The sequence below is a fragment of the Anser anser genome, assembly GCF_964211835.1.
Source record: "Anser anser genome assembly, chromosome: 10".
In the NCBI taxonomy this organism is placed as follows: Eukaryota; Metazoa; Chordata; class Aves; order Anseriformes; family Anatidae; genus Anser; species Anser anser.
The window spans coordinates 7,033,146-7,176,350 of record NC_139730.1 but is presented as its reverse complement, the minus strand read 5'-3'; the positions used below and the strand labels follow the sequence as shown (position 1 = coordinate 7,176,350).

The 143,205-nt window shown below is 46.6% G+C and overlaps 2 protein-coding genes and 3 long non-coding RNA genes across 20 annotated transcripts in view; 1 reads left to right on the top strand and 4 right to left on the bottom strand.

Moving 5' to 3' along the window:
* The window catches only part of AKAP13 (A-kinase anchoring protein 13), a 218,535-nt gene extending 162,414 nt beyond the window's left edge, over positions 1-56,121 (bottom strand). For all 9 annotated transcript variants that reach the window (XM_083850425.1, XM_083850427.1, XM_083850428.1 and 6 more), the window contains exons 1-3: positions 55,888-56,121; positions 36,187-36,241; positions 8,586-8,673 (exon numbers count right to left, since the gene is read on the bottom strand). The gene's annotated coding sequence lies outside the window, so the exon portion shown is untranslated. The remainder of the gene's footprint in view (positions 1-8,585; positions 8,674-36,186; positions 36,242-55,887) is intronic.
* A 23,667-nt stretch (positions 56,122-79,788) lies between these two features.
* On the top strand, positions 79,789-142,900 carry SV2B (synaptic vesicle glycoprotein 2B). 5 transcript variants are annotated; one of them, XM_083849907.1, is made up of 14 exons: positions 79,789-80,353; positions 85,076-85,183; positions 110,960-111,852; positions 123,359-123,539; positions 124,056-124,207; positions 126,203-126,336; positions 126,981-127,070; positions 129,268-129,378; positions 130,460-130,548; positions 131,315-131,479; positions 133,716-133,849; positions 134,784-134,984; positions 136,956-137,115; positions 138,077-142,900. In XM_083849907.1, exons 3-14 carry the CDS (start codon positions 111,336-111,338, stop codon positions 138,258-138,260), a joined length of 2,118 nt encoding a protein of 705 aa, XP_083706033.1. In that variant the 5' UTR covers positions 79,789-80,353; positions 85,076-85,183; positions 110,960-111,335; the 3' UTR covers positions 138,261-142,900. The 5 variants fall into 5 exon arrangements, with proteins under 5 accessions (XP_083706033.1, XP_083706032.1, XP_083706031.1 ...); XM_083849906.1 differs by lacking the exon at positions 85,076-85,183; XM_083849905.1 differs by having other exon boundaries at positions 79,789-85,183.
* Positions 95,418-104,920, bottom strand: LOC310904739. Of its 3 annotated transcripts, none has more exons than XR_014588589.1 (3): positions 104,552-104,920; positions 96,514-104,218; positions 95,418-96,398 (listed from the first exon to the last, which is right to left on the bottom strand). It is a non-coding gene; the product is annotated as an uncharacterized lncRNA (long non-coding RNA). The 3 variants fall into 3 exon arrangements; XR_014588590.1 differs by having other exon boundaries at positions 96,514-103,738; XR_014588591.1 differs by lacking the exon at positions 104,552-104,920 and having other exon boundaries at positions 96,514-96,586; positions 97,045-104,538.
* LOC310904738 lies at positions 113,886-116,754 on the bottom strand. 2 transcript variants are annotated; one of them, XR_014588587.1, is made up of 3 exons: positions 116,624-116,754; positions 114,796-114,966; positions 113,886-114,104 (listed from the first exon to the last, which is right to left on the bottom strand). It is a non-coding gene; the product is annotated as an uncharacterized lncRNA (long non-coding RNA). The 2 variants fall into 2 exon arrangements; XR_014588588.1 differs by lacking the exon at positions 116,624-116,754 and adding an exon at positions 116,429-116,443.
* On the bottom strand, positions 124,545-126,217 carry LOC310904740. Its single transcript, XR_014588592.1, has 3 exons — positions 126,099-126,217; positions 125,586-125,686; positions 124,545-124,761 (listed from the first exon to the last, which is right to left on the bottom strand). It is a non-coding gene; the product is annotated as an uncharacterized lncRNA (long non-coding RNA).
* Positions 142,901-143,205: the final 305 nt, after the last annotated feature.

Here is a 143,205-nt window from a genome sequence, read left to right as displayed (position 1 = left end):
AACCATTTCACGTGAGCAATGGGCATTTCGGCATCAGGCTCCCCACGGTGGGGGGGAAAGCTCCGAGCATCCTTTGCGCAGCTCCCACCCAGCACAAGCCCTGCTCTGGGTACCCTCGTGGCAGCCAGCAGCGCTGTTGTGTGAGCAGGCTGTCACCTGCGGGGGAATAAAACCATCGGGACTGGTCTGATCCTGCCAAATCTCCAGCAGACGACGCGGTCGCAGTGCCCAGAACACAGCGAGCACCCGCCCAAATACATCTCGTTGCACCCGGAGAGCATCTTCTCAGCTAAGTCTCACGTAACTGGCTTATGAAAATGTAACTGGAGAGAAGTATTTCCATCACATACTCATCACACAGATGGATTTTACAACACAGCCTCTGGCACTGACACGTCCCACAGCCCCCACGGCCGCCCAGCACCCAGGCTTACTGCGTCATCCCACGGGACTACGTGGAGATCCTCGATGTTAACGAAAGGAAAGGCAGCCTTCCCATAAATCCACTTACTGAAACATTTACAGAAAGTGAACAAAAGGAATCCATCTGACAAACTCACCCTTTTTTCCTGCCTGTATGATTAATTATCTATGGGCACATTCAGACGTCCCCAGATGTTGAGCTCTTTTTTTTCCAGTAGCAGTTGCCTTTATATTCATGCGCCTCCTCACAAACAGCTGAACCTTTGGGATTTCAATGTCCACAAGGTTTCTGACAGGCTTTAGGGCCATGCAGACATTTATCTTGCAGGGGTTCTGGAATTCTATTCCTTTTTTCCCCTCAGGATACCGCAGTGAAATCCCCTGTGTTTGCAAATTTTGAAGTAGGACGTGAAATAAAAGTCCAGGTTCAAGCTCATAAAAGCCGTAGTGGTTTTAGGCATTACAAAGAACTGCACAGGTCAGTAAAACCGAAAGGTATTGAAGCCTTCTCAAAACAGGAAGGATACCTTTCTGCTCTGTTAAGCATTAAAGAACAAATACAGTGAGTGCTCTCGAAGCCTCTTGTAGAGGAATACCGTGTTATTTTGCACAAAATAAAATGGAAGAGGATGAACTGCTGTGCTTGATTTCTCTGGATATGGTAACATCTGACAGCGGGTGACAAGAGGCACTGAAACCATTCGGTATCCCTGTGGGATCCCACCTCTCCGCTCTCCTCTCCTTTACATACCATGCATATGACTAAATACTCTTCAGTTTTAAGCATCTGAGTTTTTCAAGCTTTTCAAGTCCTGTTTTAAGCTTATTTTTAAGGCAAACTTCAGTTTTAGATACAGTTCGAGTCTAAGTTTTGCTAAATCTTACCTTAATCTCAATACTTTTTTTTTTTTTTAAATTCTTATTTTAGCGTTTGATTTTAGAAACAATGATCTGTATTTGCAAAGCTTCAACCACACGCTCCCAGCTGTACAAAAACAGCCCCAGCCATAAAGAGCCTGTGGTTGCGGGTAGGAGAGGACAGCCAAAAAACACACGGAGAATCTGATGAAGTTACAGATCTCATGGAAGGCATTTGAACAGATAAGCAGAAATGCAGAGAAAGCAGGATGACTTTCCAGTTGTAACGGGCACTGCATCACAGCGTTGGCCAGGCTCGGAGTCAGAGGAGGAGGTTTTTTTTTTTCAAACCGTAACAGAATTTGCATCACGCAAAAACAGCTCTGTAACACCGCAGCGTAGGGATGCCAGTCCTTGTAAGGACTAAACTTTGTGATTTCAGGGGTCTAGAGAAACACTGCCCTGGGCACCCCAAAGCACATATATCCCCCAGATATTTGAGCAGCCCTAGGTGTGCAGATCAGCTGGAAGAAAGCCAGCCACCAGCAGACTTTGGCACTGCAACGCCATCGACAGACATATACATGGTGGGGTAACCTACATTAAAACGTCTTACAAGAACTCCTCAGATCCTCCCTCTTCAGACAAACAACCCATAAGCTGCAAAAGAGTTTAAGGAAACCCACGGATTACACTAACCATTCAGCTGGACCCATTTGGATGTGATCGGTGCTTGCTGGCACCACGGGCAGTCCTGCCACTGACGTGAATGGGATGAGTGAGGATCGAGGAGCGCTGCACCTCGGGGCCCTGACCTCTCCTATGGGGCCACAACACAAAAATAAAAGCAAGCTTCCAAAACCGTAACCTCAGTCAGCAAGGCACCGCGTCCTCACGGGCACTCCCACACGCTACGGTTTTACAAAACGTTAATTTATGAAGTGCTTAGAAATATCAGGAGGATTGGGTTTCGGGCCCCCGAGTGCTCCTGGTGTAAACTACACGAGATAAACAGAGGCAGGAGGAAACAGCAAGTGCGGGGCAGGCGGAAAGACAAGCTGGCCACGTGCAGATGAATTCCTGCTGGAGCCCTGAATTTCATGCAAAGAACTAAAACACCAACATATTTTACAGGTTTATTGTTCTCCCCTGGTGTCAAGGAAATCTCTAAACCAGTGAAATCTCCTTTTCTTATGAGTGGTATGTGACATTACCATGCTGTGCTACCCATCAGTCTCCACTTTTTTGTTACAAGATAATTACAATTTGAAAGAAGGACTTTCTTGTTTGGGTTTGGGGGTTCTTTCTTTCTTTTTTTTTAAATCTGTAGTAAAAAAGTCTGAAAATGGGAAGAAACAACGTTAATTTTACTTAACATTGTCTTGTCTAGTATTTTTGCTGGGTATCTTCCTGCAAAGTTCAGATCTGCAATAACCCACTCTCACCTGGTGGTGTTGGGTGAAACCCTAGGTTGTTTGCACACTTAGTCCCGTTAGCTTCATTCACACTGAAGGGATACCAGAAATCACTATCCATAAAATGACCAACATTTCTAACTGATGTATTAATGCCCTCTAACGTGCAAGCTGACAACAAAAAAAAAAATGAGGGCAAAACCTACATTCGGTTTAGGCAGGAGAAATAAACCAATAACCCAGTTCTTCAACTGTGCACGGGGAGAAATTTGTATAAATAGAGCAGCTGCAACTGCAGTGACTAAAATAAACCTTAAGACAGGAGATGAATGTATACGCTTCCGGGCATTATATTACCAAAAGCAGAACGACATTCCCCGTAGATATACCGATGCATAATTTTACGTATCTGGTCAAAAATAGGAGGGTGGAGGAATTAGGCAAGTAACCCATCCAAAGGTTCCTTTGCGAGCACAGAGGTAAGTGAAACCACCCGCAAAAGCCATTGACTGCGGAAAGGAGAAGAGGTGAGGAAATGAGAAACCTTTCCTCAAAGGTGTGGCAGTACGGAAGTTCGCAGCGCACGGCAGTCAGTACTACCGCAGCTGAGTAGGAAAGCGGTGAGCTTAAAAAAATACCCCAGATATTTGTGTACAATCATTTGAATTCATGTAACTTGCTGAAGATTATGTTTTGTCACTAAATTGATTGCTTATTAAAAATAAATCCCTCGCGCAGCACTTCCACAGGTGATGCTGCTTCCCAGCTGCATCCTGTCTGCAAACAAAACCATATGCTGCCACTCAATTACAAATACGGAGGAGTTTCTCTTGGCTGCGAGCGATGGAAAGGAGGTTTAAACGCATTTTGTGTCAGCCTAGCTCTGCTGTCCCTCACCTCCGAAGGACCAGAGGCAGCCCTGCAAGTCACCCTCTGGAAAACCAGGTGGATGCAGTTGCCTTTAACAGCACAAAAAAAGAAATGAAACTTTCTCATGACCTCCTCCCCAGCAAAAGATTGAAAAAGAACTACAAAATCAGCCCATTTTTAATTATTATTATTATTTTTTTTTAAGTTTTGAATGCTGTTGGAGAGCTCAGCACTGTGGCCTTCGCATGCACCAGCCCAACAAACAGAAGCCCAAGAGTTGCTACAGCAACAGCTTAATAACTGCGTGCAGAGCTCGCTGGAACGAAAGCTAACAGAGCGTCACTGATTTAATTGACTGATGATTTAATAAAACGCTCTGGATATAGATTAACTCGCTTTGCTTAATGTAGCTCGGCTTCCTGGTGGCAGGAACGGACCCGTGCTGTTAATGGGCTGAAGCCTGGTCTGGACCATGGGGCTGCGGTTTCGGGTCACCCACCTCCCAGCAACGTGATTTCCTGCTCCCCAGTTTTTCCAGTTATCCACCTCCAAATAATGAAGCTCCATACAAAGCTAAGGAGGCTGTACAGACATAATTAGATGTCCACACACACACACACATATATATATAAATCAGCTCAAGCTTTTTCAATGCTATTCCCACTCCCTTCAGTCAACCCTTTCTTGCTCCAGGGATGAACACCTGGCCAAAAAATTGGGGTTTCAGGACTACATGTCTTCTTTTGCACCACTGATATCTCACAATTGTCAAAAATCATTGAGTGGGTTACCGAATTCCTACCCAAACCCTGGAAGCAGATCAAGGAGCGTGGGGTATAACAAAGCAGCAGCATCCCCCGTGCCCAGCAGAGGAAGGCAGCAATCTCTCCCAGATGCACATCTGGATTCTTCACTGCCATCACTAGACAGAAAACCCCCACAAAACTCAAATCACTGTGGTTATCACCCTACAATCCATATGCTCAATTTCAAATAAATGAAGATACTGTAGAAGCTGAAACAATAGAGTAAAAGGATTATTAGCTAGCTCTAATTATACAAACCGATCTCATCCTCTTGTCATAAGCCTCTTTCCTGTGTCCGGAATCTATTTGTGCACCATAAAGACCAGCCTTTTGTAAACGTACAAGGGTCATCAGCTCAGGGCGATTAATTTCACATTTTACAATACACACATGCTGTCAAACAATTCACTTGTAATAAGATACAACCCTGTCTTCACCTGTCAATTTTTACTTTAAAATACTACTAAAGGCAAACAATAATTAAAATACCGATTCCTAAAATCCAAGCAGCATTTAAAAAGTAGCTACCGTATTGCTGTAATAAAATAAAAAAACACAGGCCCCATCTTCAGCTCAAGTAGCTACATCCTAATAAAGTTAAGACCTAACAGTTGACTTGAATTAAAGTGCAGCATGTACGCAAAAGCACACGTATGTTTATACTCAAATTAAGTCCTACAACAGGTTCTGGGGCAGCTGTTTCACGTAGGCATGAAACATTTAGCTCAGGCTCAAATATTAACCGCCAGAAATCCTCAGCAGACCTTTTCAATGCCTCTTCAAATGAGTAAAACCCAGCTGATACCTTTTAATACACTCCGTGGCTTGAATACACGTTTCGGGGGTAAATTCTAAGGAAGTCCTCAAAGATAAACCCCGTTTGTAAGAGCTATTACTGACTTTGGGTTTAGCTCCTTGAAAAGCCCCAGTTTTCAAAGGAAAAGTAAATCCAGTATTGTCTGCAGAAATGGGGTCCAGCCCCAGGCGTGCCAAGCCGGGCAGCCGAAACAGAGAAGACAGACTGCAGGTGATTACCTCTGGAAATGGAGACGTGCTTTACAGCACCTACAGTGCCTCCAGCTGCACAGTGCCAGGCAAAAAGCGATGGGAAGGGAAGAGCAGGATTTGGGGAGGATTTTACGCAAGGGCATAAAATGGATGAGCCTGATGGACAGCTGTCACTAGCACCGAAATGCCTGCAGCGGGAGAGCCTTTAGCCATCGATCCCCAAACTCCTGACTATAGGATGTGGCCTTACGCTAACTTTCTCCACCTTATTGTCCTCCACACTCTCAGTGCTGTGCTATTTTAAGAACTGCACTGAGCAATGATCATTTCTATATTACCCTGTATGGTTTGTAGCAAGGAAAAACAAAAAACGAGTGCTAGAGATGAGCGATAAGACCTCCTCCTCTGTGCTCTGCAAGGCACGGCACTGGTACTGCGCTCCCAAAAACGCAGGCCTGGAGTGGAAAACAATTCACGAGGCCCAGAGCAGCATGCACAGTTTTATCATGACAAATAAGAAGCATTTCCTAGCATGTGCAAAGCAGGTCATTAGCCAGTACATATTTAATAACCTTAAATGCCAAAGCCACAGGTAGAGTTGGAAAAACTGGCATCAAGAGCAAGATCCGAGAGATGCCTCTACTCTCGTTTTGGTCAGAGTTTCAGTACCCAATGTTTTGCTGCATTTTACCTTTCTGAGGAATACATGACTCGCTTTTCCATCCAGGCTCCCTTTTCAAATGCTCCAGCTCTCTACATCGCAGATGTACTCAGGATGTGTGTGCTTGGTCCTTTTTACCAAAAGAAGCAGCCTCACCAGAAACTCCAGGTTTCCTACTTGAGCCCCTGTGATCACCCAATTCCATGCTATACAGCACAAAAATGTCTGCCCCTGCCAGATTAAGAACCGTTTCTTCTTAAGTGCTCTTTTTCTTTCAGCTAATGCAATTATAAGAACATCCTCCTCTAACGAATACTTTATTTAGGTAGCTGCAGAATACAGTTGTTTTTCTGGAGCATCCAATCTGAGGCATGAATGTCACGAAAAATGCACATCATCCATCAACTCCTAGCAAGTGCTACCCACTCAAAAACAGATTCTACCCAATTTCACCACCTCACCTGGGTTCGAGCACTTCTGCAACTAGCCCACAAGCAATAAAGCAAGCTTTGCAAACTGTCCAGCTTCGCACCTGAAACCATTTCTTCCGGCAGCCTTTACAAAGCAGTCTTTCAGGCTGGCCCCTGAGGAGCCGAACGGGTTAAGCGCCCACAGGTCCCAGCCGCACCAGTAAATCATTTATTACCCCAGCTCAGGGACAAGCAGCTATGCAGAACCGAGAGCCCACGCTGTGCAGCTGTTCGCCAGCCAGGCAGCTCCACGCAATTATGTTATAAGGCAGGATTAAATTCGGGGAGTGGAAATACATCCCTTTATTGCCGGTTTGCTTTTTGGCTTTCGGTTCTTGTTGTTTGTTGTTTTTTCCCCCCCTCTTCAAGTTATGCCTATTTTAAATATTACAGAGTTCATTAATGAGAAGTTCATTAAGCACTAACCACTGTATGAATGAAATGAAGAGACGATCATTACAAGCACAATTATGGAAATACTTGACCAGCAGGCAAATTAAAAAGAAAAAAAAAAAAGGAAAGGCTACGAGGAATAAGGAAAGCCACTCCTAAACTCAAGCACGGCTTTTTCCAGGTCCTTCGGAGGAGGCACACCCAAAAGCAGCCGAGATGCAGAGGCTGTTCCCAGGAGGCCAGGTGAGCAGCGCCCGCTGCCTGCACCCAGGGACCGCCGCTGCTGGGCACGGCAGAAATCAGCCCTGGGATGGGCCTGGAACCTTCCCCTGCAGCAAGCGCTGCTCATCCCAAGCTCCTGTGCTCCAGAAATGAACAATGAGCTAAGAGACTAATGGCAAATCAAGCCACAAGTTGCTTCTCGTGTGCAGCAACTGGCATAGTGTATTCCTCCTCTAACCATGCCCCAGCACTTTCAGCTAGCGAGCAGCTGAGCTGATGATGGACTCAGGGACCAGGCCTCCGCCGGCCACGTCCTCAAAGGAATTATTTCCAAGCAAAGTACGTTTCATTCATAACTTTGCCAAAGACTTATTTTTTTCTTTTCTTGAGATCAGAAAATAGGTTTGACTCCCCTGCCGAACCCACTGAAAAAAGCAAACCAAAATAATCACAAAAAAAAAAACTTGTCCCCCTAGAGTAATGGCAGTTTATGGTTAATCCACCCAGCTGCTGCAAGAGCTCAGCAACGCCAAATGACTCGAACCCAGCGCTGCTAAACACGCTGCTTTCAAAGCCCCAGTCTTCTCGGGCTCTACCACGGAAAACGTGAGATGCTGCAGAAGGTAAACAGGTTAGACCCAGCAGGAGACAACGCAGAGGAGAAAACTCGCATGCAGTGCTTTTCCTCCCTCCTTTCCTCCCTCAGCAGAGCCCAAGCACCCATTTCCAAAGAAGACTCTCGCAGTTTCTTTGCTTCAGGCTAGCAGCTTTTGCCAATTCAAGGCTTTTTGGAGAGCATGGGTGTAACTGCATGAGTCAGAGCAGCTCCTGACAGTCCTGCAGTAACCGTGCGTTAGCTTTTAGGTCAGATCCATGCCCTGATCTGGTTCACCGCACCGAGAAGTGCTCGGAACTGAAAAACAAGCCCTGAGCACCCAGAGCGCCGCAGGAGAGAGCACAGGGCAGGGGGCACAGCACCAGCAAGGAGCCATCCTCCCGAGGAAGCCAGCCCTGTGGAGCTGAGCTCCCATCCGGACCAGCTCCCTGGGAAATCCTTGGGCTGTGAATGCTGTAACCGCCTGTCCGCCCTCAGGACATGCACTCAGTGCCTTGAAATAACAGGGAAGAGCAGCTGGTGCCCTAAGCAGTAAGTGCGATTTTATACCACGGCGTAGGCTTGACGGAACGGGCGAGACCGCTGCAAGTTCACTTGTGAGAGCATAATTCTTCAGGAATGCCTTTAGTACTATTCATACCATTCTTTTATATTTATTTATTTTCTAGGTTGTGGTTTTGGTGTTTTTTTTGCTTCTTCTGAAAAAAAAATTATTTTATGGCAAAATAATTTGTCGAGCATAGAGTGCTATCAAGCAGGTAAGCTAGGCAAACCCATTCTCCGAAACACCTCGCCTCAATGCTCACTCATACCCGAGAGAGCTGCCAAAACATTTGTCCTTACTTGAACTGCATGAAGCAGTACCGTCACTCCAAGATGTCCTTCAGGGCCTTCCCCCAGCGAGCACAAGGCAGGACACGAGGTTCAGCTCCTGCAAAAGAGGAAGAAGGAGTCAGTGGGGTCTGGCAAGGTGCGGGGAGCGGTGAGGCTGCTGGGGAGCCTGGTTTGAGCACCCACGCCAGCCATGTAACACCTAGGCTGATGGGGATGGAAGCCACAGAATCATTTGGGTTGGAAAAGACCTCTGTCATCAAGTCTGACCGTTAACCTAGCACTGCCAAGTCTACCACTAAACCATGTCCCTAAGCACCACATCCAGGCATCTTTTGAATACCTCCAGGGATGGTGATTCAACCACTTCCCTGTTCCAGTGCCTCACAACCCTTTCAGCCAAGAAATTTTTCCTAATATCCAACCTAAACCTCCCCTGGTGCAACTTGAGGCCGTTTCCTCGTCCTATCACTTGTTGCTTGGGAGAAGAGCCCGATCCCCACCCTGATACAACCTCCTCTGAGGCAGTGGTAGAGTGCGATAAGGCCTCCCCCGAGCCTCCTTCTCTCCAGGTTAAACAACCCCAGCTCCCTCAGCTGCTCCTCGTAAGACTTGTTCTCCAGGCCCTTCAACAGCCTCGTTGCCCTGCTCTGGGCACCTTCCAGCACCTCGATGTCCTTCTCGTAGTGAGGGACCCCAAACTGAACGCAGTACTCGAGGTGCGGCCTAACCAGAGCTGAGTACAGAGGGACAATCACCTCCCTGGTCCTGCTGGCCACACTATTCCTGATACAAGCCAGGATGCTGTTGGCCTTCTTGGCCCTCCGGGCACACGGCTGGCCCACGTTCAGCCGGCTGTTGACCAGTTCCCCCGAGGGCCCTTCCCTCCGGGCAGCTTTCCAGTCACTCTGCCCCCAGCCTGTAGCGCTGCATGGGGTTGTCGTGCCCAGAGTGCAGGATCCGGCTCTTGGCCTTGTTGAACCTCATCCAGAACCTGCCGATCTCTGCCTTGTGGCCCTAATACAGGAGGCACCCATAATACAGGAGGCACAGTCTTCCAACAGCAGCCCCACGCAGTGACCTGGCCCCAGACTTCTGAGGGCTCATAGCATGGTGGCCACCGGCCCACCACTCTGATAAATAAACCCCAGTGTGGATGCCTTAGCCCTCCTACACCCATCTTAACCCCTCCAGGGCAAACTTCAAACTATTTGTGAACCCCCTTTATCACAAGGCATTTTAGAACAGGCAAAAGCACCAAATGCAGGCGATGGCTGGCAGACAAATGGCAGATGAAGCCCAAAATCAAGCAACAAGCCTCTGCCAAACCCTTACGGGCTGCCTACACTTTTCCACAGGCAGATTTCCTGCTTGAGGCAAAGCCTTCCCCTTGCTCCAGCCCCAGGGCTGAGCCAGATCTACGGAGCACACCTGGAAAAAGCAGTCAGAGTGGATTGAACGGCAAGAGGAGCAAAAGCACAGGTTGTGATTTTGTTTATTAAACACTGTGTGGGAGATTGCATTATCTAAATCAAAGCCATCGGGGCACCTCAGGCCATCGTTTGGTTACCACACCGGGAAAGTTTGCGGATAGGCACCCATCACCCCAACGCAAGCGCGACGCACCGCCTGCTCCTGTTCGACCAGACGGAGGAGACGCTGCCCCGGCGCTGCCCGGTTGGGAAAGCATCTGTAATCAGGGAATCTCGCAGCCTGATCCAACCTGCCGAGTTCAAAGCGCAATTACAAGCACATCAGGAACAATGGCAGAGTTAGTTACTGGCTGGGGAATCAATTGTGTTCAGTGAATTGGCTGGGGAAGGTACAACACTGGGAGATGATGCATTGCAAAACAAGCCTCGTTCATTCATCCATCGCAAGCACTGTATAACCTGAACGCTGCAGTGTCGTTGGACACCTGTGCTTTGAGAGCTGGTACTGAAACTTTTATGTCTTCTGCTGGCAGGCTCCTGCTGGGGAACGGGGAGAGCATTTGGTGAGGCGCTGCAGGGCACTGCCTGCATAAAAGGCGTTTTACCACAAATATACACTTCAGCACAGAGCATTTCAAATTGGAAAAAGAACAAAGTGTACCCTCTTGTTCCTCTTAAAGCATCGAGGAAAAGAAAGAAAAAGGAGCCTGTGACTGTGCAACAATTTCTTAATTCTGGTGTCACACATTTCTAAATTATATTTCAGTGGCAAACTACTGCAACAGCAAGAACTACCTGAACTCTTCAATCCCAGGCACGGGAAGCAAACGTTCTTTGGATTCATTAACCTGTAAAAAACACCCTCAGAGTCACAAGCCAACAGCCTGGAACTTCCCTCCAGCATTCTTGCAGTGTTACTTGCAGGACCGCATGTTAAAGCACAGTTACGGTTTGATAAAGCAATGATTAACTACATTAAGTAAGCAACATTAACCCAAGGCTCCTGCTAGGGAGCCCATGTTGATCTGAGAGGTTGGTGATCAACACCTCTCTCCAAGGCACACACTACAACAACACAGTGGTTTCACTCGTTTGGGAGACCAACAGCTTGGCTTTCGATACCATACAGCACTTGGGCAGAGAAAGGAGGGTTTATTGCTACTCCTGTGAGCTGGCAAGCAACACGGACATAGATAATGCTGGTAAAGTACACAGTGAGTCTGCTGTGAATCACTGCGGGCTTTTCATCATATCCATTAAGGAATGAGGGTGTGTATACGGAGACGCACATGCAAAACTCACTGAGATGTTTGTGACTTGGAAAGTATTCGCAAGTGGAGAAAATCAGCTGGTTTCCCAATAAAAAAGCAGCAACACCGACCGTAAAATTCTTACAGGTGGTTGTTGTTTGTTTGCTTTTATTCTGGAGGATTTTTTAGATTAGTACAGAGAGAAGCAAAGAATATTGAGAAGTCTCATGATACACTTTCAGTTGCGTATGTAAACTGTATAATCAGTAAAGCTGTCCAAATCAAATAATTCATTCCTTAAAGGTTTCTCCTCCCCACGGAAATGCTATGGGATAACTCCAGCATGTGTAAGCACGCTTTTAAAAAGAAAAGGTAACTCCTGTGGAAATGGGCAATTACATATGTAATTTTTTTTTCAATAAAAACGCTCTTTTCCCCAAAAAAGAGTCTGTTAGCTTAGAGGTGATGTGCGTCCTTACAGGCAGAGGAGTCAAGCATCAGCAGATGCTCTCTGCACATTTCTAAATGAACCGAATGACCACGACTGCAAACAGTGAGGGCCGGAGTTAGCCTGTGTTTAAATCACACTTTGGAGCAATCAGCTGGGAAGGGAGAGGGCGGAAAAGGGCAGAGCAAAGGTGGGCAGCAGCAGCCAGCAAGGCCCTCGTGAAGGCAGGTGCTCGGCAGGAACCAAAGCATCCAGACCTTGGGGGCAGTTGCTCACAGCTGGTTCTCTGCAGAGCCCAGCCAAGCGAGCAGAGAACGCCCTCCCTGCCAAAACACAGCCGTCACAGAGGAAACCACTTCCCAGCTTGTTTTTTTTCTTTTTTCCCTGAACACAAATCTATTTTCTCATTCTGAGAAGCATTACTTGTTTTCTTCTCTGCACACTGATAGTTTTGACACGTAGAACGAGTTATCTCACCATCTGTTTGTAATTGCAATAATGAAGCTTTCAACAAACCCAAAAAACAGCACCAAGAACAGGGCACTAATGGCCTAGGAGATGAACTGCTCGTTATTTTGCATTATTTGATACAGCTGGAACCTTTGGATAGCCAAGACACCCAAACACGGCCAATCCTGCAGCTAAGACACCCAAACAAACCTCTGGAGTATTTCCGAGTTTTGGCTGTTGCGTGTTACAAAACCTCCTCGCAATTTCGTATCAGCTGATGTCAAGGAAAGCCCTGCTTCCCCTCCTCAGCTCCCGGCTGCTGGATGCACATCTGCATGCTGCTGCTATCTTGCTGCTTTTAATACACAGCCTATACTTACCCATCGTGATGTTCTCATTGCAGGACGTCCTCTTCCTGCCTCTGCTGAGCCTCCCAGGAAAAACTGACTCACAAGACCTTTTTGGAAGTTTATCCCATGCTCTGAACCAGGCTTCCTAATTATTTAGGGAAGGGAGGCTGGACATTTCCCACAGTCACATGCTATGGAGCCACCTTGGGAGCAGCAGCTTCTTCTCTTGCTCTACGGCAAGGGAAAGCCAGGCGGGTCCCACCGAAGCCGGAGAAGAGCAGCACAACTCGGTGGGACGTAGCAATTCGCCATGGCTATGGACACATATTGGCAACATAAATGGGAAAATAAGAATTCCTTTGCCTAAAATCTGCTTTACAGATGTACAGGCAATGCGGATCTGCTAACCACTGCCTCACACTAAATTTCTACCAGCACAGCAGAGGGCAGAACGCTGCTCATCACATTTACCACCCACACCCCAGGTTCCTCCAAAATTAAACAGTGGATATGTTTTGCTTAGAGGGGAGTATCCGACATGGCACGCTGCATGAAGAAAAGCTCAGAATTTTAAAATAAGACAAGTTTTCTTTCCCACCTCTTGCAATTAATGGATTCTAGTTAATGGCTCGATGTTACTGTTTGCTGTGCACTGCATGCAGTGGTGTGACATATAGATATGTTTTATTTTCTTTCATATACACTGAGTTTTAGCCTTAAACTCCTTCAAAAGCACTTCCTTGAACCTAATGATAAGGGTGGGAACATACATATTGCAGGCACATACCGGTACCTAGCGGCCACTGACACATCAGTACAGCCGTTCTGCTCCTGTTGGCGGTGCAAGACACCAAGCGCAAGCACCGGTCTCTGCCTGCTGTCGCGGCCCTGGCCAAGAGCAAGGTCCCAGCACAGAGCCCCCAAGGCAGCAGCATCCCTTCGCCAGGCTGTCTGCAGACCCCACAGGTAAATGCCGGGAGGGGACACCCAGGCTCAGAAAATGAAGCGAACCACCCAGGTGTCACCTCTCCACCCACGTGCCCGCACGTAACGCCACCCAGCATCCATGTCCCCATGCAGGTGGCTTGTCCCCTGCCCGCAGAGGAGCTCCTTGAAGTGCCAGGCTGCCCGGGTCTGCCAGGCATCACAGGATTACGCTGTTTCACTGCTCAAAACAACATGTCACCGGAGCTGCGTAGCACCTAATTATATAAATGAGATCTGTATAATGTTCCTAAACCAATAATGAAAGAGAAGGTCCAGTGATGCAACACAAATCTGCAACCCGGCGCTCAGATTACAGGCGGGTTGCACAACAGCTCGAGCAATTACGCAGTGAGGCAGCTCCTCGGACTCGTATCGGGGATCACGTTTTCCCGGAGACACCACCTGGCTCCGGCCATGTGAGACGCACCCACATCCCCGCATCAGCAAGGAAGGGGTGAACGGGGAGCACTCCGTTTAGCAGCAGTGCCATCCGCAGCAGAGCACAAGAGATGCTCCAAAGCAAACAGCCATCCCTTTTCCCCATTTCCCTTTGCCAAATTCACATTCAAACTCGATAAAAACATCCAAAGCCTGTCCAAGAGCAGTGCTCGCCCCGTCCAGCGCCAGGTCACGTTACGGAGCGGGCGCCGCTTCCAGCATACCCCCGGCAGCGCCTGCTGCTTCTACAACCATGGTGACTTCTGGTCCCAGCTGCAGCCCCCTTTCAGAAAGCATCATCAGCACCGGGTCTACAGAGGGAGATCGCCCAAAAACTGCGACAATGAATGCAGCAATTTAGCCCTGTGATGAGCACTCACAGCACGAGCACTGTATGTGGAAGAGAATGCACGTACCCCGAGATTTCCAAGCGTTGTCTTTTTTTTTCCTTTTTGTGAATAGGTTCAAATACTTCCAGATAATATTGATCTCTGTTTGTAGCATTGGTACGGCATAACCAAGAAATCATTTGGCTTGAAGTTTTCTTCTCTGCTACAGTGAGCTTTTATGTCAATAAACATGGTACTGAACCGCAGTTCTGCGGCATAATTTTTGTTCTTCCTGTAAAGTGGTCAGGTGAAAAACCCTGTACCAGTATCAGGGCTGAGAGGCATTATTTGGGCTTTCAAATGTGGTTAAGTGCCGTGGTCAATGCAGGTATTGAATACTGAGGGACTCCAGAACTCACTTCCACCTCTCGCCCACCATCCCTCCTCTGCTCCCTGCCGTCAGGAGGGCACTCGGCGGCCGCTGCGGGCTCCGTGGCTGCCAGCCGCGGGGCTGGCAATGAATGGGGCTCTGTGCGACAGCAGGCAGGGCCCGCATGCCTCGCTTCAGAGATCACTGAGGGCTCTGAATGAAGCCTCTGGGCTCACCCCGTGCCAAAGGGCCCGCAGCTTGTTTCTGGGTGTGCTGGCACACGCTGTGCTCCTGGCCAGCCAAGCCCCCGGGAAGCAGCCCAGGCAAGCGGGCGCTGCACAAATATCACCAAGTATGAAGCAGCAAAGCTGGGAGAATTACACGGCATTTGTACTCTGCTTCTTTATGTACAGGACCGTTTCTCCAACAGCATAACTTATCGCAGGGCACTGCTACAAGCCTTTTTCAACAGCAGCAGATCAGGCACTTCACATCATCGGGTGGCTGAAAACTAACAGTGTGCTGCCATGGAGTGCCTTTTCAGAGGGCTGATTTGCTTTCATGTAGCTCAACTTTTTTTTTCCCCCTTCTCCAACAAAAAGACCATTTTCATTCGGTTGCTTTTGTTTTTTTCCTCCCTCTCAGGATGCAGAGCCTTGCAACAATATCTTTAAAGAGCCAGGTCACGGTAACACGGCACAGAAAAGCTGTGTTTTTCCAAGCAGAAAAGCAAGGGCCGTTAATAAATTGCATGAGCACATCACAGAGAATTTGCCTGACAACCAAACAGCCCAGTGCTTCAGTAATTCATGGGGAGGAAGTCCAAGCTTTTGCAACCCGCAAAAAGATTTCCAAAACAAGCCTGCAAGCATCCATATAACCTGTGTCCAGAACACTGACATCAAATGTTGCCCCAAACCTGCCACTGCCCGCACTCATGCCGCGAGATTGGATGCTGGCTGTGCCTGCACACAACTCCCCTGGGTTTCCCACGGGGGATGGAGCAGCCAGAGCGTGACCTGCTCCTTATTTCCCTGCAGAACACACTCCTCCCCTTTATCAATGGTGAGTTGCAACCAGTTACAACACTGGCACCACTATGACTTCACCGGCATCCTGAAAAAAACAAACACAAAAATAAATGACGGTAAGGCTGCGGGCAGTTGCCAAACCCTGCTGCGGGCACACGGGCAGTTACGCAGCTCTGCTGACATCTCCCCATACCTTCCTTGGCAGACTCGCTCATCTCTCCTCCTAACCATCCCCTGCAGCAAGGCATCTTTGGTTAAAGCAATGACGGCAGGTTTTGCTCAACAGACTGCTCCCCCCACCCCTTGAAGGACGGCGAAGTATCTCATCGATCAGCGCAGTGCAGGAAAAACAAAGAGTTACAGCTGACTGTAATTGCCGATACACACCCTTTGGCCACTGCACCTGTACCTGCCTGCTTGTGCAACAGCCTGGGCGTCAACAGCACCAGCAGGCACTACCCGAGCACGAACACAGGAACGCAGCAAAGGCACTGCCCACATTTCCACGTGCTCACGGGGTTTCCGACGTGTATCTGCCCATCTGCACCTGTGTCTGTGGTGATTCACCCGCTGCAAGCGCAGCCCCGAATCATTTGGATCTCCCCTTTCCCATATTCCTGCAATTGATGCTAATCTGTTCACACGTTGCCTGCCTTCCCCGGGACTTGTCATGATCCTGCACAACAGTAAACAGGGTTACCTTGAACAAAGCCAAACAAAAAAAACCCACCAACGATATTTAACTGGCCTTCCTGAGCTGAGAGGGACTTGTCAATGGTATGCACTGCCTCTTCAGTAGAGCACACTTATCAGGACCAGGAAAGATACTGCTCCTTGTGCTGTTTCAGCTGACCATAGCCAGCTTGTGGCAGCACATTTGATTACCATCTGACCCAGGACTTGTTTTTTTGCTAGGAATAGGGAAAAAGGGACAAAGCAGCACACGGAGATAATGGCTACAGGGAGCCGAATACAGTTCTAAAGTCCATCTGGCCAACAGCCCATATCACAGGCACAGGCTGTCCTCGTAAACAGGCTGCAGGAGTCATCCCAGACCCACCCTGGGGCAGTCCTGCACATGCAGGAATTACCCCCACACACACACACCACCACGCACACAGCGATGGTGCCGCAGCAAGGCCACGGCGTGCGGAAAGCACCGTGGCTGCCGGGCACACGCGTGCTCCTTGCACGGGGCACGCACGGATGCTCGGCAGCGTGACTTACCAGAAAGCTTTAGGGCCACAGATTTAATTAGCCTCTGCCTGCTGCTCCAAGAGCATACACCCCCTATTCAGAACCAGAAAGGAATTGGTGAGCTTAGCAGCAAAAGTAGTACGCAATAAACTGCCATTTCTTGGGAAGGGTACCTGTCCCTAACCATAACCAGACAAACCGGCAGCCAGTCAGTGTCTAAACCACTCGTCTATTCTTAGGACACCACTTTGCTTGGTACCTTGTTATTTTTTTCTGAAGGAAAATGTTTTAAGGCAGGGACCATGCCATGGTATTTAATATTTTTCTTACCTTGGGTCAAATACCTTTACTCTCCGTGTTTTTCATTTGTTGATGCTTGAGTTATCTTTTCCAAGATAATGACTTCACTTTTGTTTCTTTTTTCCCCTCCAGGTGCCCTGCCCTGAACAACAGCAGACTTAAAAGTAGGTATTACTCCGCAGATAACATCTATTGCTAAACACCACTTTTCTGATCTATACTTACGAAGCGCTCCAAGATATGCTCAATTAAAATGCTCACCGTGATGTCTAAGGGCACATGCGCTTTTTCCATAGCACAGTTAGGACTAGGAAGGTAGATTCACGGCATGGAGAACTGCGACACACAGATGTCAACCCACCTTTTGTGTGCCCTGCACACAAACAATAAGTAATAATATGCTTCAGATATATAGCAAAGTACTGGTACTTCTGCAAACAACAGAAAACAAAGGTACTAGAACTTAATGCCTGTCCAGAAATCTAAACAAAAAATGAGTTTAGATTTTAAGTAAGCATTCTGACAATCGCCACGTCTTCTTGATCCATCTAACCCACTTCTTAATGTTAGTAAATGCTCATCATGCTGTTTCCCCACAAAGAGAAAAATGCAAGGGGTACACAGAATAAGCAGTTAGCACTAGAGGTTGCTAGAGATCACAGATAACTGATCACATCATAGGAAGTGTTAGTGTCACAGGTAAAGACAGTCTGCTTCATGAAGAATTATACCCTCACACAAGCTTTTAAAATGCCTGCTTTAGAAGGCAAATAAATCTTACAGCTCTTAGAGTGCCCATGAAAGGCTTAACGCTTAGTGGTGCCTAAGGAAAGCCTGGTGGGCTGAAGGACCCGAGGGCTCTCCCCACGGGCAGCAGGGAAGGACTTTTCATTTACATCTAAGGTCTTGCTGGTGACGCAAAAGTAAGAGATCTCCTGAGAACTTCAGGTGGAGGAAGGACAAGCAGCAGAAGCCGATTAGCTCCCAAGCAACAGAGATCTCTTCGTGCAAATGTCCTGAGTGGCAAAGGGCTAGCAGGTATGCATGTGATTAAGAAAGAATGAAAAGGGTGGTGGCAGACAGGGAAAGAGAAAAAACAAGTTGTTTCCCAGAGTTTCTACAAGATTAACATCTACCTACTGACTACGCTTTTCCTTTGGTATGTTAGGCTGAGAGGCTGTTTCTGTTTTGGGCCTCTTCTGAGACAATGTTAGGGTCAGAAGAAATTATTAGGATCATTTAAGTTCAATTGCTTCTGTCACAGGCTGACAAATTTCACCCATATTTTCCACTCAAGCCATAACTTCAGGATTAGCCCTGTCTGTAAAAGCTCACAGGAGAGATTCAAAGTTGGAGGCGAAGCCCAGTAACCCCGAAGAACTTGTGTTCAGCAACTTTGCCAAGCAAGAGCTTGGAGTCCAGCTGTTTTCCTCTGCAAGTTCCACCTTCCAGCTGCCAGAGCATCGGGAGAGGAAAGGAGCAAAGTGCTATGGCTGGAAACAAAAGCTCAACACGGAGATACGGCAAGAGATCAAATCTCATTTTGCTGCCAGAAAACGGCTGCTCGTGAATGCACTCATCTAGCGCCTTCCAAGCATCACCAGAAAATTAGGGTTGGACTTTCCTTTTTCATCCTCAAGGCTACAGAACAAAGTTGTGAGCCACCCAGGACTAAAATCTTCCTCCACACCTTTGAAACTTGAATCTACTTTCTCTGACCTGATTTTTGAAAAACCTAACTCTCTGCTGGGAGTAAAACACAGGTTCGTGATTTGTAGCTTGCATGCTCCACCTCTGAAGCTCCTCTGCTGGCCCCAACCATTCCTTAAGCAACCGAGGAAATTAAATACAAAACATTGAACAACAGGGAGGGTCAGAGTTGAACCAACAAAGACAAGGAAATTGCAAGTTAAGCCTCCTGTTCTGCCCTTGATTCACCTTGCTGTGTTCAGCTGCTGCTCTGTTCCCAAATTCCTCCTCTCTCCTGCCACCACAGCAGGGTCTATGCACAGCAGAAATTCGGACATTAGGCCTTGATGTAAAATCATGAGAAGTTTAACTGGTTTGGAACTTTACAAAGCCAGCCATATTTAACAACTTCTGATATAGACGGTCTTATCCCCAAAAGGTCAGAGTAAAGGGACTCATCCAACCCCACTGTCCCGGCCCCGCTCACCACCACCAAAGAGGGGGGCCCATTCCCATCCCCAACCTCCACAAGAAGGCCTCAAGCAAAGCCCACCCACTGCCAAACGGCATTTTCCTAGAGACTGAGGGCACCGGGGCAGGGAAGATTCCCATCACCCAGTTTTACCCCTCTAAAAACTGGGCACAGGCTAAACTGGGCCTACAGCCCAGTCGGGGAGATTTTAGGGCAGGGGAAGCATGCATGGGGGGGCCTGTTCCCTCACTGCTTGAGGGGAGGCTCTGGAGAGCTTGGATAGCGTTCGCCTGGGTTTTTAGCTGGCTGACATCAAAGGAGCTGAATCTCCTCGTCCCACAGTAATCGCTAATCAGTTGCTAAGAAGTAAGCACTCGAGGCCGCTGGAGAGCCAAGGCCTCGATGCCTTCCCCATTGCTCAGCAAAGCGTGCACTGCTTTCAAAATAAGCAGGTCACCGAGGTCGGTGGCAATACCGTCCCGCTGGTATTAAACAGGGGATGGAGCTCGCTGCTGGATTAGAAGGGCCAGTGCTCAGCCCCCTGCAAGATTATCTCAAGAAAAGGAGAAGGAAGAGTCCAAGAGTAACACAATCTGCTCCTTTAACACCTATGGAAAACCTGTTTTTTCTTCTTTTTGTTTGAATAGAAGGTACCTGTGTGCACACAAGTGTGCTTATGTTGCCTTAGAGCAGATTCAACTACGTGTCAGTGCTTCCTTAAAGAGTTTAGGATCAACTTTGATAAGAAAGCCAAAGTTTTATTGAACATATTTACTAAACGTAAGAAATCCAAACAGTTGCAGTTCACACGGATGAAAGATCAGAAGTTTCATAAATCAAAATGTTATTAAAATACACTAAACAAATGTGTAATGCAAAAGGATATGCAGAAAAAAATACTGTCTTGAAGGCTATTATTTTCACAGACACTGACACTACTGGAAATAATTGGAGGAAGAACTGGGGATTTTTGTTTGTTTGTTTTGCAGGGTATCTTACAAACATTCAATGACATAATGCAGTCACAGGCTCTTGAGCAAGACCATATAAACTATACCTATGTTGGCTGTTATTTACTCAACATTTTAAATCCTGTCACATAAATATCCACCAGGCAGTGAAAGACACTGGTCCTCATGACAGCTACAGGTTAGAAATCAACAGACAACTTAAAAGCAGTAAGAGTAGAAAACTGCAGCACCCTGAAAAGATTTATGAAAGCAATCTTTAGTCTTTTTCATCACCCAAACTCCCATTACAAGCTTGTCTGTTTTTTAATTCCTGTTAAGGCTCCTACAGCAGGACAAGCCTCACGTCCCACTATCTTACACACAGAAGAATAAAGAGGGAGTGATATTTATCTTCCCGTGAAAAAAAGATTACAACCCGAAGTGTGAAAACGCAGCAGCACCGGTAAACTGGCATTTTCCCTAATTAAAACAAAAAGCAATGTTTAAAATAGCCTCCAAGATGATGAATTTTCTTCAGTGATAGTATATACTATTTACAGTCATAGTCTGTATTTGCTGCATTTATGGATTAAAGAAGTTTCATAAAACTGTACAGAAAGGCACTTCAAAACCTGTACATGGAGAACGTGTATATATTGCACAAGAGGGAGAGGATGGGCTACATATCAAGAGCTCTTATGAATTCAGGAAACACTAAAAGCATCTTTTATCCTCACTGTCCCAGGGGAAGGATCCAACACTGCACATTTTTTCCAGTTAAGCAGTCGTGTCCTTTCTCAAAGCCTACAAGCTTGTCTTCTGACCAGAAGCAGCTGATTGCTACCATGGGGCTTCTCCGGAACGTTTTAAAGAAGTGCCAAACTACCAGCCCACCAAATGACTTAAAAATACAATTCCAAACATTGCTCCATTTCTGTCTTTTAAAACAACAAATCTTCTCACGGCACTTTAAAACTAAAACCCCGAGAAGCTGAAAGCTTAAGAGACAAGACTACCATTCGGGGGACTGAAGATGTGGAAGACGTGCTGGTAAACTGCTCTGGGAAACATCTGCATTACGCAGGGAATGCAAGCCACTTGGAGAATCCAGCCGGGTCCCTGCTTTGCATTTCCTTTCTCAGCTGAATGTACCATTTGCCAAAACTATGCATTTCTCGACGCTTTCCAACCGTAATTCAAATCCTCTCTTTTACTGCTAGACTTATTTTCCCAGAAAGATCCCCCAATCCAGTCCCTGCAGATAGATCTTCCATCGCCAAATCAGAGACGTACTTTACTATTACTACTATTTCCACAAGCATCCAGGGTGCTAACAAGCAGCATATGCGCAGGGATGAGGAGAAGGAGGAAGTGCGATAAAAATTTTTCCCTTGCTATGAAAGTCATCTCGAGCTTCCCACGAGTCTGATTCCGCGCACACTTGCGGTAAGGCAGGTTGTGTTACTCTCTTGTCCAATGGTTGCTATTACTGGACCTGGCAAGGCAGCATGTGACACTGAAAAATGCAGCTGCATTTTTGGCTTGGAAGCCTCTAACAAGCCTGTGAGGCGTGAGCCAAAAGGCCCACATAAAAGCAACGGGGAAGAATGCAGATTCATTCTTCTTTTTATTGTAAGCATGTGTGGCTTTACTGCACAGTCCCGATGCACTTAGGCACAGCAAAACGGGGAGGAAAAAGGACAGTTCCCCCAAACAGAAGTCCTTTAGAGTTATGAGAAGGGAGAAGTCCCATCTGTCGGGTAACTCAGGCTCTATCCACCCCAATGACCCAGGTCAGGTACATACGGGGCAGACGCCCTCAGACCACAGAGCACCTGAGCCATGCCTCTGAGCTACATGTCACTACAAGACTTGGGGTAACGTCTTTTAGTTCACAGGATTCCTCCCTAAAAGCCTGGACACCCTCACCTGGGGTGAGGAGGCTGAGCTCTCCGGCCACGCCATCTGGCACTAGCAGTGAAGTCTGCAGTGCAACAATCCTTGTGCCTCAAATTTCTCCATTAAAATATGTCATTGCGCCCTATTTGTTGCTCTTACCTCTCAAAACTGATCAAACGTTTCAACCTCTGGTTTAAATGAAGCCAAACCAAACACTCCTCCTCCTTACCCTGCTTACAACTGGGATGGCAAGCAATGGGCAGAAGGGAGTGTGAGAGCAATCTGGGCTGTGCTCTGAAGAAAATGTCCCAGGACTCCTCGTTATGGGTAGCTCAGGGACACTGGAGGCGAGCAGCTGTCCCCACAGCACGTCGCGCTGCCCGCCTGCGAGCAGCCCGGCACCGAGCCAGCTCGGCAGCAAAAGGCTGGAGGAGGGCATTGGAAGGGGAAAACGGGGCACCAAGCATTGCCCTTCAGTGCCGACGGGCAGCATGAGCCCAGCTTCATTTCCATCCTCAGGGGATGTTTGGTACTGGATGGAGCATGAGAGGAGCTAAAACAGAAGTAGGCACATGAAGCATCACACAACTGATAGCAGGGCACCTGCCAAAGCACTTGCTCTGCTCTGTCCGTCTGCTGCATCAGTATAACTCACCTGGGGAAAGAGATCCCTTAGTCCTTTCTTCTCCCCTAAAATAAAGCTGAAAAGCCATCACCTTGTGTTTCCTCCCTTTTGGAAGGCTCCCATCAGCGAGCCATCTCTCACATCCAACTTCTCTCCCCTTAAAAACTAGCTTTGATCATGCTGGCCACGTGAACTTCCTCCACATCAGCAACCATGACAATTAACTTCTGCGACAGGCTCATGCCTTTCCTCTCAGGTACGCCGTGTTCCCTGGGATATGCTGCTGGTACAAGGCAACACAAAGCAGAGGTGCAGGCAGCGGTGCCGTGGACTGGAAGCAAAGCACCCTCAGGCGGACAGGAAACACCTACCAATTTCTGACAGAGGATTTTCCAGCCCCTTCTAAGCCAGAGCAGCAGGAGGGAAGAATGCTGAATATAACCCCGAGCATTCTCGGGGCAACAAGAGCAACAAGAGGAAACTTTCTCAGACAAACGTCACCAGAGGCATCATGGCTCAAATGGAAGGGGTGAGCAATCTGGGGGACAGCACTGAGAAAGGTGCTCAACATATTCAAAGAGGATGTTCAAATACAAAAATGCAGGTATGCCCCAAAGCAGATATGATCATGGAAGCTCAATGAAATCGTACCTCAAAAAAATTCATAGAATTTACAAAGCTGCCATCTTGTAACTCTGTTCCCTTTGAGCACCCAGCTCTGTTGAGCTGCCAATAAGAGCCTCTCAGTTTTGTTTTATGTGAACAGGTTGCCCACTTCCATCTCATCACCCTCCAGTAATGCAAAGGAAAGCTGTGAAGGCAGATGCTGGGTCCTTGGGTCCGAAAGGGCCACCAGGAGGTCTCTTTCGGGAGTAGGAACAGACTCCTCCATGAAAAGGCAATTCCCAGAAACGGAGGTGCAAGCTCTTTCTTTCCACTTCTACCACTTCCCGGTATTTGTGTACCAGTGCTTCGTTACTGCCGGGCATTGTAAGGCACGTACCAAGTCAGAATTTGCAGGCAATGTTCAACCAGCCGTGCTTCTAGTTGGTTAAATATTGTAAGACAAGCATACCCCAAACTGTCCTTTTGGGTGCTCTGGGCTAGGCAGCCTGCAAGCACTACAGAGAAACACTTCTGGATTTTGAAAGACATCACAAGCTCTGCCAATGCTCCTTATTATTCTTCAGGAAATGACAGGCTCATTTTCCAGAAGGATAAAGTCCAGTGAATTCTTCCTAAACTGGATGGAAGTCTGAAAGCTTAACAGACATAATAAATTGTGCATTATCTGTATTGCTGAGCTGGTCTTACACAAATAAATACATCTAAATTAGGCTACAATCTGCAAATCCTCCTTCATGTGAATAGCAGCTCTGACTTTAGTGGGGCCACTGCCGCAAGTCAGAGAAAGAGGGGTCTTCTCTTTTATATTATGTAAACCATGGATGAATTAAATTCCTCCCACACAAAGCTCTCACATAATCCCTGCTGCAGCTTGCTCCTGGCTCATATGTTGAATATTCATCTCCACACAGCTTCAAAAGGTGTAAGCTTTTCGGCATCACTGTTGTTTTTTTTTTTTTTTTTTTAACATGAGGAATGTAGTGTGAATTGAAAGAAGTTTTTTGTGTTCCCCTCTAATGTAACAATATTTATGCCCCTTGCAATTAAAAAAAAAATATAGTCCGGGAGCATAGCTAAAATGTTAAAAGCACTAAATATATAGACCTGGAAGATTACTCTTTACCACCATCTCCAACACTAACACTTCTTCCAAGTCTAGGGCTCCAGGTAGCAACTGTGCATCAAGGCCATGTTCCCACCTGGACAAGCTTATCTGTCATGTGCTTTTGCTAGCGTACAGACCACACACCTTAGAGGGTCACCGCAGCACAGAAGCTAACCATAAAGGCTGACAACAGGAAAGAAAGGACAGGGAAGATTTTCCTAGTATTACTTTTAAGAGCAGGCAAGCATCATTCTGCATAATCATTAGTGCCAAAAAAACAAGTTACATCATTCAAGGGGTCTCCTCTCTTGGCATAAATTATCATATTAAAGGAGATAAAGGCATGAAGCATCATCTTATTCGCTCCCATCTGTCTACTCTATCTAGAACCTAAATTCCAAAATTGCTCAAATAGCCCCAACACTGTACACTAGAACTAAAAAGTCACGGAATGACACCAGCAACCTCCCGACACAGACTGGCTTTGAGGTGCCAAACACTTTGTCTTCCTCTTCCCCAGGGCTTGGGAAGAAGCTTGGAGAAACGGCAAGCAACAGAGGCTACACGTGGGCACGGCAGCGTTTCTGCAAGGCAGGCCTGCCACCCCCAGCCACCTCCTCCCCCTCTGTAAAGTCCAGTTCAGCTCTACAAAAACACCAGCTGGATGGAAGGCCAAACACACCCGAGATTTAACTTAGGTTACAGCGTGCATGGGCTTTGCCAAATTGATAACTTCTGCTCTGAAACCCCCAGGTGTGTGGCACTTCACCCACCCCACAGTGCAATACAAACATAAGTTTAGGAGAAACTGCAAATGCAACCAGCTCAAAGGATTAACAGCAAGTGAACCCTACAGTTCTTATATACACCATTCACTCCCTTTTCCCCTTACTTTCATGCACTTAATTTGAAATATCAACCTGTGCAGCATGGAGAGCAACAGACAGGATTCAGGGATGCTTTGAATAATACTAGTAATCTATTCCTTTACCTTTAAGTATAACATGCTTAACTAAAAAACAGATTAAGCAAAATTGGTTTGTTAGTTGGAACAAGGTCAGCTGATAAAAATAAACTGCAATCTTAACAGATTTTTCCTATCACGTTGCAACGACTTGAATACCTTGTTTCAGTATGTAAATGTGCGGAGGTCATGGCTGAGCCAGTGTTCAAATAAAAATTACTCCACGCCATCACACGTACCCCAGGCTCTTGTAACTCCACATGCAAATAAAAAGCAGCAAGTGTTTTCCCCCTCCGTTTCCCCCAGTGTTGCTGTCTCATGCACCCGTAGCTCCAGCAACCACACTACGGCCAAGCGGCTCAGTGCCTTTTAGAAGGATTAACTTCTTAAACAAGCACCGATGGCAAAGGGCCAGCCCCAGGCCAGCAAGATGAGCACAACGCGTGGGCCGAGGCAGGTGCAGGACAGGAGACTGAAAGACGCCCTTGCCGAGCTCACCTCCCCATCCACAACCCAGCTCGCGGCAGGGTCAGCCCTCAGTCTACCAGCCTGCACAAGGTTCGGTTTGCTTGCCGTGCATCATTCCTCACTAGATCTATGAGGGGAAAAAAACAAGAATTTGGTAACACGTGACTGGAAGGAAGATGGGAAGGAGCACAGCAGGAAGCACAAAGGGCATCCAGAGCAAAGTTTGACAACGTTCATGCCAGCTCATGGCATTGTCAGGATTTGAGGAATACCAAAAATCAACAGAGCATGCAAACTCTCCAGGCCCTGCCGCATTCAGCTTGCTCTTGCCCCACAAAGACGACAGTGAGTCGAGTCGAGATCCTCCAAGAGACGCACTATTTCTGCGGCTCAAAGACGCCTAGGGATGCTTGATGCAACAAAGCAGAACAACTTCGTTTTGCAACAGGCACCAGTTTAGCAGGAGATAACCCAATTTAACAAAAATTGTACAACTAACTTCATCCTTCCTTCCCTTCCTCTCCCAGCCCTGGGAAAAGCCACAAAATAAAAGTTACTGCTGCAGTAAGCAAACAGTAATAGCAACTTAACCACCTGATCTATTCTCCTTTCTCTTCCTCTCAGTTTTATTTTAAGAAAACCCATACAACCCCACAGAAGGGTCTCAGCATGGCAAAACGTTCTCGGCTTCACTAGACTGAACACAGATCGAATTTAGGATTAAAAGCAACTCACTATGTGTCTTAATCCAGCAATATCCAAAATCAAACCAAGCTGGTGGACTCGGCTAGCAGGACTTCACAATCTGAGCTGTGCCACACGCAATGCTGCAGAAAATAAAAGAATTCTTCCACATTATCTGCTTGTAACACAAGGGTAGAGGCAAGGAGCTGAACTGGAACACGCAAAATAGGTAGGGACAATTCCCTCATATTTTCAGTGGCATGCCAAATACTTCAAATTTCACAAGAAAAAGTCTGTCTTCTGTAACTCATCCCTACTCCATTTCACTTCATTCAAAGTGTGACCGACATTAGGAGGCCTGATCAAATTCCTTGCTTTATCCACGCTTGAATTAAGGCCTCGGCTCCGCAAGGGGAAAGCAGACCGAGTTACATGAGCTTTTCTTCCAGAGGACGTCAGCCGTAAGCACTGGTGCCAGGGCCACAGGTAGCACAGACAGACCCAGCGAGCTTCGGTTTGGTTACAAACAGAGGGGATTTGAGTTTTTGGTGACGCAGGTGATATTTACGCATCTCTAGTTAGACATGGTATATTAAACATATTAAAAAGTCCAGCCTATTCTGATCTGACAAATGGGAAGTTCTCCAAAAAATAAAACCAAATAAAAACTGAAAATAAAACCATGCTCAGCATGATTTTTCGGTTGCCTAGTGGTGATAAATAAGTTCCAAAACACGTACAGGTCAGATAGGCAATGCAAGCTCCTCACAAGGGCAGCGGCTGCCGTTACAAGATGGCTGCTGCAGGGGGAGCACCACGTCTGGCCAGGCCTCCACACCCATGAGGGTGAACCTTCACCAGACTTCTGGACAAGTGTGTTCTGGCTCTGTCCCCTGCCACACAGGCAGCACCAAAACACTTGTCTTGTAGCGTGTGCCCACACGCACACCCATCTCTGGCCTCGGTTCTGGCTGCCACCTCAAAATCTTCTCCGGCTCCAGGGATCTCCATCCGCACACCCTGGGGAGAGGAGCAGTTGACGCTCACCCAACCCTTCCCCAGGGAAGCAAATGGAAATCCAAATAGTTTCCTTCAAGGGCAACTGCCAGACCTCCATCTAGCTGGGAGAGGAGAGGGTGGACGGTGGGGGAAAGGCTTTGTTTTTGTCAGGAATCAACGGCCAGCCTCATGGGCAAGGAGGTCACGATGTCCATGGGCACCACTGAGACATGCCAACAGGGCAAGGGGAGGAAACGGCCACAATTAGCTTCAAAAGGGCTGCTACGGAGGTGATGTGGAAAAGCAGGGAAAAGAGCTACTAGATTTGCAAAGGACAGACTGACAAACCCGTGGCAGGAAGGAGGGTGAGGAAAAAAATAAATAAATCGGTGGCTTTGGTCAAGTGGGAGGAGTGAGCAGATCAGGGAAGAACTGGGGCAGGGAGAACCTGCGTGACTCAGCCAGGCGGCTGCACAGCAGGAGCTGGAAACTTCAACGCTTAAGAGCATGCACACGCAAATGCAATAATATTTTATAATCTTACAGCACTTTTAAAGCGCTCGAAGTGCTTCATATATATTAATGAAGCAGCAGTACCCACGAATCAGAAGTATAAGGAGGAGATACAGCAATCTCACTTAATGTTTAACTATGATAACTCGGGAAGCAAAAGGTACTCTTAAGTGGTCAGATATCCACACGTCTTTTCCAGTCCCAAAGAACCCTGGCACAATCCTGCAGCCAGACTGCATGGCAGTGAAAGAAGCCAGTGTTCAGGATTTGAATTCGGGCTCCTTTTTCAGCGTGTGACCTGATGCCTCGCGCGCTGCAGGCGTTCCCACTTCAGCTGTCTCTATCAGCCATGCCTTGTTCACCAGCCAGCCCTGATGCAGAGGTCATCTTACCAAAGTAACACCAACTTTTTATGGTTGTAAATTGGAATTTTGTGCTTGAATTGTCTATATGCCACCCATAGCATTACGGTTGCACAAATTCAGCAACTTCATCTTCAAGCTCATGTTTTACAACATGAATTTCCCTTAAAAATATCTATCTATATATTTAAATCACTTATTAGATCAACTAGAATTGCCAAGTTTCAACAAGCTACTCCACTTTCTCAGCTGCCTAATTTCAAATTCACCTTTACATATAAAAGGAGGCAAAAAGTCATCACTGCAAGTAAGTGAGATGTGATGCTTAACATCAAGGCTTACTCTGAGTACGCTTTACAATACCAGCTGAGGGCCAAGAATCATGAATTCACTCCATAACACAGGAGAATCAAGGAAGGAAAAGGAGGAAACCTAGCCAAAACTTGGAAATATGTATACCCCTGATTAATACAAGGCTACTAGGAAAACGCACATGTGAAGTCACACCTTGTTTAATACAGGGTAAAAGCCAAAGTCTACAAGAGCCAAATTGAGCTTATTCTGTGCAGTGGCAGACACTGAAATAGAGCAACATTACTCTTTCAACATTAATAAAACATGTTGTATACAGAGCATTTTTTCAGTCCTTGAATCCTTGCCAGCTCATAAGCTTTTCATGGGAACGTTGAAATGGATGTCGATCAGAGCCATACTCATATGAGTTTTACATTTTAACACCACTTTGAGGCGAGGGCTTTCCCTCAGCCCCTCTCACATCTGCAAATTTGTAATTTTTTGAACAGCCTGATGAGCTAAAGCTCAAAACACTCTCAGCCTGTGAAGATACATGAATTATGAACTGAAGTCAAGCCTTGAAAGCACTATGAACTCCTCCACCCACCAAACCAAAGTTCCTTGGAGGTAAAATTTTACATTTTCTATAATGAAAAACACTAGCTACTTGGTAAACAAAGTCAGAGGTCACCTTATTACCCAGAACACTACATTCTCTTTCTCCTCCCTCCCCATGCTCATCAGCATCTGCCTCTTCCAAGCCCTAAGCTTAATTTTTCATAAAGTTAACACTGATTCACAGAAATACAGTGAGCTTGGAAGTGCTGGCATCCAGACAAGTGCTTGATCATTTTGTTGTTGCATCTAATGGGATAGTTTGAACTTAAACCGAGTTGAAAAACTTTATAAAGACAAAGGGGCTTCTTGTTTTCCTTTCTAGCACACCAATTAAATACAACAGACTAGCATGGAAACTTCTCTACAGTGTTAGGATCTTGGAACTACTCCCACCCTCTAGCCCTCTACAAGACGTTTTGCAGCATGCTATCTGCTACTTTACCCTTTCCAGTTTAAAGGTTTTGATTTGGACTCAAGCTGTATCAAGCCAAATGGGGTGGCAAAGTTCTGCTGCACTATATATATATATCCATTATATATATCCATCCTATCATTGACACAAATTTTAAGAGGTATGAACTTGGTGTACAACACCTTAACTTCAATAAAGGGGGCAAAAAGTGAACAGCCTACGTTCAAGTAGGTCTGTCTCTCAGGTCCCTGGGCTGGGAACATCAGTTCTTTTGTATACCAACCTTGTTTATGTTTATTTAAATAATGACAAATATTAGTTTTAAATTTATATTCATTGCCTTATAAGATGTCTCCAATCCTATCAGGATAAAAAGCTTATACTAAACAAAACTGTTTGTTTATACTACTGGTACATCTAATAGGAAATACTTAGAATCCCACATGTTCAAAGCAGGACAAAAAGCACAGCCTCTCTCGCTGCAAAGGGCTGCTGTCTCTGGCTACCCAGGGGCCAGAAGGGCCACATGCAGGTCACAAGGCTTGGAAACACAAGTTGAGAGAAGCTGCTTTGCAGAACTACGGAGTCCACCGAAAAAGTCACATCCATACTGAAGCCTGCAGAGAAAAAGCAAAACAAAACCAAAAACACCCCGCGCTTTGGCAGGGGTGCAATGGCTACAAACGTGGGAGAATTAAGGAAGGAAAAAGGAGGAAAGCTAGCCAGAACCCAGAAATACATACGCTCCTGGTTAATACCAGGCTACGAGGAACAAGCAGATGTGAAGTCACGCCTTGTTTCATTCAGGGCTAAAGCAAAGGACTACAGCAAGCAATCAAGCTCACTTGGTGCAATGAGAAATGCTGAAATAAGAGTTTAAAGACAGCAAGACGACCACCGCAAGTCTTTCCATATACTATTTGTTATTCACCACTCCCTTATTAAGCAAAGTCCAAAACAAGGATATTTATTCTGCTATTCTTATTATTCCTTTACATCTACAAACACATAGAAATCAAAGGTTTAGTAACTGTAGAGAGCCCGGTGCCTAGGTGCATGTTGATTTCTGGTAGACTCAGCTGAGTGGGACCTACAAAAACTAGCAGGAAAATTTGGGGATTTTTGCACGTTAGACAGATAATCGTAAAGTAAATTTTAAGATGTGGATAGATAACAAAACCCTGTATCTATTATCAATAACTGCTCCCACCAATAGCTACTCGGCAAAACCTGTCAGGGCACAGCACATCCTTACGTACATGAGCAGGAGGAGAGGTCACTTGCAGTATGCAGCCAGACCCAAAGGTGCCTGAGTTGCGTGGGTACCGCAGCTTACCTCAACAGCTCCAACACAGCAATATCACAACTTTTAATCTTAGAATAAAGAAAAGGGTGTTCAATAAAGCTGAAAATGAGTTTTAATGCTACGTTGAAATAATCTCTCATGCACAAACCAGTTACCGATGTAGGCGCTCAAGAAGGAAGCAAAGACAGAGCATTGGCCTTCAAAACGTCCCGCGCTCTCTGCCCTTCTTTTGAAGCACATTAAATATATGTTTCTATAAAGGCATTTCTGTGTATCCAGGCCCTGTATTTTGCCTCATACTGATTTTGTACTCTGGATCAGGACTGCTCTTACACTCTGTGCAAAAACAAGCAGAGCAAAGCTCTCCCTATAGTTGATGCTCCTCTGTGCTAGGACCACAAGCAGAAATTGCACGAGAGAAATACTTAAAATCGTGGGTACTTAGAGAAATTTCCTCCACACATTTTATACACCCTCTTGCCTAGTGACTGAGCCAACTCTCCTCTCTACCTGTAAACTGCAGAAGCATTTCCCCGGTTTGTAGATGAACGACAGCACGTCAGTTTTTGAAGGGGGAAGGAGGAGAAAGGCAGCACTCAAAACTCCAAGGATTATTTACGAATAAGCTGGAGCCCTATAAACTTGGCTATTGAAGAAAGATAATCTTCTCTAGCTTATGCCAAGTGGGTCAGACAGAGGAAGAATCTCAGAGATCTTCAAAGTCAAAGCAGATGGGGAAGTGAATAAGTGCCTATGTGAGCAAAGAGGAAACAAGCTTCTGTTCATTTTAGCTTGTTCCAGAGGTTCAGTTTTCTACGGACCGTCAAAAAAGGCAATCATTTAACTGACACGAATAGAAAAAGCTCACTTCTGTAACAAATACTGGGAGAACTGCACAGTAGTTTCTTAATTATTGCTATCTGTGCAAAAAAAATCCCAGTGTCTGCAGATTGAGAACTTTGCCCAGCTGGGCGGTTGGAAGACAGGTAAAGTGGGGGAGACGTGCTAAGAGGCAGAGGCTGTGTGAAATGCTCTTTCCTTTGTGAAAGAGGCAAAAATTCTCTTAGAATTATCATGAATGCTTCAGTATCGTTGATATAAATATTTATGTGGCTGTAAAGTAAGCTACAATTAAAGCATTTTTAAAAATTAACACACGCTTATAGCCATTTTTTTTCCCCTTTGAAATTAAAAAAAGAAATAAAAGCAACAGTCCACACATGCCACAGAAAGAACATACATTGCATTCCTTAAGAAGCTCAAGCTGACCTCTTGGTCCTTTCTCAGGCTTTACATCGCTAGACAAGATCTGGGCCAAGACCATTTCCATACCCAGGGATGCATCTCTGTCTCAGGCTAACCTCATAATTCAAGTGGTGAAACCTAAAACCAACTAATCTCTCCCATGGTTGTGCTTGTGGGGCTGGGAAACCCTCCATCTGCCTCAGCAAAATAAAAAGACCACTGGATGCAAAATAAACAGCACATTAACCACACAATAGCCCCTCTAGTCAATGTGTTTCATGCCACCCACCAAGGGCAAACAATTTTCTATCAGATCTGTCCCCCCCAAAAAAAGATGTTTCATACTTCGAAGAAAGAGTGCTTGTGCAAGCCGACAACATGCAACTTCTTTTGGCTCTGTACCAAGGAAGGACTCCCTTCCTCTCCGCATTCCTCAGAGTTTTGCAAGCTTTCTGGAGTCAGAAGAACCCTGAAGGAGCACAGAAATATAATTTACCACGTTGCTTTTTTACCAGCCACTTTTGAACTGACAGTGCTGCAAACAGTGGAAGAAGAAAGAGTTTTTAGTGGTATAATTTGGTGGGGAGACAGAGAGAGCCAAGGGCACACTGAGGAGATGCTGGTTTTCCAGAGAAAACCTCTGAGAGTAACAGGCATCCTTCCTCCACTTATACAGGAGGTGGCTGTGACCTACATCAGGGATTGCACTGGTGTCTCCATGAGTGCATTTTAACCATGACTGCTGCTGGGAGAGCCAGAGCTGGAAAACTAGCAAGAAAACTCCCCAGAAGAGGCACCAGCAAATTCTGGATACACGTCTTCACTTACGCAAACTCCAGTGATTTTCAGATATTCAGGCTGGCTTGTCTGGAGCACGGACAAAACAAGAACAGGGATATGAATTCCTTGCTCAGCTGTGTGTTCATACCTCCAGAGATCTGCTAAGATTAGAACTGTGACGGGCTTATGTGTAAGGGTGGGCACTTCAAAGTGAAGTTTATCATTTTTTATTTATTTTTTTTTACTATTATCAGTTATCATCACAAGCCAAAAAGTTAACCATCTTGCTTTAAATAACTTCTTACCATGACAGCTACACTTGTTAGCAAAGGTGTCATTCTGATAGCAACTTTACATGTTTTAAGACAAAAATCAAGGATTCACCCATACCTTTCTGCCCCATCTAAATAAACAAATATTAAACTTGAAGCAAACGTGAAGTTACATTTGCTGTAAATCAGGCTTTTTCTCTGTGCTATGATATAGAGGGGGGGAAAAAAAAGTACAAGTTAACAGAAACATCAACATTTTAATAGCATCTCCACAAAGATTTTCTCTTCTGTACGGCACATGCATTTGACCTAGGTCAACGCAGCAGGGCAGGGAGCTGAAAAGGGATCACCTGATGAAACCATAACACTCTCCCTCCGAACTGCACTGCAGGAATCACAGCCGAGCACCCCGACCGCAGCACGCACAGTTAGAGCCTTCTCGAACAGCACACAGTCCGTGTCAGCAGAGCAGCGCTCATGCAAAACTCAATTAAAATAAAGGAGCGATGATCCTTCGGAAAGCGTAGGGCTTCACCAGGCTTCCACTGTACCAAACAAAGACCATCTGAGATATTAGAACTGCTGCAAAAAAAAAAAATTATTAAATCAAAAGGAGGAAAACAGTGTCAGCCTCGTGCGCATTTCGTTGCTGAATAATGACAGTGTTTACCTTTCCAGCATAAAGCATTACTGCTCTGGACCCAACTTTAAAGCAGAGTACACGACAGAATTAATTACGTCCTTTCCTCTTAACTACCATTCCCCGGGTTATTTATTAGCCAGCTCTGCATATATTCATAGATGTGTCTAATATACAAAGTTAAAAGGCTCTGCTCCTCGGCTGGCTTTAGAACCGCTGCCCAAACGCTCGCCTGCTTGGCGCAGCCTGCTCCCCGGAGCGGCAGCGTCAACGCGGCCCCGGGCTGCAGCCGGGTCACCCCCAGGCTGCCTGGCAGAGGCCACAGGCAGGTGGAGGAGACGCAGGGGAACCACAAACACGCTGCAACAAGCACACGTGTCCACGTCCTAGGAGTGAGGCGTCGCTAGATCCCATGCACGCCCTCCCAGCCCCAAGCAAGCAGTGGTGCTGATGGAAGAAGTCAGAAACCAGGAGTTTTCCTGCATGAACGCCTTCCCCACGCAGGAGGAACACCGGGCTCACTGCACCCTCCTTGTTCTGACAGCAATGAGAGAGGCAGGGCCATGGCACGAAGGTCAGGAGCTGCTGCTCCTGCACCCGGAGGAGCGGGGCCAGCCCTGAGCACAGAACACAGCTCTGAAGTAAGAGCCCACCCCTCCTGCTGGTGGGCTTTTCAAAGAGTTTCACCTCACCCTTCGCCTTCCAGCAAGACCAACTCAAAGGCGCAAAGAGCACGTGAGGAGCCGAGCTCTTTCAGACGTGCACGGCTCTGCTGAGGTATTTTCTGCGGACTGAAGAAACGCGGAGGATGCCAGCATGGCCAGCACCAGCCAGGTCGTACGGCCCATTCCTGCCTGCGGCTTACCAGCCGCCTGGCAGAGCACCCAGCAGGACTGCAGGGCCCACCTTAGTGCAGACCCCGCAGCTGGGAGGCCACCGGCCAGGGTCTGTGCGTCTCTGGAGAAGGCGAAAGCCACGCCACGTGAGACACCAGGAGTTCCTGGCACAGGAACGGCAAACAGATCCATTCGGGGAACTTAGCTAAATGGAAAACCAAGGGGAATCCAAGAGCCTCGCTCGAGTTTTCCCTTTTGCTAACCAAGTTTTTTAGAGCAACGCACACCAGGGAGAAGCAGACTGAAGCAAACTCCTGGGTTAGGACCGGATTAACTTCACTTCATTGAGGTCCGTGATCTCGAGGGGCCGAGGCCAGCAGCTTACGGGCTGAGCAGCCACTGGAAGCAGATGAAAAGGGAGAGCGGGTGGGTACAGCCAGGGACCCGGCGGCACAGAACAGGGAGAAAGGAAAAGCCTTTCACAGGCACTTCTGTACTTGTTAGCATAGATGCTAGGATGCTCTATTCCCGTCTCAGTGCTGCTGTCACCATTTGGCCCCATCCAGGATTACGAGCAACTCCAGCTAAGACATCGGAGAAGCTGTGTATCTGTAGGTGAGCTTGTTGCCTTATGTCAGGGATCCACCAAATCTCTCCATCACAAAGAAAGGAAAAAACAGGACATTTTGGCACAGCAGCACACTGTTGGCCATCGCACAGACCACTACTGGGCTATTTAACAGCACAGGAGCAAGATTTGCGAGGGTATTCAGAAAAACACATCTCAAGCTTTCTGTGATTTGTCCTCACCGTCAAAAACTGCTGCCTAGAACTATTGAGGGAACAAGTGAACAGAAAGAGATGGAGGAGAAGTGACTGCAGATCTGGAAATACTAAGACTTCAGTTTCCTAACAAAATGACGTTAAGAAATACCAATAAAACAGGTTGGCTTCCAAAAAAAAGAGAAACTTTAAAAAAAAACACAAACTTTTATAAATCGGTAAGATGATGCAGTAATATGCAGATGAAAGCTGTATTTCATTATTCTGCACCATGTCCACTTCATTTGATTAAATTAATAAATGAGGTCCTTATGTCATACTACAGGCATTACCCTACTTTTGTTTACTACATCTTTCTAGCCCTAACCACAGCACATGCAGTGCAGCTGGCTGGCAGCTTACAATTACAACACAACATGCAGAAGTAGTTAGATAGGGGAAGTGATTCTAAAAAAGACCCACAAAAAAAAAGTCTTGCTTCACTTACCTAAGCAAAGTTGTCATTTGAGAGTCTTCCAGTACTAAAATCCAAGAAAACGGGTCTGAAACAACACAGAAAAGTGTAAAATTTTAGTAAAGAAAAAAAAAGAAAATGCAAGATTTTAGTAAGCTCTCATTTACTTTTTTGTCCTTGGGACATGAAGTCAGTGATCTAAAGAAGAAGGAGTACATTCGCTACATCACACTGCATTTCAGACAGTAATTTGTAAGCAAAAGCTGCTAATCAGGGAGCAAATGTATCAGAAACAACAGGACAGATTTTCCACCGGTGCTGCCAGTATTACACCAATGCAGCTCCTCAGATGTCAGTCATGTCGGACTGCGTTAAAACTGGTGTTATCTGGCAGACAAGTCGGGCCTAAGGCAATTAGCCAAGCCGCCCCATTTAGATTTTCGGTCATTTGTTCCTCTGTTTGCTGCGTGTTGCTGGATGCCCAGGCTGTGGGGTGGGAAGCCAGGAGGCATCTCCCACCCTCGTAGGGCTGAAGGTGGCAGGAACCAAAAGCGTGGCTCATTAAAAATATCCCAACAATGCCAGGGCTTAATTGCAAAAGCCTGGGGCAGCACGGCACAGACCAATATGAAGAAAGCTGCGATGTGCAAGAATGTACCCCAGGCATAGAAATCAGACGGCTCGGAAGCGGAGGGCAGTGAGAGCATGTGGGCACTACCAGGTCCCCTCGCAATCACTGCTGCACGAAAATGCACTCAAGGCTTGTTCAGACTCATGAACTCAGACTTAAAAAACAAAGCAAAAAAAAAAAAAGCCTAGCTGAATATGGATGACTACAGGCCTCCAAATCAAAGAGGGAGTTGATGACTATTTAAGAGGAAGAAGTCTTTGCTTGTTCCAAGATTAAAAACTTATAATTCTGGCCCCGGCTGAAGCACCATCATTCACCAATCTGGTACAATTTCGTCGGGCTGATCCTGCGCTCAGACAGACAGGCCATTATCAAGAGTTCCTCTATTCATTTCGCTTCCTGTTAGCCAGTGAAAGCCCCTTTTATATGTGCTCCTAGAGAGGCTGTTAAAGCCAGGGAAGACTTTCCGATGCAGAAGATAAGGTAGTTGGATTTATTCAGGGGAGGAGGAAGGGAAGCTGTACGGGCTGATTACAGCTGTTCCAAAGCAAGAAAAGTGGAGGTTTGCAGGAGAGAGGTAGAAGACGATGGATTTCTTATTAATAAGCATTACGCCAAGAGCATTGTTGTTAGAGTTCGCCATTACCTCTCCTGATATTCAACTACAGGATCAGGATTTTATTTTGTTTAAAGTTCGCATCACCAAGCATGCACGTAGTTGAATAAATCAAAAATAAATAAACGGACAAGGGAGAACAGGATATTTTTAAGAGATTGAGCAAATAAAAAAATAAATTAAAAAATTCAAACAATTCCCAAGACCAATAGGATAAAGTAGCCAGAGTCAGAGGGAAGACACTGTCTAGGAAATGCTCTCCAGATTAAGACAGTTCATGAGCAATTTTCAGGGTCAGGTCCTGTTCTCTTTGCAGACATGAGCGCTCAGACTTCAGTGTAGCAGGATGGTGATTTCCACATTACTTAACATGTGTCAGCAATTTTAAACAGTTGCTTTGCAGATTCCCAGAGCTAACCAAACAAACCCCACCACTGAGAGCCTGGTATAGTACTTGGCTGATGAAAAGCTGCCTGGAAACCCTATCAAGATGCTGAAAAACATTCCCCCTATTAATGTTCAAACAATCCGGTACAGTTACAATTGTTTTAAAACGTAAAAAGATGGAAAAGCAAACAAAAAACACATTTCTCAAGTTTTGAGCGGTCAAGCTAAAGAAGCAAACCTCTACCAAAAGTCAGGGCTAAGAATGATGGTTGCAGGGGCAAAGCCTGCCTCTTCCTTCCCCTCTCCCAGACTATTCTTCTCCAAAATAGCTTGCAAAATAAACAAGAATCAAAACACCCACAGCAGAAAATAGCATGCAGCTTCAGAAGAAACCAACTCGGCTGTCCTTCATTACTTCATTCATTCCAAATGGACATCAAGTTGTTAACCTCTTAAAACATTAAATGAAATTAACGCAAGCAAAAATAATGAAATGTTTTACTACACTTTTATATGGGCAGGAAGATGTAAAACACAAGGCGATGCCTTTTGTTTGTTTGTTTTTAAAACAGGCACCAATTTGAATCAGACAGGGAGGGAGGGTAGTACAAACCTCCAAAAGGCAGCAAGAAGGAATAAGCACAGCTGGCGTGACAGAAACCCAGCAGAGATGGTCCACGGGTCCCCACGGGGAGGGTACGGTAGGCATATACATAAAAAGGGACAAGGCTGCCAAATCTCCTCTTGCACACCAAAGCAGACTGCACGACAGTAGTGGGCTCAAAATGCCGTGGAGGTTCCTGTTGTCTCCTTCGGGACATCTCTCCCAGTCCCAGCAAAGACCACTTCCACCAGCACCCCTCGCTCCCATCCCCACCGCAAGCAAAAAAACAGAGACACAACAAAACCCGGAGCCCGTCTCGATCCGTTTTCTCCTTGCAGCTATTACTAACCTCCTGCATGACTTCAGCACAAAGCATACAGCCCCTGGAGCCTGCTCCGCGCTCAGGTAATTTCTCCGTGACAGAGCAAGGACCATGGAGCCAGGCGACAACAGCGGCTTCCAGCCCAGCCACCGGCAGGCCGCTCGTCAAACCTCAGCTGGGGCTCACCCTCCTCGTGCCGGGCCGAGGCACAGATATCGCCTGCTGCAATCACCAACTTCAGTCGCGAGCTAGTTGCCAAACGCTCAGATTTAGCGGGGATTTCACAAAAAGCTGCCAAATCTCAGATCCCCCCCCACAGCAAGTGGGAGTAACACCGCTTACCCATCTGCAGGCGCTCTCTGCATCACAACGTCCGAGGAGCTAATACGCTGTTATAAACATACAATGCACAAAAGCAGTTGTTCTTATTACTTAATTTGCAGTTTAACACCATTAATAAGGGTGAGTTTATCAAAACACAAAGGGTGTTGCCTATGGTGGGAATGTCGTAATAGGATGACAAGACACAGCCTGCTCGTTCTGCACGTTTTGTAAGATTGTTGGGCCTTTCCTGTCACAAAACAACCCTTGTTGCACCAATATTTAATTAAAAACAAGAGAAGAAAGTGCACCCAAACCTTTCCACTAGTTTTCAAGTCCAAGGAGTCCAACTCACAGGCAATTTGGAGCTGATGAACCAGTGATACTCATCGCGTTACAAGGAAATGAAAAGGCACAGACTAGATGGCTCCCTGGTCACAACAGGAAAAAAAAGTCACAATAAGACCAGTGCACACTGTCACTTATCTGGACGCAGCTAATCTGCCCTCAGTTAAAATATGACTTCACGCATGTGACAGTTTCAGGAAACCCAAAGCCGAACAGCTTTGCTGGGCTCTGATGTGTGACCTGCTGGTCTTCTGCAAATCCAAGATTGGTTGTTGTCATGTGCTTTGGGGTTTTTCTGGAGAACCCAAACAAATGCTCTCACTTCTAGAGACCAAGCTATGGGTTTTTTCCTCCTTTACAGGCCTGGATATGGATGCACAGCTGTCTAATTTCTAGCCTCTGTACCGTTAACAGTTATACTTGGAATAGCTGTGGCTGAAGGAAGCAGAAGATTTCAACAGCAGCTTCTTTGTCGCTCCAAGGATCTGCTCCACCACACAAGCCTGCAATTCCAACGCTCTTGATATGTTGTGAACACGGACGCTTACCAGCAGCCGTGCTCAGCACGACCACCTGCATTTCCCGACGCGCGTTCAGTCTGCTAAAGGAGTCTGTAAGCAAAGCTCAGAGACAAGTCAAAGAAACCCCAAAATCAGAAAGCAAACCCAGCAGATTCAGCTGCGGCTTCCCAAACTTCTGATGCTCTGAAAGTAAGGACTGTCCCTCTCGCCTGCCGAGAGGAGCTGTAGCACACGCTCGCTGCTGCCAGGAGGGTGAGAGGGCCGCCAAGGCATGCACAGAAGGTTTGTGTGCACACAGAATAAACAGCCTCTGCTAAACTCCTGTAACCAATTACCAACTATTCTCCACAGAGAATACAGCATCTCCTGGCTGCTTACCTAATCCTCAGCCCCTCCTCGAGCTGGCTTTCAATTCCTAAGTCTTCCACTTCGCTTCAGAAGCGAAAGATGAATGAAGCTGATTCACCAGACATCCTGGCTGAAAAGGCAAATAAAGGTGCTGCAAAGGCAGTCACTGCTGGGCAGTGGATTAGCAGCAGGGAGCTGTACCGGCACCAAACACCAGCACAGGTGAGCAGCCCCACTAAACGTACCCGAAGGGCCCTCAGCAAGGCTCCCCCCAAATCTGATCGGGGTCTGCATGCCAGGAGCGGACCTGACCCGAAACACGACTGGGGACTTTCTCTGCTCAGCATCCCAGCGCTAAGCTACCCCGTGATGCTAAGCAGATGCATCTTGAACATGCTGCTTCCTCTCATGTAAGGAGGGAAGACGAGGAAAAAAATAAAAAGTCAGAAATAGTACTTATCAGAAAAAAGCAAATATTTTAAAAAGTACTGCTACTGTTTGTAGAAAGGCCTGGAAAATAGATACAGCTGAAGTTCCCTTAAACACGTGCTCGGTTTTTAAGCTGCATACCAGTCAGCCTGACAAATGGGCTTAGCTGGGATTGCTCGGACGAAGCCGAGGGTCCCGCGCCCCCTCCCCTTCTCCTAAGTAAGCGAGCGAGAGTTTCTGCCAAAGACACTGGTGTGCGAGATTTTAACATTCCCCCTTTCCATAAACAGTCATACATCAAGCTCTAAAAATTCGCTTCACAGAAACATTTGCGCTAGTAAAACTCAATTATTCTAATACTTGTATGACACATGTAGGAGGGGTGCATAAAAAGGTTATGGTGAGCTCATTTAAGAATTTAAACAAGTGCTTGATAAAAAGTTTTTGAATTATTCACTCAGCTCCACGATTAAATCAGGCTTCCAGAGGAGCCTTTGAACAACAGCACAGAAGAAGCTGTATTTGTAACAGGAGGGCGGCAGTGAAGCGATCACGGTGCCTCTCGGGGAGAGCCATTCGTAATTGCAGAGGTAAGCACACAGCGCCCCGCGGGATGGACCAGACACCTGGAGAACTTAGACTTCTCCCTTTCTCAACCATTCTGTTATGTCCCCAGGGCTCTGGGGCCAAGGCAGCTGAAGACATCAGTTCATCTCCCAGTGATGAACTTCCACGGTAAGGTTACACACAGCTCTGCAACTCTCTGTCCGTGAGCTCCCTGCACACAAACTGATTTTTTCCAAGCCTCCAAGCCCCCTCGCAATACTGACCATTTCTAGAGAGAGGGAAAGCTGGGGACTTGGAAGAGCTAAGGCAAGTGGTGCTCCACTTATCTCATCCACACGGCCTTTACCAACCTGCTTCCTTTCTTCCATTCCTTTTTCTTCCACATCACAGGCTGCTCTCGATAGCTCAGCTCAACGAACGCGAGCCAAGATTTCCTCTCAAAATAACCACTCCAAGACAACTTCAGCAAGGAACATCACTTACAGAAACAGTCCCATTTGCTTATCATCCCCTATATGCCTATCATCCCCTCTCCGACATCAGTCTGATCCCAAATAAACTCACGGGCCAGTGACACAAGGCCACAAAGCTACAAAAGCCGGGGTGTCCCCCTGCTGTGTCCAGAGCAGGCAGGACGAGCCAGTATCCCACAGTATCCCACATTTCTGACGGCGTTACTTAAGTGGCGGTATTTCCTTCCCTGCAGCCCTTTCACTAAGTGCTCCAGTTAAGAATTAATGAAGTGCTTTCACACTCTGTCTGTCTGGAGGAGAGGTGGGTGTCACCTAACCAGCCTCTCGAGGACGAACACACCGCTCCTGTGCTCCTCCGGGACCACTGGCAGAAGGGCTTCTGCAGCACGCGATCGAAGGGCAAGTCTGGGGGGAGAAGCACGAGCTGAAAATACCACCTCGACAAATACCACCCAGCCTGGGGACAGCAGCAGGAGACTCACCTGAGCAGAACCAGCAGCACGTCAAACCAACACCACCAGAATTAGCCCCGAAAAATCTCAAGGGAGGCATCCTGCTGTTTCAGAAGAAATGGGTGTCCGGATGGTTTGGTTTTGCTATTGCAAAGCCAAGCCAGGAACAGTGCCACCAGCAACACGCCTCCTGAAGCCTTTTTGTTGTTGTTTTGGTTTTTGGCAGGGTAATTTGGGGTGCCTTTTTTTTTTTTTTCTTCTTCTTAAACCCTTGTGTTCAGTTCTGCTCCCGTACTTTCCTTCGAACACCCACCCACCTCCTCACTGGCCTGTTCGTACAGATCTGGCTATTTGAAGCACTGGTTTTCCTGACTAGGCTAAGACCAAGCACCTGCATCACTGCAAATGTAATTATGGCACAACACCACGGCTATTTGTAGACTTCCTGTTCATCAAATGATATTAGCGTACCTTTGCCTTGAGCGATTATTTACAGTGCTGGAAATCCTGAAGAGACACTAGAGAGACAGCAGCAGCAACCCCCCTGCGTTATGCAATGACTGCGTTAGCTTTGAAATGACTCAGAGGGGAAAACAAAAATCAGAATAATTCTTTGTAAATCCGTCCAATGAAAAGAAGAAAAACTAATTCACTTCAAACTCTGGATTAGCTTACTCCAATTGATACAGGGAGGCATTTTACACTTCTGCTGAACTGGCAGCTCTAATTCAACTACAGGCTCCAACGCAGGCTTTAAGTCAAATTCCTAGGCAGAGTACAGCCCTTATTAGCCTGTCTTCACTGTAATTTTAATCCTAGTTAATTCTGGGCATGTAATTTATGTTATGAATAACCCACTTTTTTTTTTTTTTTTCAGAACTGGATATATTGCATGTAGACTTATTCTCTGGCTAGCACAGTTAAGGTCTCCCTTAGAGGAACAGTATTTCACATATTGACAGAAAACAAAAAAAAACACTAAAGTTTTAAAAAACATGCGAAAACATTTTCATAAACGCATCACATCCAGTTGTTTTAACTACTACGCCCCAAGCCCAAGGAAATCTAGCCATGCAGTCCTGCTTTAGACAGAAGCGATGCAACAGAAAGATTTTTGATCTTTTTTAAAATCTTAACGAGCTTTGAAAGCGCTGCCTACAGTTTACAGGAAGCCTGCAGCGAGCACAGCACAAAGTCTGCATTAGAGTCAAAGTTGCCAACGCTACCGGTACACAAAACTCACCCGTTTCGGCACCAGCAGCACTGACATCCTGCAGCGGACCCAAGGCTCTGAGCACCAGGTTACTATCTCTCCTAATCACAAAACATTCGTTACGTGTTTCCTGCATTATTTGCATCATTTCTTGGACTTTTTTTTTTTTAATGCCCACTTAGTAAAAAGCTACCGACATCTCCCACTCAAACTCGAGAAAAAGGACCAAGAGCACTGACAGGGTGGTTTCCTACCCTCCTTTCTGTGCTCGCTGCTACGGTTTCATGTAATTTCCTTCTCTCCCCCAGCCCTGCTCAGGACACGGTTTCATGCACGAGCAGCTCAGTTACCACCGGGCTACAAGCCTGCAAATGAAGGCGTCCTTTCAAGAGAAGCCTGTTCAGATAATAGGACTAGGAGAGCCAGGCAGCATTTCCACATTTGCCGCATCGGGGCCACGTGAGGGGTTGTGATTTGAGCGTGAAACCCGAGCGGGGAAGCAGGGGCTGGGAGCAGGGCCAGATCCTGCCCGGAGCAGCAGATCTGCTCTCGGGGGTCCCCAGGGCGGGTCCCTCGCTCCGTCCGCGTTCCCACCTCGCTTCAGGCTGGCTCCACACCACCGCCTCTCTTTTATTGACTTGCACTAAAATCCTGACAAACAAGGGAAAAAAAAAAACACAACACATTAATTGCATGCTTTAACCTCTAGGTTTTCCTCCATTTTGTCTGGTTTACACAGGCAAAGGCGAAGGCGAGCTGCTAGGACTCGACAGCACGTAGGGCTCTGCACAGACCCAGGCTCCAGGCGTGCAGCTGCGCGAGCGAGGCGCGCCGCGGAGGGCTCGCAGGCAGATGTTTCCAGTCAAGGATGCTGCCAAGGAGCCGGGAATGCCGGGTTCACTACCTTGGTGTTATTTACATTTCTCAACATCTAGCAATAACCATGCCACGAGCAGTTGAAAAAGGAAAACGCGGAGCAGCAGGGGAGCGTTTCACCCCAGCCTTCGCCGAGGGGGGAAGCCAAAAGCCATTTTTATTCCCATTCGTCAACTTTGCCTTGTGTCATTTTGCCCGGCGAGCCACCGGGCGCTTTGCAGAGCAGCCTGAACGTGGCTCGTGTCACCTTCTCCTTCTGGCTTCCAGAACAAACTGATTTCTTGCCCAGTTTCTCCTCCAGTAAGTGTGCTGCAAACCAAACGTTCCTGAGACCAAACCTGGCACACTCTTGGCTAAAAAAAAAAAAAAAAAAAACCACCTTAGGGACTGCTGGGAGGGTGCACTTCGGTGGCATTCATCCAAACCTCAATCCTGAGACCCAGCAGGTTTGCGAATCGGCTGCCAGATCCAGTCTGGCAGCTGGAACAGCTCCGCCACGCGCTGCCCGGTCCACCCGAAAACACTGCAGCTTTATGCAGAGAGCACGTTTTGACGACGTTCTCAGCCTGTCCCGAGGTGGCCCCAACAGCAAGAGATCGGGAGAGAAAGGGCGACGGGGGAAAAGCATTTTTTCACAACAGCTTTATTATCCACTGCGTCCTTTCTGAGCCCACAGCAGAGGAGGGGACAAAAAAAAAAAGTCAGAGCCCACTTCTATTAAATCAGTATTTGCACAGGCTTTTAAGGGGTTCTGCGCTTCAATTTTTAAGCTGCACGCTCTGTATCATGTTTCTTTTAAAGCGTCGTGCTGGCGAACGCTGCCCAGACAGGGATCCTCTCCTGCAGGGCGCGGGGCTGCCCTCCTGCCACCACGGCACGCTCCCCTCGCCGAAGCAAACCAGACACTAATGCTATTTATGGATCCCATTGCAGAACTAGACAGGCTTCCCAGCCACTATTCATCAATGCGCAAAGAGGTTTCACTCCACGGCGGGGAAATCTAACGGGAAAGAAGCCCTCAAGTTCTGCCTTATTTCTTTTAAGAAGGCATGCGCTGGAAGAGTAGCGCAATAATCAACAGAGAAGAACGAGACCTGCAAATAAAGGCTGATCACAACTTCTTTGGGGATTACAATATTTAAAAAAATAAATGCATTTCAAAATAAATAAATAACATAAAATTTCCTAAAGGATTATTAGGGGAAACCAAGTATCCAAGGAAAACACAGCCAGAGGATGTCAGTCCCCTGCACCCCGAAGAAAGGCAGGGAGCATAACTGTGAGATCTCCCCTGCCTCACTGAAAAACACTACATCCGAGCTTCCAGAGCCATACAGCAGGACAATACCCACCAGCACTGCTTTTAAATATTAACACCGCAGAGCCCGCTGACTCACACTTCAGGGTTTTATTGGGAAGGACAACTTTGTTCTACAATCATTTTCATAGAAGCACCTTTGCATTTAAAATGCCAACTGTAAATGCATGTGCTGTTCACAGAAAGCACCCCCGAACAGGTAATTTGATATGCAAGAAGTTTTACAAAGCTCTCAAAGAGCCCAAGGACATTTGCAAGGGTAGATGCAAGTTTAGAATGAGTCTTAGCATATCATCAGCAAAAAACAATTCTATTCTTAGATATCTCCCTTCGGTGTTTCCTGTAATCTTCCCTTTTTTTTTCCCCTCCTACTCCTTTGAGAAACGAAGTTGTTTGGTTATTAGAAAAAAAAAAAATATGGAAGAACCTGTTCTGCAAGGCATATGAACAAAGCAGTATCTTCCAAAAAAAGAAAAGCTCATTCAAAAGTATGTAAATATTAGGGCTGGTAACACAAACAATGAAACCACAGGAAACACGAGAAATTAAGAATAGACCGGGACTTATTTGATTTCTTGGCTGCTGGATGCATCAGAACTTCTCCGGGCTGGCCATATCAGATTTATTCTCTGGATAACAGAGATCGGAGAGTTGACACAGAAAGTTTAAAGGGGGAAAACAAAATCAGCGTCTGGCCTGATCCTGCCCGGGCTCCTTGGCAGGCACGGGCACCAACCACCGGGCAAGGCAACTACACCCAGGACCCAACACGGTACGCACCGGGCGTGAGCCTCCTGCACCCGGCAGCGAATTGCAGCCTTGCTTCAAGGAGAAGTTAGCAAAAACAGCCACTCGTGCTTCACAGCACCCTAAACACATCCAGAAATCTGCTCCTGAATGAGGAACGGCTTGCTAACGCTGAAGCAGAGGTGACAATTAGTTCCCAGTGTGGTCCACACCACTGCCACTCCGCAACTCCCCCTGGCTTGAAGGCACACATCCGTAGCCCATCCGTGCATTTTCCAGCTCAGGCATATTCCCAAAATCCCTGTTGCTGCTAGACACCTGTGTAGCAGCATCCCTGGTCACAGGAAAGCATTATGAGAGAGAGCAAAACGTTGCTCTGCTGAGCATCACGACCACGGTGCAACAGCTCCCTGCTCTTCATTCCGACTTCTATCAAGCACTGAAGCAAACCCCGTCCTTCGTTCTCAAGTTATCCAGTGGCTCTGATCCAGCATTAGCTAAGACAGCCAAAAAAAAAATCCTTAAAAAGAAAACAGTTTAGCTCCCTCAAAGCAAACATCAAGTGATGCAGCATTCCTGAAGACAAAACTTAACAAGAGTTAAAGCACGCTTCCTCCAAATGGCCCGAGTTTTCTCCCGGCACTGGAATATCATAAGCCCCAGGCATAAATACACACAGGTATTTATGCAAACAGTATTGGTATTTTTTTATTAATATCAGAAGCAGCAATGAGACAGGATTTTTAGTAAAAGTTGGCAAAGATCACAAATTAATTTCTAGAGGGAGGAAAAAAATATATATCTTCCAAGCAGAGCATAAAAGACTTTCTAAATTTACACTCCCTGAATACCCTTTATCATTTTCAGACACTTCAAACACTCACTCGTTTTGTATAATGCAGTGTACAATAACTGGGTGATTGCCATTTATCTCAATGGCATCTCAAAGCACTGACTGACACAACAGAGGGAATGGGTCACGCAAGCAGCTAAGCAAGGGAAGGCTGGGAAAGCACACGTTTTGCAGTTTCAGGGAGATATACGCATTTTCAAGCCCTTTCTTTGCCACAACTCCTCCGTGCTCCTCAGGTAGCTCTGAGTTTTCATTTCAGGGCTTGCCGTCAGCGTTCTGAAGCATCAGCATTTTGTACGCTCGCTGCTGCTGGGACAGGATCTCTGATTATTCTCAGGCAGCCTGATGACTTCTGAACTTTGAGATTATAAAGCAAGAAAGTTACTGAACACTCACATGCAAGTCGACTGGCTAAGAAAAAGCAGCACAAAGTCCTGCCAAAATCCTAGTTAATCTGATAAAGCCAAAACCAGGGAGGTCTTAAGCACTCTTTTCCCCCCGTAGTTTAAACAGAGCTAATTCCAGCTGCAGAAGGAAGCACACCGCGTTTTGCAGCACACCTCTTCAGCAGACACTGCACCTGAAGGGACGACCATTTACCACCCTCAAGCTACTGCCCGTGAGGAAGCCGTAAGAGTAAAGAGAGTAAAATACCCAGAATCCAGGAAGACGTGGGACTCAGACACATGAATTTCACAGATGGGCAGACGTCGCTTGTAATCCGAATGGAGGAGGGAGAAACAAATTAACGACACGTACGTGACAGGCAACTGGTTACCTCCCCAGCCCTACTTGGATTTTCCTACATCCGATGCACTCTGCAAACAATTAATCCTCTTAACGTCCATGCAAACATATTTATTACCCACAGTCGTAGCTTGCAAGCTCTTTAAGCAATGAGCTGGTTCTTTTTCTAGCTTAAAACAGGGCTCAGTACAACTGGCACCGAGGCTCTGCCTTAACTGTGAGCCACGCGCTCCCATCACCCCATTCCCCCCAGCATTTTCTGGAGGCGACGAGCGAGACGCCCACTCGAGACACAAACAGGCACTGGTAACCTCCTTAAAAGCGCTCGAACCCTCACCCCCCGTGCTGCACGCACCCTCCTTCAGGCGACGACAAGCAGAAGACTCATTCAGAAATTCATTAGCGGCCGTGGCCAGTGCAGAGAAGCGGCTCTGAGCTCAGCCCACGTTGCGCAAGTGGCTGGGCACAGGTCAGTTCTTGCGCCGAAACCCCCAGCGAACACCCCCAGCAGACCTGCAGACGAGGCACGATTTACGTTCCCGGTGGTGACTGCGCTGCTTAATACAGGAAAACCCGCAGCTACCCAACGTTTGCGGCAACATTTCGCCTTGCATCACACAAAAGCACGAAGAGTCACCTGGACCTTGTGAAATGAATGCTTGTTAAACAAGCCTTCCCTTCGCAGCAGTAGAGGGAAAGGGGGTTTGAGCCTTCATTTCTCTAGCCAGCCCTCGGCTAAGACAAGCTACCCTCTTTGCAGCTGCTAGGAGAAGAGAAAGTGTAAACATTTACATTTAATGCAACGAAAGGTTTGCTCACCACCTCGTGTAACGCCGCGCTCGCAGACGGTGATCACTCATCATAAAATGGGTGGAGCGGCCGCAAACCACTCAGCGATGGAAAATCTGACTCCCTTGTCAAGGGAAGCTCCTGCCCAGGCTGCAAACCCCACGGAGACATGCAAAGCGTTGTCTCTACTCCCAGTGTGGGAAGTCTTTCAGCTACAGATGCAAAAACATCTGCTACGTAGCATGTGAACCGGCATATTTCACTTTCATCTCCAGGATCAATATCTGCACTGACTTAAAGAGCTTCAGATCAGGCTGCAGGAACTGTTTTAATCTAGGTCACACAAACTCATTCATCCCCGGTTTGTTTAAAACACAGCGCTCCTCAAGCTCAAAGTGCAGAGTTTAAGACGTCCAGTGCCATCAGCGAGGCAGCCTTGTTGCTACACCGCAAGATTTACGAGAGCACAGAACAAACCCAACAGAACCCATCACGTAAGACCTTAGGTACGCGGCGGCATAAGCCTCGCTCCTCAGCTGACTCACCGAGTGATGCTAACCGAGAAAGGGGCAAGCCCCGGTTCTGCTGCGATCCCACCCGTGGGTTCAGCACTGTATGCACTCAGGCATCAAGAGAAATTGCCTTGTATACCCACCACGTCTTGATATCCCGTCACCCCTTCCCTCCCCCCAAAAAAGTCACTTCCCCCGTTCTTTAACACCTGCTTCCTCCATCCAAGCATTCATTGTCCAACCGCTATTATGGGACCGAAGGCTCCAGCATCCCAGAGGAAACTCGGGAGGAAAACCAGTCTATAAAACAAGCAGTCTCCATACAAGACCTCCCCATTCACTGCAGTAAGCCCAGACCTCGGCATTCCCTATTTTTCCCCTTCCTTACTATTGCCTCCAAGGCTCGCCCAGGCGCCGAGACGCACGTGCCAGGAAGCCGAGCGTGCCACCCGTCCTGGTACCCAGCCCTGCTGCGGCTGCATGCGAGGAGGGAGCTCAGCCCTGCAGGATGCTCGCAGCCCCTCCGCCCGCCGGCCGCAATACCTGCGGGAAGCAGCGTCCGCGCGTCACGCAGACCAGGCGCCTTCGCCCATGGAAAACAGAAAGGGTGAGTCAGTAGGTTCGAGTCTGGAGGCAGCCGGGTTTAAAACAGCTGTTCCGTGCCAAAATACTTGTTTGTAATGGTTGTATTAACTGCAGCGCTCGGGCTTACCTGGCAGTTACACCACTGGGGGCAGAGACACGTTGGGAAAGAGATTTACTTTCCCAAGTAACTTTGCCAGAAACCTCAGATACAATTTAGATGAAGCTACAAAGCCCCGTCACAGGTTTTAACATAACTTACTGCTCCAATCTGCATTAGTCATGGGTGATAAAAAGCACGGAGCCACATGTGGGACTGAAACACCACATGTCAGGTAGCCTCTCACCACCAAGTTCCGAACATCGCCATCCAGTGCCACATACCCTTCTGCCCTGCTCCAAGACGGTCACTGTAAATCACACAACAAGAGTAAGTCTCACCAACATTCATTATCTTTATTTAAATGAAGTAATTCATCACCTATTTTATTTTCCCTCCCACTCAGAGGAGAAAGAAACACACCTGAAGTCACTGCTACAGAAGGAAATCCTTAAATCCTTCCCTTTACCTTTCCCTTTTCACTTTAAACAATTTGGGGAAATCTCTCATCACGTTTTTTGCAAATGGGAAGTTAAAAGCAGTTCAACAAAAAGACTAAAAGCTAGTAGCATTTGTGAAAGGTGGAGCAGACACCGGAACGAAGTTAAAAAAAGATAGATTTTTTTGCAGCTGCTCTAGCAAAGGCTAACGCTTCATACAGACTATAAGAAAGTCTCACAACTGCTTGAAATTGAGATGTAGGGGATCAGTTGCAAGTACCCGTGCTCATACATTTTAAACAGCATCTCAGAAGTGCAACTACACAGGATCCACCTCACGGACAGGAGCAAGCCATCACCATCCCACCAGCCCCAGGGAATCTACTGGAAAACTGATGCAAGGATTAACCATGCAAGAAAACTGTGACAGTTTATTTGTCGCATTTGCTGATTAAAAAAAAAAAAAAACACAACTTCTGAAAGACAAGAGCGCCTAGATGGGAAAAGAATTTATTATGAACAGGGCAGGTTATGGAACCACAGGAAAAAGGGTGAGTCCTGTGTCTTTATGAAGACAGAAGAGGCAGGAGGTGCCATACCATACCCTCATACAACATGCTTAGAATATATTTTGTTTCAAGCCCTCAACACTACATCTGTAGGAGGTGCAGACAGTAGTTTGAGGGGTATTTTTTACTTAGACTTACTCCAAACCCATGCACAACATTTGAGAGGCTCCCAAACAGCTCCATGCTTGGACTGCAAGAACTCCATTGCTACTCCGGCAAGGATTTTAGTTTTTTCTGTTGCGAAAACCACCCAAGAAACACTTCCGCATCCAATTTTCATGTTGTTTTTTTACATATATATATATAGATATAAAAATCTTGTTAGACTGCATGACCACATCATAACATGGGATCAAGTACAGCTACAACAGAATTAAAGTTTATTTTCTGCAAGTTATCACACTGCAAACTTTTTAAAGACCGTTGACTACTTAAAAATATTTGTGATTACACCCTCTTCCTCAGCAACTTGTAAGTGTACCTAAAATGGTTATAAAGGGAAAAAAGATGATAAAAATGTCAGGGTTCACTTTTGCAGGGGGCATCTCTCCTCAGCCTGCCCAGAAGTAATGGCAGTCTTCGGGAACTTTAAAAGGAAACAATTTAACTTCTAACTCACTGGCTTATCTCAGAAACATCTATCTCCTTAGTCATCTTCACATGCTGTAAAACAGGGATGGGCACTGCAGTCAAATGCCTTCTTTGCAATCGGAAAAGCGCTTCCAAGGGTGCAGCTCCAGGAGAACTTCCCTGAAGGAATCACCGGAGCAAGGGCGCATCTCCTGCCGCTGCCCCGGCGGGCACAGGGCGACGCGCTGCAGGCAGAAGGAAGCATTTGGCTGAGCTTTTCTCCACCAGGGAACTGATCCGAGGTAAGAACCGTACAGAAATAACAGTAATACCAAGTTATTCTCGACTGGAATCAGCGTCGCAGTCTGGTTCGTTTAATAGACCCGCAAATACCTGCGTGGCCCGGCTGGGGAGCAGGAACAGGCTGCTTACAGCTACGGCACACAAAAGAGCTCACGAAATTGCAGTCCGAGGTTAGGGTAACCCTGACAAAGCTTTACCTATTGCCTGCTTCCCCACAAGCTCTGGAAAGGAATGAAGCTGTTTACTGGCTTCGTGGCGTCACGGTGTATTTGTCACGTAGACAGCAACCGAGAAGTCACCCTGCTGGCGTGGCAAAGGGAATGGGCCATAAATATATAAAGATAGATGTTTTTCACAAAGATCCGTACAGCTTGAATGCAGCAACAAGTTCCCAGCCTAGCTGCTTTCCCTGGAGAGCTGCCATCATATTTTCTTATCGCTAACCAAAGTAACTAACCAGCTAACTCCACGTGATGTGCTTTACCTGCCAGATCTACATAAAAGTCATTTGCAAGGGAGAAAGGCAGGTTTAAAATAAATAAATAAATAAAAAGGCAAGAGGACGGTGCGCCGCATCCGTGGCTTTGTTTTGAAAAGCAGCGAAGAACTGCGATGCCAGGCTGCGGCACCACGATTCAAGTGTCTGAGTATTCGGTAAGTACTAGGAGCGGCTGATTCCCTCCCCACATCTAGTTGTTGTCAGCAGTTTTCAAGGGGGGAAAAGAAAAAAAAAAAAGAAAAGGTGAAAGGCAACTAAGTTTTTTCGTAAAAATCTGATGGTGTCTAACACCCTAACAAAAAGTTCTGGTTTAGGGAAGCGTGGTGCCTTCTGGAAATGACCGTGCAGGTGGTGCATGCCTGGCTCCCAGGCAGGCTGTATCCCCCGTGGTGAGCCACAGCCAAACTGTATTTGCATCCAGAGCTACCAGCTGCTCCACAAAGTCCCTTATTACCTTTATCCCATGGGTGATCATTGCAAGCAAGCAACAAATGAGCACTTGGCACCCGGCAATCGCAAGCTGCAGGCTGCGAGGTGCTTCCCACCTGAGCTGCGCGGCCATTCGGCCTTTTGTGTGCCTGCAGACAGGATGCTGCCGATCTTCCCCTCTGCCTGGAAAGCAGGCCAGTACTGCCAAACCACTACCCATCAACCTGGTAAAACACGGGGCCACGATCGCTCAGGGAGAGCAAATGGCACCCTTGCAGCCTCCTGCACCACCCAGCCTCTCACCCGAGTTGTTAACTTCTGCACGCTGCCTCCCACCGCTGGCAAAACCAAACCCAAAGATTCTCCGTACTTATCAGCTACGTGGTTCAACTGACTGCAGGCTACCTGTTGCCTGTGTGGGGAACCCCTACAGAAATAATATTTAATAGCACTCGCGTAGATTGCAGATAATGAGCTAGAGCACTAAGTAGGAAGGCTTCCAGGCTGTTTCAAGGACTGTTTTATAGGCAAGTGGAACATCACCAAACACCGGGCAGAGAAAACTGATCTGTTCGTGTCCTGGATACGGGGCGGAAAAGAACTAGGTACCACATGCACAACAACTTCCACTGACCGTTTTTGTGTGAAGCAGCTATCTGTTATAACTTCTTATGCCAGCAGAAGGCTCTACGAAAGCCCCCCCGCCCTTGTAACACTGCCTGTAAGCCTACCAGCGTTTTTCTCCTCTGGTATAATTTATAGACCGCTGCCCTACCTCATGCTTTGGATAGAATAACCAGATTCCTTTAACAGCACTTAATCCCCCCCCTCTCAGTACAGGAGTGTACCCTGGACCAGAACACGGCTTAGTCAGGAGCGTATCCTGCTGAGAGATTAGCAGCAAATTCTGCATGAGCCTGCGTCTCACAGCTTCCCCACACAGCCCATGTTTAAAACCCTCCATTTACCTGGCAGGGCTCTATTTGTATGAAAAGCTGGGACTTTTCAACTGCGTTTTTCCTCCTCCGCGGCTGTGGGGCTGTAAATCAGGAACACCAAGCTCCTGCCTGGCTATCTGGCCACGGCTATCCCCCGTTCCTCCACGCATTGCCATGTCCTCACCTTTTGGAGCATGCTGACCATCCCTTGGCCCCCCGGACCTGGTTGCCAGACACGGGCTGGAGCACGGGGCCGACACGATGCCGCGCTACCTGCAGGGAGGCTTGTAATTCAGGCTGCCTGCAGAACCCGTCTGCCTTGCCCAACTCCACATCCGTGCCCTTCCAGCAACAGCCCCAGGCCAGCCTGTCTGCCCAGCGCCGGGCAGCGCCGAGAGGACAGACGGGAGACGCGCTGGGCTCACGCCATAAACGCAGGAGATAGGTACACGTTTGAACTCACGCCAAGGGACAACGCATGCCCGGGCTATCCTCGCCTTGCTTAACGCACCCATACCCTGCTACGAGGCCTGGAAATCAAAAAAAAAAATAAAGAAAAAAAAATAGGGTCCAAGCAAGATGTCTCACCACGAAAGGTGACAGCCTGGAACCACAGTGGTATAGCAAGAGCCTTGTGCATGAAGGAGTGCTCCTCTACGACAGACAGCTTCTGCCCACAGACACAGATGTTGTGAGATTAATGTCAATCTGCACCCACTGTTAGGATATCTCTGAATAAAATACACCTCCTCTAACACGGCGCTAACTGAATCACTCTTGCCTTACCTTCGCGGGACTGTGCGGAACTTGGTTCACCTCCGCAGTTCCCCTACAACTCGGCAAGGGTGTGCACAGCACCAAAAGCACGCCAGGCAACGGACGGATTTTCTGCTGAAGAGGGTCACAACCGAGGGAAATAATGTAGTTTGGGCTTTTAAAACCACTGCGATTACGTGAGCTGAAACTGCCAGCACACGAGGCACTCACAGATCTCAGAGCAACTGTCTAAACTCCGCGCTGAAGCTACATGCTTTACATATTTCTACTGCACCGCATATCTCCATGAGCACCTACAGTTTTATGGCTGACGCGGCTTGCAGGGAACACCACAGCTACCAACTGTCCTGCACGAGCACAGCATTCATAATCCCTTTATCAAGACCCCGTCTGGTCGTCCACGATCAGCACAGAACACCCTTAAAAACTTTTAAAAGAGCTTTTTCCCCCCCGAGCTCCAGCTAACGCGCAGCCCTGCGAAGGACACGGGGCAGAACCCATTACAGAGGTCAGCAAAACTCGGCTCCACTAATCCCAGCTCCTTTCCATGACTCGTGGGGATAACGCAGCCACGGCCGGCGGATTAACCAGCTCGGACAATTTGCAGGTTAAGAAACGAGCACGCTTTCACAATCCTCGCCCAGGAACCGTCGCGTTGGCTTTAGCAGAAGCGCGGCTCCCCTCGAGCACGTTTTCCAGCAGCAGAGCGACCCCGCACAACAGCCCCCCAGCCGCGACCCCCTGCCCGACAACCCACTGAGCCCCAGAGGTGGGAAAAAACAAGAGCAGAGGAGACCGACTGAAAGCCCCGATTACTTTCTCGGCTAAAAACCAAACAAACTAAGACACAAAGTTGCACCGGCGAAGCCCGAGGTTCTGTTTTTCTCTCCCCCCCCCCCCAGCACATCAATGGTTTGAGCAGCGAGGAAGAGGAGGGAGGCTGGGGGCCAGCCGGGGGGTGTGTTCGCGTGTACATATGCGTGTGTTTGTGTACATACGTGTGCATTTACGTGCCTATGTGCGTGTATGTGTGTGTGTACGGGTGTGTCCGTGTGCTCGCCCCCCCGCAGCAGCCCGGGCACACGGCCGGGGGTCGCCCCCCCCCCACCCCGGGCAGCCCGCAGACAATAGGGGCGGGAGCAGGCGAGGCGCGCCGCGCCAGGAAAGAAGCGAAAAGTAAAGGAAAAAAGTGAGAATCGGGAAAAAAAAAACACGAGAAAAAGGACACGCGAGGGAGAGGCTGAGCGGCTCCGCACGAAGTTGCGCGGAGAAAAACCCCGAGGAAGAGGAGGAGGAGGAGGAAGGGCGGGGAAGTGGCCGAGGGACCGGGGAGGGGCAGGGGGGGTCCCGCAGCGCCCCCACTCCTCCACCCCCCTCCAAAGACCCCCCCCTTTCCCCCTAACCCCCCCCCCCCCCATCCTCCGCCAAACTCCTCCGGGGCACACACACTCACCGCGGCGGGCGGCTTCGCCCCTGGCAGCAGCGGGGCCGGGAGGGAAGGGAGAGGGAAGGGGACGGGGAGAAGGGAAAGGGAGGGGGGGGGGGAAAGGAGATGGGAAAGGAGGGGGGTAGGAAAGCGGCCGGGCCGGGTGCTCTCCGCCCGGGGAGGCGGGCAGGAAGGAGGGCCGGGGGCTGCGGGCTGCGAGCCGAGAGCCGCCGCCGTGCCCGCCCCCGAGCCGCCAGCCCGCATGCGCCGCCCCGCCGGGCCGAGCCGGGCCGGGCCGGGCCGGGCCGCCCCCGGGCAGCGGGCAGCGGGCAGCGGGCGGGGGGGGTGCAGCCGTGCCCGGCCGGGGGCTCGGTCTCGGCTGAGTTTCAGCCACCGGCCCCGGGATAAAGTGGGTCTGTCGGGGAGTGTCACCCCCCCGGGCCACCTGGCTGGCTGGCCCCGCTCCTTTGCCTCGCTGCGGTTTGGGTGTTTCTGAGCGTGTTTCTGGTGCGAAAGGACGCAGGGAACTTTTTTGTTGTATTTTTTTAATGTGCTGCGGGTTCGTTTTCATTTAAAGGGGATACTTCCTTCCCACGCGCTGGACGTGAGCTTTAACGGCTTGTTTTGCGTGGTGGCACGTTGCTGGCGTGCCCACCTCCTGCAATGGAAAGGCCTCTTCCAGCACAAGCTGTCCAGCCGTGAATGCGGTCTGCTGTACGCAAACACCACACATCAGTTCCTAGCACAAAATCGAGCAGCTCCACTCGTGCCCCACAAGGACAGCCCGCAGCCCCATCCTCCTCCACAGCGCCTTTCCGCAGGGCCCGCTGCTCTGTTGCATGAGGTGTGGAGTTTGATCGAGGAAGATCTCCCTCGCTGTTCCCATGCCTTGCCCCGGAAGATGGTGGAAATGGCAACCCACCGTTAGCAGACGTATTCGTGTGGCCTGTGGTCCGCGTGTGGCTAGGTTTGAGGAGGCCTCTGGAGAGAAGATGCACGGTCTGTTGTGGCGGCGACCTGCCTTCAGTTAGCGTTTATGATGGAGGCTCTTTGGAAATGCGTTCATGTGGCGGCCCAGCGTTTCCCCTCAGCTTAACCTACTGCACACGGATGTATCCCGCTAGCCCTGGTGGTGGCCAGGCGATCGCGGCCACAAAGACTGCGGCCACGCTGAGTTACTTGTGTGACTCCTGTCGCACTAAAGCTGGGCAGCCTCACCTCACTGCGACCGACCCCAAAAACGCTTGGTATACTTCCCACAGAGACTTTGCTGCTGGCCAGAGCGCTGCACAAAGGATGTGGGTAATTTCTGTACCTAGTGTGCTCTCTCTGTAGAATAAAAATAATAACACTGACCTGTGTACAGTGGAGATTTCCTGCTGAAAATGTTCTGCATGAGCGTGGCATCGTCTTCCAAGGTATGCAGTGCTGATCCTGTTTAAATCAACTGAAATAATAAAAATGTTTTCAACCCTTGTGCAACTTGATCATTTGGAGGCTGGAACATACCGACACCATACGCCCTTTTAAACCAGGATGTAAAGCAATAATTTTTCATGCATGGCTCCAGCAGGGTGAGGCACCTGAGAGCAGGGATACTGGAAATACAGTCTCATTTGCCTTCCTCCCATCCCTGTAAGAAGGGCGTATGAGAGGAACACTCGGAAGTTCCCAGACTCCAGAAGAGGGGACGGCTCAGGATGGCTCAGGAAAGAGCACCATCTAGTGAAAAGCCACTTCCTGCAGAAACTCTGTCCCCTCCGAGTCTCCAACCAAACAATGACTAACCCAGCCCAGCCCAGCCCAACCTACCTCATAACATGAGGCAATCAGGAGGAGGTAGCGTGGTGACAGATAACAGGTGCCTAAAATTTTCCATAACACACGCTCTGAGATCTGGAGCTTTACCCTCCTGGCCGTCCATCAAGGGAACGTTTCTTCTCTGCTTGGCGGCCCCAGCCTGGCAAGCCAACCTCTGTCTGTGGCTGCCTCCCTGGGGCTGGCATGGCCCCAGTCCTGCCAAAGGCCCTAGCCACGTCGTGGCGATCAGAAGACAGGCAAAGGGCCTCAAATAGTTCAGAAAGGCTTTGCACATGAGGATACAATGGTAATCTGCAAGCAAGGCTGTCCAGGAGTGTTTACCACAGTCGTAATATTCCAGGAGGCAAGGAAATGAGCTTAGAAAACAGAAATATCAAGGCATCTGTGAAGGGAAATAGTTTTAAATTTACGTCTGACAGGCAGGAGTTCCAGGGCGATGACTCCCCGCTGGTAAATGGGGGAATTTGGGGGGATTTTGTGTGGTGGCTGAAGTTGCGGGCAGATTGCCGAGTCAGGGTGCTTCCAAGCACAGTTCTCCTTGCCCTCTGCTCAGCGAGGTGGGGTAGCACAGCTCCTGCACCGATGCCTAGCGGGAGGCCGCCTGAGCTCAGACCGCTCAGCAAGGCGGCGGGACCGACCGATGGGCCCCGTCCTTCACAGGAGTTCTGACCCTTTCTCTCCAGGAGTCAAAAAGGGGGCGGAGAGGGTGTAATTACAAATATTTCTGTGAGACTGAGCTTCTCCAGAGCGCCAGGCGTTGGCCATGACTTATGAGGGGAATTACAAAGGCGGGAAGGGACATGGGGCGAGTACAGAGCTCCCCGAGGTGCCAGGCAGAGGCTCAGGCCCGGTCGCAGCCCAGGCTCCCCTACCCTACAGAAGGGTTCATAAGGCCTCTGCCCAGGACCAGAGCAAGGAAAATCTCCACTGCCAGCCACTTCAGGTGCCTGGCCATGTTCTCATCAGCACATCTCTGTGCCTCTGCCTTCACCAGGATGTAGTCTGTGCTCTACTTATGTCTTTCAATTGTTTCCACCCCCAAATCCTTTATCTCAAAATATCCTGCCTGCACCCACGTATAACCACAAACCAAAAAAGAGAGACAGTAGACAAAGGGAAATTTGTGTGGCAGCTTTGCGGATGCTAGCCTTCTGACAAATCATTTGCCTTCAAATTGTCTTTGACACTGGTTACCCCACGCCATAAGTCCAGTAAATAAAAATCAAAAATAAAATATATATGTAAAAAAAAATCAGATGTTCTTTCATTGCTTCTTTCAGGGTTTAATTTGTCACAAACGTTGCTTCAGGGCTCCTTAATTCTTGCTCGGGAACTAGATTTAAGTACTAGTTGCACTCGCGAATGAGAATGGAATTTGGATCTGCACAACATAATCTGAACATTTGTGTGTAGTGGCATGAATTAGCAATATGAGCGCATTGTTCCCATTTGCTGGAAATTAGCTGTCCTTGCAACTGAATAGAAAACAGAGTTCAATGTAATGATGGAAGCAGCAACTATTAAAGATTTGTTTTCATCATGTTTAAGCAGCTACAAAACTGAGACACAGAGCATGAATGTGGCTGACAATCGTGTGCCGGGCTTTCTTTGTGTTTCTCTTTGAAGCCGGTGCCTGTAAAATGAGGCAGTGGTAGTTGAGATAACAGCAGCCACACCTGAAGAGATTTGAATATCATTTTACTTCTTCACCCTCTACCAATATCATCTGTAAAGTCCTGTGAGCTGAGTAATCTTTTCTGCAAAATTATTGCCTGTGATTGAGAGCAGCCTTCAGCTGAAGCTTCCCCTTTCTTGGGAAGGATGTATCGCAGTCAACATGCAAAAGTCCTGAGTAAGTCACAGTCGTCAGACATTGGAGTTCGCCCTTAGGACAGGAGATAGCCTGGAATGGGTGACAGTGATTAAAAACACCCAAGCCATAATGCAAGCACTCTTGACCCACCACGCTTAATTCATGAAATCAGAGGAAGTTCCCCGTGGTTCTTCTGCCCCTCTGTGGGAAGGCTGGGGGGCTTTGTGGGAGGAGAAGGTGGCGGTCTGCACCTCGCTGTCACCCGCTGCGGTCTTCAGCTGCTCGTCACTGCCCTCTCTGACTATTTCTCAGTGCTGGAAGGCAGCGCTTATCAGCCGGTCATGCAGATGTCCTTTTCGTTAGTCGCTCACTTGGGGGGCACCCCTAGCAGGCCCACGGGGCCCCTCTGTGTGCTGATAAGCTGTGCTAACACCAAGCCCTTAAAACTCCCCCTTAGGTGTATTATTGGAAGCCCTGATATAAGCATTACCTTTCTTTTCTGGCCAAAAAAGTATACCCACGTGCATCTGTGGCTGGAACAGATAATTTTATTTTACATTGTATTTGTTTTAAGTATTCTCAACACCAAAGAAATCATCTCGTGAGCTCTGTGTTATACCTCTACATGCTGCCTTGCTTGGTCTGTACATGCAAGTCCCAACCTGTTAAGACAAAAATGAGAAATAAAAGCAACTGCCGGGCAAGAAGAGCTTCACAATCTGCTTTGCCATCACGCAGGGACAAGGTGTGTGCGGCAGTGTTGCAGAGAGGTGACAATTCCTCCCCTTTGCCCTCCTCCTCTCTGTGCTCAGAAATAACAGCAACTGTACCAACAATAACTTGTACAGCCTCTTACTGCCTCACTGCCAGATCTTTGGAGATCTGAGAGAGTTAACATGTCCCAGCAGAGGCTCGAGCCATGCCTGAGGCTCGCCCTCCACGCAGCCCCATGGGATAGGTGCGAGATGGAGCAGAAAAGGAGGGAGGAAAGGAGACGTGCAGGCTGCAAACTGTTACCTCTGTCTCCCAGGGGATTTTTTTCTTCTCTCCACATACAGGCTCTTTTGCACTTCAGCTTTACGCTTCGTGCTTTTTCAAAGGACACCGTTAACAGGCATCTGCCCTGGCCATCTTGTTCTTTTCAGTATACGTTTTAATTTAATACTATTCTATTTCTGTCTTTAGCAGTGGTTGTTGTCCAGTTACGTGCAAAGCAAGGGATAGACAAGTCTATGCCAAAAGGCTTTATTGAAGTATCAGAAACCATCAATCAAATCAATTTACAAAACTGAATTATGTGGGACCCCAGGAGTAAAAAATGACAAACACAGAGAGTTAAATTGATAGCAGACCAGCATAAAAGCTTTTAGTCAATGCAGGCTATAAAATTAATCAAATGCAGTATACTCCCTAAAAATTAGAGCAGTTTCCTCATCCCCTGCACTCTACTCAATTTCAGATCTGAATAACATACAAAGTAGATTAAAGTTAATCAATACAGCAGATCCCACAGTAAAGCAACTAATCAAGAAAGCAACACATGCATTTGCAACCAATTATTTATTACCATCACCACGTGTGGCCAGGATGTGAACGCATATGGCATCCCTGGCTTTTCTTGAACCGATGCCAAAGCTGATGGGTCTATTTGTTTTTTGTGGGGGCCACTAAGAGAAACCATCAATGGCTAGGGCATTTGGAGATAGTTGCTTGAACCTTGCAATTATTATGAAGGGTGCAGCAGGCCAAAATTGTATCTATAACATGGTATGCAATGGTATATTTTTCTCTGTCTAGGACATGAGTGCTCCATCTCTGAGCCACAGTGCCCAGGTTTTCTTTCTGGATCTATGTGGGCTGGGTAAGGCTTCCCAAGTCAAAGATGGAGCGAGAGGAGAGTCCTTCAGGCATTGGGAACCAATACCCCATTGGTGGTGGCAAAAATTTCCAGCTTATCCAAACGTGTTAACACCATCTCCCCTTCCTATCCTTGCATTAAGCTTTTTCCCAAACTTTTCCTGTTGATATTCATGAACTTGCCACTGCATAATGAAAAAGAAGCAACAAAAGAGAAGGCAAACAGAGAGCATGTGTTTCATCAGAGACTCAAACGCAGCCAGGGAACCCACGGCTCTGATCGACGACTTCAGGCACATTCACAAAACCCACGGGCTGAACATGAGCTGCTTAAAAAACTGCTCGGTGAATCTCCATCATCATCCACCCACCAGCTGTTTTGCCAACACCAGTGTGTTACAACACGTACCTGTAGCAGTTTGTGGTAGTTGGCTTCGTACATCGAGAACAAAGTAGACTCCCTTTACTGCAATTTCCAGTGCTAGAAAGCCAGCAAGTTCCTCTCCCCGCGTCGCCAAGCCCCATTTTCTCGCACACAAGCGCTGCACCCGTCGCCAGTCAGCCCAGCTCTGCAAGATGACATACACCCGCCAGATGGTCCCAGCACTTCTGTACCAGAAATGCTGATGTGCACAGGGGTCAGCAAAAATCCACCGTGCTTTTCCTCAGCTTAACACGCTTCCAAATCACAGGGAAGTACAAAAGGCCATGGAACATCACTCTGTTCAGCAGCACGAACAGTTGGCCTGTCATCAAGTGCAGATCTCTTGTGACAGTGGGTTAAAATAACTTCGGTTATCAGGAGAGGAAAAGAAAGCTGCTTCACCATGCAATGTAAATGAATGTCACGTGGATCCTAGAAAATTAAAGATGCTTTGTGACAAATCCTAATGACAGGAGGGACAGTGGGGACTTGGGCATTCACTGAGGGCTGTGCTTGCATGCAGCAACTCAGCATAATGCCACAACATTCCCTCTGCCCTTCCTCTGAAGAATTAACGCTGAACATATGTGAATAGGCTATGGCTTTGTCTGGGAGTTTGTCCCCATTGCCAAAGGAACTTGTTAAGGAGAAACCAGGTTCCAGCCTGGGACAGCCACCACGAGAGCACCATTTCTCCTTTCCCCTCCTTGTTCAGTTGCTGTAGCTCTGGCTGCTGGGGCAGCCTGGGCTTGGCTGGCTGCAGGCTGCAGCAGGCGTGGGGCTTGCTGCGGGGCAGACACATTGCAGGGCCGGCGTGCTGGCTCCTCAGCGGCTCCCCGTGCTCCTGTAACGCTAGACCTCTTCTCAACCATTTCTCAGCAGCCTGGGCTAAGGAGCCCATCACACTGGCGGTGTCAAGAATGGGATACGGCATCTCTGGCATCCCAGGCTGGGCAAGTTGTGTTTTGCACCACACACTGATGTGCTTTTGTGTGGAAGGGATCTATTTCACACTAAGCAGCCGTCACACGGTATTTTTGATCGCCACCTGTAAGCAAATCCAAGCAAAGCTCATTCCAAGGTCAGCTGGGTATTTCTGAAGACTTAACTCCAGCCTTGCAGGCTGCAGAGCGGGCCACAGCGCCGGCCATCTAAACCTCTGCTAGATCAAACAGAGACAGAACTGAGCCACGCTGGCAAGAAATAGATTAGGATCAAACAGCCTCCTCTGTCCCTGCATTGACAGGTGTCCTGGATGTCATTACAGTCTGCAGACTTCTCCAACTAATGAGGTCTTTGTCTTCACAATTATTATTATTATGTGTTTTTCTTGGTGGTGGTGATGATTTATTTTTTTTCTTTTTGGCCAATACAAGGCATTAAACTTATTTGAGCTTCACTATTAGTGAAACTGATTCTGTATATTACCATTTCCTCCTTCTTTGTAGCCTTGTGCCTTCCCAATTTGGAGAAATGGTGCCCAGACCAGAATATTCATATCAATGCCTAACCATAAGCACCTAGCCAAGGGCCTCAACCTAGCACAAACAAGTCCTACACCACATTTCCCTCCCTTCCGATGCTTCCCACCCTTTGCTATCTCCCCATTTCCCTCCTCCCTTTGCTTTTCTCATGGTGCCAGAGGACGTACCTGCCTTTGGGAGCAAGGTGGGCAGGGGCCATGGCAGCAGCTCTCTTGGGTAAGCTACCAGCCCTGGGAATTCATTTGTGGCTGAATAAATGACCCTGCCATCTGAAACCTTCACCAAAAGGCGTGTTTCCCTTTTTTATTAACTTCTCCATTCCCCCACTGTCTGCCTGGGGTAGCAGAAAGTAACTCATGTGCTTACAGCAAGAGATCAGAAAGTTGAGAGCCTCCTCATGGAGGAAGATCGCTTGGCAGAACAGGAGATTAAATGCCTAGTATCGTAAAAGTCTCAAATACATAAAACAGCTGATGCTGCACAGAAAGACATAGCACTTAGGACGTTTCTCTTGCATAACACTACCCTTCAAAGTCCTTTGCTTTGATTTTGAGCCTTTCTCTCTCTCCTTTATAGTCTATTTCCAAATGTTGGCACTCATTTTCTCATGTTTGTCACACACCAAGAGCACTGATGCACGTATGTATTCAACCCCAAACCACATCTGAGGGTTTAGTGTTACACGGGGAGAGAATCAAGTGAACATCCTTGAAACTGTCTGTTCTGCCACGATGGGAGTAGAGGTGCGTATAGCCAACTTTGTCCTGAAAAGCATTAGGTATCTCGGTGTGGCATTAACATCACCGTTTCTCATTGAAGATAGTGAAATTACACTTTTTACAAATTGGGAACACTGTTTATTTGATTGGCTTACGAAGAGCTGTTGAAAGCCTTAATGTACGTAGACAAAAAGGTCTCTTCCTCTATTGTTTGGCTGATTTGCACACAGATCCAAATATCAATAAAACTATTTGTAATTCCTTTACATCTGCATAATTGTTAAAACCACAGACACTCCTGCCACACCAACTATCTGATTCTGAAAGTGAAACCAGGAGGCTCATCTCCCTGTGCCAACACATGGTCACATCAGGTTGCTCCCGTGATCACAAGAGATTCCTTTTTCAACTGTCTTTAAAATGAAAAGAGGAACTGAGTCATTCTCTCAGGTTTTGTGGCAGCCAGAAGAATAAAGCAGACACTGTAGTTGGTGCTGAAACCCCTGGTTAAAGACAAAAGTTTCAGGCCAAGAGGTTACAGCTGTGCATGTAAAGAACATGCAAAACAATCAAGACTTCTTGTTGGGCGTATGGAAGGCTATTTTGAAATAATCTGTATTTTAAAAACAGGTTTGTAACTAAGAAGCCACAAGCAGAACTTGCCTGCTCAATTGCTGTGCCTATATACACCATCTGATAATTGCTTCTGCGGATGATTGTTTAGATATTGAACTGTTTATTCTTATGCAGAATTTAATTGTGCAGACTTCTGCTGGTGGAAGTGCAAACACTTCTTAATAGCTAGACCTCAATTGATATCTACAGTCTGAATTGCAACAATTTTTACCATGTCCCATTACCTTCCGATGAGTCATGGCAGCCCCCTCTATGCACTCTGATATTGCTGCGGGACATAATTTATCATGAGTCTAACTGAGAGGACAAGAGACAGAAACTTAGCAGGCCATGGAGTGTTTAGATGTTTGTGTAATATGCCTCTTTGATAATTATTCGAAGAGTGAGATTGAAGACGTAGACTAATCACCTTCCCTCGCCTATAAAGGGTGTTGGTAGGCTTTAACGCTTTGCTGGGTGTATGGCTTGTGTAATATGGCAGCCTCAAGAGTGTGCTGAAAGGCTGAGCGAAGCAGGGAGCTGGTTGTACTTGGCAGGGAAGATGCACATGATGTGTCCCGTTACTATGGCTTTGTAGAATCACAGGAGTTAACATCTATTAGATCATGTATCAGGCTTCCCAACACCCTCACGCTACTTCTGCTGGTATAGCTGTTTCCCTGGAGCCTATCTGTAGTGTTTTATCAGAGATAGCCATCTTTTTTCTTTTTTTTTCCCCCTCAGAGATTTCTGTGATCTAACACCTCACAGAGCTGTGTCTGGCTCTCCCGCCTGAACCATTTTCCCCTGAAAGCCATGCAGCCCTCTGTATGTGAGGAGCAGCCCTTCAGCCTCCTTGCAGCCACCACGAGGCTCTCACTTGGCTCCGAGCCCCACCGGGCCGCTCGTGGTAAAGCCATTACCTCCCCGCACGTGCACACCACGTGCCTTCCCTGAGCAACTTCCCCCATAACTCAGCATCAAGTAACTGCTGAACGCTTGAAACAAGCAAACCGAATTAAAAAATAGGGAAGCGGGAAGCATTATTAGCCCCCGGGGGACGTGCTGCCTCCTAACGCACTGGTTCCTCGCGTTTTCGGAGCAGGCCTTGCAGCTGCTGCTCTCTTCCGCTCCTCCCGTCATGAGGAGCCCGACGTTTTCTGAGCTTTGGCAGCGGGTTGTGGAGTCCTGCTTTCAGCTGGGGAGCTGGGAATGTGATTATGTATGGATACAGGTGGGAAACGAGCAGTGCCACGCTCGTCATCGGAAGTATTATTCTAATACTAATCAAAGAAGCCAGAATCACTGACCAGGTGGGTAAACTGAGGCAGAAAATAGTAAACCTTTACTTTAGGCTCATTTAGGGCTCATTTAGGTTCCGGCCTTTATTGGGGCACAAGGCTGATGGTGAAGCCGAGCACTGCGGGCTGCACCCACACCTAACATCTTCTCCATGAGGTAATGCCTCAGGTCAGAGTCTGTATCCCAGCAGCCCGGTGGAAGCCGTCTCCCACACAAATACACACCCTCTGGTGACTGGATTTCTACCCGGAGAGCAAAAAGAGGTGTAACATCAGCTCAATACGCTCAGCCACAGTTCTGCATCGCTGAGGCGGACTGAGGCACATCTCCGTCAGAGCACGCGGCGAGAGCACTCTGCTCCCCCTGGTACTGGGAGCATGAGATGAGAAAACACAGGCACAGGGAGCAAGTTTGTCCTCATAAATTTCAAAGGCAGATGTTGACAAAATGCCAGATTTCTGAAAAATTAACACCCTCTTTCATCATCTAATGAAAAAGGCCCTCTGTCTCTTAAAATAACATTTTAAGCTATTCTGAAATACGTTTAAAGTTATTTAAAGAAATTAAGTTATTTTTAAAAGAACTGTTGACATTACTGCTGGTGCCCTGCTTATTTTTCCACACTGGTACCTTTTTTAAAAGTAGCAATTGGCATTCATAGTCACCTCTCTGTTTGTTTCATTAAAGTCAAAGCGGAGTTCAGCTTCACTTTCACAGATCCAAGCCATTTAAAACATCAAAGGCACTTCACATCTTGCTTCATCGCCAGGTACGTACAAACAGACCTGCAGCAATATTTTTATAGATGTCAACGTGCAGTCCATGTTTATATATTTATATATATACACACACACACACACACGCATAATCTTTACTCTCACCAAAGGTTAAAGGCTTTGACAAGGGTCAGCCCAAACCACCTTCAGCACAGGTACCACAGGGCTGCAGAGGGGACGCAGGCAAAGCGCTAGGGCCAGGGGAGCAGACCGTGCCCCCGTGAAAGGTGCCACGTTTCTCATGTTCTCATGTCTGAGAGAGTCTGGCTTACGTTTTGCTTGCTCTTTTATAAAAAAACTCTTTATACTACAATGCCTTAAAGACACCTGGGCCAGCCCTAGCCCCCTGGGGGTTCTGCCTTGGCTAGCACCAGTTGCTGACAGTTTGCCTGGTGGCAGCTGGTGGGTTTGGAGCTTGGCGGCGAGGAAAGGAGGCACGCAGCCACTGACATCACCCTCTGCAGAGAGCAGAAAGGGCTGCTCTGACCCAACACTGCCTGCAACACACCTGGGGAAGCTGCAGCCAAGACATATCACAGAGGAGAGAGGAAAACACGCGTGGGAACAAGGAGAGTGCTTGCAATTGAAGACCACGCCAGGGACCTCAGGCCTGGAGTTATTTTTAAAGCATACAGCAGTGGCCTCTACTGGCCCTCGTAAGGACATCAGTTTTGTTCTTTTTGCTGCTTCTCTCCCTGATGCAGCAATGCCCAGGCTTTGCGGGGCTCAGGGCTCCTTTTCTCTAGGGAAAAGCAAGAGCTGTAGAGGATGCGTGTCTGCAGGAAGCATAAGGGCACCTGGCAGCATCCCTAAGCAAACAGGGCTATTTTGACGTGTCCAAAAGGTGTGTTTAGAGGGGTGTGATGAAACTTGGCCCAAGTTCCCGAGTAACAGCTACCTGAAGTGAACCCACTGAAGTGAACCCACTGGGACTGAGCAGCCCGAGACTTTGCAGCACCGACAACACAGGAACCCCATTAACAGGCTCAGCCTCTTCCCTGACCTCTCCATGGGATCCCTGGTTATATCCCACGCTGCTCTGCATTGTGAGGAAAGGCACGGGTCACCTAGAAAAAGCAGCAGAAGGCTGGGAGCGTCACCCAGAGCTCCCTTCTCCCACTTGGGTGCCCTTGCTCCCCCTGCCACCCACCACCACTGCTACCACCCTCCCAGGAGCACAGAGCGGGCGCCTTCCAACAGCAGCGACTCCTTTAAGACCCTGCCCACGTTCCTGCTGTATTTATGTATTTATGACCACCAGCCCACAGCAGCTGATAAATCCCCAAAGCGGCTAGCGCTATAGGCAGGCGCGCGGTCACGTGCGGAAGACCGCCTACATCTGCTCCCCAGCTGCTCGCTCCCCTGGGCCATCCGAGAGGATATCGGGTAATGTGGCTGAAGGCTTGTGGGAGAGCTGTGGCAAGCTTCCCCCCGTATTAAGCAGCCTTTAATTTGGCCCTGGCTGGGAGGAAGTGACAAGGACAATGCAGAGATCAGACACTCAAAATTTTTGTGCTCAGTGTGAATATTTTACATGCTTGTCAAGCTGTGCAGTAAACGACGCAGGGCTGTAGCCAGCTGTAATTTAACACAGTGGGATCAATCCAATACGAAGAGCAACAGACTGTATCTTTCCTCCATATGGACATCTAAACAAACGTTTTATTGATTTAAACATTTCTCATCATTTATGGGAGCAATTTATCACCATGGTCTTTTAAAGCATCCCGTTTTGTACTTTCAAGCTGTACATGGGTGCAAGGATCATACAAGCTTTTTCGACTTTAAATGTTGAAAAATTGCAGCAAGGCAGGGGACGGCCCTGCTCTGAAGTCATCTGCATAATTATTGCTCTTAATTAGTCGCTTTGCACTGAAATTGATTTTAGCACCGTATAGGACAGAAATTGAAACTGCTCCAGATCCAAGTCAGCTGCAGCCAGAACAGGAGAGGCAGAGCAGGGCATGCCCAGGGGGCCGGGGCTGTGGGGACGTCAGTCTGTCCTTCTGGCTGCTTGGTAGAGCCCAACACCAAGCTTCTTAGAGCAAGCACTGCGAAATGGAAGACGCTCCTTTATGTGCAGATCCCCCACCTCTTTCTTCCAAAACACTGATAAATCGGAACTGTCCACAGGGTCTAATCCCAGGACAGAGGCAGAGTTACTCACCGAGCTTAATTCTTTTTCTAAGGAGTCTCAGTCTTCATATTTTGAATTCTAATGTTTACTCTTGACAGAAAAAACACTTTGCCTCAGCTACTGAACCCAGATGTTCTCCCTTTGCTGGTCTTTCTGATGGGAAAAAGCAAGGAAAATCCAGTCCACCTAGAAGTCTGTTTTCCTCCCGCAGCATCCTCTCAGCTGAGACTTAGCTCTTTGTAATGGTACCTCCATCAACTGCTAACACATTCTGCTTTCTCAAATGTTTAAAACCCTTTCTCAAGACATAAATAAATAAATAAACAAACATGTTTAACATTTACTGGTAGATATACTGCTTTACTTTCTTTGTAGGTGTTGAACCTGCCCCACTTGCAAGGCTTTCTCCTCAACAGCGAGGGATAAAACCACTATTAAATTCAAAAGCTGAGATTCCAGCTTCATCCTGTGACTCCAGGAGCTGGGGCTTTCAGAAAGGCAAGTGAATGCTGGAAGGCTTGTGATAACCTTGCAGGAGCTGGCAGCGGCACGGGTGCTTACCCGTGGGTGTTGCTGTGATTCCTGGCTGCCATTTGGCATCAGGCATCCACTTCTCAGCAGGGGATGGAAAATCCAGCAAAGATCCTTTTATTTTTTTATTTTATTATTTTCCCCCTGCCTCTGCCTGTTGTTGCAGTAACAAAAGCGTAAATCACGAGTCCTTGGCGCTGGGTGGGATTTTGTGCTCCGCCGGGCTCTGGTGTGAAGTTGCATTCCCTCCTTGCTCCCTTGTTCATAAGCCAGCAAAACCCATGAGGCTGCAAAGGGTGTCTGAGTGTGCGAGTGTGTGTCTGTGCGTGACTGTGTGTTTGTCTTGGGTCCCACACCCGCCACGGTCAGGCCAAAACATATTTGAGAAGTGTTTAAAAATGGCGTGGCAGCTTAGATCACTGTACCTCCGCTACAATAAGAGCAAACATGGGGGGATACGGCAACGGCCTGGCTGTCCAACCCAGAGTTAAAATACACCGTTGTGCATTGCTGTAAATTGGAGGCACAAACCCGGCCCCCCTCAGTTCTCCTCTCGCCCATCCCTGGCAGTGTGCGTGACATTTCCATGAGTGAGCATGTTGTGCACCAAGCCCACCGTACCACGGTCGTGTTTGAGCTGCAGTTTGGTGCCCTTTCACATCTGCCCATCACCCAGAGAAGATGAAGGCTGAAAGGATGCTCCAAGGGTTCTGCAAGAGCCAACCCCAACTAGATGTCGAGCTATCTCCATGCAAGTCTGGGAAACACCATGCTTTTAAGTCAAATACTGCACTGTGTACGGAGCACAGCTTTAGCTTTGGGCTGGAGCCTTTGTGGACCTAAACGGAAGGAGCTGAGCACATGCCCCTGCCATGGTTCGTTGCATGTCAGCCCTGCAGCCTGAACCATGCTGCTTTATCCTTATCGTTTGTCCCTGTACTTGGTTGGACACTGGCAGAAGCAAGTTTCAGTGGTTTTGAGCAGGTGAGGTAGTGCAGACATGGAGCTCATTCCAAAGTGACTTCATTTAGCAACAATTCCTAAGAAATAGGCCCTAACTAGCAGCAAGGAGTTGTGCCTCCAGGCAAACAGATGCTGGTTCGAGGCTGTTATCAGGTAGAGTGTGTGGGTGAAAACCTTCTCTGCAGCTTGTCTGTTGCCATGAAAAGAAGCAAACAAAACAGGGACAAGGCTGAACTCTAAACAGATGAGGCTGCTGACTGGCTGGCATCACATCCATGAGAGAGAAATGCACCACTAGAGATGGTGATGAGATGCTTCCACCTGATGAGGGCAGGGGATATGCAGCATCCAAGTGTCTCAGCTCTTGGCACAGCAGGAGCCTGCAGGCAGCTGCTCCCGTGAGGGCGTGCATCTCCAGGTTCAGAAACCCAGCAATCCCAGGAGATAACTGGCACTGAGATGCCTTCTGAGAGAGAGAAGGGTGGAAACAAGTTGGGTTTACATTTTCATCACTTCCCCTCCTAGCGTGGCTTCTCTCGTCTCTCCCACTATACACATGCAGCATCAGCCATCTTTTCCTGTACCCCTGCTCTGTGGCATGACTTCAACCTCTCTGGTCATTCATGCACTGAATTGCTGCTGGAAGGATCATGCTAGAGCCTGCAGGTCTCTCAGAGTCTGGAAGTGTACAGTGAATCCTGCTTAGCAGTGCTATCTCAGCTGGCTGCAGCTCTGTGCTTGTGTCCTGGGCTGCGAGGTCATTAAAAGGCACCTACTCATGACCTGGTGTGTTGGTCCAACCAAAGGTCAGGTTTTCTTGAGGGCATTTTGGGGTCAGAACTCTTTTCTTTTTTTTTTTTTCTTTTTTTTTTTTTCCCTTAAGAAATAAAACAATGAAAACTTCTTCAACATTTTCTCAGGGTTGGTTTTTCCAGCTCTTTTGCAGCACCTTCAGGCAGCCAGAGCATGGGAGAAAAAGAACCCAGGAAGCAGCTTTACATGTAGCACAACACACTGCAAGGCCTGCCAGCACACTGCAAAGCAGTGATTTCAAGCAGTGTGTGTGGAGGTCCCCTCCTCTGCCTCCCCTTCTCTCCTTTGTGCAAGGAAGTGCTGTGCCCACAGAGGAACATAGTAGTTGATTGTTTGCAGCACTGGCGAACTGTGTGCATGGGGAATATATCTTCCAGGCAGCAAGCACACATCTGGGCAGATGCACACATATGGTGAAAGGAGATGATTAAGGGAGTGGGGTGGGTTTTGCACATGATCTGCTTCCCAGCCTGTTAATGAAATTGGGCAGAGGTGAGGCCGCAAGCAAATGCTGGAAGGAAGGCCAGGAATTGAATCTGCAGTGCCCTCACAATCCCACAGCACCTATTTTCCCCGTTCAGTCTCCAAAACATTAGGGAAATCTGGCTGCTTTCATGTCTGGCAAGGAGAGGGAAGACTCGGATCCCTCCCCAGCTCAGATGCATGCATGCACATGAAAAGTGTGTTGCTTTGAATGTCTTTTAGGTCTATAATGAAGAAAACTCCCTTCATGGAAGGAAGGCCTGAATGAAGGCCCTGAAGAAGGCTTCATCTGCATGAAGACCGAGAAGCCCTGCTTCACCAGTAGATGAAGAAATCAATGGAGAGGGCAGCATAATATCATCTTCAGGGAGGATGTCAGGGACCCTGATGCCTCCAGATGAAACGTGTTTACTCCACATGTGCCAGGTCATGCCATGGAGGGCTTCAGGCTGTGTATACGAGATTTATGCTGTGCTGTAGCTTCTGGGAGAGCTCACTCCAGGGTCATACGTAGGAAGAAGGAAAGGCAAGGCATCAGCTGGGGATCACATAGGGGTCCACCAAAAGAAGCTTCAAGCTTCACAGTCTACTGATGGACAGTGCTGAGTCCTTCTTGTTCACCTGGCACGCTATTTTATGGTGCCTCTGAAGTATACAGCACATCCCATGGTGAAAGGCATGAGGGTAGATCCCTAAAAACATACAGGCTTAGTGATGTGCTTGACACAGCACTGAGATTATAGCAAACCCCATGAAGGAGAGGACAAGGACAGAGACTGCTATCACACTTAGGCTTCTGCATATCACATAGCAGTGCAAGCCTTGTGTCTCCCACTAAGCATGAAAACGTTGTTGTCCTATGGTGGTGCTGCACATCAGTGTTTAAAAGAGTCATCTACATTATGTGGGGCATCTATCAGCTACCTGGTCTCCCAGAGGGCTTCCCAAATGACTCTTAACAGAGGACTGTGCCTAGAGCTTGTGCGGGGAATGGCAAACCAAAGGTTGCCTCAGAAGCTCAGAGCAGGACTGGGTTCTGTCTCTAACGTCATTTCAGATTGTGCGATATGAAAAGAGTGGTCTGGAAATCACATGAGAGCCAGTCCTCCCATGGGGTATCCAGCTAGTCCTGCTTCCAGCTGGACAAGACAAAAGCATCTTTATTAGCACTGAGCAAGCCTGCGTGCCCATCCCTACTGTGAGGATCAAACCCCATGTGTCTTGGCAGTGGTGTTTGTGGTCACATGCTGACCTGTCAGACTGTCTGATGAGAGCTTCTGACACTGGTTTTACATGTAGCTAGAGAGGATATAAGCATGAGTCATGTAACCTGCAAACTGTTTTCTTCATTAGCTTCAATAAAGAGCCATCACACGCTTTGCAAAACCAAAAGTTTGTGGGTTTCCTTTTTGACTTACCCCGGGGGCTGGGTGAAAGGAGGAGTCTATCTAATCCTAGCTAATGAAATTCCTGCTGCAAGGCACACATGCACATGCAACTGGCATCCAGCTGGCTCCTGAGGAGAGGGAGGACACGGTTTGGGGAATGGTCTGTCAGTTGTGGGGCTTGGGATTACAGTGAATGCAGTGCTGCATCTGAGCGGCTCCCTGAAGGCCTCCCAGGAGGCAGGAATGGCAGTCATAAATTGGAACGGCTCCTCATTATGTTTGTTTATATATAACTGATATTTTATTACATTAGTCTTATACCAGGGCATGTCTGAGAGTAGGAAAGCAAATCTCCTCTCTTTTTCCTTGAAAGTAGCTCATGTGCTGGTCCAGGACTACACCTGAACACTTGTGTTCGCACCTGCACCAATGAGTCTGATTCTGAGGGAAAACTGTCCTCAAAACCAACCTTAACTTGGCGAATATGGGCAGGGGCCAAACTTCTCAGCACAGTCCCACCTGTACTTCCCCAGAGCTCCTTCAGCAGAACCACACAATTCCTCAGGGGTGAGGCCCAAGGGGCCTCTCACTTTCTTTACATTGCTTGGCCTGTGGACTTTGTGTCTTCATTTCAAAGACTCATAGAATCACAGAATCACAGGATGGGTTGGGTTGGAAGGGACCTTAAAGCCCATCCAGTTCCAACCCCCTTGCCACGGACAGGGACACCTCCCACCAGCACGTTGCCCAGGCCCCATCCAGGCTGGCCTTGAACACCTCCATGGATGGGGCATCCACAGCTTCTCTGGGCAGCCCATGCTAGTGTTTCACCACCCTCATTGTGAAGATTTTTTTTGTAATATCTAAACTAAATCTACCATCTTTTAGTTTAAAGCATTACTCTTTGTCCTATCACTGCACTCCCTGATAAAGTCTCTCTCCAGATTTCTTGTGGGCCCTCTTTAGGTACTGGAAGGCCACCAGAAGGTCTCCCCAGAGCCTTCTCTTCTCCATAACGTAAACCCCAGCTCTTTTGGCCTTTTTTTTTTTTTTCTTCACTGGAGAGGTGCCCCAGCCCTATAAGCATCCTCGCGGCCTCCTCTGGATCCGCTGTAACGTCTCCACATCCCTGTGCTGGAGGCCCCAGAGCTGAACACAGCGCTCCAGGCAGGATCTCTTGAGATCAGCACAGAGGGGAACAATCCCTCCCTCGCCCTGCTGCCCACGCTGCTGTCGGTGCAGCCCGGGGTGCAGCTGCCTTTCTGGGCCGCGAGCCCACGCAGCCGCCTCACGGCGCATTTTTCATCCACCACCACCCCCAGGTCCTCCTCAGGGCCGTTCTCAATCCATTCTCCTCCCAGCCCGTAATCGTGCTTGGGACTGCCCCCACCCAGGCGCAGGACCTTGTCCCTTTATTCATTTATTCAGTCATTTATTTGTTTTCAGCTCGTATTTTGGCCAGCAGCTACCAGGAGGCCGCAGGAGCCAGGCAGGCCCGTGCCGCCTGCTGCCGCCTGCTGGGGGCGGCTGGGCCCTGCGCCTCCTGGTGCTTGTGCTGCCGCCTCGGTGCTTTTCCCTGCTTTCCACCGCCCCCTCTTCACTTCTGCACCCGGGATTTTTATTTATTTTTACTTTTTTTTTTTTCCTCCCCCTCCTCTCTCTTTTTATACCGGGTTTCTTCCCCCGTGCAAACAGTTCTGGTGCGATTTAGAGCAGCCTTGTGTATAGGCCGGGATGCAAGGACACGAGTGAGCAGCTTCCACTAAAAATCCCCCAAATTCTTTTTTCTCTAACTTTTATTGAAGGAGGGGGAAGCCCCTTTGCTTCCCTCAAGGAAATTCCCCAGAAAGCATGGCTTTAGGAAAAAAGGCTCCTCCAGACAAGTAAAAAAATATATGAAACACAAACCCCACCTTCCCCTGCCTCTTTGTTTCTGGTATCACAGGTTCACATAAAACATTGTAATATAATATAGCACATTTTCTTACACCCTTAGATGCCCACATAAAACAGAGTGTTCCTGAAAATTACTCACATGAAAAGAGTGCTGTACACCAGGGCTAGAAAATTTACTGTAATTACAGAGCGATCGTGGAAATGTGGGAAGGCTTTGCAAGCGTAGCGTTTATGGGCAATTTAAATTGAATAACAGCCGTAACTAGATTGATATCTGAGATTGACAACCTATTCTGTGCAGGGCATCAGGAAAAAACACCTATAACCGTCATCTGTATCACAATAGGTACAAAGGAAGAGTACCCATATTAAGGTTAATACGCATTTAATGTAACATATAGAATATATGTTATATTAAATATGTGTATATATCTGTTCCTTACAGCCAACTCTTTTTCTGATTTCTGTCCTACTCTTACATGAATTGTTATGAATTTGCAGGGGATGCATGCTGGGTTTACGCTATTAGATTTTCTCCTTCATTTCTCATAAAATTAATACCTATATACACATACAGAGCGAGACTAAGCAGGCTATAATGTTAAATAAATCAGGTGTTGAAAAAAGCCATAGAGCACCGTTGTAATAATTCCTTGCTTATATTGCAGACTATCCATAAAAATACAATCTCTTGAAAATTGGACTGCCATATAGAAAAACAAAGTCTTTTCTATTTTCCAGCTTCCATTCTGTGAAATCCCACAAATAATGGTTATTCAATTCCCAGCAGCTTCTGATCTCCTGACTCAGCCCTCTCTGGATAACAGTCAGGCATGTACATAACAAAGGATGTTAAATATTAATGCCAAGGATTTTGTCGTTGATTGTGCTATTAACATGTAGGGAACTATTCATCCTTTCCACATAAATAAACTCCGCCTAGCACATAAGAGCTCTGCAGAGTCATAGTTAACCTGATAATGCGTTCCACCATTTCAACCTTTTTGAAAGACGGAAGAAAAAAAAAGGAAGAAAAAGATGTTTGAACTGCTCTTTAACGGTTCACTGCAATTTTACTTGAGATTTTAAGTCGTGACTAACAGAACCATTAGCAGAAAAAAAAAAAAAAGAAGAAAAAAAGGATAAAGTTTAAAGTGATCCTGGAGATGCCTGTCGAGGATGCAGCCATTACAGAGACATGACGACACAGTGCAGTGCCTTTAGCAGAGCCTTCGTGTGACAGTGACAGCTCTACACCTGAGTGGGTCTGACACTGTCAGCACAGGTCCTACCATGCTCATTAGCTTGGCCTTTGCACCAACACCTGCCAACGTAGCTGTGTTTTTCTGCTCAGGCCTGTCTTATGGAATGGTTTCTGCTGGATTAGAGAAATTTAAGCACCCTCATCCCTTCATGCTCAACCATTTGCAGCCAGCGATGCTGCTGATGGAAGTCTTTCAGCATTGCATCTCACCGGCCTGTCGCAGCATGCATCAGGGGCACCTTTTAAGAGCTCTTTGGAAAACCAAAGTTTCAATGTCACAAGTAGTTTTTAGCCAAGTTCTTATTATTACGCTCATCTGCTATTTTTCTAGTGTGGCCCAGCCTCTCCAGTTCACATTTTCAGCTCAGGTGAATTGATATTGCCACAGTGGCTGCACTTTTGCCTTGAAATCTCAGCATCAGTGGAGATGTGCCAGTTTTAGGTAGTGTGGGAGCCCTTTTATTTTGGAGTACATCAAAGAGCACAAATACAGATGGCATCTTGCAGCCCTGCTCTTGTGTATCACCTCTCTGAGATGAGCCACTGACTGCAGTGGTTCAGTTTGCTGTGATAAACAGTGCTTGTGCCAAACAGACAGTGACTGGTTAATCTAAGAAAAAATGTATTACACTTGATGAAAACAAGCCTTAGACAGACAAGCTTAGAATTTCAATGTAAAAGGTAAAATGCATTGAGATTTGTTTCCCCTTCCTCCCAGTCCCAGCCGTTAGTCACTCCTTATAATATTAACATCAGCAGATGGCAAGGAGAGCTAGCAAGTGTCATGCTTCAGGTGTCATGTATATATGAACATATCCGTATCCGTATATACCTGAACTATGGGCACAGAAGGCTTTCAGAGATCCAACTCCTTATTTTAGCATGACAGATTTCACACTGGACATAAAACTCTTTATGCCATATTTATCTGCTGGGGAGGACCTGCCATCCATTTCCCAAACACACGGCAGCTCTGACCTGTGCTGGTGGGAGGCAATGCAGTGCTCCCACACCGCAGCACAGCTTGGCTTTCTCCTTTTGCTGTTGGCTTTGTCCTCACAATTTGTTCGTGGGTCTTGGCAATGTCACCCTGTTGCAGCAAGACCCACGGCGCAGAGGACTGACAGCTCTTTTATTGATATCCAGATTTCTTCCATCCGCATTTTATCTACGTCTGCCAGCAAACAGGCAGCAATAACAGTAATTAGACCTAGCACTTGTATTGCTTTTTGCATTGTATTCATTATCCGTATTAGTAATGCCACTCACCAGGTACAACAGCAGATGGAATCAAACATCGCTTGGGATCTCCGCACGCAGATGATGCAAAAGGGCTCAGGGCAGCAAAGAAGGACAAGTGGGTGTGCATGTGAAGAGAGAACCCTAAAACCCAAACCCCAAAGCCCTGTCCTGACCATCTGCTGGTCTCTCAACACTGGGGATACTGGGTGCCTCTCACAGCAAGCACCCTGGCTTGCAAGCGATAGCTCCGGCAGAGCCATGAAATACGCATTGCTTGTGTGTTTTGGAGTCTTTCTTTGTCTCTAATTACCTTCCTTTCACTGGACAGCCTGTAAGCCTTCTTGCTTTGCTTCAGTTTCCCCTGTGCGCCTTCCCAACAGCATTTGAGCAGCTGCGGAAGAGGAGCTCCCCTGTTTGCCTGGCTCCACAACGCAGCAGTTAACAGAGAGAGGCAGGGATGCGCCTGGGGTGCAGAGGTAATTAAAAGCACTGATGATCACAGTCCAATGATAAGGAACGCCTCCCAGGTTTTTTGTCCCCTTCCTTGCTTATCCTGCAATGAGACGTAATACAAATTTACTCTAGCTAGCTCTATCACGCATAGGCAGCAGAAAGCCGTGCAGGTATGGAAGTGAGGGGCTTTGCTGGGCGTTGAGAAAAGCCCAGCGGGAACGGTGGGGTGCTTGTTCAGCTGGTTTGCTGCTTCTTCCCCGTGATGCCAGCTGCAGATGCAAGGCAACGCGAGGCAGAGCAGCTGCAGTGGACTTCGGAAAGCACCTCTGGGGCTGCCCCAAAGCCCCCTCTGGGGAAATGCAATCAAGAAAGGTGCTGCACTTTCTGACCGTGACCCACGCAAGGTGCAATGAATCTGACACAAAGCAGAATTACTGTGATCTGAAGAATTTGAAGATTTAATGAGCTGGAGAAATGATGTGTAGGGTGATGTGCACACAAAGTGGTGCTCAGTGTCCCTGTGATAGATTTGCTTTGTTTTCTGTTCTGCCATAGCCTTGGCCTGTAGCATACAGGAGGGCTGATAATAATTTGACTTCTGAAGTGCTTCCACATCAAAGCAGTCAATGCACTGTACCAAATAAAAAATGCAATTACGCTAATGTATCACCCTGGAGAGAATAAAGCTGAACTTCAGATTTTAGTTCCAATTTTTTAAATGAGTGGGAGTGAAAATAAGTGTATTAATCACGTCCTGGACTTTGCATACAGAAGTGGTGCCACCAGTACAGTCACAGGAACTGCACCAGTAAACAATAGGATGAAGAAAGAATTTTTAGGCCTCATTTATAACGCCGTCAGCAGTTGCAAACACATTTGAGCTGGAGATTCACATCAGGTGAGCTGAGGCAAGTGAATGGTCTGTAAAATAAAGGACAAAGAGGCCTTGGAAACAGCCGGGTGAATGATGACTCCTAGTACTGGTACAGCCTGGAGAGGCTAGTAGCACCAGCAGAGTCTCACAGGTAGGGAAACTGAGGCATGGGACAAAGATGTGGCTTTGTAGCTGTCACCTGCTGACATGGAGCCGGGAGGAACGGCTGGGTCTGCAGTCCCAAATCTTTGCTCTGTCCCTTTGGCAAGTACACGGGATTCTTGCTGCTGGGTAATTCAGTCCCCATTTCCTCCGAGAAGCCTGTAGCTCCATGCTCCTCTTTAATTTTAGTTTATCAGAAGCAGCAATGGAAATCTGCCAGTGAAAATCTCTATTACTATTCCCCATCATCTGGACTAATCTGGCATTTCTGCAGCAGGGAGGTTGCAGGGTGTGCCCCCCGTCCCCAGCCGCTCTGGCAATGCTTTCTTAGTTCTTATAAACTCAGTGGGCACGTGGAGAGTGTGCCCCACTGCAGTCTGGTGCTGGGAGCAGCCTGTCGAGCAGTCCCCAGCTTGACCTAAGCAGGCAAGCTGCGGGACCGTAACCGCACTGAGGTGAGCAAACGGTGCCAGATCTGTGGGGAGCTGCCCAGACGCTATCTCAGCCTGAGCTCTGTGCTGCTGTGACCAGTATCCAGGCAGCTCAGCTGAAGCCAGAGCAGAGTTACAGCCTACAGAGTGACAGCCCTACAACTGGATTGCAGCGTAGCCAAGCTCCGCGTGTCTTACTTCCCAGTAAGATGCCTCTTTGCGTTGTTTACCTCTTTTAATTCTACAAAGTGACTTGGGATGGATCTTTGCAGCAGAACAAGTTCCACACTTTTACCCACACGGTCTCTTGCGAGCACGAAATTGCACGGACACTGGGAGTTTTTCTGCTGCTGGTGTTCTGACAATGAGCTCTCAGTTTATAAATACAAGGGGGATTTAAGCAGAAGAGGTTTATTCTGCAGCAGGATTATCCCCTAAACGTGGCATGTAAAGAAAAAAAAAAACAACACCTTCCCCAGCCTCACCCCAGGGACAGGGTCTTACATGCAGCAATGGGTTAGTGCATAAAGTGGAGAGAGGAAGGGTGCCGGAATAATACTCAGTCATGCTGGGATCCCCTCTACTTGCAGAAACACGCCTGCATGACGGCAGTAAAAATCAAAATAAGACAAATAAATAAGAAAAAAAACAAAAAAAAAAACCATGCAATGCAGAACTCTGCTAGAGCTGTAACGCTGAGGCAGCGGGCTGGGTTTTATTACCGTGAGGAAATCACACGAGCTTCATCTCTCTCCCTCCTTGCCTGCTGTGCAGCCTCTCGCTCTCTCCCATCCCTCCTCTCCCTCCCCTTCGGCTCCGCAGCAGGGCTGGGGTGGGTGGCGCTGCGGGTGGGGCGAGCAGCCCCCCGTTTCCCTCCCCACCTTGGGCTCCCTGGGCTGGGATCCCCAGGGCTGCATCATTGGCATGCAGCGCCCGGCAGGACTGCATCACTGCTAGAGGAGATGCCGGCTCCGAGCCTCCCGCTGCCGCACGCCCCGCTGCGCCGCGCAGCCAGCAGCACCGGACACGACTCGGGGTGCCCAAGGTAAGAGCGAGGTGCTCCCTCTGTGCTCCATATATAAAAAAAAAAAAAAAAGGGTGAGGAGAGGCTGATGGAAAGCTGGCAGCTCCTGGGGTCTCCGTGTTGAGTGCCGGGGAGGTTAGTGTAAGAGGCAGGGCAAAGCTCTGTCTAAAAATTAATACAGGAGATGCCATGAAATGAAGATGCTTAAGGATGCGGAGCCGGTGGCTGAGTTGGGATGAATCCACGGGAACCGTCGGGGACTGTGTTAGTGGAGGGAGATTGGAGGTGTCGGGGCAGCCAGGAGTGAAGCAGCGATGCAAACTCGCCCCGTCACGCTGCCCAGCTGCCCGTGCTCTCTCCAGAAGGGGATGTGCTGCTGTCTTTTGTACTCTTCACTTGGGCTCCCGTAATTTTTAGATGAGTGCTCACGGTGTGTGTCCAGGTCGGGGTGGGCTGGGGTGGAGAAGAAAGATCACAGGGGAAGGGGCTGCTGTGTCCATGCGGGAGCTCTGCGCACCCGTGTGGGTGTGGGTGTAGCACCCCAAGGTGGCTCTGCTCACCCCGCTGCACACCTCGCTGCCAGCACCCCTTCGGATTGCCCCTTGTCATCGTCCTCCCCAGACCCTGGGAGACCTTAAACGTAGCTAAAACTGAGAACTGCAGTTCGTCACCTCTGTTAGGAAGGATGAAATGAAGCCACGGAGAGAAAGCGATGGTTTGGGGTGCTGGTGGGGCTGGCACCCTGACCGGTGACTGTGGCAGGACGTGGGTTCTCCGGTGGGAAGTTCCTGTGCGTGTGTGCGTGCACCTCTCTGCTCCCCACAACACATCCAGACCTACATCTCTGCGGGGACTGCTTTTTCTCCTAGAGGACAAATGTCGTTCAAGGGAGATATTCATCTAGCTGCAGTAATATGATTCATAATGCCAGGATCCCATTAAAAATCACGGATAGGAACTGGATTCACAGAGAAGTTAATTGTAATGGATCACTTTGTCTCAGGAAAAGAAAAAAAAAAAAGAATTACAACTCATCAACTATAATGTACAGGTGAGGAGGATTGCAATGCTCAGAGGAACCCTCGCTGTGCTGAGATCGGGTGCTTTTAAGCACAGTGGTAGAGCTTAAAGGGCTTTTCTGCCATGGGAGGTCTGGGCAGAAATTACAGGCAGGAAGAGAGTAAGTCATGTGTCCGACCTAGCGTGAAAATTGCTGCTTCATGGCTCCTCTGGCTCCCCGGTGTTATCCTTTGGGGGAAGAGAGAGGAAACGGCTAATTATCTGCCGTACTTAGGCAGATATATTATTTTATATATATGCCTATATAGGTTGAATATACAGTAATGCCTCACTGGTCATCTCAGGGTGAAGCACTGAGCTAGGAGTCGGATCCTGCAGCAGAAAGAGGAAGGGAACCTCTCTCTTCCCTGCGGGAGATCTGGGAGTTCAGATCTGAACTGACACCTTTGGTTTTCCCGACATGATTTTGCAAGGTGTAATGGAAGAGCTGGAGGAACCCTACCAGAGCAGCGAAGCAAGACAAAGAGAAAGCACCCCACAGGACAGCATCCTGGTCAGCTTGCCCAGCAGAGAGTGCTCTGCCCCATGAAGTAGTTCTGTTATTTGCACCCTTTTTTATGTTCTGGGACATCCCTGCGTGAAAGTCCCTGGTACCTGACAAATATTTATTGAGGGGCATGAGCTGGAGGTGGAAGCCCAGCTTTTGTGCATCCTCCTGCCGGGTTTAGCCAGGTGGTGCCCAAAATACAGCCAGGCGGCCTGGCCCATGCAGGCAATCTCCATAAATCTGGCTGCCTGTCTGCAGGTAGGGGGTGGGCACCAACTTCTGGAAGTGCTGTTAAAGTGGATGTGGAAGGTCCCGTGATGAGTGTAAGAGCACACAACCTGGTATTTGGTACAGGGGGTACATGAGTTTAGATTCAAAATAAGAATTGGTTCGGTCTGTCCTAGTACAGAAAAAGGCAGGGTGCTGAAGAAGGGTTTTTTGTTGCTCGTAATAACCCCTGGGTTGGGAGTGTTGCTTTTGGTGCAGTGAAGAGGCGCAACAAGCAGAGGAGCCCCCGCTGACCCGCGGTGATGCTCTGCAGCCCGTGCAGCACGGCGAGGCAGGTCGGGGTTTGGAGGAGCCCGCGCCTGGTGCAGCATGAGTCAGGCTCCCCGCCTCGCCCACGCCGAGCGCCAGCCCCCGGCTTCACCATTCCCCTTTGCTGGCCCAGGTACCAAATTCCAGGGCTAGGAACAGTCCTAGCCAAAGCCCAAAGCCTGCTTCCAAAATTCTCTTCCTGCGCTGTCAGGTCGGCAAATTAATTTTCCAGATCACGAGCTGAAAACTCATGAAATTGTTCCTGTCTGAAAAGATTATGGAATTACTCCCATGCTAATGAACGTTTAACATCACAGTAACTGAAGGACCCATTAGGGCTTTGACAGCCAAATAAAGACACAGGAGGAAAAGAGAGCCTGTGGTGGCTGTGCCAGACCTCACTTCGTGTCTGGGGCGGACGGGAGGAAGAGGATGACCGAAGGTCCTGACTTTATCCCTCTTTCTGTGAAGGGACAAGCAGGGAAGGTCCCTCCTTGCTCAGTGCTTTTCCTTCTCAGCAGCTCTCCGACAAGTACCTGCCCCTGGGGTGGCTGTGCTGGTTGCAGCATCCTGCAGTGGGATTATCCAGGTTTAGCACTACCCTTTATCCTCCCGAGGCATTGCTGTCACGCCCTGTAGTTTGGGACCGTGGCACAGGTCTCCAAATACACAGGAAGAGCTGTGACCCTACCGAGAGAGTCTGGCAGTCATTAGGGAGAAAATATACACCTGGGGACGAGTCTGCAAGGGTCCTGCTGCCTTTCCCAGAAGTGCGTCCTCGCCCTTGCTCTTCTCGTGCTGTAACTCCCCAGTTGCAGCCGCTTTGGGACATCCCCTGGGGTGGGACGGGGAAGAGCGAAGGAGCTGCGACACAAAGTGAGGGCCGCTCTATATTTAGGCGAGGGCTCTGTACAGAAGGGCTAATCCTCTTTCCCTGAATTATCCAGCCTGGGGATTAGACTGTGTTAAACCCCCCCCAGGCCTCCCCTGCTGGAAAGGGCAGCGGCAGGGGAGGGAGGCGGAGGTGCGGGCAGGTTGCTGGTGACTCCCGGCGCTGCTGGCAGCCCTGCCGAGCGCTCCCGGAGGTCACCGGGGGCCCAGGCGCAGAGTGACACCCGAGTGACGTGTGTGGCACAAAGAGGAACACAGAAAGGAACATTATGGCATCCCGATTAGGAAAGAACGCGGAGCTTTATAAATAATTGCGGAGACGAGGGAGTGCGGCAGCAGGTAGGAGGAGGAACAAGGGACCCAAAGCAGCAGTTTCCCCAGGTGTAATCTCCTCCCTAGGCTTTTCCAAGCTGTTCCTTTAATCAGAAAAAGGGGTGTTTCTTGGATCACAGCCAGTGCCCCCGAGAAGATGTTCCCAACGTACCTGCTCGGGCTGGCTCTGGAAGTGCAGTGCTGGGGACGCAAGTTCAGGCTCAGCTATTCGGAGTGCGAACGAATCGCTGTCACTGCTCCATTAAAACGCTGAAGGGAAGCCAACAACGCAGCTCGGGGACAGCGAGTGTGTGTGGGGGGAATGGGACGTGAGGAAGGAGGCAGGATTGCACCAACAGCCAAAAAGGGGAATCTGCTTCTGAGAGGAACAGAGCCGGCGCCACTGCTGATCTGTGGCTGGGCGTGCGGAGGGGCCCTTGCTTTTCCTCCCTTAATCTCCAGAAGCTGGAATCTATCTCAGAACAGTATGGTTTGTCTTCCTTCACTCAGCTTTTCATGCCTTAACAAGGAAATCAGTCTTTTATCTTTGCATTTTACCACTTACTGGGGGTCCTGCCACCTTGTCGTGGAGTTACCTCCGCCACTGCTCACCCCGTGGACCCTCACGGTGCAGCTGCCGTCCCCCAGACTCACCCTGGCCACCCCCGACTCAACTGCTGAAAAGTAGAGTTTGCTAGTGGGGAAGCCAAATACACCAACACACTTTATTTTTTCCCTGCATTTAAATCAGTTTATTTTCTGCTCTACATCCTACATAACCTAAATTGAGATTTAGACCCTATTGTACTTTCCCCTGCCCAGAACTGGGACAAATAGAAAGCCTCGTCCTGCTGTTCAGCATTCCCACGTTTACCCTCAGCATCTAGAGGATGCCACTTAAATAACTTTGTGGCAGTTTGATTTGGAAGGGGAATAAAAGGCTGGGCTCCCAGCTCCCAGCCAGGAAGGGAAACACCTCGGCTGGCCCTGCAGCACCTGCTCTGCCTGTGCAGGCTCTGCCTTATTTCTGAGCACGAGGTTCGAGCTACAAATCACCGGGGAAATCCTGGATGGAAGAGAGCGAGAGCAAAAAGGGGGAAGACCACGGGAGATCTTTGCCTTTAACGTGAGCTTGGTGCCTTTTCCTCCGCGTGCCGAGCATCCCCGATTTCCTGTTTAACTTGGAGTCAACACATCTGTCACGTTAGCATCTCCCGCTGCCTGGTTCCCCCCAGCCACCCCCCTCCCATCTGCTCTCCCTCCTGCCTCCAGCCTCCCCCCGCTCCCGTCGCTTTGTGCCTGGGGTGTGCTTGTGTGTGTGCGCCGGGCTTTGCCGCTGCCCGAAGGACTTTTCCACTGCTTGTGCCTCAGCACCTGGACGCGGGCGCAGTGGGCTGATCGGCTTGGCTTGCAGAGCATTTACTTCTAATCTCCAGCTTGTGACATCCTAGCGGAAAGGGACGACCCTTTCAGGAGCGGCTCCCCGGGTTGGAAAGAAGGGAAATGGATGGTGAATGGCTGCGATGAAATATTTCCCAGCTCTGGTAAGAGATGCTTTTCTCTTGGTGCTTTTCTGGACGAGCAGTTGGGATGTAAAAGTAATAAGGTTTAAGGGGTTAAAAAGCAAAGGGAGGGGAGCTGAAAAAGCCACAGGATAAAAAAAGAAAAAAACAAACACAATGAAAGCCAGCTGGGTTTGCACTGAAGCTTTTCTAGGGGTCAGTGCTCATCAAAGCAATTTAATTACTGTTAGTGAGAGGATGGGAGCCGAGCGGATCAGACAATGTGTGTGCCGAGGCAATCAGAGCAGCTTTAACCTGCATACCGTTTCATTGCCCACTCTGTTTCTTTTTTCCTGTGGTATTTCCAGCTTGGTCTGGGGAATATTTGGAGAGGATGGGCAGGTGCTGCTACCCAAATGCTGCTTTTTTAGGTCCTATGCTCTTCACTGCAGGAGTTTTGCATGGTCATTCATGAATTCTTGCCCCTAAGTCAGTGCATAAAGCCCATCAACTTTTCTAGCTGACAAACTTTCTCTGGTGTGAGGTCTCACTGCGTTTTTCCCCTGAAACCAGCCCCCAAGGCATTGCAAGTATCTGCTATATAAGGAGGCACAAATGCAGGTGCTAGGAAGGAAGAGGCTCTATCCGGACTACGTGGACCATGAGCTGTCGGATGTCCTGGGCATTGGCTTACTCTGAATGAGAGGTCCGCGAGTCGATTGAACTCGCATGGCTCTCAAAATGGGCGTCCTGCGTCTATGTCGACTGCTGGCAGAGTAGACCAGGGATGAATTTAGGGCCCTTGTTTAAAGAGGATCAGGGAGTAATAAAACTAAGAGCAGCCTTAGCAGCCTGGTGGCATTGAATCCACAGAGGTCTGCAGATAATGTTCCTGTTGGGAAAAAATAAAAAAAATAAAAATAAAATAAAAGTTAAAAAAAGGGGGGAGGAAATAGTAGAGTGATGGAATGATGAAGCCTTGGCAATTTTGCTGACAGGTACAAAGCTATGACCTTCTTCGCAGACCTGTATTCCACCCAAAACCTGGTGCTTCGATCCAGTAGTTCCTAAGATCATTTAGTGAGAAGAGGCTTTTGAAAACATTTGGGTTTTTGATAAAAAACCAAATTATTTCTGGATTTATTTATGACAGGCAGAGTTAAAAAAGCTACTCCTGGAGAAAATTGCAGGGGTGTTTTGTTTATAAAAATGTTCCTCTCATGAAGTGTTCATGCAGAAACCTCCACCTGCACCAAACTCACCCATTTCCTACTCCTTGATGTCGGGCACCTCGACACTTGGAGTGGGCCACTCTGGTCCTTGCGCTCACTCTAGAGCATCCTTGGAGTTTCAGGCGCCGGTTACATTAAATCTGAAGATAAGGATCCTCCTCTCTTAGACAGCAAATTTTGGCATGTTTTGTTGTTTTTTTTTTTTTTTTTTTTTCTTGTGGGTTTCAGGGTGACAATCTTCTGTACAAAATCTGTGTCTTGCGACCAGTGGGTGAAGTGAATACAGGAAAGTGGAGTGAGCTCTGTGTGTCTGAATCCCAGCACTGTGTAAGAGGGAAAGAGTGCAGGAATTGTCTTTGGGAAGTCTGATGATTGTATCAGTAGGAAAATCTTAGAGAGGACAGGTTTTGCTTCCTCTGACTGAAAAAAAAAAAGGAAAAAAATGGTTTGTTTCAAACGATTAAAAATCCTTCATTCCCTGTTTGCAGGAAAACCACTTCTGAGCACCAGAAATGTGTATAATTTCCATATTTATTTTTTTTCTTGATGAACTAGGTTATAAACTCTGAAGGGAGGTTGACGCCAGAGTATCTTTGCTATCTGTCGTGTGTTTGTGTGCACCCGATGTTTCTCCCACGTTCAACCTGAGGTGTTGGCCAGGGGTGACTGTGCTTTCCTGGTCCCTGCTGCGGTGCTGCTCAGAAGGGTTCATTTCCTCTGTGTAATTAATGTACTCTGTGATATTTATAAAGAGAAAATCCTCATACCCATCTGTGGTAGTTTTGGTACACCTGCCAAGATGAAATTCTAGGGCCAAATTAATATTACAATATGCTAGATGTATAGATTTTTATAGCATCCCAAAGATATTTCCTGAGAGATGCTGATTTGGTATTGGGGAAGTGAAGGAAAGGTTCTGAAGTCTTCGACTCTGGACTTCTGCTTGAATTTTAATATTTTCTCATGGACATTTGGGCTACAGAGGGTGGATTTCTCCTGTGAAAAGTCTACTTGGTAAGGGCAGGGAGTCGTATGAAACCCTAAACAAAAAATACCCTACATCATTCATGTGAAGACCCTTAGCATCAGTGTCATTATCTCTTTAGGATGAGATAAGCAAGGAGATGGAAGACGAAACATTTCCTGGCCTGGGAAAATTCCACAATATTTGATTCAAATTGGAATCCTGTCACCTCGTGCTCGTCTCTCCGGATTTTTCTTACCACATCTGCTAAATTATCACCAGCTATTTGTGTTTTAAACGAGGGCTTCCTCCCTCACAGCCCATCTGCTCAGCCTGTTTGTTCTTCCCGTGCAGTCACGACTTTGTCGTCACGTTTCTGCCAGTCGATACACGCTGGTGTCTGGGGGGATAAGGAAGATGAGGTACACGGTGGCCTTTCAGGTTCCCTTGTCTGGAATGAATTAGAAAGGAGGGCTGGGTCAGAAAAAGGTGAAGAGAATTGAAATTGAAATGAAAAGGTATTTAGCCAGGGCAAGAAAGCTAGGAAGCTCAGGCCACCTGAAGGACAACTCATCTCTTTTTCTTGTGCTGTCCTAGTGGATGCTTACAGTCAGATTTTAATACTGACTGTGTGCCAGAGATGTAGGGTGTCACGACCCGGCCTAGTTTGGCTTATACGACAGTCAGTCTTACCTGGTGTGCATTTTCTATAAAAAGAAGGACCTGTAGTTGGGGGAACACCCACCCACGAACTCTGTGGGGTGTTAAAAATGTACGAGGGTGAGCAAAATCCCTGCAGGAGATTTTGACCGTGGGGAAAGTGCAACGGGAGCCAGTCTGCTCCTGCATGTGTGATGCCTGTGTTTTACTCAGCAGTGGTGAGCTGAACACGGGTCCCGTGCCCCGGTGCAGGTGGGCACAGCCAGGTCTCAGGGATGCTCCCAGCACAGCCTCCGGGCAGCAGAGAACAACTGGCCTCCTCCGTGGGGTGTTTGTCCTGTCCTTTATGGCACGTGTTCAGGCTGCTGCAGATTTACCAGCTCTGAGTACTCTGAATATTGCAGCTCACAGGTTCCTGACCTCCTGAGCTCACACCCTGCTCTCCTCGGGCATGTGGGATGCCCCCGGCAACTCCCTCTTCAGTGGCAGCCGGAGGAAAACCCCATAGGGGTGGTGACAGAGGCTTCTTTGGGGAATCCCATTTATGAAGCAGCCCGACACAGCAGTGACAGCCCTCAAACAAGCCTGGTGACATCTTGTTTTGGTGGCTGCCATTTCCTCTGAGGCACGGTCATAGGGGGATTAGCACAGCCAGAGTAGGAGTTTAAAGACAGGTTTAATCAGATGCCTCCACGATGATGACCAAGAGATTGGCGAGGTTTGAGCGAATGGAAGTACACAAAAAAAATCCTTCTCCTGTTGTACTTGGCACAGAGGATCTATTGCAGCAGACGCTAACACTAATGGGTAAAAGCTCCTTTAGATTTGCAAGCTATCCCAGGGTGGGTGGATTCCGATTTTAGTCCCAGGGCTGCAAATCCAGTAAAATAAGCAAAATTCTTCTGGGTTTCTGCCAGAAGCACAGATATATGGGCTATTGTGAGGGATATGGCACCTCATAATATAATAAAATTGAAAAGCGACCATTCTGTTCTCCCTGTATGGGGGCCAGGGCTCACCGCCCTGATCGGTGGGAGGGAGGAGGAAGAGAGGGTGCAAAGAGTTTGGGTACACGACAGGTGTGGGCCTTTTCCGAAAACCTGCAACAACAGAGGGCTGGCTCACAAAAGCTTTCAGCAGACACGAGTGAGGAAGTCTGACCCTAGTTCCTCTCTACTTCCCCTGAAGCTCAGAGCGGGCACCAGCAAGGCCAGCCCCTACTTGGGGAGCTTTAAGGAGGTGTCCTTCTGCACCCCCACCCCACACGCATTCACAGTCCAAACTCACAGATATTTTTACAGGGCTGTCTCATTGCAGGGATCGATCGTGCTTTAATTAAGAGCGCTTGTGGAGGGGGTGTTAAATGATTTATATGCAGACACAGATTGAGAAATCCCAGTGGTTTCTTCTCCTGATGTGTAGCTGCAGTTGGCAGGTCAAGGTTTCCTGGCGTTCAGGAGCAGCTAAGGATCTTTTCCACTTGTGACACGGGCCCAGAGTTGCTGGGTTTGGTGGAGGCTGAACCTCCCTGGTGAGCCAAGTCCGGCTGTGACCAGCATAGAAGGAGCACGGAGCCCGTTTCCAGCGGGGCCAGCATGTGTGTGTGACAAATCCTGCGGTCCCCACTGCCATCCATTAACCTTCTGGTGACTGTGGCTGCGCTCTGAGGTTGTGCCACCTTGGGAAAGCAAAGGTGTGTTCTCAGAGCTGGAGAATGGTGAATCAAAGCGGAGAATTTGTAATTAATCTTGCATTTATTATCGTTAATTGAATGTGCTTTGGGCATTTTTTTTTCTTTTAGATGAGGATAGTTAGGGGTGGGTTATTAGTGTCTTTTTTACTATGCTAGCAGGATATCTTTTACACTTAGGAGCTCAGACACTGTAAACTATCAGAGGTGCTGCTCGTGCCGCAGTGCCCGTGGTGCTGTGCAGCACGGACATCCCCAGCCCCACGTCTCCGGTGGGAGAGGGAGAAACCAGAGCCTCGAGGGGACGCTGGGGGGCTGCAAGGTGCTGAGCAGCTCAGGGAGGGTGCAGGACCCTGGTCCTCTTGTAGGAAATGTTCGTGGATCAGGAAAAGCCTAATGCATGCAACTTCTGCACAGTCCTGCCCGCAGCCAAGATTTACACAGAGAGAAGTGGGCGAGAGCTCAAGCCCTGCTGACATACGGCTACAGGGCGCTGAGCACAGCAGTTTCCCAGCCATCAGCAGGAAAGAAAGCAAGGTTCACACCTGGGAGGCGGCCGAGAAGCTGGAACAGAGGAATGAAAAATAAGGTGCCTCGAAGCCATGCTGTTTGAAAGCTGAAGCAGCAGCCAGGGCTCCCGTTTGGCTTCCTACCACACCGAGCTCGCGAAGGAGGAGAGAGGCTCCGGGAGGACGACAGGCTCGCCCCTGGGCTGCTCCACACAGGCAGCTGGGGCTGGTACCCGCTGTTTCAGGCCATGCAGCTGATTAAATATTGAAAGGGTCTGCTTGCTGTTGCTTGAAAGCTTCCGTCTGGATGGCAGCGAAGTTACGTGAGGACAAGTTTGCGCTGGCACAGTTGCTCTTTGCTTAAAGGGGGGGGGGGCGTACACGGAGCAAAAATAGCTTTGTGGGTCTGAGCAGAAAGGTGCTGTTAGGACGTGGGTTTAGGTTACTCCTTTTACTACTCCAAGGCAAGCTGTGGGAGAGCTCAGGGAGGAGCTAGTGCAGCTGGGGGGCAGGCTGAGTTATCAGAGGGACCCCTGGCATCGGAGGCTGTTGTAGGTGCTCAAAGGCGACGGCTGCGGACACCCAACGTGGGTGAGCACACAGCAGCCTCGCTCCAGGCTGCAGCCAGGATCACCTCCAGACTTCCCTGGGAAAGGAAGTGATGGATGGAGGCACAGGCGGAGAGGAGGGAGGAAGAAGGGGTTTGTGGTGGGTTGGAGGATTAGGGGGAAGAAGGTCCATCACCGCCTTGCGGCATAGCCAAATCTCAGAGACAGAGAAGAGTTGTTTTCAGGTGGAAGGAGAAAAAAAAAATGACCATTTTCCTGCTCCCCAGTCAGGCCTGCTGTTTCAATCCCATCTTCCAGAAGGACGTGAAGGGGATGCTATGGGCATCTTCCATGCTGCACGTGGCTGGGAACCTCCGGAGCCCTGTGGCTTGGTGCCTTCCTTACAGAGCACGAAAGGGGCAGGCTTCCTTGGTGGCAGAGATTTCCCATCAGTTTCTGCCGTCAGTGGGTAGCAGGGTTTTCCCATCACCCCCCTGAGCTTTCAGATAAGCTCGTGGAGCCTCCCGCGGAGGTCCCAGAAACGACGCCTATTCATGCTTTCATGGATTTCTGCAAAACAGTTTCTTTTCTGCTTCCAGCTCCACTGAGGATGTGGTGATTTCTGTCTCTCAGTGGGGTTTGTGCTGCAGGGAACATCCCAGCAGGGACAGCTGCAGGGCTTCGCCAGCAGTTTAAGTCACTTTGAGCAATCAGAGAAGCCACGTTTGTCCTGGAAAACAAAGTTACTTTTGCTGTCTGAGTGTCCAACATAGCTGTTCATACCTTCTTATATATATAATCGGTGTGGAAAATTGGTTTCTTGTTGTTTTGTTCTTGTACCTATAAATTCAGTGAAATCTGCCACAATTCAGCTAAGTACTCCTAGAATTTGGTTGTAGCATCCTTGTGATAAGGAGTTCAGCAGAAACGCCTGTGAGCAAGCAGATGAGCAAAGCTTTGCTTTCTTTCATCCTAAGTGACGCGGACGGCGTTTGCTTTAAGGTTTGCTAAACCCGTCAAGGAATTTAGCAGCTAATTTTTTTTCAGTGGTGAGGAAAAAGGGATCGTATCTATTTTTCCTGTTCAGACTAAGGTGGTATGTCCACTGCAGAACTTGCTGCTCGCTATGCAGTGCCATTATTCTTTAGAGCTAATTGAAAGTAATGCTGAAACTTGATTTCAAAAATTACGTTAACCAGTTCAGCTTGTGCTGGCCATTGATCAGTTCCTAAGCGGTTTTTAATGGCGTTACGTGATCACTGGTAATTGTACTTGATTAGAAGAACATAATCACAACAGGGCTCATGGATGAATTCGCAGCTGATCAAATCTGGTTTCGTCCACAGCCCTGAGGTTCTGATGCATAATATATCTGAAACTAAATTAAAAAACAGACTGGTGGTGTTATTAGAATGGGATGTTTGTTCATAGTGGAAATGATCTGATAAACTATTATTATTATTATTTTTTCTTTCAGAGTGTCTAGTGTAGCTGTTCAGTTTCAATTATTTTTTCCTAATTGTAATAAAAAAAATTATCTTGGCACTCAGAAATATTCCAGCTGGAAGACTTCCAAAACAAAATATTTCCTATTACCTTTAAAAATCAAATACCTGAATCAGATTTTATTCCTACTAGACTCAGCTAAGGCATTTGATTAAAACCATCCAGAATTTCCGTCTCCAAATAATATACAGTCAAATGCAGGACCTGATAATATTTTTTCCATTTCTAAGGAAGGGGTTTAACTAACGGTTGTGGGATTTATTTTCTTGTTTGCTTGGTTGTTTTTTTTGTTTGTTTGTTTTTCTCATACCTGCTATGAAATAATGCTATGATTTTGGCATGCCTATGTAAGATTTCAGTGCAGACTCCATGAATGGCTTTATTTTGCATCGGTCTGGTCCTGTTTGCCCATGTCTGGACAGCCTTGTGCTTGCAGGGAGGTCATCATTCAGATTTCATCTCCCCACCGAGGGGGAAAACCTACTTGCTCCAAGATCAGGGTAAGCCTAAGAGGCTCCTGAGATGTGCTTAGAAATAAAAAATGTCATTGCAGAAGTGGAGGCTTGCTCTCACCAGCCATGCATGGTTAAAGCACATAAAGGCAGAGATCTCTCAGGATCCAGCTCCCATGCAAAGGACAGAGAGGACCCACAAAGCCTTTAGTGACCCCACAGGGAGCTTGCACCAACTCAGAGCATCCCAGTGAGTGTGCACGTCCCTGAGCTGGAAAAGAGCCATGAACAAATGTTCACAACAACAGCACCCATTTAGCCATTGCCTTGTCTCCATGCCAGGATCAGCGACGATTTGTTTCCTGCCTGTTCCAGGCAGACAGACGTTTTCTTTGGGTGTGTTACGCAGGCTGTAAGTAGTTTGGATCAGCGTATTGCATCTGCACCACGTCGGCGCTCATCAGGTGCTCTTTCTAAAGGATGTTGGAGATAACAGTCTGCTGAGTGGGTGAAGGGAAAAAAGGGAGAGTGGAAAAGGAGAAAGGGGCCAAAATGGAGTTGCTTGTTCAGTTACAGCTCAGTTACTGGAGGAAGGTCTTTTCTTTTCTTTTCTTTTCTTTTCTTTTCTTTTCTTTTCTTTTCTTTTCTTTTCTTTTCTTTTCTTTTCTTTTCTTTTCTTTTCTTTTCTTTTCTTTTCTTTTCTTTTCTTTTCTTTTCTTTTCTTTTCTTTTCTTTTCTTTTCTTTTCTTTTCTTTTCTTTTCTTTTCTTTCTTTTCCTTTCTCCCCAGCAGTTGCTGAGTCAAATGTACATATCAAAGTTTACCGAACAAGCCCTTTCTGCATCTTTATGCAAAACATTTCTTGCTTGAAGATGGAGCCAATTATCGTGCTTGTATTTACCCTGTTCTAGGAGCCTGCCTGGCTCCTATCTATATTTCATGAGTCTCCACGCTCCCTGAGGCTCTGCTCTGCCTGCAGTGAAGGGCTCCTCCACCGCAAAAGCAACGATGACTCAAGCAAAATGCTCAGACAGATGAAGCTCCCTGGATTTACCTCCCCGGCAGCCTGGCCTTTATCCCCTTTAATGCTGGGTGGCATTTGGATGCTCTTTCAGAGCCAGCCAGCAGTCAAGCACATGCAGTGGCCACCAACTGATCCTCAACTGATCCGCCTGCTCCTCGTACTCTATGCATCCTGTCCTTCAGCCCCAGGAATATTGGCATCAGGCACTGTCTAAACTTCAGCCTCAGGCTGAATTTCAGGTTTCCACATCTGCTGCAAATGCCCCAGAGCCTGGCCAAGCTGATTTCTTATTTGGTGCACCTGGGGATAGATGAGCAGGAGTGCAGCACTCCAGGCCAGTCCCCTCATTTGCTCCCCAGGTAAACCTAGCCAGCTCTGTTTGAGAAAGAGAATTTTTTTTTTGACTCATTGATTGCTTTGAAACTTTCCTTTTAGTTCCCAGCTGAAATGCCTTCCTGGCCAGCTCACACTCTCCTTGTTCTTGCATTCACATTGGATTAAGTAGCACTTTTTCCTTCATTTTCTCTGCCACTGCCGTCAGTGCAGCTGGGTCCAGCTGGACACTACGGACAGTCCATTTACACTCCAGCGAGGCCAATCTATTAGTGCAAACGAGAAGCTCTCCATCTTTGGAGAACATGCTCCCTCTTTCTGCTCAAAGAATTTTCATCCAAACGTTTTATTCTCAAAAGAAAAAAAAAAATCTGTTCTGAACTAATTGGAAATGCTTGAGAAGCAGACATTCCCTTTTGTCCTTTTTTCATTGGAAGAGACTGAAGTCACTGCAAAATTCTGTATCTCTGGGGAAAACCTGGCAAATTTTGAAGAAAAATATTGACTGTTATGAAGAAAAAGGGTGTTTGCCTTTTTTTCATAGAAAATTGGACAATTTTCTGGCCCCTTCTCCTACCTTTATCTCCCTGAATGAAACAAACTGGCAAGCAAGGAGGAGAAAAACACTTCAGACTCAAATTTTAATACCCAAGGTTATTCCAGTATCTTTCCAGTGGACTCCAGGTTTGCTGGGTTCTCTTAGTCAGAACCGTGTGGAAGAAACAAATGTCTGTTCTTGTCAGCAGAGCTGTATTTTTAGAAGAGATTCGGAAAATAGAAATAATGTTGTATTTCTTTAAGTAGCGTGGGGGATTTCCTATGGTGCTCCTTTTTTTTCTTTTTCTTATTTTGAATTTACTTTATGGTTGAAATACTGTGGGTCTTGACTGGTATTTGAACCCAACTGTGCCTATGTAATTTTTTTTTAATATTGCTTTTATTGTGGAAAGAACAAATGACACATCAGAGGTAAATCTTCAGCCGTTTATGGTGCAGCATGCTATTCTTCCAGTTGGGATCATGCCAGAGGAATAATCATGTTTATCTATGCGATGCATATCTCTGAGATCCACCGTTCCCATTGCTATGCAATCCAAACCCTGGTGATTTTACGACTGCTAATAAGCACTGTAATTAGGAACCTAATTAAATATCCTCTGATCTTAGCTTCGTAGAGTTGATCAGCTCAGGGGGTTGGTTTGGATTCTCCATTCCTCACTTCACACAGGCTTACAGAGCAAGCAAAGCATGGCTGCTTTTTCACGTCCTTTGAAGTATATCAGATACTGCTCATCAGCAGCGCGGAGCTCAGGGACAAACAGACCAGCAGCACGAGCCAACGTGGCTGGTAAGTTCCTGCAAATTATATCAAATGTGTTAAGAAAAATCAGACAGGATGCCTGAGCTAGGAAGGAGCCAGGAAGGGCAGGGAAGCTTTGGCACCTTCCAGCAGAGAAAGTTAGCGGTGCCTCGACCACCTGCAGCAGCGCAGCTGGCGATTTGTCAGGGTCGTGTCAGAACGACTCTGAAAGGATCTAATCCATGGCCAGGGGCAGGTGCTGAGGGTGCTGTGCAGAAGCATCAGCAGTTCTGCCTTCACTTGGCAACCAGGGTTACTCTACCAGAAGAAATCAGCGCGGTCCGCGAGCCAAGGGAGCTCTCTGCGTGATGTCAGGCTGCGGGGAAAGCCCCCGCTGCAGGGAGCTGCGGGCGTCGCTTCCCTCCTGCCACGCACGTGGGATGGGGGGCAGAAAGAGAAGCCAGGTAAAAAATTCCCTGCCTGTCCTGTGGGCTGTGTCACCACAGAGTGGCTTTCAGAGCGAGGAGGGCACCCCAGATGAGCTGGACAGAAGCGGGCACCGGACCGGAGGAACAGCACTGAGGCTCCCTGGGGATTACAGGGGGCAAGCATGAGGGATGGCTTTGGGTTCATGGAGCCCTGCTACGTTTTGCAGTCCACTGCTTGAGTGACACCCTTGGACTGATGCCCTCTGTCCGACCATGGTGGATTTCCCTCAGACTTTATAGCACTCAGACACAGCAGCAGTCTTTCTGAGAAAGAAATGTTTTCTCAGCTTCCAGCAAGAGACTCAATTGTAAGAAGGCAGGTGGTTATTTCCCAGAGATCCTGCTCATTTCACAGTTGAATTTCCAAGGATATCACTTTCAGAGAGGAAATGTCTACTATCTTCTCGACCTTATATCAAATTCCAGTACCCCAAATTCAGGCACCATGCAGCAGTTGGTAAGCAGAGACCTCCTGCAGAGCCTGGGTTTCCTGGATGTCCTCGATGGGGACAGCTGGGCAGGTGGCACTTAGGAAGCATGTAAAGCTGTCACCTGCACTTTGTAGAAGATGGACACTGGTTTTAGCCACTAAAGTTTACAAGAAATTTGGCTTTTTTAAAAATCAGCAACAACAGCAACAAAAAAAAAGATAGGCCAACTGCCTCACCTGGAGGATGATGGATCTGTTTTGGTGTAGTCTGCAGGTGTAGCGTGGCTAGCTTGTGTTTTCCTCACTAGCCCTGGGGAAAAAAAATATCACACCTGTGTCCTGTGGGGTGATGAACAGACACAGCAGTGAAAAGCAGTGAGCTGTGAACATCCAGCACATCGTGTTGGGGCAGAGCTGGGGCATGAGGCCTATGAGTGCCCCGGGAGAAAGGCTGGGCCGCAGCACTGCAGAGCGTGGGGGTCTGGGCAGGACCAGCCCTGGCAGGGCTGAATAGTAACCATCAGCACTATTTATCAGGACTATTAGTAACCTGGGAAGCCTCCACCATCCAAGGCATCTCCAACTCTCAGCTTCTCCATGGGGAACTGATAAACATTTTACGTTTGGAAACAAAACTCCTTCCACAGACCAGTTTGAAAACCCATCTTAGCCCAATCACAACAAACCCATTTACTGTCAAATACAGGCGGTATTGGCCATCTTCCAGCAGCTTAAAACACAACAGACTCTTCGGTGTCTTTTACTCACTGCTCTGTGCCCATCATGAGATCCATTTGTGGTTCTCATATGTACAGGAATTGCAGAGACTCGGTGCTGCCCTTGTTCCGTACCCATTTCCTGGGTTCCTCATATCTGCACTTCACAGGAGAAAGGTAACGAGTGAATTTAGTGCTCGGGCAAAGCAGTGACTTCACGGCCCTGAAATCCAACCTCCACCACGGCACAGGCATACCACTTTCCCCGGGTAACAGCCTTTTGATGGCCCTTGTCCAGGTGAGATATATCACCTGCCTCCGTTCCCAAGCACCTCACAGCACATTTGGGAGGCGGAAAGCAATCAATCCTCTTCTGAGAAGGGGAAATAGAGGCAGAGACAGCAGTCACACGACGTCTTACAGAAATTCTGTTACACAGAAAGGATTTTATATGTCAAAAGTCCAAAACTGATACGTTAATCATAGGTCCATATTCCTCTTCCTACCTCTGAGGGGAGGGGTCAGCTCTCGCCCCTTCTGCTTAGCCTGTGGCCAAGGGACCTGTTGCAGGCTTGGCGTTTGGGTTTCATTGCCGTGGCTGCTTCCTCCTGAGTAATCAGGGAAGTTTTGCAGCCAGCACCGTATTTTGCATTGGTCACTGAAGTGTCATCAGAGAGAAATCTTTTTCCCCAACTCGTCTGGGTGAGATGAAAGGCTTTGTATCCACCCACTGTCTGCAGGCCATTCCCTGGCTTCCCTTCAAGTCAGCCTGATGTTACACTTTGATAAATAACTTTTGATTATCATCTTCTTCTTGCCACTTCCTTCACCTGGGATATTCTATTCCTTTTTCCCCTGAAGAAGCACCATCTGCCTTGAAGTATTTGTTATCCCCTTGAAATTTGCCAGCGAATCCCCCCAGGCTCATCATCTGGAGGACACCTGCTCTCACACTCCACTGCTTGCCTGCTTTCTCCTTTATATCATCCAGGATTCCTGCTTCTAGCAAAAGTCTTGAATTTATTTTGTCTTAAATTTACTCAGAGTGTGACAGACTGTATTTCTCTCTTCTCTCTCAGGAGCAGAAGCCATTTGCTGTGATAGCACTATCTCCTGGTGTCGTTTCTATGTGAATAACCCCAATTTAGCTGGTCAAGGGAAGCCATTTCACAACCTTCCTATTACTGCTGCCCAGAAATGATCACCAAGGGAGCTCTTTAGCCTGGGATCCCCCCTCTGACAATGAGCAGCAGCAAATATATCTCAAACGTCCTCAGTAGACAGCAACAGAATAGGCAACACAACCGTGAAGTTTTCCTCTTGATAGCTGGCTTATATCTTGAAGAACTTTTTTCTCCTAGTAGAAAAAAAGATTGTCCAGGCCAATGAAGCTCATGGTCTCCTTTCCCTCAGACACATCCTGTCCTTGTTTTCAATGTAGTCAAGGCCTCTGCTTTTATGCTAACTTGTAGATAGGGATTTGCTTGTGTGGGATTTCAATTTCTTGTCTCACGAATTTCCTGATGTCTCATTGTCTCCTATTCTGAGCCAGCAGATAAGTTCATCCCGTTTACTGTCTTAGGGCAAAAAGCCTGATTTTTTTTCCTTTTCCTTCACGCTGAAAGAAATACTTAAGTCCCAGAGGAAGCTTGGAAACAACACCTACACGAGGGATAAGAAAGGCAAGTACTGCATGGAAACCCCTCGCCAAGCTTGCTGCCTTGTCCTGCCTTCCTTCCACCCAGGTCGGGCTTTCAGCAGCCATTTGGCCACCAGTGCCATCTGCCACCAGCTGACTTCAGCAGTCTTGAGAAGGAGTCTTGCAGAAAAGCATCACCAGCTAACTTGGGGTTCAAGTGTGGAGCAAAAATAGAGCTCTGCACGGTGGTGCAGGACGTGATCTCTAAAGCTAGGTGGGGATGAGTAGTATCAGCAGTAGGAGTAGGTGTGAATAACACACTTCGGGCTGCACACTATGCCAAATTTAAGAGCTCCCCTCTGAGCACTGAGGAAAGCAGGAGCTAAAGGAAAGCCCACACTCTTTGATCCTGCTCATATGCTCATCAGAAGCCATGTGGCAGTGCACTGCTGCGGGAAGGGCTGGCAATAGTCATACCCAAATCCTGGCAAGCACTCCCTAGAATGCCTTTCAGGAGTAGCTTTCTGTGCTCTTTAAGACCCATTGTGCCTGGCTTTGCAGCACAGAGAGCGTGGCCATCTCTCCTAAATGTCAAGACCATCAAAATGGCAGAGCAACAAGCAGTCAACATGGCCCTGATGATCCCAGCAAGGGATTCCCAAGACATTAAGCCATCCTTCCTCTAACCAAACCCTCCTGAGTCCCGACAAATGGCTGCCCAGACATGTATTTTTTCAAACCTTTTCCTTACCATATTTTACAGAAACCTCGTAGGTAAAACATAAGCAGAAGTAGCCTGAATTCAACTTTCCTGGCATAAATTGCGTTGATGGCAATTTGACTTTAACTCCCATATGTACTGCCGCATTCCTACCCACAAGCATGAGTCACGCTAAGTAATAAATAATAGCTAAATCTCTCTGCCTCGACAGGTGATTTTGAGGATTTTCTCTCTTGCGTACACATGAACTATGGTGCTATAGCCTGATGATGTATTGAAGCTATTAATTTTTGGAGATGAAGCTTTTTCATCATTAACGTCCAACCTGAACACAGGAATTTATTAGGCTGTTTGGGCGGCAAATGTGCTGCCTTCTCACCACTGCGCATATGCCTAACTGCATCGTTTTTGCCCTTTTACTGTCTCAAGGTAATATTAGTTTCCAAGACTGGGTGTTCCAGCTACTGTTACATCTTCTCCTCCCCCTCCTTCACCCTGCCTTGTCCTACCTCTTTTTTTTTTATATATATATATATCTCATATCCTGCTGTTGCTTTCTCTCCCTCTTTGGGCGCTGCAATATTGGCTCTGTATCAGTGCTTTCCCCTTTCTCTCCTCCTCCTTGCCAATTCAGCAGAGGCATGAACATAGTTTCAGAAGACAGTAGGAGACCCATGTTACAGCTGAGAACTACATGACTTTGGGCTGTCAGGATACTGCCCGTGCTTAAGGCTCTGCATAAACGAGTTGCTCTTGCAAAGAGCTATCCTAAAAACTCCTGCAAGGACAAGAAAGGAATATGGAGTGCCTGGGAAAAAATACTGCCAATCCTTCTTTCCACGCTGTTAGGGAGCCTACTACATGAGCTCAAATTATCTGCCCTCCTTCTCTGCTGCATGAGTGCACAGAAACTGCTGGGGGCTCTTGTGAGTTGGAAGCCTCCACATGGGTGTAAAACATGAGTATAAACGTAGGGTTGCTGTATGCAAGGTTTTGTGTTACTGTTAAATGAGTACCAACATATTCCAGACCCTATGACAATTTTTGTTTGCACAGCTAGCCAATAAAATAAAAAAATCTCGTTTATATATATATATATATGTACATATATATTTTTTTTCCCTGCAAGATGCCTGTTTCAAAAGCAGGTTTTACAAAGATCCAGACATCTGAGATATTCACAGTACAGTTTCCCAGCCAAGATAGGCTTTGCAAGTTGCCTTCTTAGAGAAGAAAACATCACTCTGTGGGTGTGCATTGTGAATACGATAAACACTTAATGGTATCTGTTGAATGATCCTGGATGCTACAAATTTCAGGTCTCCTCAGTAGTATTTCATATCTAAAAAAATGGTCAAAGCAATCAAAATGCTATGAAAACAGATGGAGCAAAAACAATTGCTCCAGTACTTTCACTGTTAAATAACCTTGAAAGGAGTCTCAGAGTGAACATCTTTTTAAATCTGCTGCTGCGTGCACTTGCATTTCTCCACAGGCAAGGTGTATAATGAACAGTGCATTTGCAATTTGGAAAGCTGTTGTGGCCACAAAACAATCGTATTGGAGGGCTCATTTAAAAAAAGAAAAAAAAGAAAGATGCTGAATTTAGTTTGAGAATCACCCTTCTTATTTGATCTAAATCTTAGCTTTGCGATAACTACACTTCCTGAGACTATTTTCATGTAGCTCTGAGAGGAAGCATAAGTAACAAACCTACTAAAGAGCACGATGGAAGCATAAGGTTGGCTGTGACTGTGACAGGCTGCGGCACGGGGGATTTCTTGGAATGAGTCTGTGTTCTGGCACAGCCAGTGCCTTGGTACACTTCACTGGAGCTGGCAAGCAACTGCCTCTAGAGACTGATGCCTGAGCACCCTGGGCAGGGAAAGAGCTGTTCCCAATAGCAGGAACAGTTCCCTGCAGGGAAGGTGCTCAGCCAGTGGAAATCTCTGTGCTAGAGCCCTTTCTTGACACTGTCTTGGAAAACAAGAGAACAACCCTGCAAAGGCTTGGTGTGAAATGCATTGGAAATGTCCTTCTGTCTCTTGTTTGTGGGGAGGTTTGTCAGTCCCACACCAACAGGAAGGTGAGCACAGGCTGCTGATTTTTTACATTAACTGAAAAAATACAGTCATTTCATATTTGAATAGGACGTGATCATAGAGCGGTTTGGGTTGGAAAGGACTTTAAAAGGCCCTTAAAGCCCTTCCAGCTCCAACCCCGCCTGGCCATGGGCAGGGACATCTCCCACAGGACCAGGCCTGTGCCAGTGCCTCACCACCGTCATACTAAACATTTTTTTCCTTATGTCTAATCTAAACCTACCGTCTTTTAGTTTAAAGCCATTACCCCTTGTCCTATCACTACACTCCCTAACAAGAGTCCCTCCCCAGCTTTCCTGCAGCCCCCTTTCGGTACTGGAAGGCCGCTATAAGGTCTCCCCAGAGCCTTCTCTTCTCCAGGCTGAACAACCCCAGTTCCCTCAGTCTGTCTTCACAGGAGAGGTGCCCCAGCCCTCTGAGCATCCTTGTGGCCTCCTCTGGACAACGATGAGACATTGCACCCTGGCTGCAGCAATGTGATGACTCTGGACAAAGGGGTTTTGTGGCACAACTGCTCTGAAGACACATCATCTGAGAGGAGCCAGAGGGGGAGCATCAGGTTTTGGCACAGCAGAAAGGTGGGAAGGACAAGAGCAGAAAGTGCTGGAGTGACACAGACACAGCAGACCTTGATGCCACTCTGTTAGCTAGAGACAGTAGAAAGAATGAGGGATTTCATAAAGATACTTGCTCAAATTAAATCCCTTCTGAAAGAAAGCAGCATTTGGAAATCACTCAGGGTTACATTTGCTTTCATGACTCTGCCACTGGAGCAAATCTATTCATCACAGCCCTGTATTAATGAATTAGTTAATTAAGTAGCTCGTTATTTAATAACACAGATTGTAAGTGTGATGAAATAAAAGTCCCCTTTGTAGCTAGAGGCACATCTTTGCCAATGAGCTAAGCAGTTCGTAGTTAATCAGGCATGCTTGCTGTCTGACACGGTCAGAATTTGCTGAATCACAGGCAGTTTATTTCCAAGGTTATTGCTTACAGTCATTTCTTGGAGCTTGTCAGGGCCTCCAAGCCCAGGAAACTTAGAAGCTGTCCAAGGGCATGTACACATGGAAATGCTCAAACTCATTAGAGGGCACCAGGGCACAGTTATTTCTGAATCAGCACTGAATTACCTATTGGTTTATACTGCCAGGTAAAGTGCTGATGGAGGGGCTGGTTCATTAATAAGCAATAAAGCCCCAGAGACTCTAGCTTTAAGATACTGAAAAAGACAAGGACATAATGGAAACGTGGGTTCAGTGTTTGACACTGGTATGGCTTCCCTGGGTGACCCTAAGAAAGCTCCCTGATTTACATCTGCTTTGGGATATCTGGGAGCATTGCTTGGTATCCAGGTCAGGGTTTGTACTTCAGCTCCACATTAGGAAGAGATTTGTGGGGCAGCAATGCTCACCTTTATTTTGGTCATGTCAAAGACGGCTGGGTGTGAAGGCTGAAGAAATCCTCAGCTTGCTGGTCCATTGGGGCCCTGGGACTCCGGGGCAGTGCAGAGCACTTCAGCGTGCAGTTGAAGCCTTAGTCTCTCTTTGCCTCAGGTTGTGATATGTTAAACAAGCCTAAGAACTTTTCCTTGCCTTACAGAGGATGCACTGTAAGATGCTTAGGTGCTATGATAACAGGAGAGAAGGGGGAATAGGCATCTAGGAGACGTTTATAGGCCACGAGTGTTTCTCCAGCAAAAAGAAGTTAATCTCAACAAGATGGCCAAATTCCAGTTCACGCATATGCATTTCTAAGTTGTCTTTGCGTAAATTACCATCTCCACGAGTTCTGGCACTTGAAATCAGACACTTCTCCCACTAGTCCTCCTGCTGTGATCCTCTCCCATCATCCACGGTTTTGTTCTTTTCCCCTTCACCTCCTCCCTTCTGACTAAGCTCTCAGCTGTGATTTCTCCCTCCTTTTGCTCCTTGAAGCAAGTCTGTTCATTATTTATTAACTGCCATACTCTTATACCATCTGTCTCAACTCATTATCCATATTCAGCTTGTCAAATTGACCTTTTAGGGCCTTTCTCTGGAATCCTAATGTGTAGTCTGGCCCTCCTTATATAGCTCTGTGCTGCTAAGCCATTGGTTTCCAACTCCTACTGTTCGATGTTCCTCTGTATCTCACGGACACCCAATTTACTAGTCTGTGTCCTTAACTTCAGAAAAGCTGTTTATTCTGCTTGACTGATGCTTGTTCCTTCTTTCATCTGCTACATATTCACTGTGCCAGCTTGCTGCAGCACAGACTGTCTTAGCTATGACCTTTAAAGCATCTGTACCAAAAGAATATCAGGCTTTAAAATATAATCTCCCTTAACAATCTAGGGGACTTTCTGTCCCTCGGTTCATAATGTAACATGGCAGATTACAAGTTCAGCCCACAGTCACTCCGCTGTGAAAGTCACCGCCACATCAGGCAGTTGGATTTTAGTGCCTGATGTGCTGGAAACCAGAAACCTCCCTCAGCACACTGGGGATGGAATAGCACAAAAAAGTGTAACAGCATTAGAGCAGTAGAGCCAGGTTCTTACTTAATGTAAATCAGGATGGCTCAATAAAAAACAGCTGGACTCCTGACATTCATACCACATCCAGCTGTGCCCCCAAATTCACAAGCTATTGTAAACGCATGATCTTCAAACATAACTTCTCTTCACAGAAATTATGTTGCTATAGCAAAGTAACGCAGGATGCTCAGAACATATTAAAGTAGGTGTTTTGCCACGGTGAAATAAAATTTACATGGTATGGACCTGCACAGGAATATGTATAAACCACCACAGATCAATAGAGATTATCCAGGAACCGTAAGACAACTTAAGTTCAATAAACTCTGCAGCAGAGAATTTCGAACTGCTTTCTCTGTTAAATAATTAATCTGATCTGCTGGTAGCACACCAAATTGCTTGAGCTCTCTTTTCCCTTCATTTCTCAATATACTCGGGCTGTATCAGCACTGATCATCCTCCCATTTACAGCATAAGCAAGCTGAATAAATGAGTCCCATCCCAGAGATCCCAGCAGCACATTAGAGAAAATCATTGATTTTTACGCTGAACAGAGGACTTTTACCTTACATGTCCTACCTGTGCTGCAGGGGAGCAATCACTAGGTGCCATCTGTACTGCTGAAACCAGTTCTTTGAGCCAGGTGATTTCAAGCCAATGGCTTTCAAACATCTTGCTCTTCTTTTAACTCACAGCTACTCATGCAGGGTCTGTGGCACAGATAGCTTGCTTAATAAGCTCCACGGAGAGTTTCTGAACCTGCATTACATATCTATTAAATAACTTCTTAATAAAAATCTTAGGGGAAAATTGTTTTTGTTCTTAGTTTTCACTTAATGTAGAGCTCTCCTCTGAAGCCACAACAAGAGAAACCTCTTTATCCAGAGCTCAGACTCTTTTTAAGATAGCTACCTGTTACAGACATGCATGAGGCAGCTTTGATTTTTAAATCTCTGTTGTCCAGACCCAGTTAGCCTCTTGTGAGTATTTGCAGTGACAGCTGATTGCTATAACAGTAAACAAGTAGCTTTGCACCTGAAAACCATTTATTGGCATGCCTACACACATACACAGTGTCCTTAGTGGCAAACTAGCTCCCTTTTGCTTCCAGCTACCATGTGGCTGATTAAAAATAAATAAATAGAAGACTCACTCACCTGCCTTGATTTCTTGAAATGAAATGGCTCTGTTTTCTGCTAGATTTTCTAAGAAATTCAGGCTGGAGCTGACATTCCTCCAAATCCAAGGGTCTCTGACCTGGGACTGTGATGTGGTCCTCTCTCAAGAAGGCCTGGTGACCGCGGTTTCTTTTGGATTTTATTTGCAAGGACAAATATTTCTTCCATTCTTGTGAGACTGGAGAGGAGATGGGAGGAATCAGGAGGATTTTTTAAGTGGTAGATACACCGTCCTTTCATCTCATCACGATCATATATGAACTATATAACTGCTATCTGAAGAGCTGACCTGTATTTGTAAAGAGACCAGATCTTCAGTGAATTAAATCATCTTGATTTACTGACTGGTGTTCAGATCTGAGACGATCCTATTGGAAACTCCCCGGGGACTTGTTTCTCATCACCACCTTAGGATTAGGATACTTGATGGAAAGAGAAAGCAAGGAAAGAGACTGATGAAAACATGCAAGACATGGCCTATTTTGGTACAATTACCTCAAGTGGTCAACAGGTGTGTCTTTTTTTTTCATTTTTTTTTTCCTGAGTGATATTCCCCACGGCTAACTGTGTCCAAAAGTATTTCATAATCATATACTCCAAGACTTTTCTCCCTGTCTGGTTATTATTTAGTCAGTGAAATAGAGTTGCAAAAAGTCAAGCAAGAATTAGCGAGGATTACAGCTGAGCTCTGACAGAGATGGCCTGAGATGGGTTTATAATCCTCAGGTATGAAGCAAGAGCTGCTGTTATTACTAAGGAATAGATTTTTTTTTTTTTTCTCCCTGTTAGTGGATCAATAACCTGTCAGAGCTTCCATCCTTCCCTGGCCATTTCCCACTCTACTCTGAGCAAAATTTGGACTGTTATCCCCATTCCCTGACTTCTGATTTCACTTGCTTTCTACCTCTCTGCCACCAAAGCCCCCTCATTCCCTTTTTCTAACTGCACTCACAAATGTATTCTCTCCAGATCTTGCCACTTCTCCCTCTGCAGGATCCTTGCCAAGAGCCCAGCCTTGCCATCTGTCCAGGAAAATGATGATACTGCAAAGCTCTCTTCTGGATGTTGAATTGTGTAGCTGGAGCAGCAATGTTAATGTTAGCAAATATATATATATATATATATATATATATATATAAAAAAAAAACAAAAAAATAATCAGAGCCTTGTGATGAAAAAAAAGCCTTTTTCTGCCCCACAACAGAGGTCAAATACTTTCAAATGCATATAAAGAACAGGATTACTTTTCCTATATTATATTTTTCTATATTCCTTTCTTAACAACATCCCTTAGAGAATATTACATAAATGAAAGTAAATCTTCGTTGATAAGAAAAGTGTCAGTTTTTCAAAACGTGATTTTTTCAGGTAAAAAACTGTTTCAACAAACATTTCTAATAAAAAATGGATCGAGTAGCTGACAGGCTGGCGCTTCCTAAATTGTTTTTCCTTTTGAAACAATTCTCAATTCAATTTGAAACAATTCAACAATTCCAGAGCAGCCTTCTGCCATAGGTAAGGTGAAACAGCTTAATGGACCTGATCTGAAAGTGTTATTTTTGTGGATTGTGGGGTTGCAGATTAATTTGAGATTTTTTTTTCTTTCCAAAAAGAAAAAAATTTTAGAACTCTTCTGGGGGAAAATAATTGTTAATAGTTAAGAACTGTGAAGCTGGACTGCAGAGGTCAGTGGACACCTGACAAAGCCCTTGAGCCTCATTTATAGAAAAGGGAACACAGGGAGCTCATCTCTCATCTGCAATTTTTTTAGGCTTTTGGGGCACAAGTTGCCACCTATTCATGCAGACACAGCTGCAAAGGGTTCGAGCAATCAAGCGACAATGCTGTGCCCTTCCCATTTGGAGCTGGGGACCCCGAAGCAGCTAAGTGACAGTCCCCTAAGGCTGCCCAGAGGGTCTGCAGCACGGTGCTGCAACACCTCCATCCAGCAGCGTGGCGACCAGACCTTGCTACAGCCCTCAGTCTGGTAACACTCGTGTAAATGTTGGCTGTCTGAAATCCAGGCTAGTGCTCCCCTGGGAGCTGCGAGTTGTTAAGCATCTCAAAAACCTTCTCCTTCATGTGTACAAATGGAGCCATTAATTGCATCCTCATTAAGAGGATAAGATTGGAACTTTACAAAAGCCAATAACAGCGATCTGCGCTATTCCCTTTCCGAAAGGAGGATTTCCTCTCCAGCTCCTTCACAGCCAGCTTTGTGACTGCAGTGTCCTTACGGCCGCAGCAGGATCTTGGGCATCTTCCCACTGCTGCCAACAGAAGGCAGCTCTGGGGGCAGGGATGCTTTGCCAGAGGAGTTGCCCTTCAGGCAGAATATTAAAACTCTCTGCTGCCTGTCTTACAGGGATTCTTCTGATGAAAGCTAAAAATCCCTTGAAAGCAATCCTGCAGTGTTCCTGCACTGCTCCCCGCCATTCCTTCCTTTGCACTAGCATTAACAGAGCCTTCCCCTTCAGCTCCGTGAGACCTTCCCCTTTCTGAACAGGGAAAGGCAGGGAGGAGAATCCAGATTTCAGCTCCTAGCTTCTCTCTACCCCCACCACATACATTTATACACTCTCAGCTCCCATAAAGCAATGGCCTTGATCTTGCTTTGCCAGAAACTCCCTTGTGCCCCCGGTATTCCCAGGTACTTTATTTATTTGAGTCCAAAGCTGTGGTTAGTGGGGACAGAAGCACTTTGAGGAGACCCAGAATAAAGTTTCTCTGCCTCTGCCCCTCTCCCCTGCAGACTCTGCCTTAGGACCTTACAAGTGTTGCACGTTTAAACCGTGCCTGCATGCCTTGGTTTGGTAGCGATCATTTTAAAAGGGCCCAAGCTTGAAATAGGCTCGATGCTATGTGTACATTTGTCTCAAGCTTTCATGCATCACTGTGAAGTATAATTACAGTGATGCAAGCCTGCAATCTTTATGAGAAGTCATGATTTCTCATCTCAATGCTAAACGGGGCTGCTAATATGAGTAAGTGCAGCTTAGCTCAAGTGAAAGGGTGTTAAAGAATCAGGTCTAGAGTGAATCAGCCCCTGCATGCGTGGCAATGGAAGGAAGCAAGTAGTGTGAAGTGTCTAAGTGAAATATTGAAGAGTACTAAATAACAGCCTGCCTCTGAGCACTGCCCCCTCTCCTGGGGGAATTCCCCCAAAATATCCATCCTACAAGTTCAATAGGAAGCCAGAGACTCTTATTCGCTGAGTCTTGTTTTCTGAATTACACATTCTTCCTCACACGGGTGGCAGTCACTGGTCTATGGGACTCACCAGCTCGTGTCAATATTTCCTATGCTGCCCATGATGTGAGCGAACTCATAGAGTAAAAAAACGTCTTTGTGCATCAGCGAAAGAGCACAGACGCTTAAACAGGTCTTTCCTGAGTTTGTTGTCTTCTGTGCTCCTGCGTTTGTAGGAGGCAGAGTGCCCAGCTTCCAGCCATGGCTTTTTAATAGAGAAGGAAAAGATTTCCAGTGCTTGGTCTTCAAGAACATATTTTGCTTTTTGAAAAAGAAGGTGTAAGGCTAGAGGTAAGGTCTGTGGAGATCTACAATCTGATGAATCCTATTCCTAATCATTAATAGTATTAATACTTCACTTCCTAAGACCAGTTTTCAACCCACTTCTGAAGCAACCAGAGGACGAGAACAGCGAGGTCACTGCAATTCCTGCTCTGATGTTTGAGGTCACTTTGAAATATGACCTGCCAACAAATGATGCTTAAAGACTTCCAAAGCAAGGTCTAATGATCCTTAGCACATATTGTTCTTTTTTTTTTTTTTTTAAGGTTCTTTCCTCTACTTTTCAAAAGAAGTTATGTCTCTATGGAACTACATTTTCACTGCCTTGGAGAACATGCTGTTCAGTCATGACACATCTCTGTGTAATCACAAAAGTTACTTCAAGACTGGGAGGTTCTGAGACTCAAATATACCCTTGAATTTTTTTTTTAACCATTAGTGGTGACACTCCAGCATTGAAACAAGAGCTGTAAAGGCGATTTAAGTGCTTTTAATGACTGTAAAATATATTAATTCCCTTCCATATTAACATTTCCACTGTGGGTGCAAATGCTTCCCTTTACTGCTACATGCACTGTAGTCTCCTAATCTTTCTGACTTGACCAGAAAGCCTATGGGATTTATTTTATTTAGTTTTTTACTTTATTGATTACTTCTTCTGCCCTGGAATAAAGCCCTACCGCCTTTTTAACTTCATACAAAATGTATTAAATGTATTGTGTGATTCAGCATAAAGAAAGGAGCAGGAAACACATTGAAAGCAGTGACAAATGGCAGAGCATTCAGAGCAAAGGAGGATGCTCTGGAAGGGCCTGCAGAGACCGTGTTGTAGTTATATGACATGAATATAGAGGTAGCTAAACAAAAATGAATAGGAAGCTTTTAAAAATTTTCTCAGAGCAACTCCCATGAACAGCATAGGTGAGACTCTTCCTTTTACCCTGAACATATGGGACGCAAAAAATCCAAAGCACTTGTAGGAGTGGTGCCCTTCTGAGCATGTTGTGAGAGTGCTTGTACTGAATTTCTCCTCTGGAGTCATTTTAGCTGCGTGTACTTTAAACCCATACATGTCTGCTAAATAACATCACAAAGTGCAGGGATAGCACTGTTAAGTGCAGTGTGTGCTTTTGTGCACAGCTCTACAGCCTAACTGCGTGGGTAACAGCCACACATGTGGCACTAAGGAACACGTGGTGGGACTTAGTAGGCTAGATTCGTGGCTGGACTGGATGATTTTGAAGGTCTTTTCCAACCAAAATGATTCTATGATATATAAAGTCATGCATAGCCCAAGTCATTTCTTAGCTCGTGTACGTTTTATTTAGGCAAGTAGCTCAAAGCTTGAATTGAAGTTCACATTTCTGTGCATGCCTACACTGTGCTGGCTCCTCTAGCGTGACTCTACTCAGTTTCCCATGTGAGACTCCTTTCAAAATCCTTGTGCACAGCTGTGTGCAGCAACAAACGCAGAATGCTGGAGAGCCAGCTGGCTGAAAACAGCTTGAAAAATAATGGAAATCAGGTGTCTAAAATAAGAATGTGTTTAGATGTGACTTGGCTTCCCCTGGTTTCCCCTGCAGACTGCAGTGATTCCATACTAACTTTGTTTTTTGCTTTCTGTGAAAATCATCCTCCATCGATGGTTAGATATGGGAGAGCAGAGCTTGGTGGGACTTTGGGTGACTTTATCTTGGCAGACACTGCCTGTTAGTTGTACATCTGTCACACAGATGGTTAGACACCAGGGGGAAAGAAAAAAAAAAAAGCCACCAAATAAAAGTAATTTGGGGATCTGGATGAAAAGGAAAACCAAGCTCATATTTTGTGTCATTATGATGTTAACCACTCTAGATACTCAGGATGAGCATGCTCTGGGTAGGTGGCTATACACGGATTTGACAAGTAGAGAGCTCTCTTCAAGCAATCCAGCTCGGTACTGCTCTGCTCTCTGCAGAAACCAGCACCACACGTGGGAAGTAAGACTTCTGGGAATGGCAGAATTTGAGACCACACATTACCTTACAACCTCCTTTAGATTCCTTTGCAGTCTATGCTAGGTTCTCACTTAGCTTGGTAATTTTTCATGCCTGTTTTTGTTGTTGTTGTTGTTTTTTTTCCCCTGAGGTTTTGGGTTTTGCAGATGTAAAACCACTCCCCAAACATTCTGCTGCCATTTTTTGCAATGGAAAAAATGTGTGTTCAAAATGTTGGATGTTAAACTCAATGCCTGCGTGCTTGCGAGCTTACCTTTGTCTCATTGCTATTGTTTCCTCAGGATGTGACCTTCACCCCCATGATGAATAGAGAAAAAGCTGTCAAATCCTCCTAGCTCCCTGGCTGTGCAGTTTGCCGCTCCCTTGCTGTTCACCAGCCAGCAGCCCCAGCTCTTCCCACCCAAAGCAAGGAAGAAGCCAGCAAGTCACAAATGACAGCTGAAAAGTGAAGCATTATCAACAACTGCGTGAGACTGTCAGAGGGAAACTTTATATAGAAATTCTCCCTCGGAGCCTGGGCAGCCGTGTATCACATCACTTCCAAAGAACAGAGAGAAGATATGCTCAAGTAACTCAGAGCAAAAATCACACAAATCAATACATATATCTGTCTGTCTGCACACAGTGACCTACAGCACCGAGAACTCTGCATTCACAATGGATGATGGCTACAGAAATACAAACCTCTATCAGGGTGGCAGGGACACACACCAAGTTTCGGATGACTATAGGTACCAGGATGGTAACTATGAAGGTTACACATCCAACGATGGCTACTACCGTGGTGGGGACGAGCCCACTCATGAAGAAGATGCCCAGAGTGATGTTACAGAAGGGCACGATGAAGACGATGAGGTCTATGAGGGGGAGTACCAAGGGATCCCACACCCAGATGACATTAAAGCCAAGCAGAAGCAGCGAGCTCCTGCCGGGGATGATGACTACAGAGACCGTGCTGACCTTATGGCAGAGAGGATGGAGGATGAGGAGCAACTCGCCCACCAGTATGAAAACATCATTGAGGAGTGTGGCCACGGACGCTTCCAGTGGACGCTCTTCTTTGTTTTAGGGTTGGCACTGATGGCAGATGGGGTGGAGCTGTTTGTGGTTGGATTTGTTCTGCCCAGTGCTGAGAAGGATATGTGCTTATCCAGTTCGAACAAAGGCATGCTAGGTAAGTGCCACTTGCAAACTGCTTTCCTAACACAACAGACTGTACTTAGGACATCTATTTCTAGTGAGACCAGCTTTGGGAACCCTTGGTGGCCCCTTTCTTACGTTGCATGTCGTGCAGAGTCATAGCTGGGTGGATCTGATTTGAGAGGGGATTGCAATCTGCTGAGAAGGCAGCTACTGTAAAACAGCAGCAGCATCACGCCACATCTCAGCCCACCTTATGAATGTGCTATGGCCCCGGTACTGGCCACCACAGGCTGGGTCTGAACCAGGCAGCTCACAGTCAGCAGGTCCACAAGGCAAAACTCCTTGGGATGTTCAGGGTCAAATATATAAAAGGTTACGGTTGGCTTTCCCTAATTAAGCATCTAATGACTCAGATTTCAATGCTTTTAGAAATTAAATGGTAATGAGAAGTCCACAAGGCAGTACCATCCGAGTATGATGAATATAACAGGCAGGGGTCAGCTCGGTCCGGATCACTTTGCCGTCATGTTATGGCTCCTGATGTTGCCCTGCTCTCCAAAGCTTCTCACTACACCCAGGTTTCCCTTTTCTTTAGCTGGAAGTCCCAGCTGGCAGATCAGCTGTGCAGACAGTTCCTTCTACACACTAACTTCTCAGCCAGGGCAGATTGCTAATATGTGCTGGGTCAGAAGTAGCCTACAGAGGTTTCTCCTTAGGCCTGCGGAATGAGATTAATGTGCTGCATGGAGACTAAAGGGCCAAGCTACTGACAACATCCCCTCTGCATCACCATTAACACCTCCCTGCGGTCAAAATACAAAGGCTTATTTATCGTGAGTGAGACTGGGTGGAAAGGTTTGGATGAACATTTTTTTTCCCCTTGCACATCGTAAGCCAAAGAAGGCAAAGTCTCCCAGATCTCTAAGAACCAGGAAAGCATCCAGCATGTCCCATAGTGAGAGCCAGCTGTGCAATAGTACAGCACATCTGGAAGGAAAATAAAGTAGGTCTTGGAAGAGCTGCTTTAGGATGAGATGGTGTGTCTGAATAGAAGCGTACCAGGGTCACAGGGAAATCATCGTGGCCTGCAGTGCATACTATTTGACCCAGAAGACCTGCCTGATGCAAGGTAAATGCAGATTTGGGATTAGAACCCAGGCTTTGCCTCCATTTTATTTGTATTATTTTCATGTGAAAAAGGTGTTATATAATTACCCTTATATAGACCTCTCTACTTGGTGTATCAAGGTCCTCGAGACTCCTCTCCCCTCTTTTCTTTTTTTTCTTGTTTCTTCTTTTTTCATCTCAGGATGCTTATTCCCATAGTCAGCTAGCTTTGTTCCTGGTTTTGTGCCTGAAAAGGTCTGGTAATATTTTTTTGCTTCTCAAACCACTTAAAATTTCTAGCTCAAAATAGCTCGAGTCAAATACCTAAAATCACATTGCTCACAATTGGATCTTGATTTCAAAGGGACTTCCGAATTGAGCAGCTCCCTATGGAACACCAGGCTGGGTGCCTTTTCAGTGACAAGACCTTTTTTGAAAAGCAGGCCACTTATTCTGGTGACTATATGAAAACCGAGATCTTTTGAATCTCCGACCCCTTAAATATCTGTCTCTGCAGTCTCTGGCAGGTGCCAGAGTCAAAAAACTTCAAATGTCACACGAAAAATCTATCTTTGAAGTATTTCTGGCACAACTACAGGTAAAAAAAAGAACAAGAAACCTCCCAAGAGAGATCTTTTCTTTTCTGCTTTTTCCAGCTCAGTATTTGCAAGGCTGAAAGTTCAGGGTGTTCTGATAAGCTCTGGACAAACAAGGAGACATTTGGGTCCATATCCAACTTGAGCTCCAGCTCACTGCACATTAACCGAGCTAAACCAAAATTCCTGACTGGGGGAAGAGCACTCCTCCGGCTGCCTTTTCTCCCTGCTTAGAAAGACAGCTTTTGAGAACCCGGTTCTGCAGAAGTTTTCTCTGTCCTTAGCCTGGTCCTATTGAGGGATCTGCAGTCAGAGCTTGCACTCATTATTTTGTTGTTTAAGCACAAGGAAAAAGAAATAATTTTCCTAACAACAAGAAAATTTATTCATCTTGGTCTGAGACAGACTAAAAAGAGAAGAAAGTGGATACTGATGGTAACACCCGTTTGTTACTGATGCGTGTTGTACACGAGGAAGGTCTGTGATTCGGTGTCTTTCTTGTTAACACGCTTCCTCAGCAGCTGGGTATTTCTCTGCTGCAGGTTTTCTCTTGGATTTGAGGTTTGCCAGATGATCCTTTCTAAAAAAAAAGGAATTAAGTGTGGCTTAGAAAGCATGAGGCTGCAGAGCACTGCACTGGTACAAGCAACGATTACTCAAAGGCATCAAGAAGTGAGGATGCGAGGAGGCCAGAGCGTGTACGGGGCTGCTGGCGGGCACAGGGCGGTGAGTTTTGGGGCAGAGCTGGCTCCAGCACAGCCTGGTGGCCCAGGCTTCGTCCCTGCTCGGAGCAGCTGTGGGTGCACACTGAGGACAGACAGACACCGACTCCTGACAGGCAAGGCTGGGGAAGTGCTATTGATGGAAATGAGAACATAATCTTCCTCAAAACCTTTCCTGGATTAGCTTCAGCACCCATCCAGTGGTGACAAGAAGGAGCTAGCTGCTAACGAAGCTCAGGGCCTCCAACATATGCTCGTTTCTCTCAGGGTTTCCATTTCCTCGAAAGTCTTTGGGCTGTGCTATTGCAAATTGATCTTGCTAATACCCGGGGTTCGGTGGCACTTACAGGCTGACTTGTCACAGAAATGGGTGGCAATCAAGGAGCCCTTCGCCTCCATTTCTGCCTAACGTGTGGTGATGAAATTGTAAGAGTGTGTCTGCACCGAGCGGAGGGAAGGGTCAGCAGGGAGGCTGCAGGTTTCCCTTACGTTATCTGGAGGTTTTAGGGATATGGGGCCCCTACACACACAGGCATTGCTGTCCCTTACCTTATCACCAGGTAACAACAGGTCCCTGCAGAAAGCTCTTGTTTATTCCCAGGTAACCATTCATCTCTACACATATTTGCAAAGGAAACACAATCAGCTTATCCCAGGTTTATATCAGTTTATTCAGGTGGCGTTAGGGTCGCTTCCACGCAGCTGCAAATGGTTAAACACCTGAAAGGTCTCAGCCACAACCAGTGAGGCCAAGAGGGAAAAAAAAAAAAAAAAGAGAGAGAGAGAGAGAGAAAATAAATCAGGTAAGTAATTGAATTCACACAGAAATAGGAAGGGACAAATGAGAACTAAAGTAGCTGCCCCCTAAAGACCAATTTAGCAAAGTTCAGCTTTTGCTTAAAGGACGTTTCTCATTAAATAATCTGTGTATTGCTTATTTTTCCTCCCTCAGAAAGCAAGAGTGGAAAAATATCAGGCAAATTATGGCCAAATTATGCAAAAATTACAAATAAACAGATGCCCACAGTGTTTTATGAAATGTGTGAAATGAATTTAACACTTCGTAGAAAACGTTTACATTTTGTTCTGAAAATAAACACATCTACATCAGATGCAAATTAACAGCTATTTTAGCCCTTACTATCCCTCGTGGGACAAAACATATATTTAGAATTCTTCTGTGATGTGAATTGTTATCTTGAAGATGACTGCAGGGGTATTAAAAAAAAAAAAAAAGAAAAGAAAAGAAAAAAGAAAAAAGTGCCAACAACTCCGGGTATTTTAGCTGTTTGATTTTATAATTTTTAAAACTAGTCATTAAGTATAAGCTTGCTAACTTGTAACATTGTTTTAATGTATTCATTTCATATAATTGCTTTTGCTGAGCTTTCCTCAGCAATAGTCATAATAACAATCCATTTGTTAAATTTATTGCACCAGTATATTCTTTTTCAGTATATTTCAATATATTCTTCTTCAATATAACATATCCTGACAGAAACAGTCTGTATTTTCATTTGATAAGGACAATCATATGGAGAGTTATAAATTTTCTATTTGCTGATGTGCTGAAAAGCACACACCATAATTCTTTGGAGAAATATCATATAAATGTGCATCTTCAAGTGCTATTAATCACCTCCCAGGGGACTAAATCTTAGTTGACAAGCATGGAGTAGTAAGTACACAACAAGCAAAAGAGATGGTGTCACAGTAATGTTTTAAACTTTCTCACATCTTATGTATAAAAAACTGAAGGCACAGTTAGAGCATCAGACTTCCCAGACACCAGGGCTGCAGTTGTTATCATCATTTCACAGTTCAGTAAACTGAGACGAGAAAAATGTAAAGCCCTTTGCCCATGACTGCAAAACATCCACACCAAAGCTGAGAGTAAAATCTGTCTTTCAGGCACACGGCTCCCCTTCCTTTTTATGGTATAGTAATAATATTTGAAGGAGAATATCATCTTACAGGCTCTTAGACTCATAATGTTAGATCAAAAACCATTAAAAAAGATCCTATTCGTAATTATGCAGTTATGCAGAAATTCAAGCTTGGCTGTGTCAGTCAGGTTAAACCAGATGTGTAACACCATCCTTTCTTTTAGTTGTGTGAAGAGGATGCTTTCTTATCAACTGCGATAAAACTCGACCTCATCTTCTCATTGACCTGAATTCACCTGATATGACAGTAAATCCTAATTCCCTCAGCTCAGTGGTTTTTCTCCACTTCTTCTTCTCCTTCTTCTCCTTCTTCTTCTTCTTCTTCTTTTTTTTAATTAATTAATGAATTAATTATATTTTTCTGGATAAATGCAGACCAGGAGCCCAGCCATGGCTCCCCTGCTTTTTCCCACCTCCATGCCAAAACCCACCTTGACCTCCATGCACGGGCATCCCGAGCATCCCGCCCGAAGTCCTGGTCTCACACTTGTTCTTGGGCAGGAAAACTCCCGTGGCCCAACGAGTGGCAGCATCCTGAGCAGGGGGGATGTGCTGGGCAGAAAAAAAAAAAAAAAGGTGCTTTTGTGATTCGAGAACACCCTGCACCTCATGTGGGGCTGGTATGGGGGGGGCTGAGCCCCCCTTTGTAAATGCTGCCGGAATTTCATCTGCAGAGAGCCAGCACAAACAAAAGCAGAGAGGCTGGATGGGGGGACCAGATGGTCCTGTGAATGTTGTAGTGATGGACGAGTCCTGTGGGGGGCTGTGAAGCCGGATAAGTGTAAGCAGCCACCCACGCCGTGCTGGCGGCGCTCGCTGAGGCGTTCGGCGTGCGTTGCCTCTCTGGGGCCGTGCCAAAGCGCTCGTGGATTCACGCATCCACCTTTGGCTTTCCCGTGCAGAATCCCCTCAAACTCTACAGCTAGATTTGCTCTGTATCCACCCCCAGAGCCCTGAAAATGGAAAACCGCCTTTCACAGTTGCAATCCTTTCTCGGCAGTAGAGCCATTAGCGTAGATGAGGTCTCTCTGCTGATATTTAATCAACAAGGCGAGTGCAATGAGACTCCCCTTTCACTTGATTCCTGTTTAAAAGATCAGTGCAATTCAAGGGTAAAGCACTAATAAGCCTACAAGCAAGGGCAGATAAGAAATTTCCCTGAACTAACCCTCTGCTGAGACCGTTCTCTGTCTGGGAAATGCCGGCCACCATTAGAGCGCAAGCCAGGCAGGACTGCTGGGTTTTATTCCTCTTCAAATCACTCACACACAAATGGGTCCTGGCTTTGTCTCATCCGTCTCCCAAATAGGCCAGACCCGACTCACAGCATTTCGGTCATGTCCATTAAATGCATCTTTATATAATAGATGCTAAGCTCATAAGAGTATTCATAAGAGAGTTTCAATTTTGTTTTTATTACAGTTTGAATCACAAGATGAATAAGGTCCTAATCCTTTTGGGTTATCAGAATGCTTTCCCCATTCAAAAACGCTCTTATTACTGTGCTGCCAGCAGCCTGTGTATTAAACGCAGGTAAGAAATCCCACGTTCCTGTGGCTCCTGGCTCTGTGTGGACCTGTTGGCAGAGGTGAGCTGCTGCTGCACCCCTACCCATCAGCTTCCTCGCTGTTCTGACAGCCCGAAGGGATCTGGGACTAATGCTTCCCATTTGCTGCTTGGATTTCCCATTTATTCCTTGAGTCCTTTGCACAACTTGAAAAAGATTCTTTTAAGATGTGCCTAATTTTTAAGAACTTTAATCCCATTAATGGTCAATGAAAGTAATTCAGGCTTGTGATGGAGGTTTAGGTAAATCTTGAAATTTTCCTTTTCTTTCTGAAGTCCTTATGAGTTTGCTTCTGATGATGTTGAAACAGTAAAAAGACAGTTTGCACATACATAGCCACGTCCTGCATCTGTCTTTCTTTACTCCTAGAACTTTACCCTTTATGTCCATGATTCCTGTCTAACATGGAGCACATAGCTTCAGTAAAGGCTAATAAATTGCTTAATGTGAAAATTCTGTATGTGTTACCTCTTTTCCAGTGGGAATAAGCCCAGTCAGTGGTCGCATATTTTCCTTATAACTTCAGCATTGGATGACTCATAACCCAAAATTTATTCTTAGAATTTCAGCTCTTTGGTTTTCCACAGATTTTATAGGAGGCTATAGCAGACTTTCCCGCAGGCATTCATTATACTCCATTACTCGTGGAACAGTCTGCAAATAATGGCTTATTCAGAGTTACCCTTAACATTTCACCCATCCATTGCATGTGTTAATTTGGAAGCTGATCTCTCCTAGCACAGCCTAAGCTATATGGTTTGAAGCTGAGGTTTGAAGTCAAGTTTCTGGTACGGATATTTATAATGTCGTTCCCTAGAACAACTGGTAGACAGAAGGAACACAGCAGAAGAAATACCGTTTAGTGATCACTTTTCTTGGCCCAATTCTCCCTAAAATTTGTGTTTCCTTGTTATGAGATGGTTCTCTTACAAAGGAAACAACCATTGCCACATTCTCCTGGCAGTACTCCAGAAGACTGTCACTCTTACATGGGCAAGTAACTAGTATGAGTAGCAACTAGTATGAGTACCTACTCCACTCAGCCCTGGGTCCCCACCACCTTATTGAACAATTTAGCTTCTTACTGGCGACAGTGCTGTGTGAGTCAGTGATTTGGGGATCCTGCTAGTGTGGGCAGTGCTCGGGTCGGATCTGACTGAGCAATCTTTCCATCAGCTTATGTTTTTTTTTTTTTTCCCAAAATTATTGAAGTTATGTCGTGCAGTCCGTAGTGCAGGGCGGCCAGACTTTCTGGCCCAGTGGTTGTACAGCTGTGGCCGTACACCAGCCCCCTGAAACAGCTGAGAAGTGCAGGATGAAGGCAGCAGGGAGCCAACAGGAAGGGGAGCTCTGTAAGAAACTTGCTGTCTGCTGGAAACGCTGCTGGGAAGTGATGCACACAGCTTTTCAGAAGTGATTCGCTATGGAGGAATGACAGCCAAGGTGGGGTGCTAATCCAGGACACAGGAATCTGCAAAGCCTGAGGTTGTTCTGTACCTTGGGCCCCAAGATCTGTTAGCAGATGGAGTGTTTTATTGCAGCTGCCCCCAAAGAAGGGTTAGTAATATCGGCTGGAACACGCAGTCTTCCCAGAAGGGACCTCTCCATCACCATAAAGTGTCCTGCTGATTTTCTTTCAGCCCTGGAGTAACCATTTATCTAGCCAGCATCCTTCCCCTCAGAAACTGGCTGAGCTAACAGTCCCTGGTCATCCCTCAGGCTACCTTTACTAAAGATTTTCATTGCTTTAAGTTTCTAAGGGACAATGCATCCATTGGCTTATCACAAATGATAACCAATTAAGGCCACGTGCTCTTAATGACTTATTGATGTTAATAGCTCTGCTGTGTTTTACGCTGCTCACTGGATGTTGTGTTGCAGAGGTTTAATCTTCCCTCCCATCATGAGTTTGGGCTCCTGGAGTAAGGGGAGTCCTGTACTGGTGCTTAGAGCTGGCCGAGTCTTTGGGAATAATGAATACAATTTGAGAAAACCTGAGAAATCTCCACATGATCAGTCTCTTTTTTGTGTTCCTGATTAGGGAGAACTTTTTGCTGCATCTGCTCTGTTCTGGACACTGGAAATCATATGTGAAACATTTTAACTGCCCTGTCTCCAAACTGTCTTTCCACAGATTTTTACACTTCTCAGGGCTTGGTGGATGTGTTAAGCTCTGGGGAGCACAAGCTGTTGATCTGATAAGTAGATTGAACACAAGTTACTGCAAGACGGCATACACAGAAAGGTTTATATTCACCATATCCCTGTGGTCACTATTAATGAGGCAAATTACACTGAAGGCCAAGTCAAACCCAACTCCTGAACTCCACTCCTATGTCCATGGCATCCTCTCTTCCCTCCGAGCTGGGAGGCTGCTGAGCCCTGGACAGAGCTTGCTGCCTTGCACCAGCTAGGGCACTTGGCTGTAAAAAATCCCAGGCTAGAAGGGCTAGAAGACAGTAACAACATCCTCCACCTCCTCCTAATGAGGGACCTTTTCTGTTGTTAAGAGGCTTTGGATCAACATCTGTCATCCAGGGATTTTCTCAGAAAGAAAAAAAAAAAAAAACAGCAACAACAACAACAATAGAAACACCCTTATATGTGTATGCATAGGCAGATGTTTTTATTTTTTTTTTTTAATTCATCTGGGTCTGGTGACGTGGGCTGAGCAGCACCGCAAGCCGTGTGTGCCGTGCTGTAAGGTGGTGGCTGCGATGCACAGGGTGTATCCTCACTTTGTGCTGCTGGCTGCCCTCAGCACAGCTCCATCAGATGTAGCTCAGGAGCCAGGGTAAAAGCATTAAGCCTCACGGCACTGCATTAAGGTTCTTCCTTCAGAAAGATTTTGGATTGAAAGCTTTTTTTTTTTTTTCCTCAGCTCTCCCTTGTAATTTGCACTCGAGTGAACAAGAGGCAGCCCGAATCTAGTAGAGAAAGAGATCCCAGGTCTCCAGCTGTGTGTGTATTGCCTCTGAGGGCTGCAGGTGACTGTCTGAAGGCCTTGCACACCTTCAGCTCCCCTCGGCAGGGCAGCAGGGCTGAGCAGGGCAGGCACTGAGCAGGGTATGGACCGCACACAGCCGAGTGCTCACCGTGGAGGTACGACCACGCTTTGCACTGGCAAAATCCCACGCCCCTGCTCTGCTACAAAGGCAGTTAAGGAGCTAGAATACATCAGTCTTTCGCCTTTGACACACAAAATCCTGACTGCCCATAGACATTGTGTGGATAGAAAAGAAAGCTGAACTGTTCGCTGAGAGGTGATCCCACCATCCTGCGATGGAACAAGGTGTTTCAGAGTCTGAACTTTCCCGCTTGTGATCAGTGTGAGACAAGCATCCTTCTGAATGCCGCAGTGGCTCTCTGCTGCATAGCTTTTAATTTGGTAATATATTTTACATCAAGTGCAGGCATTTGCAAGCAAAAGAAAGACAGAATCAGCTGCCAAGTACCCCTCTGCATTGGTCCTTAGCTAGCTTTGCTGGATGGTACAAAACAGGCCTTGGCCATCTGACTGATTGTCTTGCTATAACATTAATGAATTGCAAAAATATTCATCATCACCTTATTTCCCAAGTGATGGCTTTGACAAAACAGGTCCTGGGAGAGATGTTGGCTCTCAAGAGAAGTCAGCACTTGGATCAAGGTGTGGACTGACTCTCCAAAGAGCTTTGGAGACACATGCTCATGCCTGACCCCTTCCATCCTCACATGTTGTTCAAACACCTGGTCCATTTGCTGCCAACTGCTGGACTAACCAATTCCCAGATGCTATGCCAATCTGCAGTATAAAACCTTTCACTGTAGCTGATCAGTTTTTCTAACCCCTGCAGCATTGATTGCTATCAGATTTTAAATGTTTAATATCTGATCCTGCTGTTCTTTCACATTGTAACTCCTGCAGGCTTCAACAGGAATTTTGCCAGCAAAAGGAGCATAGCTTGTGGAATGTTCTTGCTCAGTGAAGTCTCTAAATCTTGAAATTAGATAAAAGAAATGAAAATGAAAACAGTCCTGGACCTGCGCGCATTATTAATTTGTGTTAATTTGTGCTGGTATCCTCATAAAGGAAAAGGTAGAATAATAAATGGCCATTCCAGTGACGGTCTCGGTAGAAGAGCCAGGGAAACTGCCTGTTTCTTTAGGCCAGAGTTGCAGGCACATAGTGAGCTGGATATGAGGAGCCTGTTTGGAGAAGAAAACCATTCTCTCCTATTCACTCTGCACTAAATGTGTTCACAAAAACTGTGTTCCGAGGACCCCACGGTAAAAGATCTAATGAAGTTGAGTTAAAAAGAACCCGTTTTTCTTAATAATGTCAGAGTGGTTACTCTATAGAGCAAACTATCAAGACAAGCAGCAGGTTCTTCCTTCTCCTGAAACGTTCAGATGAAGACTCTGCTCTCTTAGACATCAAATCTTGGTTCAGTAGTGAAGGAAGTATCTGTGCTACGCAGGTCAGATCGGTAACAGACTGATCCTTTCAGGTACTGCTAGGAGAAGCAGCAAGTGAAAGAGATGATATATTCCAAAGGAAGCATGGGCAGGGTGGGCAACCTGAAAAGGGATTTATCCGTGCTTTAGCAGTCCCTGTCTCATGGCTTCTGTGTATAAACAGCAGCCAGGGAGCCTCCTCCTTGCACATCCTCAGTCCCACTGCGCTCAGGGGGGTTAGCAGAGATAAGACATCAGACTTCTGTTGTGCCGGTGGCGGCACACAGCTGGGACACGTGCACCCTAAGCTGCTTATGCCTGGCCATTGCTTACGTGCGGGGGATATGCGAGCAGAGAGGCTGGGAAGGAAAGATGTGGATCTGGTCAAATGAGGGTATATCCGTACTGTAAGATGTGATGCATTGGGAGCAGTGAAAGGTCATGGGCAAATAGGTGGGGAAATTAGCTTCTGCCAACGGATAGAGGTTCTTTCATCTGAGATGGCTCATTTGGGGAGAACAGGGGTATCATTCTTCACTGCAGTGTGCAGTGCAGGGGCAGCTTTTAAGCTTCATGTAGAAATTCCTAGCACCAGCCCTGGGTTCAGAATAGGTTTTGCTGACTCTCCAGGTGAAAAGCCTAAAAGGGATGAACAGAGTTACATATGACAGTTACAGCAGAGTGTTAGATTTTGGAACAGCCCTTATTTTATTTATTTGGAAATACTAATGATTATTACTTGGCGCAGTGATAGTGTCTCTTGATGACACCTGCAAAATAAAAAAAAAAGGGGGTTTTAAATAAACCTGAATGTAGTTCTCTTCAAATTCATGTACTGATTTTGAAAAGCCTTGTCTTTGTAATTTTTTGGAAAACAAGAAGTCGTAAGAGGTATGCAGAGCCTGGCCGAGGCAGGTCTCACTCTGCATTACGTATGCTGGTTCCTGACAAGATTGGCGTGTCATTGAAATAGCCTGAATATTGTGAGGCACACACGCCCTCGCTGGCATTTCCATCCTCATTTCCCTCTCGGGTGGTAGCTGGCTGTGACCTGGGGGACCAGCACCTGGTGTTGGCCGCGTGTGGAGCAGCAAAAGATTTTCTCATGGCAAACAGGATAACGGGTGTTACCAAACTCACTGTTTCTCTCCCTCTCTTCTAGGCTTGATAGTCTACCTAGGGATGATGGTGGGGGCCGTCATGCTGGGTGGCCTGGCTGACAAACTGGGAAGAAAGAAATGCCTCATCATATCACTTTCAATCAATGCTGCCTTCGCGTTCCTCTCCTCTTTCGTCCAGGGATACGGATTCTTCCTCTTCTGCCGCCTTATCTCAGGCCTCGGGTGGGTAGCAGGTGAATCTGTCGCACGTCCTGGAGGAGCCCCACCACAGCTCGGCTGCTCCTGAGCAGCACCCAGGGGTGCGGGGTGGGCGAGGAAGGCAGATCGGGCGATGCATCTCCGGTACCGAGCCAGGGGGGACACTGTGGTTTAACACATGTGGTTGTGTTACCTTGCTCTTGAAAGCTTTATCAGCAAGAACATTTGGTCATTAACATTTTTTTCTGGTACTGCCAAATTATGCATAAAGGCCAGGGAGACTGATCAATGCCCACCTCAGTTGGCAGTCGCGGTTGCCAGGGCTTTATGCAAACTGGGCATTAAATGCGGCTTTCGGAGATAACAAGAAACTTGTTTATTGTAGATATCTAAGACCAGTCCAGCCAAAAAGAGATGAGCATTTTTCCTGCACAGCATTTTGTGCAACACGTCTGGTGTGACCTTCCCTTTTAACATGAACAATGTCAACTATGTGATGTTGAAGACTCTTATTTCTCTCGTGTTGTTTTTTCTCCTCAGTATCGGGGGATCCCTCCCCATTGTGTTTGCCTATTTCTCTGAATTCCTGTCTCGTGAGAAGAGGGGGGAGCACCTGAGCTGGCTTTGCATGTTCTGGATGATCGGTGGCATTTTTGCTTCAGCAATGGCTTGGAGCATCATCCCCCATTACGGTAATTGTTTTGTGCTTCTGACTTTTGGCAACATCACCTTCCTGCAACACTACACTACCCCAAAATCCCGCACAGATAACATTAGTCAGTCCTTACGCAGCCCAGCATGAACGAAACTGAAAATAATAGATACCTGAAGTGCACACAGAGGGGCTGATAAATGTTCTGATTGATTGCTTGGCTGATGCCAAGGTTGTAAGAGGGACTGCTTCATGTGAAGGCTGTTTTTCCTCAAAAGCTTCAAATACACTGCAGGAATTATATCTCCAAAGCCCAAGCAGTTAATCAAAGGGACATTGTATTAAGGGAAAACTGGACTGAGATTGTATTGCAAAAAATTGATCCGGTTGTCAAAAGTAAGTAACTTTAATGGGGGAATTACTGGGTGCTGTGAACGTTAGCGGTGAGGACAGCACATGTTCTTTTCCTCAGCCAAGTGTCAGCAGTCTCGGGGCTGTGTATCTGGTGACACATCTCTCCGGCGTGCCACGGTCTGAAGTCATGTCTGGCTTCACCTAACGGAGCTCAGGGGTGGGTGGGTTCCCTGCACGGAGCTGCAAGTGGGAGAGAAAAATTCGATGGGTGAACCCTGAGCTGCGCCAGTGCTCTGAGGAGCAAAATTTGCTTGTGACGTGGTCCTCCTCCCAGCTCGCGTGCATACCCCAGGAAAACATCGGAAGCAAATATCTCCTGGAAAAGATTAATTCCCCCGGTATTCAGTGACAGCAGCTGTCTGCAAAATCCTGCTTGAGGAAAGTAGGGCAGGCCACAAAGACCGTGAAGAAAAACACTAACATTTATGCATCTATCAGTTTGGTTTTATTATGTCTAAAACACAGTCAGTATAAAATAAAATGCTAGCAATATGACAGAGGCCGTTGGAACAAATATGCAAAGTTACTGTGTAGTGGTGTCAGGCTGTAGTATGTATTTTTTATTATTTGTAAATACATATATATATATATTTAATATATATGTATTTAATTTTTGGGGGGGGGGTGCTTTTATATTTTCTCTTTTTGATTTCCCAAGGTTCCCTGCTACTTTGGAACTTGAGGAAAGGATTAGAGCACCATGACTGACTCATATGAAACCTCTGAAAAAGCCGTTGCTTGATTATTTCATTACTACATGAATAAAAATGTCTAAAGAAAATGTCTATAGAAAAAAAATAAAGTAAATGTTCCTAATTAAATTTGTGTCTAGGGAAAGTAAATTAAAGAAAAAAAAAAGCTTATATTCAAATTTTTTTTAAAATTTTTTTTCTTTAATTGCCTTTTGTTTTATTTTAAGAAAGTATCTACATTGGTGCAGTTTGTTAATGGAGCAACATAAGAATGATCCTGTATTTTCTGCTCCTTGTCAGGGGAATACTGACCTGGTCAGACATCAGGGAAAAGGTGGGAGAGGAGGAATCCCAAATTCTGGATTAGGGTCTTGATTCTTCTGAGTTTGAATCTCAGCTCAGTATCTGTAGCTCTGGAAAAACAAACAAACAAACAAACAAACAAAACCCACCTTGTTTCCCTAGCTTGCTTCCATAAAAAGTGAAGTACATGTGTGAGGTATGAGAAGGAAAGGAGCTGCTTCTAACATGCCTGCCAGATCAGAGAAGATTTAGCCTTTGTAAATTTTCTGTAGCAGTACTGAGAAGCAATAAATTATGGCCTGATTCCTCTACCCTTTCCCAGTCTTACTTGCTTAGATCTGCATAGAGCTATTTGTATTGTTAGATGATTTCTAAACTCAAAGATAAAAGACCTTTAAATGGCAGAGCATGAGCAAGGATGTCCAATTTTCTGTAATGAACGTGAACTCTCTTGCTGTTATCTACTGAACATGCTATCGAGCCTCTAAAAGCCATCATTACTAAGAACAGCAAACTCTCAACCTGTCCCCATGTCACGCAGAGCTGTAGAGTTCAGAGCTGCTTTAGGAGAGGAAAATCAGGCTCCCCGGTCAGTGTCTTTACCTGTTGGCTCTTGCTGTTTCCAGGCTGGGGGTTCAGCATGGGAACCAAGTACCACTTCCACAGCTGGAGAGTCTTTGTTCTCGTCTGCTCTCTGCCCTGCATCGCCTCCCTGGTGGCGCTGAAATTCATGCCTGAAAGCCCGCGGTTTTTGCTGGAGGTAAGATGATTCATGTGAACATTGCAGCCTGGTATTAGCAGAGGACAGCTGGTGATCGCGTGTCACCATCTCTCTTTCTTTGCCCCTTCAAACACACACAGCACAAGCACAGGGGCAAAAGTGGTCCTACACATCTAAACTAGCCCCGCAGATTGCTTAAACCCCAAAGACTGCAGATCATGGGGTTAATCAATGATGGCCAGTGCTTTACTGGTGAATGAGGCATAGGAAGAAGGTGCTGGGTGCCAGGAATTTTATAAGCCCAACCAAGGCATTTTGAAAACATCTCACAAAGTCTGGGCATGTAACTAGTGAATGCTGGTGGAAACACAAAGGACAGCCCCTGCAAGTCAGAGGTGGGAGTAGAGCCCAGGTCTCCTCGTACATCTCCTCTCCTCTGATTAGGACATAATGCTCTGTTCCCGACTCCTCTCCTGCCCCAGACAGTTTTGGGTAACACCTTTTCCCAGCCCAGAAATGCTGCACTGTGCATACAAACCACACTTCTAGTTCTTTGCCCTTAACTCAGCCAGGCCGTATGGGTGTTCTCCAGTATATTCGACCTTTTGATTTCTCTCTACACTTTGCTGAATTAGACAGCTGGGAATTGCAACATTTATTTTCCTTTCTCCTGATGTTTCCAGATGGGCAAGCATGACGAAGCCTGGATGATCCTCAAGCAAGTTCATGACACCAACATGCGGGCCAAGGGCGAGCCAGAGAGGGTGTTTACGGTGAGTTTTACAAAGCCACTGGCATTTTAAAAAAAAAAGCAGGACATAATTTCCTTGGTGCAGCACAGCACCAGCTTATTCCTTCTTGGGAGCCTCCCTTTCAGTGTGACCACCCCCAGCCATCGGGGCTCTGAGCTACACTTCATGTATTTAAAGTTAGGTGCCAGCCTGTTTTTTCAAGAATCAATCAATCCTTTGAATTGCTGTGAATACTAGTCATTCCTGATGTTCCACTACATTGTATAGAACAGCGATTTTCCAATTACATATACACGTAATTGGTCTGCTCTAAGAGACTAAAACCAAGTAAGAGTGATATTAGTCATGTGGGAGATCTGAGTCACTCCTTTATCCATTCCGGCTTCTAATCAAACTCTGATTAAACCTCATGTACCTTCTAATGAGCTTCCCAAACTCCATCTGCCTCATTCCCCATCTTTAAAAGTCTCCAAGAGAAAGCAAGATGAGTGATTACTACTCATTAGTCGGCTGCCTGTTGCAAATAAGGTCACACCAGGGGTCCTGGTTTATAGCAAAATCAGGTAAAAGGTGTATGCTGGGGTTAGTTGCAAATTACTGTAATTCAGTTGTGAACTCCCAGTGAGCCAGCTGGGGAACAGCTCCTGATTTATGCTTTTAAAGATAAGAAGATGCATGCTCTTGAACGGTAGAAAGAAGGAAGAAAAGGAGTTATGTATGTATGCAAAACATATCATTTCGAACAAAATTTTGAGCCAGGCTCCCTGTTCAGAAGAGTTGTCATGAAACAATGCCCCTCAGGAATGATCCTTCGAGAACATAAAAGATTAATTTCCCTACCTGACAATTGCACACAGTTCAAATAACACCTTAATGAGCATGTGCTATTTTTAGCCCATTAGACTGCTGTGAATTAGCAGAGGTGAGAGAGAGCCCAGCATCTCTAAATGCCTACCTGGCTTTCCTGTAATGCCACATCGGGCTGGCCAGTCTGCTGCTTATCCACGAGGAGAGAGGCTTAAAAATGTGTATATCTGTAAGTAAGGCCCTGTGAGAGTCTGAGCCGTGCTGGAGACCCAAGGAGCAGCCGTGCAGCACCGGGTTGTGCTCATTGCTCCATCCAACCACCACGGGCTGGGCTGAGCTGAGCATTGCACCTCCAGGCACGGAGCCTCGGCTGAACCGAGGTTGACTGGCAGCCACTGGCACAGGCAGACGATGGGTTCGGCTGGTGTACTACAAACTGTCGGATTTTGGGTTTTTCTGATAGGTCAGAAGTTGCCAGTTTGTGGTGAGTCAGCTGTAACCAGGACAGCCCCCAGAGCTGACATTTAAGTGGTGCCAGCAAGAGGAACACGGAGACTCTGCAGCTGAGCCAAGGAGCTCATTCACACTCAGAAATTTATTCAGCGGATTTTCACCTCCTCCTTGTATTTACAAACTGATCATGGTTTTCTTGAGCATATCCTTTATTTAAAGTTACTGAGCAAATATTTTCCAAGACTTGTTTTTAAGGTTTCTTGAGCAGTTCAGTTAAGGTGTTCAACGTTGGAAATTCAGGCTGTTTTGGTGGAGTGAACAGATTGCATGGTGTGAGCTCAGCGAAGGCATTTTCAGATGCAAAGGTTCCCATCTACTTGTTCATTTGTCACAAAGGTTCTGCCAGGGGTACTGAAAAGGTGCTAAATGAGAAATGTTCCTGCCATTTGTGATTGAAAAGGAGATCCTGGGGCACAGTTTGATGTAGATGCAAGTGGCTGATCGTGAAGATATTTTTTACTGTAATTGTCTGGTCCTAATTCCTAGTGGGAATCTAAGGGATGCAGAAGTAATGTAGAGCATAGGTACATTAACCAAAACATGAAAGACTGAAGTGGAAGTGATGCTCTTCAAGTACTTCAGGGAAGCAGAGAAATAAAGAGAGAGAAAGGATGGAGGGAAGGAGGGCAGTAAGGAAGGAGGGCAGGCAGGAGGCTTCTTTCTATAGTAAGATCTCATGTTGTAAATAAATCAATTAACTCCCTTTGTTGTGATAACTTTCAAGAAAAAGATAGTAAGGGATATCACATGGAAACATTGTCCAGAAGACAACGGAATTTAAAATCCACCCAATATCAGTTCTGTAAACTTTGGTCGAAATTGTTTGTTTTTTTTTTCTCTCTCTCTCTCTTTTTCTTTTCTTTTCTTTTATTATTTTTATTTTGTTTTATTTTTTTAGGTTTCCTATATCAAAACTCCAAAGCAAGTGGATGAATTTATCGAAATCCAGAGCTCTACAGGGACCTGGTACCAGCGGTGGCTGGTCAGAATCACGACCACTTTCAAACAGGTAAAGGGAAAATAAAACATCCCAGAGGCACTTTTGAGCTTGGGGCTCCAGTGCCTCACTGCCTCAGGTCATTGCATCTTGAAACCCTCTCACTCAAAAACCTGATGCTGCTTGCTAAGAGATGTAGTTGGATTTAACTTTCTGTACAGAGGTGAGCACATGAAAGATGCCACAGTGGCAGCCAGGCCCCGAAATGCCCCTGTGCCCAGCATGGCAATCACGCTGTGCTAATGGCAGCATAAAGCCACAGCCCCAAGCACTTGACTCTCCTTCAGAGCAGATAGATATCGATTCCTCTCCCCCAAGCCTAAGTGAATTTACCTCCTGCAGTGGATTCGTGAGTGCTTGTTCCTTGCTCCTGCTGAGACTGAGTTTCTAACAGCTTTACATTATCTCCTCAGCTAACTTAACCCTTCACACATGTAGAACCTTGTGAAAAATCTTTTTGGATGATTCTAGTCTAGGAGAATGAGCTTAAAGTAAAGGAATGTCCTTCTTAATTACTAGCAATGTGGGTTTAAACTATATTTATGTGGCAAGTTAGGAACATGAGGAAGGATGTCCCTGTATGTTTCTGTCAATAATTCCTGTTTTCTATCCTGCTCTGCTTGGCTTCATCCCTACCCAAGTTCATTGTACCCCTCTTAAAGTGCCAACTGAATTTGGATTTTTGCTCTTCAATGAGATTTGGAGCTTGTTTTGAAAGCTCTCCTGAGGTCATACTTATATGTGAAAAGACAAAAGTGTCAGAGGGTCTGAGAAGAGGCTCATAACCACATTTACTGGTGTAGGCTGAGGAGCATGGTGTGTCACCTGAGCTAGCCCTCATCAGGCACTCCAGCTCATTACAGAGCGTTCAGATCAAGTACCCTGGCACACAGCTGAATATGTGATCTTTCTGTAAACCATTCATCTCAATAAACATGAATTTGAACTAATACTGAATATAAGACATGCATCTGACCTTCCCCTAGTGAGCCCTTTTTACTGACAGCATTAAATTTATGATGCACTCAGAAATTAATCTTTCAAGTCTCTGTGAGGATTTCCTTGTAGATAATTATTTCTTATGGATTTGTAGGTCTGGGACAACGTGCTATATTGTTTAACAGCCCAGTACAGGATGAACACACTGATTCTGGCTGTGGTTTGGTTTACTATGGCCTTAAGGTAAGGCACTTCTACAACATTTTCAGGAAACTAGAGGGCTCTCAGAGTCTGAATAATTATTTACACTTTTAAATAAACAATTTCAATATTAATGCTGGTATTACTTTAAAGATTGTTTGTGTACTAAGCCTTGTCTCTGAAGAACTATTGATCAATCTGATTGCTTTATATGTGAACACAAGGTGCTTTGAACAAGTCAGGACTTGAGAATTGGTCAGTAGGACAGTAGTACTTTCTGATCATTAGTCCTTTCATTTAATTTTGTCCACAAAACAAAAACAAAACCAAAAAAAAACCTACCCACTTCTAACTGTTCATCAGTATAAATCACAACTATTCAGGTTAGCTCGAATCTAATCTACAAGTAAATTTTATCTAAATTCCTCTATACTCTCACACTTGCAGAAATCTACCTTCCAGAGGAAGCTTCCAAATTTCTTGCCACTCTGCTGGTCTCTTGGGCAGCAAGGACAGAACATTGTTGTATTTTCCAGCTAAGGCGTCAATGTCAGTAAAATTTAAATGTGTTGCCCTGCTTTAAGTGAACAAAAATGGACCAACATACTTCTGAGAGCAGCATTTTAGAGTAGGGAGACATTTTGCTTGTTCCTATGTCAGAGCTAAGCAAGAACTCCTCTCAGAAATGCATTTGTATTAGGAATTTAACAGGTTTACAAGTTATGAAGTAGATGCTTGGGAAAAGCACTGCGGTATTTTCAGTGCTAGGACCTGGTATCCCTAATGTGTTTCTCCCATTGTGCTGTAGTTACTATGGCCTTATTGTCTGGTTCCCCGACATGATCCGGTATCTCCAAGAGGAGGCATACGAATCCCGAGTGAAGATCTTTGACGAGGAAGAAGTGTCACACTTCACCTTTAATTTCACCCTGGAAAACCAGATCCATAGAAATGGGGAATACAGAAATGATAAGTAAGTGAACAGAAATTGATTTGATTGATGCTGACAGGGAAGAGGGTGTGAGCAGATGTGGGGATGACATCCACCAAAACACACATACAATTTGAAGAAGTAACCCTGATTGCAGAGTAACTGAAATTAATTTTTGGTAAGCTCTTTTTTATTAGTTATCCACAGAGCAAATGTCCTTTTTCTCCTGCTTTTCACACACACTGCCTCAGCCACTCACATCTCCATACCCAAGGGGATGCATCCGACGTGTCCTGCTCCCAGTAGCACCCTTACTGGGATTAGGGCAGTGGGGGCACAGGGCTGTGCTGGGCAGCTCGGGATGCAGCCGTGACTTCTCTTTCCTTAGCACACACTGACATCTACTGGTCCTGGGCAGCAGAGCCCATCACTTGAAACGTCTTTTTTGAAAATAAAAAGCTGTGTCGCGCTGAAGGCCTCGGTATGACTTACCCAAGTGTCCATCCTGCAGCCCATTAGCGTGAGCAGTGCCACGGCCAGTTGCACTGGTGTGCCGGCCAGCATCTCCCCACAATGTGCCATCTTCTCTTTCACTGCTCTGAAGTCAGAAAAGGTACTCTAGGAGAACATTATTGCTTCCCTCCCTTTCTTCTTTTTGGGCTGGGCCTAGGTTTTTCTTCTGTATCCAGCCTGACCTCAACCACTGTAAGCTCCGCAGCAATATAAATCCTAGTGATTTGTAGCAGGACATTTTCACTTTTCTAAATCCCAATATAACGGGTGGGAAAATACCCCTTTGTAAACTTTATGGTGATCCCATTGCCCCAGAGGGCCTAGACAGGGTGTTGTTACTCCAGCTTCTTGCACTATGGGGGGATCATACAGGGCATTCACTGTTACAAAATGATTTATTATTTCATTCTTCAACTGGAAGTGAGGATGCTCAGCACCTTCCAGGATGAACATGTAGAACTGTGATGTGTATCACTACACTCCTGCCTTTGTCGTCTCCAGTTTAATAACTCAAACTTGATTAAGCTACATTCCAGCAACGTCCAAAGCATATCTCATGATTTATAGCCCCATTTTCCCTCTAGCCCTTGACTGTAAGTTAAAACTCCACTGAACACCAGGCCATGGCTGCGTGACTCTTTTAAAGACAGATGTTAAGAAAGCAAACTGCAGGCAAAGGACTTCTAACAGCCTTTGTGAGTAAATACATCATAGGCTATTACTGGGCAAATGCAGAACAGCTGAAGTGTTGCTGTAACCTGTGAGACCTTCTACACGATGCAAAAGACTTGAGTAGTCTTCTTGTTATATTTTGAGCATTAATAATATCTGTTTGTAGTCTCGGTTAAGAAGCCCTGCAGTGTTCACTTAATGGTGTAAATAGCCATCATGTTAGCCTGTCTTGTAAGTGCTCAATTCAATTATGTTTCTGGGCATATGTTAGTAAGCCTTTTTATTTGGTGACAGTTGTGGCGTCCTCAGCTAGAGCGATAATGCTTGCACTTAGTACCTCTTAGATCTTCCAAGCATGTCTGTGCATTAACTAATACATCTTCCCAGTGTCCCTGCAAAATCTCACAGGTAAATCAATATTGTGTCATCCTTCAGGCAGGCAGGTCAGACATGTCAAGCTTCCCATCAGAGGAGAAATCAATCATCTGACACTGTTGATTATTTTTAGAGTAATCTGTTTTCTTTACACGATATGCAACAACCCTGGAACAGAGATGGTTACAAGCAGTACCCATAATCTCCCTGCTCCCTCTAGAAAGCTTACAGCAATTTTGCTTTAAAAATCACTTTGAGTTTAAACAGCTGTCAGAAACCTTTCACCAAATGGCCAAATGGGCTCCTGATAATGTCTGTTTTTATTTCTGCTTGAGGAAGGGGCAGAATAAAGAAGTCAGGAAGGTCAACTGCCAATGAAAATGCCATGCACTGGGGGAGACTGTCTTCTTCGGATGGGCTAGCATTTAAAATGAGAGGATTCGTGTCCACTCGGTTTTAAAAGCACATTTTCTTTTTTGTGACTACTCTGAGGAATAGAAAAACTGCCAGAAATTCCATAAGATCCATCTCTTTAAAAATGTCTTTCCTAATAAAGTACAAAAGCATTTTGTTGGAAGATCAGTTATGCATTTAAGCAAAACCTTTTCCGTAAATGACCCTAGAAATTATCAGCAATGCTGTCTCTTGAAACAGCCATTGCATGTTATATAATGTAGGAAATACCTCAAAGTACAAACTTCTGCTTCCTGCCCCACAGATTTATCGGCATGAAATTCAAAGAAGTGAGATTTGAGGACTCCTTGTTTGAGGAATGCTACTTTGAAGACGTGACGTCCAGTGAGACGTTCTTTGAAAACTGCACCATCATCTCTACTGTCTTTTATAACACTGGTAATGGGATTCCTGATATGGTTTCAGCCCTGTAATTAGGAGCCATTTTATCAGATTCTGGGAGGAAGGATGATAGGGATCTGTGTGTGTGTGTGCGCTGGCTAATGAGAGTGGTGATGGAAAAAAGAGGGTGAAGGCAGGCTAAAGGACTGGCTGCTATCTTACCTTTATGGCTGGTTGGCTGGGGTTGTGGTGGTGCTTTTGCCTTATGGTTTAGCTAGACATATTTCTTTTCTCACGAACTGAGTTTAGCTTCCCATGTAGGCATCAGCCTGCCAAAAAAAAAAAAGTGTGCCTCCACTAGCATTGCCCCGAGGGCTGAGGCTGCTCCCATCTGTGGTTCAGGTCCTGTTTCTTGCTTAATTCTGTGTTTCTGTTGCTACATTTGGAAGGATGCTCCAGGTCGCTCCCAGTGTTTTTAACTACATGGCTCCCGGTCTCATTTGCTACTGCAGAGGAAATGCAAAAGTCTGTGCTCAGGCCTCGGCACATTAAAGTAGTGGCAAAATGCCTAGCAGTTTAAAAGCTCAATCCAATGAATTTAGCTTAAAATATATTTTATAGTTCTCTATTTTAATTCATATTCAGCTGTTGGTTTGATAATTACAGATAATAAAATATTCATTAATTTGTCCTGCAAAAGATTTTAATTTCTATTCTAATGGAGAATAAACCATAATGCCATGAAAGTGAGAGTCTGCTTTGCCCCATCCATGTGGCATGGGGATACTGGTTCAGGTCATTCAACAAATAAAATAAGCCACCAGCTATCAGGCATGCAGGTAGAATTTGCCACTAAAATAAAAACTCCCTGACTGTTTTCATTCAGTGAGAAGCATCTCTGAGACCTTTAAGTTGATTTTGATCCTGGCTCCTTGCTGTATGAAAGGACATCAGTAAAGCGGGATCAAGACTTTGCCTCTTCCTCTTGCAGATCTCTACGAACACAAATTCATCAACTGCAGGCTCATAAACAGCACGTTTCTGAAGGAGAAGGAAGGCTGCCACCTGGACTTCGAGGAGGACAATGATTTCCTGATCTATCTGGTCAGCTTCCTGGGCAGCCTGTCCGTGCTGCCGGGTAACATCATCTCTGCATTGCTCATGGACAAAATAGGGAGGATAAAGATGATCGGTGAGTGGTCTGTAGGGGTCTGTGCTGAAGCAGGACCACCTGGTGCTGTGCAGTTGATGCTGTTTTCCACAGCGTTCTGTATAAATAAATGACACATTTTGCTTGTAGTGATGAAAAATCACAAACATTATTTTCTGTAGCTGTTTGACAGCCCAGGAGATCCATCTTTGAGGTTTCTGATCTTCAGATGATTTTAAAAACAGCTTCAGGAAACATATGGTAGATTAATTGCCCATGTCACATCCAAGCAAGATGCCACCCATTAGACATATGGGACTAAGTTATCACCTTAACAACTTCTGATTACTTTGGGAATTTCTGGTGTTGCTTGCTCCAGGGTGCAGACCTTGCTCTCTTGCCAGGTACTGTGGAGTCATGCCTCAAGGGATAGACAAGTGAGCTTAGTAAAATCAGGGATGAGACACTCTCTTGAGTATCTCACCTGTTTCTCTCTTCTGGGAACAGACAGAAGCTTAGTTAGCTGAGCTTCACTGTCAGACAGGTAAAGGTAAGGAAGATGATCCCATCAGTGTGTCAGGAATTTACACTTGGAGGGCAAAATGAACCTTTATATAGTGAATTTAGAAAAGACCCAAACAAACGAGTGGGTCTGTGGGAAATAAATTAAAGCTGAATGAGAATCAGGTTGTCCACCCTGCAGACATGTCAGCATTTCAGCATTTTCATCTGGAATTGAGATGACAGCTGGAAACCTAAATGCTTATTTCTTCTGCAGAATGAAAAGTACAGGACAAAAATTGGTAACGACATGCTGAAACGTTTCACTATGGAATTTCCAACTGAAACAGCCTTCTGGCATCCCACCCGTATCACTCTGCTGAACATATTATTTCTGGTCAGCTTAACGTGAAAACTGAATTTCTCTTTTGTGTTATGTGCCTCACTGGGACTTCAGTTCAGTTTTATCATGTTCCACTAAATCCTCTCCTGTGCTGAATGTCAGATCTGGGGCACACACGGTGACCCTGATGCTGCACTGTACCTCTGCAGCAGAGGAAATATCTGCACTGCACAGAGAGGGATGTGGTTTGGCCATGGAGCAGAAGTGGGCAGGGGTCCTGCATGGTAGCTTTCCATAAGCAGAACATCACAGTGGCAAAATACAACTAAATATACAAAATGAAGCATTTCAGTTCCAGTTCAGCATCCAAATCATTTTGGTTGGTGTCAAACTGATTTAAAAAACCTCAAACAAACAAACAAAAAAAATCTTTGGTTTCCTGGTGGTAAATGGAGATATTTCAGCAGCAGCAGAACTTTCCAGTGAAAGAGATTTTGATTTTGCAAAATTGCTTCTTTCAGGTGAAAATTCCCAACTGGGGAAGAAGGCTCTGATGTAGCCATTAATATTCCTGAATCTGAACTGTGGCTAACTGAGCATGAATGCTCTCACTTTCTCCCTCAGTGGTGTTCAAAAAATTATAGCTCCTGTGCAAATGTGCCATGAAATCTAATGATGTTCTTATAATTAAAAGAGACCTCAAGTGCTTCTTACAATCGGCTGTAAATTATCCTAATTGAGTCTAGAAATGTGTCAAGTGATTTCAATAAGATGTGAATTGCTCTAGCTCTTCACTCAAAACTCAAGTTGAAAAACCTTCACAACGATTCTTCCTCCTTGTTGGCTTTCATGTTTACTTGCCTCTACTCTTCCTGGGTCCGTCTGGAAGTCTGAGGTGCTGGAAATCTGCCTGGAAAAGCCTGTCTTCAGCCTCTCCTTAGAGCAGGAATATCAGCATGATCAGATGGTTATTGAGAACATTTTCAGGCTGGTTTCCAGCATCACACAGTGACAGATAGGCAGCATCATGGTATTTTTGGATTTTTGCAGATTTCATTCATTTCGGGGTGAAGCACTGTCACTTAGAAGCCATCTTTATCAACACTGTGGCAGCCCAGCCACGGATGAGGGAAGTTGGTGCCAACATTTTTCTCCTGGTTCCCCCGCAGGTGGCTCGATGTTGATCTCTGCAGTGTGCTGCTTCTTCCTCTTTTTCGGCAACAGCGAGTCGGCGATGATCGGCTGGCAGTGCCTCTTCTGCGGGGCCAGCATTGCCGCCTGGAACGCCCTGGACGTGATCACCGTGGAGCTCTACCCCACGGATAAGAGGTGCTCAGAGTCTTCTTCCTCTCCGCTCTTGGCCCTCTGACTCTGGACTCTCTTTTCCTGATAGCAAAGGCCAATGCTCACTCTAGACACGTTGATGGGGAAGTTGTATTATTTTTATTTTAAGCAGGCCTTAGTGGCCTGGTAGTCCTGAGGCTATACTGGATCAGCATAGACATTTGCAAGCATAATTCTGCACGCACCATGGCTTGTACTCAGGGAGTTGCGGGGGTGGTATGGAGATTATAGGCAGATAAATTATAGAGAGCACATCATTTCTGAGTATGTGCATGAGGTCTGGCTCTTCAGACTGTGTCCTCCAGCTTCTCATCTTAGCTCATCACCACAACAGCCTTTCCCTCCACAACAGAGACAACCACGTGCACAGAATGATCTGGGAGATGAGGTAGCATTGGAAACTTTGGGAGAATGAGCTGCAGATGAGATCTTTCCTGCCAGCATCATTATAAACCTTTTTTTTTTTCTTTTATTTTTTTTTTTTCCTTTTCCAAGCTGTTGGGGAGAGCCAGAAGTGAAGGGGAAAGACTGTGCTATGAAGACAGCATGCTTTGAGCTGCTGGGTGAAGCAGGGTTAGGAGGAGAGACCCGGCTGTTGCTCTGGTGACAACCCACCTCAGCCAGTGCTTGGAAGGGCTTTGAGAAATTCTAGAGCAGGTTGGGTCCTGTTTTCCTTGGGAAGGGCAAAGGCTGTCAGAGTGGGCAACTCAAGAGCTAGGGAGAAGTTAAGATGAAGAAAAATGAATACACACAGACATTTACCTCATACAGACAGACATGCAAAACAGTGATATCTATTTATTTACTATCTATTCTGGCTGGCTTACTTGCTGGGAGCGTAGCCTAGGCAACATAAGAGCATTCACAAAATAATCCATCCAGATCTTCTGTAGTTATGCCAAGAAGATCCCTCCTAACCATTGCTTTCTGCTTCTCTTCCCCACAGGGCAACAGCCTTCGGCATCCTCAATGGGCTTTGCAAGTTTGGTGCCATCCTGGGGAACTCGATCTTTGCCTCCTTTGTAGGGATAACCAAGGTGGTTCCCATCCTTCTGGCTTCGTCTGCTCTGGTTGGAGGTGGCCTGCTCGCTTTGCGCCTGCCAGAGACTCGAGACCAGGTCCTGATGTGAGCAACCGAGGCCAGGGGGGCCAGGGGTGGACGTAGAAGAAGAAGAAAAAAGAGCCATGTTTGGAAAAATCAAAATGTCCTTTTCTATTCCGTTTTGTCGATACCTCAAAGAGAGGGAGCAGAGGCGAAAGAGCCCAAAGGGATAAAATGAAGCCCCTTAGTATCTGACCCTTCTACAGCCATGATTGGTGCATGCAGCTACTTCACACACTCTGCAGAGCTTTGCTGTTTGGGTTTAATCCTGCCTACACTGGGAGCCTGTCCTTTCCCTCTCCATCCCCGTGTAGCGACACAAGACACGAACAGGGGCTTTGTGCGTGCATGTGCCTGCGGGGGTGTGAGCAGATCCTGAGCTGAGCTGTGACAGCCTGCCTGCCTTGCCGAGCACTCCCTGGCAATTCAAATAAGCTGTGCTCAGACACAAAAGGCACCCAAATGGCAGGCAGGTAACAAACCTACCGTAGGTCAGATCCAGCAACAGGAGCAAGAGCTATAAATGTGACCAATGACCTTAGCTGTCTTGATTTGGGGGTTACAACTTGAAAAAAAAGTGAGAATCCTGGTTTCTGGAGGATTTGAGAGTGGGTGCTCAGCTCTCTTAGAAGACTCAGTATCTCAAAGCCCCTTACTGTCTTCACTTGGGCATAAAGAATCACTAGGCACCTTCTTGGTCTGGGAGAGAAATATATACATAATTTTATATCTATAGACGTATTTACACTTACTTGCAAATATATGTGCACATATTGAAGTGATCAGCTAGTGAAATTTATAATTTTTAATTTCTGCACTATTTAAAAGATGTTAAGAGAGGCACTAAAAACTATTACCACTAATTCAAGTTTATCTGGAGCTATGACCAACTTAGTGACACATCATTCTTTATACCAGACACCAAATATTTAAATGTATTGATGACTGGGAGTATATATTTCTATGATGATAAAGATCTTTTTCCTACAAACTTTCATGGAGGAGAAATTGATATGATGTTGGAGCATTCCACAAACCAAATGTGTACATATAATCCAGTGTAAATAGAGGACTTTTTGTCTAATACCTAGAGTATGTTAACAGAGAATTTACCAGCATTTTAGCCATATTAGTTAAAGAATATGATGCTTCATTTTCTTACATATTTGGGTCTCATCGAAACACTGTAAGCACAGTTACGTATAGCCATTTAACTTGCTACATGGGGAATGCACACAGCAAGCTTTCACTGTACAGAACATTAAATTCTCCATTAAGTGGGACAGTTAAGTTTGATATCCTGTAAAGACTCTTTTTGAATTTCATATGCTCTTTTTATTGTACAACTTCAGTTCTGTTGCACCTGAAAGCAAAGTGAGCTGTGTATTTTTGGATATATTTTCTTGGGAAGCAGGAATGAAATGTATACTGTTAAATAACACATATTAATACCTAGATAGTGCTAATTAGACCCATTCGACAAGCTCAGCCATAGACCAGAATTGAGTAGAAATGGTCACATAATGCAGGGAATTTGTCTCACCGTGATATTTTCTGACATTAAAAGTTATAAGTTATTTTGTACTTTTGCTAGTGACCTTTTTACTTTTCGTTGGTTCCTTTTTTTTTTTTTTTTTAAGAAAATCAAGCAGTGCTAGGCTGAAATCCAGCAGGACTGAAATCTACCACCTCTGCCTTCAGCTGCACAGAGGCAGTCAAATACACCCACAGCTCACACCAGGGCCAGCCCCGCACAGCTGCTGTGGCAGTCGGTGTCAGCACCACTGCAGAGGACAGATGAAAGACACAAAGTATGGTGAGATCACAAGAAGCAAACCCTTGCCGATGAGACAAAAGTGTCTAAACAGCATCACTTTCGTCACTGTGTTGGCTGGGGATAAGCACTTAAAGAGCAGCTAGACTACAATGGGCTATTTGGGATTTTTATAGATTTACTCTGAGGTTTATGAAATTGATAAAATCACAAGCGGCTTTAATAGCGCGGCTTATTATGCCTCATTTCTCGTTTTATGGGTAGCTTAGGGCCTTTTTTCTGATTTGTCTTCAAAACAGCAAGGTTCCTTCGCTGAGGTAGGAGTGAATGTAATTATGTCCTTTGGCAGTGGTTCACAGCTTCTGTTGAGAATCACAGCCCAGAATGTGTTTTTTCTCTAAGAATGTCTGATCCCTTTGCATGGTAAAAAGCAGCTAAATATGTGTTTCAACACAAAAGATCACCATGGTCTTTATGTTTCATTCTTTCTGTGGGGTTGTGAATGCCCATTAAGTCATTGTATTTACAGGGAAAAAAGGTTTGTTTCATGGTCTGGACTATTCTATTTTGCTGTTCTGTGGAGCCCGAACTTATCTTTATTTATTCCATGGGGCACTCTTAGTTACATCCCTATCCAGTGCTCTGACAGCAAACCTGATTGTTTGTGTTCTCCATTGACATTGCACAGTTACCAAAATGGCATCACTTATTTTGCAAAACTTCACCATTGGTTTCCTTAAAAAGAAGAAATTGAGGTCTTAAGGCGATAGAAATGGTAAGGTAACATCAGGAAATGTTATCCAATCTTAGGAAACTAACTTCTTTGCAGAATGGGTCCTTCACAGGGTCTGCCTGGTAAACCTCACGTCCGAGAGATTGGCTGGGGCAAGGTAAAGAGCAATAGGATCTGGCAGTCAGCGTCACCCTGGCTACCCATGTAACTGTACCCCTAAAATGCATGGGTCGGTCACTTCGGAGCTAGGGGACAATGGGTATGGGGCTTGACAGTGTTTCTATCCCTGCTTTTGACCAGGGAGTTCATGACCAGATACATAAGCGCAAACACACACTGCAGCTGGTACACCAGGGCCTGGCAAGGACAACAGAGAAGGACGAAATGAAAAGCTGAGGGGAAACCACATAAGCTAGCCTTAGACACCTACAAGTCAGCTGTCTGAATTCAAACTAATCACCCAGGGTTCCCATTACTCCCAGTTACAAGAAACAGTGAACATCTGTGGCCACTCAGTTCTGATTTGGCTCCGAGTTTCAGGCTGTGTGCTACCAGCTAGGCCGAGCCCAAGCCACGGGGCACCGAAGCACCGTGCATGGGGAGGTTTCTCATCGGGCACCTCCTCTGATGGCTCAGCTTCGTTTCTGCTGTAAAATCAGCATCGTAGCTGCGCTGCAAGTGCTAGTAGGCCTCCTCCAATAGTTCCCCCCGCCTACACTTGCCACAGTGAACAGTCTCCATGTCTTGGAGTTCTGCTATTACTGGATCATCCGCAGAGAAGAGGAAAACTGCTGATCACAGCCCAATAATCCTCGCTGAGCACCATTTCCTCGGATTCGTGAACTTTTTGGCAATGAGGGCACAGAGGACCAAGACAGGGGACTTGCCTTAAATCCCAAAAACCTCCTGTAGAGGACAGTTGGAGCTCTTCATGCATATGTGGCACGCCAGTCCAGCCACTCCACCGGGGACTTTGTGGCATGGAAGAGATGGGTGTAGGGAACCCAAACCGGCCTGCTGGGTCTTGGTGTCTTCATCCATACAGCGGAGTAACGGGGTTGCTGGAGCAGTTCATTGCTGGGTTCCTGAGCACGCAGAAACAGATTTTTAGAGGAACAGAAAGCACTGTTACTATTGTAAAAGACCAGTGGTATGACAATAAGCGTTCTGCCTCCTTATGTTCCCTTTGATTTAACGGGTTGTTGTACTATTTTTCCCAAACTTTGGTTGTGCAGCACTGCTTCTGCTATCACATTTCGTTCTGCCACATCCTGCTGGTGGTGGCTGCTGCTCGGGGCTGGGTGGGGTGACCCCCCGCTTGCCCATATCATCCTCGTCTCTCAGAAATACTGTGCAATTTATAAATGGCAGTTTGTGGATCTTTTGGACTAAGAAAAGGGTCACTCTAGGAAAACCCAAGCCCAGAGCCAGATGTTCTGCACTCTGGGGAGAAGTCCAGCAGCTGATGTCCTTTGGTGACAGGGGAAAGGTGCAGTGAGGACATTCCCTGAGCCTAGGAGCTGTCTGGTCCCTGGGCTGGGTTCACACACGTGCACAGAGCGAAGCTGTATGGAGCTGAGCTTTCTGCAGGTCTGAAGGTCTCTTCTAGGTCCTGCTTTGAGACTTCCAACAACAGAGTATACTCTGACACTGTTAAGGACGTCCTAGGTCCATTTCTGTCCTTGCTTATGTCCTTTGACTCTCCAAAGGGCACATAAAACCTGAGAGTATATTTTTAGGTTTATGTAGATTCGAGCCCCATGTATTATATTTCCATCAAGTTTCTCCCTTGGTTTCTCACCCTCATATTAGCCAATGCTGCTTTTAGGAAGAATCAAGCCTGGAAACTGTGAAGGAAACAAAATGAAAGAAATTTCTTTGCTGTGTGTAATGCTAGAGCTGTATAAATGTTCACACACTGCAAGTTCCCCTGTAAATAACACCCAGTGTCGTGCATTTAATGAAATGTTTCATTTAGGTGTTCTGTCGGCTGCGTGTGTGAGATAGCCAATTCCAATCCCTTGGTTCCTTGGTTCCTCTTCATTTGAAACTTTTTTTTTTTTTTAAATTTGATCTGTGTCTGGTTGTCACTGGAAATTGCAGCTGTTCCAATGGACTTTGTTTTTGTTCTCCCTGTCACATTAAAAAGCTGGAAGAAAAAGAATGGCTCCTGCAGTGTTTGTGTTTAATGTGCACTTTGAGTCCTTTTACAAGTGCTACTGTGGATGACTTTGTACTCTGAAAATGTGGGGACTTCCTCTGATGTTTGCAATGTGTGCATCCTTGCTATCTCACACCATCCCATCTCAATTAAGACTCCCTTCTACTACTGCATTATCACACTGTGCATTTCCTAATGCATTACATAAGAAACTCTATAGCCTGAAAAAATTTCTGGTGAAGAAAGCATAACGTATTTTTAAGTGCCATGTAGAAACAGAAAGCTTTGCAACAGGAACATGCCCA

What these genes read in the sequence shown, in the direction of transcription:
- SV2B (XM_083849906.1), top strand. Translation starts at nt 111,336, where the DNA reads ATGGATGATGGCTACAGAAATACAAACCTCTATCAGGGTGGCAGGGAC. An exon ending in TCACGACCACTTTCAAACAG is followed by an intron (nt 129,379 to 130,459) that starts GTAAAGGGAAAA and finishes ATGGATTTGTAG; the next exon opens with GTCTGGGACAACGTGCTATA. An exon ending in TACTGTCTTTTATAACACTG is followed by an intron (nt 133,850 to 134,783) that starts GTAATGGGATTC and finishes TTCCTCTTGCAG; the next exon opens with ATCTCTACGAACACAAATTC.